This window comes from Coregonus clupeaformis, chromosome 33, assembly GCF_020615455.1.
Source record: "Coregonus clupeaformis isolate EN_2021a chromosome 33, ASM2061545v1, whole genome shotgun sequence".
Lineage (NCBI taxonomy): Eukaryota > Metazoa > Chordata > Actinopteri > Salmoniformes > Salmonidae > Coregonus > Coregonus clupeaformis.
Window position 1 is genome coordinate 7,843,964 of NC_059224.1, and position 144,179 is coordinate 7,988,142.

The 144,179-nt window shown below is 44.0% G+C and overlaps 1 protein-coding gene across 1 annotated transcript; it reads right to left on the minus strand.

Moving 5' to 3' along the window:
* Window positions 1-40,791: 40,791 nt before the first annotated feature.
* Window positions 40,792-117,494, minus strand: LOC121549230 (synapse differentiation-inducing gene protein 1-like). Its single transcript, XM_041861087.2, has 4 exons — window positions 116,638-117,494; window positions 95,534-96,183; window positions 55,826-55,963; window positions 40,792-41,300 (listed from the first exon to the last, which is right to left on the minus strand). The coding sequence occupies exons 2-4, from the start codon at window positions 96,047-96,049 to the stop codon at window positions 41,142-41,144; spliced, it is 813 nt and encodes a 270-aa protein (XP_041717021.1). The 5' UTR covers window positions 96,050-96,183; window positions 116,638-117,494; the 3' UTR covers window positions 40,792-41,141.
* Between the last annotated feature and the right edge of the window lie 26,685 nt (window positions 117,495-144,179).

Below are 144,179 nucleotides of genomic sequence, written 5' to 3' on the forward strand. Positions count from 1 at the left end.
AGCAGCGTTCGGTTGAAGAGCATGCATTTAGTTTTGCTAGTGTTTAAGATTAGTTGGAGGCTACTGAAGGAGTGTTGTATGGAATTGAAGCTCGTTTGGAGGTTTGTTAACACAGTGTCCAATGAAGGGCCAGATGTATACAAAATGGTGTCGTCTGCGTAGAGGTGGATCTGAGAGTCACCAGCAGCAAGAGCGACGTCATTGATATACACAGAGAAAAGAGTCGGCCCAAGAATTGAACCCTGTGGCACCCCCATAGAGACTGCCATAGGTCCAGACAACAGGCCCTCCGATTTGACACATTGAACTCTATCTAAGAAGTAGTTGGTGAACCAGGAGAGGCAGTCATTTGAGAAACCAAGGCTATTTAGTCTGCCAATAAGAATGCGGTGGTTGACAGAGTCGAAAGCCTTGGCCAGGTCAATGAAAACGGCTGCACAGTACTGTCTATTATCGATCGCGGTTATAATATCGTTTAGGACCTTGAGCGTGGCTGAAGTGCACCCATGACCAGCTCGGAAACCGGATTGCATAGCGGAGAAGGTACGGTGGGATTCGAAATGGTCGGTAATCTGTTTGTTGACTTGGCTTTCAAAAACTTTTGAAAGGCAGGGCAGGATGGATATGGGTCTGTAACAGTTTGGATCTAGAGTGTCACCCCCTTTGAAGAGGGGGGATGACCGCGGCAGCTTTCCAATCTCTGGGGATCTCAGACGTTACGAAAGAGAGGTTGAACAGGCTAGTAATAGGGGTTGCGACAATTTCGGCGGCTAGTTTTAGAAAGAAAGGGTCCAGATTGTCTAGCCCAGATGATTTGTAGGGGTCCAGATTTTGCAGCTCTTTCAGAACATCAGCTGTCTGGATTTGTGTGAAGGAGAAGCGGGGGGGCATGGGCAAGTTGCAGCGGAGGGTGCAGAGCTGGTGGCCGGGGTAGTGGTAGCCAGGTGGAAAGCATGGCCAGCCGTAGCAAAATGCTTGTTGAAATTCTCGATTATTGTAGATTTATCGGTGGTGATAGTGTTTCCTAGCCTCAGTGCAGTGGGCAGCTGGGAGGAAGTGCTCTTATTTTCCATGGACTTTACAGTGTCCCAAAACTTTTTGGAGTTAGTGCTACAGGATGCAAATTTCTGTTTGAAAAAGTTAGCCTTTGCTTTCCTAACTGCTTGTGTATATTGGTTCCTAACTTCCCTGAAAAGTTGCATATCGCGGGGGCTATTTGATGCCAATGCAGTACGCCACAGGATGTTTTTGTGCTGGTCAAGGGCAGTCAAGTCTGATGAGAACCAGGGGCTATATCTGTTCTTAGTTCTGTATTTTTTGAATGGGGCATGTCTATTTAAGATTGAGAGGAAATTACTTTTAAAGAACAACCAGGCATCCTCTACTGACGGAATGAGATCTATATCCATCCAGGATACCTGGGCCAGGTCAATTAGGAAGGCCTGCTCGCCGATTTTGCAGGTTTTCCTACTTACAAAGCATGTAGAGGTCTGTACTTTTTATCATAGGTACACTTCAACTGTGAGAGACGGAATCTAAAACAAAAAACCAGAAAATCGCATTGTATGATTTTAAAGTAATTAATTTGCATTTTATTGCATGACATAAGTATTTGATACATCAGAAAAGCAGAACTTAATATTTGGTACAGAAACCTTTGTTTGCAATTACAGAGATCATACGTTTCCTGTAGGTCTTGACCAGGTTTTCACACACTGCAGCAGGGATTTTGGCCCACTCCTCCATACAGACCTTCTCCAGATCCTTCAGGTTTCGAGGCTGTCGCTGGGCAATACGGACTTTCAGCTCCCTCCAAAGATTTTCTATTGGGTTCAGGTCTGGAGACTGGCTAGGCCACTCCAGGACCTTGAGATGCTTCTTACGGAGCCACTCCTTAGTTGCCCTGGCTGTGTGTTTCGGGTCGTTGTCATGCTGGAAGACCCAGCCACGACCCATCTTCAATGCTCTTACTGAGGGAAGGAGGTTGTTGGCCAAGATCTTGCGATACATGGCCCCATCCATCCTCCCCTCAATATGGTGCAGTCGTCCTGTCCCCTTTGCAGAAAAGCATCCCCAAAGAATGATGTTTCCACCTCCATGCTTCACGGTTGGGATGGTGTTCTTGGGGTTGTACTCATCCTTCTTCTTCCTCCAAACACGGTGTGTGTTAGACCAAAAAGCTCTATTTTTGTCTCATCAGACCACATGACCTTCTCCCATTCCTCCTCTGGATCATCCAGATGGTCATTGGCAAACTTCAGATGGGCCTGGACATGCGCTGGCTTGAGCAGTGGGACCTTGCGTGCGCTGCAGGATTTTAATCCATGACGGTGTAGTGTGTTACTAATGGTTTTCTTTGAGACTGTGGTCCCAGCTATCTTCAGGTCATTGAACAGGTCCTGCCGTGTAGTTCTGGGCTGATCCCTCACCTTCCTCATGATCATTGATGCCCCACGAGGTGAGATCTTGCATGGAGCCCCAGACTGAGGGTGATTGACCATCATCTTGAACTTCTTCCATTTTCTAATAATTGCGCCAACAGTTGTTGCCTTCTCACCAAGCTGCTTGCCTATTGTCCTGTAGCCCATCCCAGCCTTGTGGAGGTCTACAATTTTATCCCTGATGTCCTTACACAGCTCTCTGGTCTTGGCCATTGTGGAGAGGTTGGAGTCTGTTTGATTGAGTGTGTGGACAGGTGTCTTTTATACAGGTAACGAGTTCAAACAGGTGCAGTTAATACATGTAATGAGTGGAGAACAGGAGGGCTTCTTAAAGAAAAACTAACAGGTCTGTGAGAGACGGAATTCTTACTGGTTGGTAGGTGATCAAATACTTATGTCATGCAATAAAATGCAAATTTATTACTTAAAAATCATACAATGTGATTTTCTGGATTTTTGTTTTAGATTCCGTCTCTCACAGTTGAAGTGTACCTATGATAAAAATTACAGACCTCTACATGCTTTGTAAGTAGGAAAACCTGCAAAATCGGCAGTGTATCAAATACTTGTTCTCCCCACTGTATATATGTATACAGTGAGGGAAAAAAGTATTTGATTTTGTCCGTTTTCCCACTGACAAAGACATGATCAGTCTATAATTGTAAAAGTAGGTTTATTTGAACAGTGAGAGACAGAATAACAACAAAACAATCCAGAAAAACACATGTCAAAAATTTTATAAATTGATTTTCATTTTAATGAGGGAAATAAGTATTTGACCCCTCTGCAAAACATGACTTAGTACTTGGTGGCAAAACCCTTGTTGGCAATCACAGAGGTTAGACGTTTCTTGTAGTTGGCCACCAGGTTTGCACACATCTCAGGAGGGATTTTGTTCCACTCCTCTTTGCAGATCTTCTCCAAGTCATTAAGGTTTTGAGGCTGACGTTTGGCAACTCGAACCTTCAGCTCCCTCCACAGATTTTCTATGGGATTAAGGTCTGGAGACTGGCTAGGCCACTCCAGGACCTTAATGTGCTTCTTCTTGAGCCACTCCTTTGTTGCCTTGGCCGTGTGTTTTGGGTCATTGTCATGCTGGAATACCCATCCACGACCCATTTTCAATTCCCTGGCTGAGGGAAGGAGGTTCTCACCCAAGATTTGACGGTACATGACCCCGTCCATCGTCCCTTCTATGCGGTGAAGTTGTCCACCCCCAAAGCATAATGTTTCCCACCTCCATGTTTGACGGTGTGGATGGTGTTCTTGGGGTCATAGGCAACATTCCTCCTCCTCCAAACACGGCGAGTTGAGTTGATGCCAAAGAGCTCGATTTTGGTATTTTCTGACCACAACACTTTCACCCAGTTCTCCTCTGAATCATTCAGATGTTCATTGGCAAACTTCAGACGGCCCTGTATATGTGCTTTCTTGAGCAGGGGGACCTTGCGGGCGCTGCATGATTTCAGTCCTTCACGGCGTAGTGTGTTACCAATTGTTTTCTTGGTGACTATGGTCCCAGCTGCCTTGAGATCATTGACAAGATCTTCCCGTGTAGTTCTGGCTGATTACTCACCGTTCTCATGATCATTGCAACTCCACGAGGTGAGATCTTGCATGGAGCCCCAGGCCGAGGGAGATTGACAGTTATTTTGTCTTTCTTCCATTTGCGAATAATCGCACCAACTGTTGTCACCTTCTCACCAAGCTGCTTGGCGATGGTCTTGTAGCCCATTCCAGCCTTGTGTAGGTCTACAATCTTGTCCCTGACATCCTTGGAGAGCTCTTTGGTCTTGGCCATGGTGGAGAGTTTGGAATCTGATTGATTGATTGCTTCTGTGGACAGGTGTCTTTTATACAGGTAACAAGCTGAGATTAGGAGCACTCCCTTTGAGAGTGTGCTCCTAATCTCAGCTCGTTACCTGTATGAAAGACACCTGGGAGCCAGAAATCTTTCTGATTGAGAGGGGATCAAATACTTATTTCCCTCATTAAAATGCAAATCAATTTATAACACTTTTGACATGCGTTTTTTTCTGGATTTTTTTGTTGTTATTCTGTTTCTCACTGTTCATATAAACCTACCATTAAAATTATAGACTGATCATTTCTTTGTCAGTGGGCAAACGTACAAAATCAGACGGGGATCAAATACTTTTTTCCTCACAGTATATATATAAATATATATATATACAGACATACATACACATACATACATACATATATACACATACATATACATATCCTTTAAAAATATATATTTCCCTTTATTGCTTTCCAACCCCACCACCCCTTCCCTAAATGGAGTAAACTAGTGAACAACAATGCTTAGGCCTCTACTTCCAGCTTATACATACTATATACATTTTATGGACACAGTCAATTTTACAATAATTCTATTTTGTTTGTTTTTACTCCTGAACTTCCTCTACCCTCAACCTCTCCAATCATTTTCATGATGTCCATCCGGTTTGCTTCTATATGCCATATATTTCTAACTGCTCTTTCACAAAAGCTCTCAACCTATACCCTATATACTTATTATGGACACAGTATGCTTATCTTATTAGTTATCTTGTTGTTATTAGTTGTTGTTAGTTGTTATTAGTCCCATCCTTCAACTCCATTCAACACCACCCATGTATCTCTTAACACCATCCATATTGGATTTCTATTTGCCATATATTTTTCAACTGTACTGTGATGTTTTACAAAAGTTCTGAACCTTTCTATTCTCATTGTTTCTACAGATTGTATATTGAAAATAAACATTTTTGCTAAAAGTATTATTATATTATTGATCGATTGACTATGACTTTTCAGATCACCCAGTAATGCTATCTGCAGGGTTAGCTCCAGTAAATATTGCAATCCTTTAGCCATTCCTGGACCTGTGTCCAAAAACAAGCTACATATTATTGACAGTACCAAAACAAATTATCTAATGATTCTGTCTCTGCAAAATCTGCAGAGCTGGGAAGATTGTATCCCCCATATAAATAACATTATATTGGTAGCAAGAATTTTATATAATAATTTAAATTGAAAAATTCAAAGTTTTGAATCCGCCGTCGTTTTGCGTATCAGTTCATAAACACTATGCCATGGGATCGGTACGTCAAAAATCTCTTCCCAACTATTTTGCAATCTATATGGGACGGCTGTCAGTCCTTTGGTCCTTAAATGAAACTGGTATACTTTTTTTTATTTATCACAGTTTTCTTTAACCAATTATGTTCTTTAATGCAAGGCCGACAGACAAGTTCCTTACTTTTTCCCCCTTCTACTTTCCTCTTCCATTTTTGCGGTAATGCTGCAATTATTTGGTTGTAATTTTGGGTAGAGCAGACATTTCCATATGTTTTTGTTAGCTGCATGTGCGACATAACTCCACCAGTCCTACCAATGATATCATTTACAAAGATTATACCTTTTTTAAACATTTTGTCAAAATAAAAAGTTTTTTAAAAATAAATTAGTATATTGGAGTTTAACCATGGTTGTGGTGTTAGCACTTTACACTTTTTGTGGAAGAGACGTAGGGCAACATGCCTTTGTTGTTAAAGGTATCAACCGAATGGGACCGGCTAGTATATTGTTTAGGGACAATGAGGGGATATTGGGAGCTGCTTTGAGTGGAAAGTTCAGTCCACAAAGTGAATGGGCTGCGGGGGGCTAAAGAAGGTCTTAGGAAGTTAGTTCTTACACATTATGAATTGTTGTGTATGGGAGATTGAGGAGAAATGGCACCAACACAACAATACATTTACTGTCTAAGCACAACCCTGCACAACCAAAAAAACCTTCTTCATCTCAAAGTACTGTCTGTAAACCTCCCCCAGCCCACAGACTTTGACAGATCATTCTTGTCAATAGGAGCCCTTTGCAGGGGATTTTTGTAGACGTGTCTTTGTATTGTGTTTTGAGAATCTGCAGAGAGAATAATGTGGTGGTTGTGTCATTACTGTTGTAGTCTTGATTTTATACCTTTCACTGTCCCTTGCTGGTTTCTGTCCCACAATCCTGTTGCGCTCCATAACCGCAAGGCGTGTCCCCTCCCTCATGCTTGTGTACCCAAAATGCCGCCGCTTTGGGGTATTTATCAGCAGGGCACTGTGGAATGACTCCAGACAACCTGAGTTTTACAAAAAGAAAAGTTAAAAAGAGAAGAGGGGTAGACTAAATTGATGACGTGGTCTGGAAGGTTCTCTGCAGTCCTCACACTACCTTTAACCACCTGTAACCATGTTTATACCATGCTTACTGTAAGTCTTAGTCGTCAGCTTGTAAATATTTTGGCCAATTTACCTTCACCTTGTGCAGAGCTAGGTGTTGGAAGCAGATTCTGTACCACATACAACAAAACACACCACAATACACAATTTAACCACCCCACTAATTGTATTGATCTCTATTAGATTGGCTAGCTAAGCATACCTAACATTTCAATAAAGTTAGCTTGTTGTTAGCTAACTAGTGTCACTAAATTGGCAGCAAGATTGCAAACCAGCTGAGACTGGCTGAGAACCAACCAACCAACCATAGATGATTTATACACATTCATCAGAGCTACCAACACACAAACAGAGAGTGAGTTAGCTATATCGACAATTCTATTTTTAGTGTTTTCCAGGTGGAATAAATGGCTACCAAATTGAGATACCAAATAAGAGTAACATTTGCTAGCTTACGTTAGCTAACGCAGTCAAAGATAGAACAAACAAACAAACATGTTTACTCTGCTGAAGAAAGCTACCAGTCTCGCAGTGATTACCATTGCATAAGCGAAATTGATTGACAGTGTGTATACCAAAAGATAGCTATATGATTTAGCTGATGACTTTCAGAGTTCAATACAGGTCTGTAACGTTAGCTAGCAAGCTAACATTAGGTTACCTCTGATTGAGAATTTTCAGTTTTGTTGTGAAGTAACGAAATCGATGGTATCGAATCACTTCTCAGCTGTCGTCGAAATGGATTCCCCATCAGTTCATCTTGAAAATCCCTCTGATAATCTTTGGTCACTGCGTCATTCTTGATAGCCGTAAGCCACTAGCAGAATCGCGTTTAATCTCTGGTAGGTAGAATGGTGAAAGGCAACACATTTTCACACTTGTTTGTAATTAGCACAGCCAGGCACAGAACACCACACGGGCATGATGACACACATTAGTGAAAAACAAACATTTTCAAAACAATCTTGCCTACAGAAGTTCTGAGAATACTGTGTGTTGGTCGCCATTATCTGTTTGTGGACCTCCTCTACCTAGCGGGCGGTATCATCCCTTCGCTATGAATGCCCGGACTTTGTGGTTCACTAAGCGCAGACGAATACACAGGGAGTCGAAACTTCCCGATTCTACCAGTGAATTGAAAAGGTGCTAGCTCTAACTTAATGGTTTGGATAATTGTGATTTTATGATAGAAAACGTCACGTTGTTAATATAGTAATGATTTAAGTATCATCAAGTACTCTCCCTGCTTGCTAGACAATTATTTACTGATGTTGTGCAGTGGTCTTAGCAGCGTTCTGTCTCTGAGCCTTGTGAGTTCGAGCCCAGTGCTGTGCCATAGATTTTTTTGGTAAGCACCGACGAAGGCATATATTGATGTCCTCAGGACCTTTTCAAACGTCCGAAATTGACAGCCATTTCTTGTGACCAGCCTGGAAAAACAACTAGGCCTAATACAAAGAAAAACTGAGAGGTGAGGAGGAGGTGTCCCAAACCACACTGTAAGCTGGATGGGTACAAAGATGTATCGTTAGAATTAATGGCTGGTGTACCCACTGCATTACTGCTTCCGTTGAGTAAGCTGTCTGTGTGTGTGTGTGTGTGTGTGTGGGGGGGTCTCATTAGCTGGGCTAGATAGATTCTGCAGAGGCAGACATTTCTTATTCTCCACATGATTTAAAATAGTAATATCTCAGAGGTATTTTCCCCAATCCGGCTCGAAGGACCAAAATGCAACACAATGAGAGTTCTTGCTGATATTCAAATTGATGCACATTCTGCAACAAAACTAGAATAGCATTTTATAATATGCAGACATAAGCTATACAATCTTTACAGTATATAAACATTAAATAGTCTGTCTAACCACACACACACACACACACACACATACACACACACACACAAACACAATTATCTGCACTGGGGAAAGTTTTGCTCTGAATACCGTCCTCTGTTTTACAGGCAGATGGGCAGAGATTTTTTTTTTTTTTTTTTTTTTTTGGGGGTGGATCAGCTTAATATTGCAGATAGTTTGTATCTTCTATCAATGTAATTGTCTGCATCACTTCCAATCCCCCATGTTTTTTTGTTTTTTTTATATATATATTCCCCTTTATTACTTTTCAACCCCACCATCCTTTCCCTACTTGGAGTAAATTAGTGAACAACAACGCCCAGGCCTCTACTTCCGGTCTATACTTACTATCTACACCTTATGGACAGAGTTAATTTTACAATAATTCTATATATATATATATATATATATATTTATTTATTTTTTTCCTCCTGAACCTCTTCTACTCTCAAACTCTCCGATCATTTTCATGATGTCCATCCGGTTTGCTTCTAAATGCCATATCTTTCTAACTGTGCTCTTTCCCAAAAGCTCCCAACTTACAACCTATATACTTATTATGGACACAGTATGCTTACATTATTAGCTATCTTTGTTATTATTTGTTGTTATTGGGCAGAGAGTTAAGCCCAGTTCAGATACATAAAGATGCGACGGGGCAGTCTAGTTTTATAACATCTCTTGTTATCGGGGGCCAGTGCAGGCTGTGAGTTTCTGAGATTCAACATGTCAAATCTTTAGCTAAAGTCTTGCGACGAGACTGATCCATTTAGCCAATCAGAGAACAGTGTGCTAATGTTCTGTGTTCAGCCAAGCAGCTAGTTAGCTAGCCAAGCAGAGCGCTAGTTAGCTTTATTGTTGCACATAGTTAGCCTAGCTTGCTGATATTTATCTGACCAGTCACAAAGTGCACCCTGTTTCTGGTGCAAGTATTTCATGAAACTCGTTTGCCACAACACATTGCTAAAACAAGTTGCAAATTTGTTTCAAAGTTTCATCACGTCATTGTAAAGAGGCACCGTTACCATGGAAACGGTCTCAAACGCATGTCTCTTCTTCTTGATCTGAATGCCCCGTCTTTAGTCAGCTGTTGTACAACACAACATTCTGCAATTAGCTCGTTTTATCTCATCTCATGTCGGCTGTTGTATCTGAACTGGGCTTTAGATAGACGCTGTGGCTGTCTACATACTGGGGGAAGTGTGTGTGTGTGTGTCTACATGCTGGGGGAAGTGTGTGTGTGTGTGTACATACTGGGGAAAGTGTGTGTGTGTGTGTCTACATGCTGGGGGAAGTGTGTGTGTGTGTGTACATACTGGGGGAAGTGTGTGTGTGTGTACATACTGGGGGAAATGTGTGTCTACATGCTGGGGGAAGTGTGTGTGTGTGTGTGTGTGTGTGTGTGTGTGTGTGTGTGTGTGTGTGTGTGTGTGTGTGTGTACATACTGGGGGAAGTGTGTGTGTGTGTCTACATACTGGGGGAAGTGTGTGTGTGTGTGTGTACATACTGGGGGAAGTGTGTGTGTGTGTGTGTGTGGGGGTGTGTGTGTGTGTACATACTGGGGGAAGTGTGTGTGTGTGTGTACATACTGGGGGAAGTGTGTGTGTGTGTGTGTGTGTGTGTACATACTGGGGGAAGTGTGTGTGTGTGTGTACATACTGGGGGAAGTGTGTGTGTGTGTGTGTGTGTGTGTGTACATACTGGGGGAAGTGTGTGTGTGTGTACATACTGGGGGAAATGTGTGTCTACATGCTGGGGGAAGTGTGTGTGTGTGTGTGTGTGTGTACATACTGGGGGAAGTGTGTGTCTATATGCTGGGGGAAGTGTGTGTGTGTGTGTGTGTGTGTGTGTGTGTGTGTGTGTGTGTGTGTGTGTGTGTGTGTGTGTGTGTGTGTGTGTGTGTGTGTGTACATACTGGGGGAAGTGTGTGTCTACATGTTGGGGGACTTTGAAGCTGATTTCCATTTCCTCAGGACTGGCAAGCCTTCTTTCGACGCTCGCAGGTAAAACTCTAAACAGGTAAAACTCTAAACAGGTAAACTCTAAACCCTTTCTATTTCTCCCTCTCATTTTATATCTCATTTTCTTGTCTTGAATGGCTTCTTTGAATTCCATCAACAGGCCTGACAGAGGCTACTTTTGACCACTGAGAGAGAAAGAGGATGACTTTTTCTATCAAAACATGATGGTTGGTGTCCAACAGGCGACAGACTCATCTGAATGTCTTTGTACATGTGTCTGCCTACATGTATCTGTGTGCGTATCTGCTTAAGCCTTTGCGTTTGTGTGTGTAGCCCAATGTACACACTAGCATGTTAACTGGTCTGCATGTTAACTGGTTGTATTTTGGGGCTGGGTTCCTATTAACGTCCATGTTCAAGTTTGTTCTTATCTCTAATTCTCTCTATCCATTGTAGCATCAACAGCAAATTCACAGCCATAATGAGGCGTGTTGATGTTAGTTGCTTCACTGTTCATTACCACACATATTGCTAAAGGGTTTTGCATGCTCAGCCAGGTCTCTCAAGATCCACTTCCAAATTCGACGTCCGCCAAGGTCCTCAGGACATCGGGAGATGTCTTCAAAAACCGGCCACTAGGGGCAACAGTGAGCACTATTACCATCTAGTAGGCTTGGGTTTTGCTGGGGCGTGGTGGACAGGGGTGGCGGACAGGGGTGGCGGACAGGGGTGGTGGACAGGGGTGGTGGACAGGGGTGGTGGACAGGGGGTGGTGGACAGGGGTGGCGGACAGGGGTGGCGGACAGGGGTGGCGGACAGGGGTGGCGGACAGGGGTGGCGGACAGGGGTGGCGGACAGGGGTGGCGGACAGGGGTGGCGGACAGGGGTGGCGGACAGGGGTGGCGGACAGGGGTGGTGGACAGGGGTGGCGGATGTGCGTGAGCAGCGACCTTTGGCTCTGAGGGTTGTGTGTTGAATCAATCCCAATGCAAGGCACTTTATTTGTATGTTTTTTTTACCCTATCCCAAACCTTAACCCTGAACTTTAAATCAAATCCCGAAACATAACACTAGAAATGTTACGTTTATGGACAAACGTCGGATTCTGCAGTGAATCTGTGAGAGATTGTTGGAATGTTTGGCTTATGAAATGCAGTGTTTATATGTTTTCCCAGAAAGAGTGATATGGCTAAATCAGAGACATTATAGTGCATCTGAATTGGCATCCTATTCCCTATATAGTGCACTACTTTCTACCATCCCTGGTAGTGCACTATATAGGGAATAGTTTGCCATTATGGGGCACACCCAAAGACAGCCAAAGTCCTTTCTATGTGGATCAGTATGACATCATTTCAATATCTACTTTGGGAAGTGCTAGCCTGCATGATTCTATTGATTTTGTATTGCTAAAACCAACTCACCACTACGTCTTATCACCTTCTATTCACGTTGCTGACTGCTGACTGCTGACTGCTGACTGCTGACTGCTGACTGCTGACTGCTGACTGCTGACTGCTGACTGCTAAATGCTGACTGCTGACTGCTGACTCTGAATTGCAGTAGTTGCGTGAATACTCCTTTGGACTATCTCATCATAGTGTTTCCTTCCCTATTCACTGTGTGTGTGTGTGTGTGTGTGTGTGTGTGTGTGTGTGTGTGTGTGTATGTGTGTGTGTGTGTGTGTGTGTGTATGTGTGTGTGTGTGTGTGTGTGTGTGTATGCCTGTGCATTCATTTTGCTCTGCTCTCCCTCAATTGATAAATAGATCTTTACAGAGGTGTTTGGGGCGAAGATTGTCTCTTTCAGGTCTATCTCTCTCTTGTCTTTCTTTTCATCCCTCACTCCCTCCCTCCCTCCCTCCCCCCTCCCTCACTCCATCCCTCACTCCATCCCTCACTCCATACCGCCCTCCCTCCCTCCCTCCCTCCCTCCCTCCCTCCCTCCCTCCCTCCCATAATTCCATCCCTGAAAGCCTGTGTGTCAAGATGGGATAAAAGCTGAGGATATAAAGAAAGCATGAAAGCCTTACAGTGTTACCGTGCTAAGCAAGCCCTCTCAGGGCGAGACGGGGAGATGCAGGGTGATGGGCGGAGAGGAGCGGCTAGGTCCTTTAGATTCCTTTAGACTCGCCCCAGTGCTGTGTAGCCTCCCAGTAGAGGCACCTAGGCTGTGTCCCAAATCGCACCCTATTCCCTACATAGTGCACTACTTTAGACCAGGATCAAAAGTAGTGCACTATTAATGGAATGGGGTGCCATTTGGGATGCCCTGGACAGAGAGGAACGGTTTTTACCATAATACCCAGCATGCATTATTCACTGTCTGTTACAGGAGAGGGTCACAGGGTAGGCTAATATCACCAAATAAAGTATGGTTGGAAGCATTCCATGAAGGCGCTGCAGCAACCAATGAGGATGGAGCTCTGGGTGGAAGATCTTACTGTATATTTATTCTCAGTATATGTCTCCACAAACACACACATACCCCTCAGATACACAGGCAGTATAACTATTGACACATAACATATACTGTAGGCAGTATAGCCCGTCTCAACCATTTCAGTAACATGGTCCTCCTTCTTTTTAACCAGCTCATGTTTAAAGCAAACAACACTGGAGATACAACTCATCACTATAACTGTGTCTCTGTCTGAAGATACAACTCACCACTATAACTGTGTCTCTGTCTGAAGATACAACTCACCACTATAACTGTTCCTCTGTCTGGAGATACAACTCACCACTATAACTGTGCTTCTGCTCTAGCTCTTTGGTTTGCCTCCCTGTTGAAATTAACTTTTTGGTGAACCAGCCACTGTGGATTAAAAAATAATTTTTTTTCCAGCAGAATAAACACAAAAAAGGTTCATGCTTTGTTATGTCTCTTTAACTTGTTATTGTAGTATTTGTATCCATAATGTGGCTTACATATCCACTCCTAATATTCTACAGTGGCCTAGTAGTAGCCTAATCAATAGAACACTAAGATACACAAATAGCTTTTTTCTCATAAAATGTAATGTAGCCTAACTGTAAACACACTGGCTAGCTAGCACACTAGAGCCAGCTAGGACGCTAGAGCTAGCTAGCACACTAGAGCTATTTAGCACCCTAGAGCTAGCTAGCACACTAGAGCCAGCTAGGACGCTAGAGCTAGCTAGCACACTAGAGCTATTTAGCACCCTAGAGCTAGCTAGCACACTAGAGCCAGCTAGCACGGTAGAGCTAGCTAGCACACTAGGGCCAGCTAGCACCCTAGGGCCAGCTAGCACCCTAGGGCCAGCTAGCACACTAGGGCCAGCTAGCACACTAGAGCCAGCTAGGACGCTAGAGCTAGCTAGCACACTAGAGCTATTTAGCACCCTAGAGCTAGCTAGCACACTAGAGCCAGCTAGCACGGTAGAGCTAGCTAGCACACTAGGGCCAGCTAGCACCCTAGGGCCAGCTAGCACCCTAGGGCCAGCTAGCACACTAGAGCCAGCTAGGACGCTAGAGCTAGCTAGCACACTAGAGCTATTTAGCACCCTAGAGCTAGCTAGCACACTAGAGCCAGCTAGCACGGTAGAGCTAGCTAGCACACTAGGGCCAGCTAGCACCCTAGGGCCAGCTAGCACCCTAGGGCCAGCTAGCACACTAGGGCCAGTGTTGGGTTTTATTTTTCTCATAATTGGATTTGTATGTGATGAATAGCTTAGAAGGAATGCATTAATGAGGAGCATAGGTTTGTACTATACTGATATAAATTGTTTCACATAACAGGCTGTGATTCATGTGTGGAACGTTAGGGGAAGGACAGATAAGACTTGTATTTCTTACAGATACGAACACTGCCTCTCTGTTGTCTGTGAAACTGTCCTTGAACCTGGCTACAGTGGATTTTGTGTATTCTCGGTGCTGACTCCGCAGGTTATTATCATAGCAACTATGCCTGGTAACAAATGGAACGGATTGGCTGAAATGGAGTCTGGACCACACTCAGTCCTTTGCTCTGGTTGGCCAACAGAAGAGGTGGAGGCTTTCTGTCAGAGTATTTGAGAAGAATTATTGTTTACAGATTCTTAGTCCTAAGAGTGCCCTGCGTGGTATCTCGGTGGACCCGTATATACGAACCTTCATACTTATCATACATACATTTTGCATATAATAAATTAAGCTTGGATTGAAGATCTCTTGATTCTTATTCCAATACCAGATTTGAATTACGCAATTTCTAACAATTGGTGACCTCCGACTGTGATCTGGTGGCGGAACTTCGCTGGAATTCACCCAGCCTATTGGACATCACTGTCATCGAACTGTGTTTCACAAATTGCCCGGGCTTTTAAAAAGGTAAGCAAAACACCTATTGTAATATAACTGAAGTTTTGCACATTGGCTTTATCCAAATTAATTTTGTGAAGCACCTGTTTGATGTAAGTGAACCCTATTGTACTATAAATAACAATTACAGTATACTATTTCGATTTCATAATATACTATGCAAATGTTTGATAATTGTGATGGTTAAACCCATGGGAGTGCAAACTATGACTAGAGGTTCATAGGTGGCACTTTAAAGCGAATAAACAGTGTGACCTATGGTTAGAGGGTGTGACTCCCATAGGATGTATTTTAATTAAACAGTGTGACCTATGGTTAGAGGGTGTGACTCCCATAGGATGTATTTTAAATAAGCAGTGTGACCTATGGTTAGAGGGTGTGACTCCCATAGGATGTATTTTAAATAAACAGTGTGACCTATGGTTAGAGGGTGTGACTCCCATAGGATGTATTTTAAATAAACAGTGTGACCTATGGTTAGAGGGTGTGACTCCCATAGGATGTATTTTAATTAAACAGTGTGACCTATGGTTAGAGGGTGTGACTCCCATAGGATGTATTTTAATTAAACAGTGTGACCTATGGTTAGAGGGTGTGACTCCCATAGGAGGTGTTTTAAATAAGTAGTGAACTATGGTTAGAGGGGTCTGACTCCCATAGAAGATATTCTTGTGGTGTGACAGTATGGTTTATGACTTAAAAATCATAGGAAGCATGATAAAAGGTTAGGCAGTGAGAGTGTGGTCGTATGAATGAGAGTGTGAATGATAAACCAGTATACTTTGATAGAAAACTAATTGGGAATCAAAGACGTCTGTGCCTGTCCAAACTGTATAATTTGGGGATAACTGTTGGGTTTGTGGTTGCTTAAACCATATAACCCGTTAAAACAATTGGGAACATAAAGCTAAAGTGATTAATTGTGTGACTGAACTGGTTTTGAATAGTTGTGTTGAAACAATTTGGTTTATTATTTGATTCAGTGTTTGATGTTTGACATAGCATAATACTGGTTTTAGGTGCTTGGGTTGAGGCTTTTTTTTTGTTGATTATTTGATGTAATGTTTGACCCTGCAAAATACTGGTTAAACAATTAGACTGAAATAATTCGGTTTATCATTTAAATATAAACATGCACCAACTTTAACTAATTAGGTGGGAATAATTTGATTTAAATAACTAGATGAAAGTACTTTAAATAACGGCAGAATATTTAGAACACTAAAACGAAAAACAGCTCTTCAAAAGAGCCAGCTCCTCAAAAGCTGAAGAGAGAGAGTTGCGAGGGGAGGGGCTGGAGAGAGCGAAAGTGTGGCTTTTGGAGCGAGGAAAGACTGGAGTTGGCTGGGAACACCACGGGGTGATTATTTGAGAGGTGCCTGTGGGTTTCTGACGAGGGATGAGATGGGTGAGAAAGTAGAGAATATTTACATTTGCATTTTTGGTGATTTGGCAGACACTCTTGTCCAGAGCGACTTGCAGGAGCGATTGGGGTTGAGTGCCTTGCTCGAGGGCACATCGGCAGATTTTTCGCCTGGTCGGCTCGGGGATTGGAACCGGCGACCTCTCGGTTCTTGGCGCGGCGCTACTGATCACTAAGCTGCCTGCCGCCCCATATGAGTTTAAGGTTGTGGCGTTGTTTGATCATGTGATAAGGTTTAATTTGTAATCGGACCATAACTAAAGTGGTTGTATAAGTAATGTATAGGTAGGGGAGAGCCAATATGGGGCTCCATTGAACTATTATGGTTTATTTGGCATTTCAATGGCATAAGGTGAAATCTGTATGCATGAGGGGAATTCGATTATGTATTATTATAGTATTATGGACACTCCGTAATAAATAAACTGAACCAAACAAGACGTTACTACAGCAATAGAGAATAGTTAATGTTGTTACGTTAGTTCTTAAACCCGATGATAGAGGAAAATGCAGAACGCTGTTAGAGTGTGTTTTATTTAGGCTACTAGGGTGTTTGAGACGGAAGGGCTGGCTAGACGGGGGTGATGACGTGGCTGGATGTGCGACGTGAAAGTATTTACTTTGTGAGAATCATAGATGGTGTGGAGTGACTGGCGATGTCCCTGGTTCGAACACAGGTAGGGACAGTAGACAAAGCTTTCGCAGTGGGGCTATATACCTAGATTACTATGTGGATGTGAAAGGTTGAATTAGATAGCTTAAATAGAAGGATTCTAGACAAGTCTATGAAAATATGTTATAAGGTTACCATGCGCTCTCCCCGAAGGAGCAAGGGGAGGGTGAGAGAGTACAGTTCAGATGGTAGGAACATCATTAAATGTATGCTAATCAACGATAGCAAGTATTTGTTTTATTAATTAGGGCATAATCAGAGAGAACAGTTAGATAAATTGAATAGCGAACTGAAATGGTTTAGCGGGAAAATATAAATGTTTGGTACATGTAGCAGAGTTAGGGTAATCAATTAAATAATAATTGTATACTCGAGGAATTTTGAGTGGTTTTATAGATTAGTTATGAGGAATTAGATTGATACAAACAATTATTGATGGGTTAAGACTGAGGATAACCAGGAGAAAGAGATTAGCTCATCTCGTTGGAATGTTGCCAAGGGCTAGGGGAGCAGTAGTGAAGTTAGGCCGTATTTAGGTCATAAAAGTGAACTACCAAATTAAGGCCTGGCTATTTGTGGTTGTTTTTCAAATTGGGTTTTCAAATAAAAAACAACACACCTAGTATGATGTTTATAAAGCCTTGTTGTTTCAATTTGGGGGGGTTTTCAGCAGGTCAAGGGTGATAGGTCTTAGAGGAGCACACAGTGAATTTTATGGAGTTTTTTTTAGCTTTTGGCTGAGTTTGGGGTATATATGATTTCTTATGAGAATGAATGTCATTAGGATTTAATGAACACTTGGGATAGCTAACATTTATGAAATATTTAGAATAATGGTAATGTTTAGTATACTATGGGATTAAACAGTTCGTTAAATGATTTCAATGGCCTCTGAACTCTGTTTTAACATTCTGGTGTTATTTTAATCATCCACACTAGTAAATTCTAAAGGCATGAGAGGAGGACTTTAAGATAGTTTATTTTACTAAGTTGAGGGTAATTTGTAATACTGTGCAAATTGTGAAGAAGATTATAATTTGGTAATAATATATTTGATTTGAACCATAAAATAACAGAAGAGTGAGTGGAGGAATGGCAATTGGATAATGAATTACCAATATAAACTAAAGTGATTGTTTAGGTAGGTGGTAATATTGACACATGGCCAAATCATGTGTCAAAAAGGGGGATGGTTGGATTAGATATTAAATATATACGAAGGAGAGGAAAAAAAACAAAAAAAACAAACATGTATGATAGTTTATTAACCACACCTGTATGTCAGAGGTTTTGTGCCCCACAGGTGAACTAAAGGAGAAGGTGACCCACTCTATCTAACCAGGAGACTGAAGCAGGCCTGGCGGGAAGGGGCCCTACCAAGTACTGCCTTTGCCAGCAGAACAGCTGAGAGATCCATCTGGGTGCATGTCACACACTGTAAAAAGGCAAAACCAGCTACACCTGACGAACAAACACAGAGTTAGGAGAAAGATCCGATAACCACAAGGGTCCGGGGTTGGCTCCTTAACGAAGATTCCCTTACCCTGTCTGATCATCCCTGTGTGAGTTCGGTAGAAGGTGAAGCAATGGGTTGGCCTCTGGCATCTGACATGTTCTCAGGGCAAGGGGTGGGGATTCACAGGTCTCCCGACGGTAGGTAGCTGTCTGATTGTGGGGGGCCATATTCCTAACACACACGGACCCTCCTGTTTCAGCCAGAAGTGGTAGTTAACCTAACACAAGTTGAAAAGGCATAGGAGACAGCTAGACGTAGGGAAAGGGGGAAATTCTAGAGTAAACCTCTCTGAGGGAGGTAGTGAGACCGGGGCTGTGATAAAGATAGTGCAAAACTATAGACCTGGAGGAAGTAGTACAGGTGGAAACGGGGTATAGAAATCTTAACCTGTGGTTGGAATGGATTCAGTATACGGCAACAACTATGTCTAAAGAAGACTGTTTTGCCTGTGGGACAGCCAAACCAGGGTTGACAACTACTCCGTTCCCCTTGACAGGCTTTGACTTTCTGTCAGGTTTATCCTCCATGCAAGCCCGATAACGGGGTCGTCCCGACCTGGGTTGCCTCAATTTGAAGTCACAGGGGATTCTAAATTGTTTTTCTAGTCTAATCTCTCCTCTTTGTTGCAGCCAGAGGATTTTAGGAGCCAAAAACCAGACCCGTGCTGACATCTGATGGATGTGTGGTGATAACTGATTGTGAACTCACCTACATACGCAAACAATCAAACGTGTCAGAGACTGGTGAGTTGTCACATAGAAAGTAGGACCTCCTCCCGGGAGCCTTTGATGAAAGGATATATATTGATGGGATCCACAATCAGATCGCAGCTGAGTTTGAATCAAGTATTTTCTGATGGTCAACAATTAATAAAAATGTAGATTGGATAAATTATATTTAATATAACCAGCAAAATATTTATAAACCACACTCGTGATGCAATAAAGGGATTAGCTGAGCAGACAGCGGCAACTAGCTTAATGACATGGCAGAATAGAATAGCTTTAGATATGCTTTTGGCTGAGCGGGACGGGGTTTGTGTTCTGTTTGGATATATGTGTTGTACTTTCATCTCCAACAATATAGCACCGAACGGGCCCGTGACCAAAGCGCTTGAGTGACCATCACCACGCTGGCGAACGAACTGGTTGAGAACTCTGGTATTGATAGCTCCATAAACGGTTGGTTTGATAACATATTTGGTAAATGGAAAACTATTGTTGTGACTATTCTGGGTGAAGTTATAGCTTCTATGGGTATACTTGTTCTTTGTGGATGTTGTCTTATTTCCTGGCTGAGTGACTGGTTTGGTGAGTACTCTTCTATGGTGGTTACTGGATTTCTGACCCTAGTAATTGTGTTTTTTGCTGTTAATGTGTTATGCTGCTTGCATCGTCCCCTGTCTCAGGAGGTCAGTGGTAGGAGCGGTGCAGGCGTCAGGTATGATGCTGTTGTTACCGGCCCAGGATGATGCGGGTGACTCTGCTACTGACTCTGAGACCAAGCTGGATGATCCATGGTTTGCCTAGTAAAATACATACACGCATTTATTTTCAGTTCTTGCTCATTTATTACCTTATGTTTTTACTAACCACTGTGATTGTTTATTCTTCCTGATGTGAAGGTAAAGGATTCCTGGGTGGCTGGTAGCCAACTCAGTACATGTTAGGAGTAGTGGAGGAATAGAGGGTTACAATTATTATTTTTTATTTTTTATTAACATTAAATGTTGTGATTTAATTTCCATATCCTGTTATTCTTAAGGGTGATTATACTCTGTTTAGAGTGACACCATAAATGGTGTCAAAAGAGGGAATTCAAAAATTTCCCTTTAAAAATCTTTAATCACACCCTAGAGTTTTAATAATCTTGTGTTTTGTGTTCTATTAATCCTGTGTTTTATGCTTTATTAATCAAGTTAGCCATGTGAATGTTTGTCTTTCCTTATGTGATGGTTTGAACTTCTTTGATGACTGGTAACAGTTTGCAAGTTGGGTGTCGATGGAAGGACTGAAGGACTTTTATTATCAAATTGTCTGTTAATAAAAGTGTTTATTTTTGTTTGTATTGTATTTTAATGAGTGACACCCTAGAGGGTGTCAAAAGAGGGAATTGTTGGGTTTTATTTTTCTCATAATTGGATTTGTATGTGATGAATAGCTTAGAAGGAATGCATTAATGAGGAGCATAGGTTTGTACTATACTGATATAAATTGTTTCACATAACAGGCTGTGATTCATGTGTGGAACGTTAGGGGAAGGACAGATAAGACTTGTATTTCTTACAGATACGAACACTGCCTCTCTGTTGTCTGTGAAACTGTCCTTGAACCTGGCTACAGTGGATTTTGTGTATTCTCGGTGCTGACTCCGCAGGTTATTATCATAGCAACTATGCCTGGTAACAAATGGAACGGATTGGCTGAAATGGAGTCTGGACCACACTCAGTCCTTTGCTCTGGTTGGCCAACAGAAGAGGTGGAGGCTTTCTGTCAGAGTATTTGAGAAGAATTATTGTTTACAGATTCTTAGTCCTAAGAGTGCCCTGCGTGGTATCTCGGTGGACCCGTATATACGAACCTTCATACTTATCATACATACATTTTGCATATAATAAATTAAGCTTGGATTGAAGATCTCTTGATTCTTATTCCAATACCAGATTTGAATTACGCAATTTCTAACACCAGCTAGCACACTAGAGCCAGCTAGGACGCTAGAGCTAGCTAGCACACTAGAGCTATTTAGCACCCTAGAGCTAGCTAGCACACTAGAGCCAGCTAGCACGGTAGAGCTAGCTAGCACACTAGGGCCAGCTAGCACCCTAGGGCCAGCTAGCACCCTAGGGCCAGCTAGCACACTAGAGCCAGCTAGGACGCTAGAGCTAGCTAGCACACTAGAGCTATTTAGCACCCTAGAGCTAGCTAGCACACTAGAGCCAGCTAGCACGGTAGAGCTAGCTAGCACACTAGGGCCAGCTAGTACCCTAGGGCCAGCTAGCACACTAGGGCCAGCTAGCACCCTAGGGCCAGCTAGCACGCTAGAGCCAGCTAGCACACTCATCAGCTAAAACTAAATAAACGTTTATTGGTCGCGTACACAGATTTGCAGATGTTATAGCAGGTGCAGCAAAACGCTTATGTTTATAGAAATATATTAAGAAACATCAGAATGAGCAATGTCAGAGTGTGGAATATAAATATATAATGGTGTTATGGACAGTATAGCTACGAATAGAAAAGGTGTCAGTGTGTCTCTATCTATTTCCTTCCTACCTCCACTGCACATTATTTTCTAAGCCTTGCGTCATTTCTCACAGCACTCGGACCAGCAGAACCCAAACTTTTAGAAAATACTGTAAGTTTGTTAATTTGACATTTAGCAGCGTCCAGTTTTGTAAAGTAACGAAGTAGAAATACTTTGTTACTGTACTTAAGTATTTTTTTATGGTATCTGTACTTTACTTTACTATTTATATTTCTGTCGACTTTTACTTTTACTTCACTCCGTAAAAAATATAAAAAAGTATACTTTTACTCTGGTACATTTCCCCTGACACCTTCGCTACAATATCAAATCAATCTGAAGCTGGAAGAAAAAAACGAATCATGTTGGAAAAAAGATGCAAGCAACATCCGCAAGTCGGCACACTCATGGGTGAACTTGTTTTGCAATGCAGCAGGTAACGACATCAAATCAAATCAAATTGTATTGGCCACATGCGCCGAATACAACAGGTGCAGACATTACAGTGAAATGTTTACTTACAGCCCTTAACCAACAGTGCATTTATTTTAAATAAAAAAGTAGAATATAACAAAAAGTGTTGCAGAGTTGATCCAATCCTCATCAGTTTGGGCAAATCCAAGGGTCCTGAAGTGCAAACCCCAACCACCGGGAGCCTGTCACTTGCAAAACATTCATCCACTCAGTAGCACTTTGCCCAAGCGTGTCCGAAATCGCACAATCATGTCCGACATCGAACTACCACCGCCTCCTGATGAAGACGAACACTCCTTGGCTGTATCTAAAATAAATGTTTTATTTTTCGGAATGAAGGATTTATCCTGCCGAATGAAATGTCTGTTATGTTTACCAAAAGTTCAGGAAATACTAGCATTCAAGAACTCGCCTTCAAACCTAAAATAACCCATTGAGGTAAGCCTACTGTTAGCTTGCTAGCTAGAATAACGTTAGCATGCTAATTAGCATGCTAGCTAACATTATCTAACCTACCTAGCCCACATTTGCTAATGCAACAAGCGGTGTTAGTTGATGCTAGCTAATCCTATACACCTAAATAGTTCACTAGCTAGTAGCTACCTACTTTAGCTGGCTAAAATGTGCCCAGATTCGACATATTTGTTAGCTAACGCAATCTAACTAAACTGACACGAGCTACCTAGCTAGCTTGTTAACAAGCTAGCTAACTAGTAGTTTCCGAATCTGGCCACATTTTAGTCAGCTAACGTTAGTCTAGCCAAATACCTTTTCTCTAAACACCAGGTCAAGCTAGTTAGCAAACTAATGTTAGCTTTCGGGTATTAGCTAGCCATTTTATTCATTGTGTTAGTTGATAAAGTTGTTCTTACCTAGCTAATTACTGTAGACTTAAGTTATTGACATAACCTACTAGCTAGATCAATTAACAACGTTTTTTCTCAGTGTAATATTAAATGGTGGTCACAAACTCTCACTTAACTAATGTTGTTTATAGCTTTAAAATTAGGATCCTATACCTTAAGTATTTGGTGATGGTAGTTATGTTGCTAAGTAACAGTCTTTCTCTTTTCCTTTTCTTCTTATTTCAGAGAAATCATCTTAAGAAGTATGGAGAACTGAAGAGAAAGCATGTACACCATCTTAAGAAGTATGGAGAACTGAAGAGAAAGCATGTACACCATCTTAAGAAGTATGGAGAACTGAAGAGAAAGCATGTACACCATCTTAAGAAGTATGGAGAACTGAAGAGAAAGCATGTATGCCATCTTAAGAAGTATGGAGAACTGAAGAGAAAGCATGTACACCATCTTAAGAAGTATGGAGAACTGATGGCAAACACACTGAAGAGAAAACATGCCCCTAAGACTCCCTCCACCATCAAGCAGAGCACATTACTGAAGACAGTGTCTAAAGAATCCATCGACAAAGCTGTGGTAAAGTATGTGGTCCAGGGGCTCCAACCATTCGCTGTTGTAGAACAAGAACCGTTCAGAGAGTTTGTCCAGGATCTGCAGCCTAACTCAAAGATCTTATCAAGGCCCACACTGCACTCCAGGATTGATGAAGCCTCCACGGAAATGAAGAAGGTGGTGACTGAGGCCATGAGAGGAGTTGACCACATCGCCGCCACCACCGACTGCTGGTCTGCAAGAAGACGGAGCTTCATTGGTGTTACAGCCCACTGGATAGACCCTGACAGTCTCAACAGATGCTCTGCAGCCCTGGCCTGTCAACGGTTGAGAGAAAAACAGATACTTTTAGACATTCACTTTTATTGAGTCATTTTCTATTAAGGTATCTTTACTTTTACTCAAGTTTGACTATTGGGTCGTTTTTTCACCACTGGCAGCGTCGGCCTCAATAGTCTTTTTTTGCTCTCTCTATTTTCCACCGTTCAGTTTTTTAACATCCGTGATCTTGGCTGGCAGAGAGTCGCAGCGGGTCTTGAATGTGAGTTTGCGTGACCTCAGCTCAACCTATCAGAAAAAAGGGCCGGCCCATCTTGGCAGGGTGGGGGCAGCCGTTGTTCACTGATCAGCCAAAGGCTAATGATAGATTATTACGACGACAGAGAAATTGCACAAAAATCATTTCAAAAATCTTAACAGGCCTATGGGCCGACAGTCTTGTCAAGGAGAATGCTGACATGTGAGGACATGTTGCTGGTCCTCACGGGGAAAACGGCTATTTTAGGCTTAGGGGTTAGGTTTGGGGTTAGGTTTAGAATTATAGTTAGGGTTTAGGGTTAGGAGTTAGGGGTAGGTTTAGGTTTACAATTAGGGTTAGGGCTAGAATTAGGGTTGGGGTAGGTTTAGGTTTACAATTAGGGTTAGGGCTAGAATTAGGGTTAGGGGTAGGTTTAGGTTTACAATTAGGGTTAGGGCTAGAATTAGGGTTAGGGGTTAGGAGTTATAGGTCATTTTAGGGTTAGTGTTAAGGTTAGGGTAAGGGTTAGGGTTAGGGTTAGGGTTTGGGTTAGTGTTAAGGTTAGGGTAAGGGTTAGGGTTAGGGTTTGGGTTAGTGTTAAGGTTTGGGTTAGTGTTAAGGTTAGGGTAAGGGTTAGGGTAAGGGTTAGGGTTAGGATTTAGGGAAAATAATATTTTGAATGGGAATCAATTGTGTCCACAAAAAGTCCTCATCAGTATAGTAAAACAAAGATATGTGTGTTTGTGTGTGTGAGATGGTCAGATGGTCATTGCTGGTGTTAAACTTTTACTGTCAGACCATGATGGTCAGTCCTTCTCATATCCTGATAGATAGTCAGTCCTTAGCATAATCTGTTAGATGGTCAGTCCTTCTCATATCCTGATAGATAGTCAGTCCTTAGCATAATCTATTAGATGGTCAGTCATATCTCATATCCTGATAGATAGTCAGTCCTTAACATATTCTGTTATATGGTCAGTAATATCTCATATCCTGATAGATAGTCAGTCCTTAACATATTCTGTTATATGGTCAGTAATATCTCATATCCTGATAGATAGTCAGTCCTTAACATATTCTGTTATATGGTCAGTAATATCTCATATCCTGATAGATAGTCAGTCTTTAACATATTCTGATAGATAGTCAGTCCTTAACATATTCTGTTAGATAGTCAGCCATATCTCATATCCTGATAGATAGTCAGTCCTTAACATATTCTGTTAGATGATCAGTCCTTCTCATATCCTGATAGATAGTCAGTCCTTAACATATTCTGTTAGATGGTCAGTCCTTCTCATATCCTGATAGATAGTCAGTCCTTAACATATTCTGTTAGATGGTCAGTAATATCTCATATCCTGATAGATAGTCAGTCCTTAACATATTCTGTTAGATGGTCAGTAATATCTCATATCCTGATAGATAGTCAGTCCTTAATATATTCTGTTAGATGGTCAGTCCTTCTCATATCCTGATAGATAGTCAGTCCTTAACATATTCTGTTAGATGGTCAGTCCTTCTCATATCCTGATAGATAGTCAGTCCTTAACATATTCTGTTAGATAGTCAGTCATATCTCATATCCTGATAGATAGTCAGTCCTTAACATATTCTGTTAGATGGTCAGTAATATCTCATATCCTGATAGATAGTCAGTCCTTAACATATTCTGTTAGATGGTCAGTCCTTCTCATATCCTGATAGATAGTCAGTCTTTAACATATGACTGACCATCTAACAGAATATGTTAAGGACTGACTATCTATCAGGATATGAGAAGGACTGACCATCTAACAGAATATGTTAAGGTGTCAAGGGGTGCTGAAGGTGGGTGTGGTGCAGGAATCAAGCGCAGGACGCAGAAGCTAAGTCCAAAAGACTTTAGTGAAATATTCACGTAGGAAACGAGTACAATAAGCCCGGAGGCGAAATACAGGCGCACACAGGCGTCAAACAAACGGCGCACTAACATGTGCGAAAACCTCTCCAAAACAACGGAGGGAAGTATGTAGCTCAAACACCAAAACAGAAGAGCAATCACACACAACACCAAACACACACAACGAGAACTAAATAGGACACTAACGAGGACTAACTAGACACAGGTGTACAACATCAAGACAAAACCAAACGAACATGAAACATAGATAGGTGGCAGCGTCTAGGATGTCCCTCCGCGGCCTTGTGACGACGGATGGCCCGCTGCAGGTGGACGTGGGCAGCGTTCCACGTCTCTTCCGAGCGCCTCATCCAATCATCCACCGCAGGGGCCTCGATCTGGCTCTGCTGCCAAGGTGCCAGAACCGGCTGGTAACCTAAAACACATTGGAAGGGGGTTAGGTTGGTAGAGGAGTGGCGGAGAGAGTTCTGGGCCATCTCGGCCCAGGGAATGTACCGTGCCCACTCCTCAGGCCGGTCCTGGCAATACGACCTCATAAACCTACCCACATCCTGGTTGACACGTTCTACCTGCCCGTTACTCTCCGGGTGGTACCCTGAGGTAAGGCTAACCGAGACCCCCAAACGCTCCATGAACGCTCTCCATACTCGGGAGGTAAACTGGGGGCCTCGATCAGACACTATATCCTCGGGTACCCCGTAATGCCGGAAGACGTGGGTAAATAGGGCCTCTGCGGTTTGTAGGGCAGTAGGCAGACCCGACATAGGGAGAAGACGACAGGCCTTAGAGAACCGGTCCACAACGACCAGGATGGTGGTATTCCCCTGAGAGAGGGGAAGGTCTGTCACAAAATCCACCGAGAGGTGGGACCATGGTCGTTGTGGAACGGGCAGGGGTTGTAACTTACCCCTGGGCAGGTGTCTGGGCGCCTTACACTGGGCGCACACCGAGCAGGAGGAGACATAAACCCTCACATCCCTGGCTAACGTGGGCCACCAGTATTTAGTGCTAAGACAATGCACTGTCCGGCCAATACCCGGATGTCCAGAGGAGGGTGACGTGTGAGCCCAGTAAATGAGTCTATCCCGAATCTCGAGCGGAACGTACTTCCGACCCTCAGGACACTGTGGAGGGATGGGGACGGTACGCAACGCTCGCTCGATTTCGGCATCGACCTCCCACACCACCGGTGCCACAAGACAAGACTCCGGTAGTATGGGAGTAGGCTCAACGGACCTCTCCTCCGTGTCATACCGCCGGGACAGCGCATCTGCCTTACCATTCTGGGACCCAGGGATGTACGTGATTTTAAATACGAACCTGGTGAGAAACATATTCCATCGAGCCTGGCGAGGGTTCAGTCTCCTCGCTGCCCGGATGTACTCCAGGTTCCGATGGTCAGTCAAAATGAGGAAAGGGTGTTGAGCCCCCTCAAGCCAATGCCTCCACACCTTAAGGGCCTGAACTACAGCTAACAGCTCCCTGTCCCCCATGTCATAATTACGCTCCGCCGGGCGGAGCTTTTTTGAGTAAAAAGCACAGGGGCGGAGTTTAGGTGGCGTGCCGGACCGTTGAGAGAGAACGGCCCCTATACCGGCCTCAGACGCGTCCACCTCGACCTGAAAAGGTAATGCGGGATCCGGATGCGCCAGCACCGGAGCCGACGTAAACAGGTCCTTCAGTCTCCTAAAGGCCCTGTCCGCATCAGCTGACCACTGCAGGCGCACCGGACCCCCTTTCAGAAGGGACGTGATGGGAGCTGCCACCTGTCCAAAACCCCGGATAAACCTCCGGTAGTAATTCGCAAAGCCCAAGAACTGCTGCACCTCTTTGACAGTGGTTGGGGTTTGCCAATTACGCACAGCGGACACACGATCCACCTCCATTCTCACCCCTGACGCGGACAACCGATAACCCAAAAAGGAGACCGACTCCTGGAAAAACAGACATTTCTCTGCCTTGACATATAGGTCGTGCTCCAACAGCCTCCTCAATACACGACGCACCAGGGTTATATGCTCGGCTCGGGTAGACGAGTACACCAGAATGTCATCAATGTACACGACCACCCCTTGCCCCTGCATATCCCGGAAAATGTCATCTACGAAGGATTGGAAGACTGATGGAGCATTCATCAACCCATATGGCATGACGAGATACTCGAAATGACCTGACGTGGTACTAAACGCTGTTTTCCATTCGTCGCCCTCCCTAATGCGCACCAAGTTATACGCGCTCCTGAGATCCAGTTTTGTGAAAAACCGCGCTCCATACAATGACTCCGTCATGGTCGCAATCAGAGGGAGTGGATAACTGTATTTCACAGTAATCTGATTGAGATCACGGTAATCGATGCACGGGCGCAACCCTCCATCCTTTTTCTTCACAAAAAAGAAGCTTGAGGAGGCGGGAGAAGTGGAGGGCCGAATGTATCCCTGTCTCAAAGATTTGGCTATGTAAGTTTCCATAGCTTTTCTCTCCTCTTGAGACAAAGGATACACGTGGCTCCGTGGGAGCGCTGCTCCTGCCTGGAGATCAATCGCACAATCCCCCTGTCTATGAGAAGTCAACTGCGTGGCCCTAGCTTTACTAAACACGAGAGCTAAATCCCCATATTCAGGCGGAATGTGCAGTGCGGGCACTTGGTTTGGACTTTCCACCGAAGTCGCCCCTACGGAAACACCCAGACATCGCCCCTCACACTGAGCAGACCACCCATTGAGAGCTCTCTGTTGCCACGAAATAGCAGGGTTATGGGTGCTTAACCAGGGAATTCCCAGCACCACCGGGTATGCAGGAGAGTCAATCAGATACAGCTGTATAGTCTCTTCATGACCCCCCTGCGCACACATCGTAATTGGTGCTGTGACCTCCCTAATCAGCCCCGACCCCAACGGGCGGCTATCTAAGGCATGAACGGGAAAAGGTTTGTCAACAGGTAGGAGAGGGATCCCTAAATCTAAACAAAACTTCCGATCAACAAAATTCCCAGCTGCGCCTGAATCTACTAGCGCCTTATGCTGGGAATGAGGTGCAACCTGTGGAAAACAAACAGGTATACAAAAGTGCGCAACAGAGAGCTCTGGGTAAGTGGGGCGTCTACTCACCTGGGAGGGCTCCCCCAGTGCGTGGCCTGTTGTCTCCTCCCTCGGGGAACCCTCCCCAGCACCTGGCCGCAGTGTGCCCTCCACGACCGCACTTGGTGCAGGAGACAGGCCCCCTCGGGCTCCTCCTCCTCCTTTCTCTAGCGCCAGCACCCCCGAGCTCCATAGGGCTCGGCTCGGAGGTGCCGGAGGGTGGAATGGACGGACCCCACTCGGGACGTCCACGGGTGGCCAGCAGGGTGTCCAGACGGATGGACATATCGACCAACTGGTCGAAGGTAAAATTGGTATCCCTGCAGGCCAACTCACGTTGAACGTCCTCCCGTAGGCTACATCGAAAATGGTCGATGAGGACCCGTTCATTCCACCCTGCGTCTGCCGCTAGAGTCCGGAACTCCAGCGCGAACGCCTGTGCGCTCCTCCTCCCCTGTCTCAGGTGGACTAGACGCTCCCCCGCCGCTTTGCCCTCAGGTGGATGGTCGAACACGGCCTTGAAGCGACGGGAGAACTCTGCGTAGGAGATGGTAGTAGCGTCCATCTTCCTCCACTCGGCGTTGGCCCATTCCAACGCCTTGCCCGTGAGACAGGAGATGAGGGCGGAAACGCTCTCGTGTCCCGAGGGCACCGGGTGTACAGTGGCCAGGTAGAGCTCCACCTGCAGGAGGAACCCCTGACACCCGGCAGCTGTTCCGTCATACGCCCTCGGGAGCGAGAGCCGAATCCCCCTGGGTTCCGGACCTGGGACTGGTGGACCGGCCGATGGGGGTGGCAGGGTAGGTGGAGGTGTGGGTACCCCTCTGGACTCCCATCGGTGCAGGGTGTTGATGACGTCCTGTAGAGCGGTCCCCAGTTGTCGTATCTGGTCATCCTGGCCGCGGACATGCTCCTCCAGCGACTCAGGCGTGGCTGTTGCTCCTGCTGATTCCATTCAAATGGTGTGTGATTCTGTCAAGGGGTGCTGAAGGTGGGTGTGGTGCAGGAATCAAACGCAGGACGCAGAAGCTAAGTCCAAAAGACTTTAGTGAAATATTCACGTAGTAAACGAGTACAATAAGCCCGGAGGCGAAATACAGGCGCACACAGGCGTCAAACAAACGGCGCACTAACATGTGCAAAAACCTCTCCAAAACAACGGAGGGAAGTACGTAGCTCAAACACCAAAACAGAAGAGCAATCACACACAACACCAAACACACACAACGAGAACTAAATAGGACACTAACGAGGACTAACTAGACACAGGTGTACAACATCAAGACAAAACCAAACGAACATGAAACATAGATCGGTGGCAGCTAGTACTCCGGGGACGACGACCGCCGAAACCTGCCCGAACCAGGAGGAGGAGCAGCCTCGGCCGAAACCGTGACATAAGGACTGACTATCTATCAGGATATGAGATATGACTGACCATCTAACACAATATGTTAAGGACTGACTATCTATCAGGATATGAGATATTACTGACCATCTAACAGAATATATTAAGGACTGACTATCTATCAGGATATGAGATATGACTGACCATCTAACAGAATATGTCATTTCCTGATAGATAGTCAGTCCTTAACATATTCTGTTAGATGGTCAGTAATACCTCATATCCTGATAGATAGTCAGTCCTTAACATATTCTGTTAGATGGTCAGTCCTTCTCATATCCTGATAGATAGTCAGTCCTTAACATATTCTGTTAGATGGTCAGTAATATCTCATATCCTGATAGATAGTCAGTCCTTAACATATTCTGTTAGATGGTCAGTCCTTCTTATATCCTGATAGATAGTCAGTCCTTAACATATTCTGTTAGATGGTCAGTCATACCTCATATCCTGATAGATAGTCAGTCCTTAATATATTCTGTTAGATGGTCAGTCCTTCTCATATCCTGATAGATAGTCAGTCCTTAACATATTGTGTTAGATGGTCTGTCATATCTCACTCACTACAAATGCTATTGGCTTCTATCCATAGCTCACTTTACATTCCAACTCCGAATTATAATTTCACGAGGTCTCGTCCAAAGCCAAAACCTGTTCTCTCATCGTGCTATTTCTCTAAAATGCCTTGAGTCATAAAGTCACGTAGGCTAAATTAAATTCTACAGCCCAGCTGAAGCTCTTTGCCTCCAGCAGTTCTAAAAACACACGTTATGACAAAACGTTTTCCTAGCTGGAGTTCTGACAAACAAGTCATGAGCTGATCCCTCATGCATAACAATACACCGCCAAATGGAATAAAAAGTTAGTGAGATGAGGGACATTTACACACAAAACACACACACGCACGCGCTCACGAACGCAAATGCACGCAAGAACACGCACGCACACGCACAAAAAATGCACACACACACACAAACACACACACACACACACACACACACAAACACACACTGATTTGCGTTGTTTCTCATTCCAGAGGTTGGGCAGTTGTACATCACTTCTTCTTTTGACCTCAGTGGGCAGGGGTTGGAGGGAGACGGAGGGCGGGGTTGGAGGGAGACGGAGGCGGGGGTTGGAGGAGACGGAGGCGGGGGTGGAGGGGAGACGGAGGGCGGGGGTGGAGGGAGACGGAGGGCGGGGGTGGAGGGAGACGGAGGGCGGGGGAGACGAGGGCGGGGTGGAGGGAGACGGAGGGCGGGAGTCTTGATGTGTCTTGATCGATCGTAATCTCTCACCATAACTACATGGTGTTGTATCGACCACTATTCTATTCAATATTTACATCTTTATTGATTACTAATTAATGACACTCCCTGAATTACACTCCCTTTCATAAATGCTTATTGACTGTGGTGAAAACACAGTTTGAACTCAGTGATATGCTATTGAGTCATACTATTGTTCTTTCTCTAACAACGGACATGCTGTTGAGGAAAGGGGAATGGGGGATACCTAGTCAGTTGTACAACTGAAAGCATTCAACGTAAATGTGTCTTCCACATTTAACCCTTCTGAATCAGAGAGGTGCGGGGGGGCCTCCTTAATCGACGTCCACGTCATCGGCGCCCGGGGACCGGACCAAATCTCAACTAGGGCTGTTGCGGTGACCGTATTACCGCCACACCGGGCAGTCAAGAGTCATGGGCTGCATTCCAAACACTTAAAAGACACACCCTCTCCCCTCAGCCCTCAAATGAAGTGGACACTTCTGATGACGTATCATGACGTCTGACGAGTTGACACTTGCAGGGCAAGGGAAGAAAGAATACATTTTAAATGGACCTCTCTTGCCCGGAAATGTTTCAAATCCGGGAAATGAAGTCTAAAATAATTTTGCTTACTGGGGTAGCTAGTGTGTGTGTGTGTGTGTGTGTGTGTGTTTTTTTCAGGCTCCGGACTCATTGTTGTTCCTGGAAGGCCAGCTCTCAGGCAGATACACAGACACATGCACACACACCTTCTAAATGCACACACCTTCTAAATGCACACACCTTCTAAATGCACACACCTTCTAAATACACACACCTTCTAAATCCACACATCTTGTAAATACACAAACCTTCTAAATGCACACACCTTCTAAATACACACAACTTCTAAATACACACACCATCCAAAATGGCTTATACGCTTGCCACAGACCGACAGAGCAGAGAAGAGGATTGGACCAACAAGGTGTGGTGTGAACTCCTGAGTGGCGCAGTGGTCTAAGGTACTGCATCGCAGTGCTAACTGCCACTAGATCCTGGTTTGTATCCAGGCTCTGTCGCAGCCGGCCGCGACCGGGAGACTCATGGGCGGCGCACAATTGGCCCAGCGTCGTCCAGGGTAGGGGAGGGAATGGCCGGCAGGGATGTAGCTCAGTTGATAGAGCATGGCGTTTGCAACGCCAGGGTTGTGGGTTCGTTTCCCACGGGGGGCCAGTATAAAAAAAATATGTATTCACTAACTGTAAGTCGCTCTGGATAAGAGCGTCTGCTAAATGACTAAAATGTAAATGTAAAATGTGTTAGCTGCTTTCAGAGAGATGCCTGTGTGTGTGTAAGACCCTTTCAATGTTGCAGATAATGACAAACACGCTCACTGAGGATCCCAAAATCCCCCCCTTTAATCTCTACAGTGGTAGCATTTGGAGTGTAGGTGTGTGATTATTCCCATGAGAATGCTGACTGCAGTGGGAAATACCTTGTTTCTCTAGACACTATCTGTTGTGTGGTGGAATGTTATTATGGAGGGTTGTCTGATGCCAATGGGTGGGTGGGGTAGTGAGGTATGTATCTGACTTGTCAGTGGGTGTGTGGGGTAGTGAGGTATGTACAGCGGGGAAAAAAAGTTCTCCCACTTAAAAAGATGAGAGAGGCCTGTAATTTTCATCATAGGTACACGTCAACTATGACAGACAAATTGAGAATTTTTTTCTCCAGAAAATCACATTGTAGGATTTTTAATGAATTTATTTGCAAATTATGGTGGAAAATAAGTATTTCATCACCTACAAACAAGCAAGATTTCTGGCTCTCACAGACCTCTAACTTCTTCTTTAAGAGGCTCCTCTGTCCTCCACTCGTTACCTGTATTAATGGCACCTGTTTGAACTTGTTATCAGTATAAAAGACACCTGTCCACAACCTCAAACAGTCACACTCCAAACTCCACTATGGCCAAGACCAAAGAGCTGTCAAAGGACACCAGAAACAAAATTGTAGACCTGCACCAGGCTGGGAAGACTGAATCTGCAATAGGTAAGCAGCTTGGTTTGAAGAAATCAACTGTGGGAGCAGTTATTAGGAAATGGAAGACATACAAGACCACTGATAATCTCCCTCGATCTGGGGCTCCACGCAAGAACTCACCCTGTGGGGTCAAAATGTTCACAAGAACGGTGAGAAAAAGTCCCAGAACCACACGGGGGGACCTAGTGAATGACCTGCAGAGAGCTGGGACCAAAGTAACAAAGCCTACCATCAGTAACATACTACGCTGCCAGGGACTCAAATCCTGCAGTGCCAGACGTGTCCCCCTGCTTAAGCCAGTACATGTCCAGGCCCGTCTGAAGTTTGCTAGAGTGCATTTGGATGATCCAGAAGAGGATTGGGAGAATGTCCAATGGTCAGATGAAACCAAAATATAACTTTTTGGTAAAAACTCAACTTGTCGTGTTTGGAGGACAAAGAATGCCGAGTTGCATCCAAAGAACACCATACCTACTGTGAAGCATGGGGGTGGAAACATCATGCTTTGGGGCTGTTTTTCTGCAAAGGGACCAGGACGATTGATCCGTGTAAAGGAAAGAATGAATGGGGCCATGTATCGTGAGATTGTGAGTGAAAACCTCCTTCCATCAGCAAGGGCATTGAAGATGAAACGTGGCTGGGTCTTTCAGCATGACAATGATCCCAAACACACCGCCCGGGCAACGAAGGAGTGGCTTCGTAAGAAGCATTTCATGGTCCTGGAGTGGCCTAGCCAGTCTCCAGATCTCAACCCCATTGAAAATCTTTGGAGGGAGTTGAAAGTCCGTGTTGCCCAGCGACAGCCCCAAAACATCACTGCCCTAGAGGAGATCTGCATGGAGGAATGGGCCAAAATACCAGCAACAGTGTGTGAAAACCTTGTGAAGTCTTACAGAAAACGTTTGACCTGTGTCATTGCCAACAAAGGGTGTATAACAAAGTATTGAGAAACTTTTGTTATTGACCAAATACTTATTTTCCACCATAATTTGCTAATAAATTCATAAAAAATCCTACAATGTGATTTTCTGGAATATTTTTTCTGATTTTGTCTGTCATAGTTGACGTGTACCTATGATGAAAATTACAGGCCTCTCTCATCTTTTTAAGTGGGAGAACTTACACAATTGGTGGCTGACTAAATACTTTTTTCCCCCACTGTATGTATGTGACTTGTCAGTGGGTGTGTGGGGTAGTGAGGTATATATGTGACTTGTCAATTTGTGGGTGGGGTAGTGAGGTATGTCTGTGACTTGTAAGTGGATGGGTGTGGTAGAGAGGTATGCCTATGACTTGTCAGTTTGTGGGTGGGGTATTGAGTTATGTCTGTGACTTGTAAGTGGGTGGGTGGGGTATTGAGTTATGTCTGTGACTTGTCAGTGGGTGGGTGGGGTAGTGAGGTAGGTCTGTGACTTTTCAGTGGACTGGTGGGGAAGTGAGCTATGTCTGTGACTTGTCAGTGGGTGTGTGGGGTAGTGAGGAATGTCTGTGACTTTTGAGTGGCTGGGGTTGTGATGTATGTATCTGACATGTCAGTGGGTGGGTGGGGTATTGAGTTATGTCTATGACTTGTAAGTGGGTGGGTGGGGTAGTGAGGTATGTCTTTGACTTGTCAGTGGGTGGTTTGGGTAGTGAGCTATGTCTGTGACTTTTCAGTGGGCTGGTGGGGTATTGAGTTATGTCTGTGACTTTTGAGTGGCTGGGGTAGTGATGTATGTATCTGACTTGTCAGTGGGTTGGTGGGGTAGTGAGGTAAGTCTGTGATTTGGCAGTGAGTGGGTGGGTTAGTGAGGTATGTTTGTGACTTGTCAGTGGGTGGGGTAGCAGGTAGTGGGGTATGTATGTGGGTGGGGTTGTGAGGTATGTCTGTGACTTGTCAGTGGGTATGTGGGGTAGTGAGGTATGCCTATGACTTGTCAGAGGGTGGGGTAGTGAGGCATGTGCCTGACTTTTAATTGGGTGGGTGGGGTAGTGAGGTATGTCTGTGACGTCAGTTGGTGTGTTGGGTAGTGAGGTTTGTCTGTGACTTGCTAGTGGGTGTTTGGGGTAGTGAGGTACATCTGTGACTTGTCAGTTGGTGGGTGGGGTAGTGAGGTACATATGTGACTTGTCAGTGGGTGGGTTGGTACTCTCTGAGATGTAACATTATGGATTCAATATCAATAGACCAATTAATGGTCCTGTGTGGCTCAGTCGGTCGAGCATGGCACTTGCAACTCCAGGGTTGTGGGTTTCATTCCCACGGGGGACCAGTTAAAATTAAAATGTATGCACTCACTACTGTAAGTCACTCTGGATAGAGCATCTACTGAAATGTAAAATGGAAATGACCGGTTCGCTCGTTCTGAACAAGTTAATTATGTACAATTCCTTGTGGAAGACAGGAGCAATGGTATTTTTAGCACTAAATCACATGCTCACAAAGCACTTAGCCAACACACCCATCTTTTGTGTTTGAGGTTGACTTTGTCTTGAAAATAGTCTGCATTCGCTGAGGTCACAAAAGACACTGCATTCATAGAAGTTTAACAATAGAAATCTGCATACAAACGACTGAGAAAGAAAAACATTTTCAAAATTTAAGAAAATAAAATCATTTTCTCCTGTAGTTTTTATTTTACATTACATCCCGGAACATTTTCATACTAGCAATATTTACATTGTCTTCTCACAAGACATACAGGACATTTTGTTGTATTTTTTTTTTCTTCAGAATATCACAATACTTAGAGAAACATGACCACCCTGGTATTGAAGAATGCTTAGAAACATCCTGTTAAAACCTCATAGTTACGTTCACAGAAACCATCCGCTTATCAGATTTAGCATTGTTACATAGACGGAGATCCTCAGCCTATCAGATTTAGCATTGTTACATAGACGGAGATCCTCAGCCTATCAGATTTAGCATTGTTACATAGACGGAGATCCTCAGCCTATCAGGTTTAGAGTTGGGAGAAACAACAGCATCAACATTCATGTTAAACCGTATTAAACAGAACAATAGCAGGTTCACTAAAGAGCCAGATAAAACACATCATTTGAATGACAATGCTACAGAACAGAACACAACGCATTTATCAGATTTATCAGAAATAAAAAAGTTTTCCCTCAAAAAGGTAAACAAACAAACAAACTAATACGGTATTCATATAAGGACAGCCTCAAGTCTCAGCAGGAGATGAACACTGTGACAAACACATAAGCACACATACACCCTCTCTCAGTAGAAGTTTACAGTGTTGGTCATCATCATAACATATGCATGCACAAACATTTTATAATGGTGATCTGAAAGAATCCAACGGACGAGAGACAAATCTTAATCAATAGCTCTGCCACAAACTGGTGGGGCTAAACGGTTGCCATGGGAACACACTGTAAAAGGGGTCATAGCTGGATCATAAGGCCAAAGGTCATGTAACAGGAACAGGAAGTAATCACGTCTTAACAACAGGGGGGTTCAGTTAGGTAGTGAATGAAGCTAGTGCTACGGCCAAAAACACCAAATCAATTAAGCCACAATGGGTTGTTATCTGGGGCTGCCATCCACCTTCTGCCTGTTTCTAGTGTGTGTGTGTGTCTAGTGTGTGTGTGTGTGTGTGTGTGTGTGCCTGCGTGTGCATGGCCTCAGTGTCTAGTCTAGTGAAGAAGAAGTCTATTGATAATGGTCAGACAAAATGAGCCTGGTGGTCCCAACTGGCGAGACAATGCCCATAGGAGTTGGAAAACAAGATGGCCGCTGACTGCTGCTGTTGAAATAACTGCCACTGCCAACAGCTGCCATTGAATAAGTTTTAATAGCAGCCATTATAGCAAAACACTTCCCAACCATTTCCCTCAGGAGCCAAGCCGACATGGTTAATCTTCATCAGTGGACGGTGCTGAAATTGTCTTTCCTGTTTAGATCTCCAATGCATCCCAAGTAGAACCCCATTCCCTACATAGTACACTACTTTTGATCGGGGCACCATGTAGGAAATAGGGTGTCATTTGATCAGGGCACCATGTAGGAAATAGGGTGTCATTTGCATCCCAAATGTTTTGTTAGCTGAGAGCTACGGCCAGGCAAATGCAGTTTTTACTCATCATTACACTCGACTGGAAAACTGGCCAACAGGCGAATTGGGTTGTAGGTTACTATTTTTGGGCTATGCTCTAGAGAGTTGCTGATTCTCTCTTACAGAGAAAACCATTATAGGGAGCTAATTGTGACCGATAAATGTCAGTTATGACTAATGCATGACCTGAGAGAGAGAGAGAGAGAGAGAGAGAGAGCTGTAAGTGTATAGAGTTGGGTTAAAATATTATATACACTACCGTTCAAAAGTTTGGGGTCACTTAGAAATGTCCATGTTTTCGAAAGAAAAGCAATTTATTTGTCCATTAAAATAACATCAAATTGATCAGAAATACAGTGTAGACATTGTTGTAAATGGCTATTGTAGCTGGAAACGGCTGATTTTTAATGGAATATCTACATAGGCGTACAAAGGCCCATTATCAGCAACCATCCATCCTGTGTTCCAATGGCACGTTGTGTTTGCTAATCCAAGTTTATCATTTTAAAAGGCTAATTGATCATTAGAAAACCCTTTTGCAATTATGTTAGCACAGCTGAAAACTGCTGTGCTGGCCTTCTTGAGACTAGTTGAGTATCTGGAGCATCAGCAATTGTGGGTTCGATTACAGGCTCAAAATGGCCAGAAATAAATAACTTTCTTCTGAAACTCGTCCTTCTATTCTTGTTCTGAGAAATGAAGGATATTCCATGCGAGAAATTGCCAAGAAACTGAAGATCTCATACAACGCTGTGTACTACTCCCTTCACAGAACAGCGCAAACTGTCTCTAACCAGAATAGAAAGAGGAGTGGGAGGCCCCGGTGCACAACTGAGCAAGATGACAAATACATTAGAGTGTCTAGTTTGAGAAACAGACCCCTCACAGGTCCTCAACTGGCAGCTTCATTAAATAGTACCCACAAAACACCAGTCTCAACGTCAACAGTGAAGAGGCGACTCCGGGATGCTGACCTTCTAGGCAGAGTTGCAAAGAAAAAGCCATATCTCAGACTGGCCAATAAAAAGAATAGATAAAGATGGGCAGTCTGAGATATGGCTTTTTCTTTGCAACTCTGCCTAGAAGGTCAGCATCCCGGAGTCGCCTCTTCACTGTTGTCGTTGAGACTGGTGTTTTGCGGGTACTATTTAATGAAGCTGCCAGTTGAGGACCTATGAGGCGCCTGTTTCTCAGCCACTAGACTGGATGTGTTGACACTAGACTGGATGTGCAGACACTGTGCTGTAACACCTGCAATACTGGAAACATCAAGAGAAATACAGGCTTCTGTCTACTACTAAGTATCCATGCTTTGTTCGAGGGCTGGTCGACTGTTCGGCCAAGCCAGTCAGTAGAGCTGAATACACATTCAGGCAGGGGTTAGTGAAGGTGCCACATAAAAAACGCTAGCATTGGATGAGGGAGGGAAGTCAGAACGGACCAAAACAAGACATTATTAGATAGATCTCATGGCGTTTCTCTTTGATGGACTTACATTGGTACCGCTTTAGGGAGAGAAACAACTTCCGAACTGTGCATCTCTCCCCAGTATCTCTCCGGTTCACCTGCAGAGAGCAGGAAATGAGCTTTTTTTCCTCCTTTTTATTCATACACTGTAATTCAATTCATGCCAACACAGATTGTTCAGTTAGAAAATAAACACACAATAATTATGTCTGATAGGATTGTGAGACCTGTCAATGTTTGGCAGCTTTGCTTTCTTGTTGTCATGTCAACAAACAGTAATTCATAGTTTTGAGTTTGTTGACAATAGTCTAGATAGTCTCCTTTTTTAAGATGAAAACATGCCTTTGGCCAGACAGAAATGTTTTATCTGACTTTAAAGTTCTGAAAGTCAGAAAGCAATAAGGACCTGTTATATGACAATACCATCAGTGGGAAGAGGGCTCTCTCTGTCTCTGTCTCTGTCTCTCTCTGTCTCTCTCTCACTCCTTTTCTCTCGCTACCTCTCCCCCCGTGCCTCCCTCCCTCCCTCCCTCCCCGTGCCTCCCTCCCCCCTCCCTCCCTCCCTCCCTCCCTCCCTCCCTCCCTCCCTCTTTCTTTCTAAAAGGATCTCAGACGAGGTGCTTCATGTTGACAGAGAACCACCCGGCGTTAAGCCTTAGAACCAGGCCAATTGAAGAATCATTTGATTGGTACATTGAAAAAAAAATAAGGGGTAGTCAGGTAGTAGCAGGGGCTCCAAATAGTTCACATTTTCAAACCCTGTTTAGATGTTCAGACGACACAGAGAACTCAAGGTTTTTAGTGTTTCAGTTTATAATCCTCCCAGTGAGTCCTCCAGACACCGGGGCCCCTTGAAGTTCCTCCATTCGCTAAATTCTCAGTAATTGGCGTCCATGTTTTTCCCTGTCTGTTCCCTCCCCGTCTCCGTCTCTGTTTCTGTAACGGTTTGTAGGATGTTGGAGGAACACAGCAGAGATCAAAGACCCTACAGGGGGGGTGAAGACAACGGAACAGAACAGCGGAACGGCAGAATGCAATTCTCTTCAACTTAACTCGGGTCCCAGAGAAATATGTATTTTTTCTGTCTGTCCTGGTTTCCCCTTGCTCTCCTCCTCCTCCTCCTCCTCCTCCTCCTTGGCCTTCTCAGTCTCTTCATCTAATCTTTGCTGACAGGGGAGGGAGGCTGAAGGGGATAGAGAGATGGAGGGATGGAGAGATGGAGGGATGGAGAGATAGAGGGATGGAGAGATGGAGGGATGGAGAGATGGAGGGATGGAGAGATGGGGGGATAGAGAGATGGAGGGATGGAGAGATGGAGGGATGGAGAGAGATGGAGGGAGAGAGAGATGGAGGGATGGAGAGATGGGGGGATAGAGAGATGTAGGGATGGAGAGATGGGGGGATAGAGAGATGGAGGAATGGAGAGATGGAGGGATGGAGAGATGGAGGGATGGAGGGATGGAGAGATGGAGGGATGGAGGGAGAGAGGGATGGAGGGATGGAGAGATGGAGGAATGAGAGATGGAGGGATAGAGAGATGGAGGGATGGAGAGATGGAGGGATAGAGAGAGAAGGAAAGAAATGAACACGTCCCAAAAACTTTTTCCATTGTCAGGAGCGCTGTTATGTTCCGGAGAGGGGCAGAGTGGTGGTTCCTCCTTCCTCTCCTCTTCTGTGGTTCTGTGGTTCCTCTGGTAGTCCGGGAGAAGACCGGAGGGATGGAGGGATGGAGGGAGAAGGAGGACTATGTCCCCAAAAGGTTTCCATGGCAGTGGCAGTGTACCATTCCCGGAAGAGACAGTTCCTAGTTCTCCTGCTTCTCCCCCCGGTGGTCTGGTCCGGGAGGTCAGGCGCTGCTATACGTGTCCAGGCTTGGAGAGGTAGGCGATGAGGGCCACCACTACCCCAACGTAGACGCCTGTCCCGATGGTGATGGAGAGGGCCGCCAGGAACAGCGCCCTCCGGGATGCGATGCTCGCCAGCGGGAAGTCACCCTTCTTCACTGCCTTACTGGTCTGGAACAAGGGAACAGAGGAGAGAAGGATGAGTGAGATATGGGAGGAAGTTAAGAAGGATGAGTGAGAGATGAAAGATGGGAAGAGAGAGGGATGGGAGGGAGGGAGGGAGGAAGGGAGGGAGGGGAAGGAGGGGAAGGAGAGATGGATGGGAGGGAGGGAGGGGAGGAGAGAGGGAGGGAGGGGAGGGAGGGAGGGAGGGAGGGAGGGAGGGAGGGAGGGAGGGAGGGAGGGAAGGAGGGAGGGAGGGAGGGAGGGCGGGATCATCGCCTTGGAGACACAATGGAACTGTGGAAAAGCTAATGGATTGTGGGATTGAAAAATGGCATTTAGAATCATATGATGTAAGACAGGTGAAAATTGTAGTTAGGATTAAACAAGTCTTGGGACATAAGATTTGAAAACTGGCAGTTAGGAGTAGTCAAGCCTTGTGAGATACAGGTAACTGCCGAAATAAAGCAAACACTTGAGTAAATGAATATATTGAATGCATGTGCTTCCACACAGGTGTGGTTCCTGAGCAATTCCTAAGCAATTAACATCCCATTATGCTTAGTATAAAAAAGCTAGGCAGGCCCAGTTGCCCATTAGTTTGGCTACCATGACTATGTCCCCATAGGATGACAATGCCCCCATCCACAGGGCACGAGTGGTCACTGAATGATTTGATGACTATGAAAACGATGTAACCTCCCGAGTGGCGCAGTGCTAGCTGTGCCACTAGAGATCCTGGTTCGAATCCAGGCTCTGTCGTAGCCGACCGGGAGACCCATGGTGCGGCGCACAATTGGCCCAGGGTAGGGGAGGGAATGGCCGGCAGGGATGTAGCTCAGTTGGTAGAGCATGGCGTTTGCAACGCCAGGGTTGTGGGTTCGATTCCCACGGAGGGCCAGTATGTAAAAATAATAATGTATGCACTAACTGTAAGTCGCTCTGGATAAGAGTGTCTGCTAAATGACGTAAATGTAAACCATGGCCGTCTCAGTCCCCAGATCTCAACCCAATTGAACACTTACGGGAGATTCTGGAGCGGCGCCCGAGACAGTGTTTTCCATCAACAGAACACGTAGAATGGTGTTGCATCCCTCCAATAGAGTTCCAGACACTTGTAGAATCTATGCCAAGGCACCCTGAAGTTGTTTGGCTCGTGGTGGCCCAACATCCTATTAAGACACTTTATGTTGGTGTTTTCTTTATTTTGGCAGTTACCTGTAGGTGCAGCCTCAAAGGAAGCCAGAGAACGGATTGGTGAACGATGAACGATGTCTACTGATGTTGCATTCATTTTCAGCGTAAAATACTTTGACATGACTAGCGGGTTTTCTGAGAGGTGATGCAGAGAATACCAATTTCTCTATGGGAGTTGTGGACGACTCTTACCAGAACAATAAATAGCTAGCTGTCTGTCAGTCAAATCCTGCCAATTATTCGGAAGAAAACATGTCTTAAGAGATTTTGAGAATGACGAACGATGATTTTGGATGTGTCGTTCATTTTTTAAAACTGCTTTAAAATGTACATAACAAGTGGTTTTCTGAGGAGGATAGAATACGACTCCTCCTGGAGTGATGAACGACTCCTGAACAATGAATAATTTTGAAAGCAAACGTAGACTACTTATTCTGCATGTTTCAAGAGATTTCGAGGCAAACAAAACATGTTAGCTCAGCTGGTAGAGCACGGCGCTTGTAACGCCAAGGTAGTGGGTTCGATCCCCGGGACCACCCATACACAAAAATGTATGCACGCATGACTGTAAGTCGCTTTGGATAAAAGCGTCTGCTAAATGGCATATTATTATTATTATTATTATGTTTTCATAAATAATTCAGTTTTTCATTCTTTAATAGCAAATTCAAATGCATTGAAAAACATGGGTATTTTATTTTGAAGGACAGGTGGGTTATTTCATACACAACTGTCAGCTCGAGTATTTACACATGGGAAGAGTAACGGTTAGCTAACACATAAATCATTTTAACCTCCTGCTTGTGTCCCAAATGTCACCCTTTTCCCTTTATAGTGTACTGCTTTTGACCAGTGGCCTATGTGCACTATGTATGGAATAGGGTGCCATTTGGGACACATCCAAGAGGCTAAATGTATTTATTTGTTAGCTAACCATTACTCTTCCAGTTGACAGTTGTGTATGAAATAACCTACCTGTACCTTCACAATAAAATAAAACAGTAGCATCATAGATGTGGCCCCATGGCCTAATGATGCTACAGTAGAATAAACAGTGCGTCAATAAACTCGAGGGGTTTAAACAGAGTTTTAATGTGACAGCAGATGTCTTTATTTGGTCTGCACACACACACACACACACACACACACACACACACACACACACACACACACACACACACACACACACACACACACACACACACACACACACACACAGACAAACAGACAAACAGGGGACTGATCTATGTTGAAGGGCAGTGGACCCACACAATAAAGGCCCTCTAATTTAATCTATTTAATGAAGCCGTTTATTAAACAGTCTGTAATTGATTAATCAGTCCGTAGCTCAACTTCAGATTAATAATCATGTTGTAGCATGAGGCTGGTCTCCCTGTGGACGGATTTACAGGGCTGAGTGTCAGGCTTAGAGGGATGTAGTGAATGGACGGAGTGTGTGTGTGTACGTTATGTAGTACACTGTGTGTACGTTATGTAGTACAGTGTGTGTACGTTATGTAGTACAGTGTGTGTACGTTAGCGAGAGAGAGAGAGAGAGAGAGAGAGAGAGAGAGAGAGAGAGAGAGAGAGAGAGTGTGAGAGAGAGAGAGAGAGAGCGAGAGAGAGAGAGAGAGAGAGAGAGAGAGACAGAGAGCAGAGAGAGAGAGAGAGAGAGAGAGAGAGAGAGAGAGAGAGAGAGAGAGAGAGAGAGAGAGATGCAAGTGTATAGAGTTGGGTTTCAATGCTTCACTGTACACACACCGCGTGGGTCCTGGGAATGCAGACAGACTCTTTCTCAGACAAACACTTTCTCTTACAAAAACACCCTCAACAACAAAATCTGTTCTAATCTTATTAAATCAAGAAAATCCATTAAATAACTGTCATTTGTTTGATTATGACTCATGAGTTTATTTAGACTCATGATTTATTATAATTCAGAGTTTATTAGCAAGATAAACTCTTTAGGTATCTTATTTGCATTATCAATAAATAAATTGCAGTCTATAAACTCAGAAGCAGCACAGATTGGAGGTTGTGCTTTTCTAAATCTGAAGGTCGCATTTATTAATATCTATCCAAACAAAGCACCAGGATCTATTAGAAGGGATAATTAAAGGTAATTTACTTCCCTATCTAAAACTAATGCTCAATTACACTCTCGCTTACACACACGCACACACACAAATGCTATATCTCTCTCTCTCTCTTTCCTCTATCCTCTCTCTCCTTTCTCTCCTCCTCTCTCTCTCCTCCTCTATCCTCTTCTTCTCTCTCTCTCCTCTATCCTCTTCTTCATTCTCTCTCTCCTCTATCCTCTTCTTCTCTCTCTCTCTCCTCTATCCTCTTCTTCATTCTCTCTCTCTCTCTCTCTCTCTCTTCTCTCCCTTTCTCTTCTCGCTGTTTTTTTTGCAAAGGGGAGATATGAAAACAGGGACGTTTTGGAATAGTAATGTACGGGATACATTTTGTACTGTCGTGAAGCTGTCTAACCATGTGAAACGTCAATTACTTTTTTCTACGAATATGATGTTTAATGCAACAATGATGTTGATACTATATGGATTACAATTATCATCCTGAATATGATGTTTAATGCAACAATGATGTTGATACTATATGGATTACAATTATCATCCTGAATATGATGTTTAATGCAACAATGATGTTGATACTATATGGATTACAATTATCATCCTGAATATGATGTTTAATGCAACAATGATGTTGATACTATATGGATTACAATTATCATCCTGAATATGAAGGCTATACTCACTTCATGTTACACACATAAGACACTCAACCATGCAAATTGGCTGGGTTATTATTTATTTAGACAATACACATTATAGTCATACTCTTACCCAGACATCATACAGACTCTCACTAAATTACATCCAATATCACACACGTCAACCTACTCAGATCTACTACACATATAATATCCTGACTCCATTTTCTAACATCTGTGGCATTGGCTCACAGGCAATGGAATTAAACAACTATAAGTGAACAAAAATAACACGAAAACACTAGTTGCTTTGTGCATATTGCTAGAACCTGTTTCTTGAATTCTAAACATCAGACATTTGAAATCTCTGTTTTTGACCGTCATGATACCTCTTATTGAAGTACTTTTACAAGCACTAATTATGGTAAATTTAGACAGAGAATAGTAACTAGTTATGCTAAGGGGTGTAATATAGCCAGATATAAATGGCTAAAAGAAAAGGAATATAACATGTACACTGCTCCAAAAAATAAAGGGAACACTAAAATAACACATCCTAGATCTGAATGAATGAACTAATCTTATTAAATATTTTTTTCTTTACATAGTTGAATGTGCTAACAACAAAATCACACAAATATTATCATTGGAAATCAACCCATGGAGGTCTGGATTTGGAGTCACCCTCAAAATTAAAGTGGAAAACCACACTACAGGCTGATCCAACTTTGATATAATGTCCTTAAAACAAGTCAAAATGGACTCACGGACCAGGCAAGGAGGACATTAATCAGAGAGGCAACAAAGAGACCAAAGATAACCCTGAAGGAGATGTAAAGCTGAGATTGGAGTATCTGTCCATAGGACCACTTTAAGCCGTACACTCCACAGAGCTGGGCTTTATGGAAGAGTGGCCAGAAAAAAGCCATTGCTTAAAGAAAAAAATAAGCAAACTTTTGGTGTTCGCCAAAAGGCATGTGGGAGACTCCCCAAACATATGGAAGAAGGTACTCTGGTCAGATGAGACAAAAATTGAGCTTTTTGGCCATCAAGGAAAACGCTATGTCTGCCGCAAACCCAACACCTCTCATCACCCCGAGAACACCATCCCCAAAGTGAAGCATGGTGGTGACAGCATCATGCTGTGGGGATGTTTTTCATCGGCAGGGACTGGGAAACTGGTCAGAAGTGAAGCAATGATGGATGGCGCTAAATATAGGGAAATTCTTGAGGGAAACCTGTTTCAGTCTTCCAGAGATTTGAGACTGGGACGGAGGTTCACCTTCCAGCAGGACAATGACTCTAAGCATACTGCTAAAGCAACACTCGAGTGGTTTAAAGGGAAACATTTAAATGTCTTGGAATGGCCTAGTCAAAGCCCAGACCTAAATCCAATTGAGAATCTGTGGTATGACTTAAAGATTGCTGTACACCAGCGGAACCCATCCAACTTGAAGGAGCTGGAGCAGTTTTTCCTTGAAGAATGGGCAAAGATCCCAGTGGCTAGATGTGCCAAGCTTATAGAGACATACCCCAAGAGACTTGCAGCTGTACTTGCTGCAAAAGGTGGCTCTACAAAGTATTGACTTGGGGGGGGGGTGAATAGTTATGCACACAGTTTTTTTGTCTTATTTCTTGTTTGTTTCACAATAAAAAATATATTGCATCTTCAAATTGGTAGGCATGTTGTGTAATACAAATGATACAAAAAATAAATTTTAATTCCAGGTTGTAAGGTAACAAAATAGGAAAAATGCCAAGGGGGGTGAATACTTTCGCAAGCCACAGTATCTCTCTTTTTCAAACAAGCAATGCAGAGCTGGTTACAATTTCAATTTCATCCCCCTGAAAAGATAGAACAATATAACAAAACATTTGCTTTTTGATAAAAGACCTGTAGTTATGGAAAATATGTTTGAAAAGGGTATTTTGTTTTTAAATTATATTGTAAATTGGAATGGTAGAGTTATATCTTTCATGGAGCTATCGGAATTGTATGGGAAGGTCTGCTCAGTACAAGATTAAAACCAATTGATTACAGCACTAGGCAGGTGACAGCAGGAGGAGGTAGGGAACTGGTCTGTCTGCCCAATATAAAGGATCATAACTGGCAGAGGAACAAACATAGCATAGATAGGAAAGTATATCAGTTTCATTTGAAGACCAGGATGTCGACAGCTGGGGAAGAGATTTTTGATGTACCGATTCCATGGAGTTGATATATAAAACGACGCAAGATTCAAGACTTTGTGCTTTGCAGCTAAAACGATTGTACAGAATTCTTGCCACCAACAAAATGTAGAATATTTGGGGCATACAATCATCGCAGCTCTGCAGATTTTGTTGTGAGGATACAGGATCTATAGACCATTTGTTCTGGTATTGCACTCAGGTAGCCTGTTTCTGGTCTCAGGTTCAGGAAAGGCTGAAAAGCATAACATTAATCTAAAATGTACCTAGCATTGTTGGGAGATCTGGAGAGACCTGGTCGGATCAACTACTAGTGGAGGGGGAGGTTTTTTTGGGGGGGGGATCTTGGATGGTTGGTGGCCTGGCGGTTGGGAGCTTGGGCCGGTAGCTGAGAGGTCGCTGGTTCTGGTTTCCGATTCGACTTGGTGGGACATCTGTCGATGTGCCCTTGGGCGGCGCTTGCCCCTGGTTGCTCCTGTGGGTCGCTCTGGTTGGGAGTGTCTGCTAGATGACTGAATGTGATGTAAATGTTGAGCGGCTTCACTGCAGGTCGATTGTGCGTTTAAAAATTCAATAAATACTCTCTCTCTCTGGATCCATCTTCCTAACTGCCTTCTGTGAAATCCAGCGAATCACATTGAAAAAGTACTGTGTTATTGTATTTCACTCTCTGTTGTCTCCAGTGAACACACATATTTGTATTGCACGATCCACGTCTCTAGTGAATACTTATATGAACAGATGATGAATTGGAAGCATGTTATATAGACGTTCACCTCTTGAAGACGTCGCTGGGTCTCTGCGTGAGGTTAGTACGTGATCACACACACAGACACACACACACACACACACACACACAGTATGTTATCTGCGTATCTGGCTAGAGGTATTGATGATGCAGTCATACTATAATCGTTCAGAGCACTTTGATGCATAGGGTGTATTGTATGTGTTCAATTAGCCTACTGCCGAGGGCCATTCTCTCTCCAATGGACTGTCGATGAAGCTGAGCCAGCACTGAGACAAGATGAACACGAACTTTAACTTGTCAATTTAGTAAAGGGATGGGGACAAGGGGACAGTAGATATAGGTGGGGGGGCGGGAGTGGGGCGGTCCCACTCACATCTTTTAATTTTGATTGGACAGAAGTAGAGAGTAAAGATAAGAGGAGTATATGCTGAAATAGCAGTAGGCTGGATTGGAACCCCATGATGCAACGGGAGGCAGCGGCATAGATCCCTAGATCACAGTAGAGGGGTATTTGTGGGAGTGGTAACAGAAGACAGGAGTAGATTAAACTTGAAGAAGGTGGCTATGTGGAGTGGTCCTATGTGTCTCGGCAAGAGTGCGGCGCTGACAAGTTTAGCAAAGGTTGTGGGTTCAATTCCCTCAGGGATCACATATAAAAATATATTCCCTCAATGTACTCCATTCCACTTTGGATAAAAACGTCTGCTAAGTGGCATATGTAATGGAAACGGAAAAGACAAGAGGAGAGAGTGAGTTTGACATTAAACATTTTCTCTGCAATACTTATGCGCATAAAGTTCTACCGCTTACACATCCACCTTTTCCTGCCATGACCTTTTCTGCCCTTTTCCTGCCATGACCTTTTCCTGCCATGACCTTTTCCTGCCATGACCTTTTCCTGCCATGACCTTTTCCTGCTGCTTCACTCACAGTAGATTGACAGGCTGAAGGAATCAGCCATCTCTAAGCACATCACTAAACACTAGACTAGATAATTTCCTATAATTACTGAGGAAGAACTACATTAGCTGCTAAGTTTATTCACAGACAGGAAGATCCGTCTGCCATGGTCACACTTCGATAAGACTTCACACTTGAGATAGACTTGGTCGTCAACAGCCTGTCTGTGTGCGGGTGTGTGTTATAGCCCTGAGAAGTAGGAAGCACTGATGTGTCCAGGTAGTGAAATGTGTGTTACAGTTTTTTTTTTTTTTATCACTTTGGTGAAATTACATGTACAGTGCATTCGGAAAGTATTCAGACCCCTTGACTTTTTTCACATTTTGTTACGTTACAGCCTTATTCTAAAATTGATTAAATAAATCTACACACAATACCCCATAACGACAAAGCGAAAACAGGTTTTTAGAAAGTTTTGCTAATTTATAAAAAATAAAAACAGAATTACCTTATTTACATAGGTATTCAGACCCTTTCCTATGAGACTCAAAATTGAGCTCAGGTGCATCCTGTTTCCATTGATCATCCTTGAGATGTTTCCTTGAGATGTTTCCTTGAGGGCTCCCGAGTGGCGCAGCGGTCTAAGGCACTGCATCTCAGTGCTTGAGGTGTCACTACAGACCCCTGGTTCAATTCCAGGCTGTAGCACAACCGGACGTGATTGGGAGTCCCATAGGGCAGCGCACAATTGGCCCAGCGTTGTCCGGGTTTGGCCGGTGAAGGCCGTCATTGTAAATAAGAATTTGTTCTTAACTGACTTGCCTAGTTAAATAAAGGTTAAATAAAAAATAAATACAAAAAAACTTGGAGTCCACCTGTGGTAAATTCTATTGATTGGACATGATTTGGAAAGGCATACACCTGTCTACCTAAGGTCCCACAGTTGACAGTGCATGTCAGAGCAAAAACCAAGCCATGAGGTCGAAGGAATTGTCCGTAGAGCTCCGAGACAGGATTGTGTCGAGGCACAGATCTGGGGAAGGGTACCAAAACATTTCTGCAGCATTGAAGGTCCCCAAGAACACAGTGGCCTCCATCATTCTTAAATGGAAGAAGTTTGGAACCACCAAGACTCTTCCTAGAGCTGGCCGCCCGGCCAAACTGAGCAATTGGGGGAGAGGGGCCTTGGTCAGGGAGGTGACCAAGAACCCGATGATCATTCTGACAGAGCTCCAGAGTTCCTCTGTGGAGATGGGAGAACCTTCCAGAAGGACAACCATCTCTGCAGCACTCCACCAATCAGGCCTTTATGGTAGAGTGTCCAGACGGTAGCCACTCCTCAGTAAAAGGCACATGACAGCCAGCTTGGAGTTTGCCAAACGGCACCTAAAGTACTCTCAGACCATGAGAAACAAGATTCTCTGGTCTGATGAAACCAAGATTGAACTCTTTGGCCTGAATGCCAAGCATCACGTCTGTAGGAAACCTGGCACTATCCCTACGATGAAGCATGGTGGTGGCAGCATCATGCTGTGGGGATGTTTTTCAGCGGTAAGGACTGGGAGACTAGTCAGGATCGAGGGAAAAATGAAGGGAGCAAAGTACAAAGAGATCCTTGATAAAGACCTGCTCCAGAGCGCTCAGGACCTCAGACTGGGGCGAAGGTTCACCTTGCAACAGGACAACAACCCTTAGCACACAGCCAAGACAACGCAGGGGTGGCTTTGGAACAAGTCTCTGAATGTCCTTTAGTGGCCCAGCCAGAGCCCAGACTTGAACCCGATCGAACATCTCTGGAGAGACCTGAAAATAGCTGTGCAGCGACGCTCCCCATCCAACCTGACAGAGCTTGAGAGGATCTGTAGAGAAGAATGGGAGAAACTCCCCAAATACAGGTGTGCCAAGCTTGTAGCATCATACCCAAGAAGACTCGAGACTGTAATTGCTGCCAAAAGTGCTTCAACAAAGTACTGAGTAAAGAGTCTGAATACTTATGTAAATGTCATATTTTTTATTTATTTTTTATTTTATTTGCTAGAATGTCTAAAAACCTGTTTTTGCTTTGTCATTATGGGGTATTGTGTGTACATTGATGAAGAAAAAAACAAACATGTGGAAAAAGTCAAGTGGTCTGAATACTTTCCGAATGCACTGTATGTGTTTGTGAACATCTATGTGCACAGACTTCAACACTAGTATTAAACATGCCAAGAGTGTGCCAAGCTGTCATCAAGGCAAAGGGTGGCTATTTGAAGAATCTCAAATATAAAATATATTTGGATTTGTTTAGCACTTTTTTGGTTACTACATGATTCCATATGTTTTATTTCATAGTTTTGATGTCATCACTATTATTCTACAATGTAGAAAATAGTAAAAAAGAAAAAGAAAAACCCTTTAATGAGTAGGTGTGTCCAGACTTTCACTGGTACTGTATATCTTCCTGATTCCTTCTTACAAGCAAAAACTCAAACAGGAAGTACCAGTGACAGGCTCAATACGGAAGTGGTCCGATGAAGTAAATTCTAAACTACAGGAGTGTTTTGCTAGCACAGACTGGAATATTTTCCGGGATTCATCTGATAACATTGAGGAGTATACCACCTCAGTCACCAGCTTCATTAATAAGTGCAACGATGACGTCGTCCCCACAGCGACCATACGTACATATCCCAACCAGAAGCCATGGATTACAGGCAACATCCGCATTGAGTCAAAGGCTAGAGCTGCTGCTTTCAAGGAGCGGGACACTAATCCAGACACTTATAAGAAATCCTGCTACAAACTTGGACGAGCCACAAAACAGGCAAAGCGTCAATACAGGACTAAGATCGAATCCTACTATGCTAGCTCTCATACTTGACAGATGTGGCAGGGCTTGCAAACTATCACGGAATACAAAAGGAAACCCAACAATGAGCTGTCCAGCAACGCGAGCCTACCAGATGAGCTAAATGCCTTCTACGCTCACTTTGAGGCAAACAACACTGAACCATGCATGAGAGCACCAGCTGTCCTAGACAACTCTGTGATCTCGCGGTAAGACCTTTAAACAGGTTAACATTCACAAGGCTGCGGGGCCAGACGGAATACCAGGACGCGTACTCAGAGCATATGCTTAACAGCTGGCAAGTGTCTTCACTGACATTTTCAACCTATCCCTGACCTGGTCTGTAATACCAACTTGTTTTAAGCAGACCACCATAGTCCCTGTGCCCAAGAACGCCAAGGTAACCTGCCTAAATGACTACCGGCCCGTAGCACTCACATCTATAGCCATGAAATGCTTTGAAAGGATGGTCCTTGGACCCATTCCAATTCGCATACCGCACCAACAGATCCACAGATGATACAATCTCTATTTCACTCCACATTGCCCTCACCCACCTGGACAATAGGAATACCTATGTAAGAATTCTGTTCATAGACTACAGCTCAGCATTCAACACCATAGTGCCCTCAAAGCTCATCACCAAGCTCAGGACCCTGGGACTAAACACCTCCCTCTGCAACTGTGTCCTAGACTTCCTGACGGGCCGCCCCCAGGTGGTGAGGGTAGGCAACAACACCTCCACCACGCTGATCCTCAACACAGGGACCCCTCAGGGGTGTGTGCTCAGTCCCCTCCTGTACTCCCTGTTAACCCACGACTGCGTGGCCACGCACGACTCCAACACCATCATTAAGTTTGCTTACGACATGACGGTGGTAGGCCTGATCACCGATGACGATGAGACAACCTATAGGGAGGAGATCAGAGACCTGGCAGTGTGGTGCCAGGACAACAACCTCTCCCTCAACCTCAGCCAGACAAAGCAGCTGATCGTGAACTACAGGAAACGGAGGGCTGAGCACGCCCCCAACCACATCAACGGGGCTGTAGTGGAGCGGGTCGAGAGCTTCAAGTTCCTCTGTGTCCACATCACTAAGGAATTAACATGGTCCACACACACCAACACAGTCGTGAAGAAGGCATGGCCACTCAGGAAGCTGAAAAGATTTGTCATGGGTCCTCAGATCCTCTAAAAGTTATACAGCTGCACCATTGAGAGCATCTTGACTGGCTGCATCTCTGCCTGGTATGGCAACTGCTTGGCATCCGACCGCAAGGTGCTACAAAGGGTAGTGCGTACGGCCCACTACATTGCTGGGGCCGAGCTCCCTGCCATCCAGGACCTCTATACCAGGCGGTGTCAGAGGAAGACCCGGAAAATTGTCAAAGACCATTTCACGGTAAAGTCCACACCTGTTGTATTCGGCACATGTGACAAATACAATTAGATTTTATTCACTGCATATTTTGAGACTCTACATAATGAAAATGTTTGTCTGTAAAGTAGAAAGATAAAAAGTATGCTTTACTGAAATTGCATTGGCCAATACAGTACTGTAATACTGTAATATATGCCATTTACATAGCAGACCCTTTTATCCAAAGTGACAACAGTCCACACTATTTTTGGTATCTGCCCCAATTGGGAATCGAACCCACAACCCTGGTGTAGCTAGTGCCATGCTCTAATGAACTGAGCCACGTACAGGACCACTACAATACATTAGTACAATACAATACTAGCCGGTGCCCCCGCACATTGACTCTGCAACGGTACCCCCCTGTATATATAGTCTCCCTACTGTTATTGTATTTTACTTCTGCTCTTTTTTTTCTCAACACTTTTTTTGTTGTTGTTTTATTTTTACTTTTTTTGTTAAAAATAAATGCACTGTTGGTTAAGGGCTGTAAGTAAGCATTTCACTGTAATGTCTGCACCTGTTGTATTCGGCGCATGTGACCAAATAAAATTTGATTTGATTTGATTTGAAAATACAATACACGATTGCAATACAGGTGGAAGATGTATGATTGCCATCCCCATGAGCGTACCACGCTCATTCAGGCCATGGATGAGGCATGCAATGATTTCATTCCAGACCTATTTCAGGATTGGATTCGCCATGCCAAAAGGTTTTTCCCCCAGGTACATGAAAAATGAGGGTATGTACTGCGAATTTCGACCAGAACCTTTGGCCAAATGCTCAAGACCGGCTAACTAATGCCTGCTAAACATTGTTTCTTTAACTTTTTATTTTATTTTATTACATTGTGAAATATGTCTTCAATGATGGAAATGTGATGTTCAGTCAATTTTAATAGGTAGTGCAAGTGTGTTGCCTAACGTGAAAACAGTGAAATGTACTGTCATTTACAGTACTGTAGCAATACTACATTCAAAGGACAATTTTGAAGCATTGGATTTGTTACTTCATTATGTTGTGTTTTGGTGATTAAACCAATGTACTGATTATATTTCACAGTAAACTTATATTTTGGATCAATGGTTGTGTGTTGTAAAGTTGTCTACCGACATTTGTTTATGCACAATCAAAGGTTTTGAATGTAAGACTGGCTGCGTTACATGCGTTACCAGTTTGTAGTTTTGTACTGAGAGTTTTGAAAATTCACCACATACTTGTGAAAATACTCTCTTGGTAAATAGTATGGTCTGCAGCTTATCATGAGGTATTCTAACTAGTAGACAAGGATGTGTATATGTTAGTGTGTGTTTGTTAGTGTGTGTATGTTAGTGTGTGTATGTTAGTATGTGTATGTTAGTGTGTGTATGTTAGTGTGTGTTTGTATGTTAGTGTGTGTGTGTATGTTAGTGTGTGTATGTTAGTGTGTGTATGTTAGTGTGTGTGTCTGCAGTGTGTGTATGTTAGTGTGTGTGTATGTTAGTGTGTGTGTATGTTAGTGTGTGTATGTTAGTGTGTGTATGTTACTGTGTGTATGTTAGTGTGTGAGAATGTTAGTGTGTGTGTCTGCAGTGTGTGTATGTTAGTGTGTGTATGTTAGTGTGTGTATGTTAGTGTGTGTATGTTAGTGTGTGTCTATAGTGTGTGTGTATGCAGTGTGTGTATGTTAGTGTGTGTGAATGTTAGTGTGTGTGTATGCAGTATGTTTATGTTAGTGTGTGTATGTTAGTGTGTGTATGTTTATGTTAGTGTGTGTGTGTATGTTAGTGTGTGTGTATGTTAGTGTGTGTGTCTGCAGTGTGTGTATGTTAGTGTGTGTGTGTATGTTAGTGTGTGTGTATGTTAGTGTGTGTATGTTAGTGTGTGTGTCTGCAGTGTGTGTATGTTAGTGTGTGTTTATGTTAGTGTGTGTTTATGTTAGTGTGTGTGTCTGCAGTGTGTGTGTATGTTAGTGTGTATGTTAGTGTGTGTATGTTAGTGTGTGTGTGTGTGTATGTTAGTGTGTGTCTATAGTGTGTGTGTATGCAGTGTGTGTATGTTAGTGTGTGTATGTCAATGTGTGTATGTTAGTGTGTGTATGTTAGTGTGTGTATGCAGTGTGTGTATGTTAGTGTGTGTATGCAGTGTGTGTATGTTAGTGTGTATGTCAGTGTGTGTATGTCAGTGTGTGTATGTTAGTGTGTGTGTATGCAGTGTGTGTATGCAGTGTGTGTAGTCAGTGTGTGTATGTCAGTGTGTGTATGTCAGTGTGTGTAGTCAGTGTGTGTATGTCAGTGTGTGTATGTTAGTGTGTGTATGTTAGTGTGTGTATGTTAGTGTGTGTGTATGCAGTGTGTGTATGTCAGTGTGTGTATGTTAGTGTGTATGTCAGTGTGTGTATGTCAGTGTGTGTATGTTAGTGTGTGTGTATGCAGTGTGTGTATGCAGTGTGTGTAGTCAGTGTGTGTATGTCAGTGTGTGTATGTCAGTGTGTATGTCAGTGTGTGTATGTCAGTGTGTCCTGCTTACCCCCTGTGAGAAGTAGAAGGCAGCGATGCCCAGCGGCCAGAAGCAGCACAACATGGAGAAGATGGCCAGGCCCAGGTGGTCTCTGGGAGGGGTCACTATGAAGTTATCCTCACTCTCACTGTCGCTGGAGCAGTCCGTCTGAAAGAGACAAACACCGTTAATATAGTTCACCACCATTACAGTTCATATACTGTATATAACATGATGGAAGTTGTCATCACTGTCGCTGGAGCGGTCCGTCTGGCAGGGGGGGGGCGGAGGGGAGGGAGAAACTGGCAGGGGAATCTCATTGATATAGTTAAAGCGATAGTTAAATCAGCATTACATAGTTATTCAAGTTTGAAGTTAAAGGGAAAGTTAACCCACATTGTAGAGATGGTTAAAAGAATAGTTCAATCAAATGTTCAAATACATTTTATTTGTCACATGCTTCGTAAAACAACACGTGTAGACTAACAGTGAAATGCTGACTTACGGGTCCTTTTCCATCAATGCAGAGTTAAAAGATAAGATATATATATTTTTGTTTTTTCATGAATAGAAACAGTGACACAAGGAATAAATACACGGTGAATAACAAGGAAAAATATCATGGCTATATACAGGGAGTACCAGCACTGAGTCCATGTGCAGGGTTACATTGTAATTGAGGTAGTTATATACTTATACCGTAAGTAGGGGTAAAGTGACTAGGCAACAGGATATATAATGGACTGAGCTGTAGCAGCATCGTATGTGGTGAATGCGAAAGTGTGTGCGTCAGTGTGCGTGTGTGTGCGTCACTGTGCGTGTGTGCGCATGTTACGTGTGTGTGTGGGCGTATGTAGTGTGTGTGAGTGAGTGTGTGTTGAGGTGTCAGAGTAAGTATGTGTGAGTGTGTGGGTAGAGTCCAGTGTGTGTGTGCATAGAGTCAGTGAGCACGAGAGTTAGTTTAAAAAAGGCTAAGTGCAGGTTGTCCTGGCAGCCATTTTACTATCTATTCAGCAGTCTTATGGCTTGGGGGGTAGAAGCTGTTCAGGGTCCTGTTGGTTCCAGACTTGATGCACTGATACTGCTTGCTATGCGGTAGCAGAGAGAACAGTCTATGGGTGGCTGGAGTCTTTGAATTTTTTTTTGGGTGGGGGCCTTCCTCTGACACCGGGGTAAGTATGTACGGTCACTGCGGGGACGAAGTTGTCCATGCACTCATTAATGAAGCCGGTGACTGACGTGGTAAACTCCTCATTGTTATCGGATGAATCCCGGAACATATTTCAATCTGTGCTAGCGAAACAGTCCTGTAGCTTAGCATCCGCTTCATCGGACCACTTCAGTATTGAGCATGTCACTGGTACTTCCTGTTGGAGTTTTTTTTGCTTGTAAGCAGGAAGCAGGAAGATAGAGTTATGGTCTGATTTTCCAAATGGAGGGCGAGGGAGGGCCTTTTATGTGTTTCTGAGTGTGGAATAAAGGTGATCAGGAATTTTGTCACCTCTATTTTCACAGGTGACATGCTGGTAAAAATGAGGTAAAACGGATGTCAGTTCCATTGTATTAAAATCACCGGCCACGAGAAACACTGCCTCTGAATGTGCATTTTCTTGTTTGCTTATGGCCTTATACAGCTCATTGAGTGCGGTCTTAGTGCCAGCATCGGTTTGTGGTGTTAAATAGACAGCTATGAAAAATATATATGAAAATAAATAGTAAATAGTATGGTGTGCAACTTATCACGAGGTATTCTAACTCAGGGGAGCAGAACCTCTAGACTTCTTTAACATTAGAGATTGTGCACTAGCTGTTGTTAACAAAGAGACACACCCCTCCTCCCTTCGTCTTACCCGAGTCTGCCGTCCGGTATTGACAATGTATAGAAAAAACCATTGAGATGCATATCCATGTCCTCGTTCAGCCACTACTCTGAGAAACATAGGATATTACAGTTTTTCAGGTCCTGTTGATAGGATAGGAGCTCATCAAGATTGTTCTCCAGTGATTGCACGTTCGCCAATTGAACAGAGGACAATGGCGGTCTACTTGCTCACCGACGTAGTCTCGTCAGGGTTCCGGCTCTCCCGCGTCTCTTTCGCCGCACACTTTCTCTTTCGAGTCCCGGGGATCAGGGCCCGTTCCAGAGAAAGCAGAACGTCCAGAGCTGCTGACTCGTTGAAGTAGAAATGTTGGTCCAAATTGAGGTTAGTGATCGCTGTTCTGATATCCGGAAGCTGTTTTCGGTCATAGGAAATGATGGCAGAGATATTATGTACAAAGACAATTACGATTAGCGTAAAAAAAAAACAACAACACAGAATTGAAGAATTGTTCAGGAGCCCGTAAAACGACTGCTATCCACTGCAGCTCCATCTCTGTCCGTTCACCCACATTACAGGGTGAGATATTACAGGGATAGTTCAAAAGATAGTGTTCTGACATAACATACTCATACAACATTGGTTTGAAGTTAAAAGGATACTTCACCCACATTACAGTAGGAGAGAAATGAATAGTTCACCCTTCACTGACATTGCAGGGCAATATAGGGTGAATCTGAATATGACAATACTTTTGGCCAGAGCCAAACACATTTTACATCCAATATCCTCAATATTAAATCCCCCAATCCTCTAGGGAAGAGACTAGCAATGTTCTGTGCCAGAATACCAGTGATATGACCGTGTGATGTATACCTGAACCATAAATCCTAGTCATTACATCAGTCCTTTGTACAGTGGCTGGAAACTGGGGATTGGGGATTTGTGATGCAAAGATTTTCATTTGCATCAACACAGAAGTGACTTTAAATATAGTGTGTATCTGTCCCAAATGACACCCTATATACTACACTACTTCTGTCCAGGGCCCATATATAGCACTATATACAAGTGGGCTCCAAAATTACTGGCACCCCTGACTGGGAATGCACAAACAATAATTTAAAAAAATATAAACAATATAATTATAGAGATAAACTCAAAATACCAACATGTGAGAAATACTGTACTATATTAATGTTTAAATGGAACCAACCAAAAAATCATACAATTATTTTATACAAAATAAATGTCACCAAAATCAAGGGTTTCATAATTATTGGCACTCCTCATTTAGTACTTAGTGCAACCACCTCTGGCAAGGATATCAGCATGGAGTGCTGAGTCCATAGCATCAATGCCTTCCTCTTGCAGGAATTGCTGACACACTCCAGCCACATGAGGTCTAGCATTGTCTTGCATTAGGAGGAACCCAGGGCCAACCGCACCAGCATATGGTCTCACAAGGGGTCTGAGGATCTCATCTCGGTACCTAATGGCAGTCAGGCTACCTCTGGCGAGCACATGGAGGGCTGTGCGGCACCCCAAAGAAATGCCACCCCACACCATGACTGACCCACCGCCAAACCGGTCATGCTGGAGGATGTTGCAGGCAGCAGAACGTTCTCCACGGCGTTTCCAGACTCTCTGTCACGTCTGTCTCATGTGCTCAGTGTGAACCTGCTTTCATCTGTGTAGAGCACAGGGCGCCAGTGGCGAATTTGCCAATCTTGGTGTTCTCTGGCAAATGCCAAACGTCCTGCACGATGTTGGGCTGTAAGCACAACCCCCACCTGTGGACGTCGGGCCCTCATGGAGTCTGTTACTGACCGTTTGAGCAGACACGTACATTTGTGGCCTGCTGGAGGTCATTTTGCAGGGCTCTGGCAGTGCTCCTCCTGCTCCTCCTTGAACAAAGGCGGAGGTAGCGGTCCTGCTGCTGGGTTGTTTCCCTCCTACGGCCTCCTCCACGTCTCCTGATGTACTGGCCTGTCTCCTGGTAGCGCCTCCATGCTCTGGACACTACGCTGACAGACACAGCAAACCTTCTTGCCACAGCTCGCATTGATGTGCCATCCTGGATGAGCTGCACTACCTGAGCCACTTGTGTGGGTTGTAGACTCCGTCTCATGCTACCACTAGAGTGAAAGCACCGCCAGCATTCAAAAGTGACCAAAACATCAGCCAGGAAGCATAGGAACTGAGAAGTGGTCTGTGGTCACCACCTGCAAAACCAGTCCTTTATTGGGGGTGTCTTGCTATTTGCCTATAATTTCCACCTGTTGTCTATTCCATTTGCACAACAGCATGTGAAATTTATTGTCAATCAGTGTTGCTTCCTAAGTGGACAGTTTGATTTCACAGAAGTGTGATTGACTTGGAGTTACATTGTGTTGTTTAAGTGTTCCCTTTATTTTTTTGAGCAGTATATATATATATATATATATATATATATATATATATATATGCACTATATTGGGGTTAGGCTCAATTCAGAATTTTGGAATTGACTCCCATTCAACTCATGAGTTGAAATTCAAATTGAATTGGTCACAACCCACAGGATGTAGAATTTGAATTTGAGCGTTTCATTGAATTAAAATAGAACATGAGCGTTTCATTGAATCTGACAGGTCATACATCCAGATACCAAAGAATATATCACTTTTCTTGGAAACAATGTTCACATACGCTTTTAACCTATTTACCAAATATATTTTCTCGACAACCAATGCAATTATATTAGACCTTACCTCATGTGTTGGGTTTTGTAATGACGGAGCAATTGGGCACAAGAGTCTTTGCATCCAAAGCACTGTTAGTGAATTTGAGGGTGGTAAGTAACATCATTCAGATCACATCTCTAAGCTTTTTGTGACAGGGCAGCCATTTTGTGTTGATTTTCAAATTAGTAGTATTCCCCCCATACTGTATTATTCCCCCCATACTGATCAATGAAATATAATAACTTAGAAAATCCACATACAGGTTTTGTTTTCCTTGATCATTAATTTAAAGTTTATCCTGAAAATCAATTGTTTCAACAATATTTTATATGTATGTATATAATTTGATGTTTTGGACATGATGTACAGTTGAAGTCGGAAGTTTACATACACTTTAGCCAAATACATTTAAACTCAGTTTTTCACAATTCCTCACATTTAATCCTAGTAAAAAAATCCCTGTCTTAGGTCATTTAGGATCACCACTTTATTTTAAGAATGTGAAATGTCAGAATAATAGTAGAGAGAATGATTTATTTCAGCTTTTTTTTTCTTTCATCACATTCCCAGTGGGTCAGAAGTTTACATACACTCAATTAGTATTTGGTAGCATTGCCTTTAAATTGTTTAACTTGGGTCAAACGTTTCGGGTAGCCTTCCACAAGATGTGCAATTGCAAACCGTAGTGTGGCTTTGTTATGGCGGTTTTGGAGCAGTGGCTTCTTGCTTACTGAGCAGCCTTTCAGGTTATGTCGATATAGGACTCGTTTTACTGTGGATATACAGTGAGGGAAAAAAGTATTTGATCCACTGCTGATTTTGTACGTTTGCCCACTGACAAAGAAATGATCAGTCTATAATTTTGGTAGGTTTATTTGAACAGTGAGAGACAGAATAACAACACAAAAATCCAGAAAAACGCATGTCAAAAATGTAATAAATTGATTAGCATTTTAATGAGGGAAATAAGTATTTGACCCCCTCTCAATCAGAAAGATTTCTGGCTCCCAGGTGTCTTTTATACAGGTAACGAGCTGAGATTAGGAGCACACTCTTAAAGGGAGTGCTCCTAATCTCAGTTTGTTACCTGTATAAAAGACACCTGTCCACAGAAGCAATCAATCAATCAGATTCCAAACTCTCCACCATGGTCAAGACCAAAGAGCTCTCCAAGGATGTCAGGGACAAGATTGTAGACCTACACAAGGCTGGAATGGGCTACAAGACCATCGCCAAGCAGCTTGGTGAGAAGGTGACAACAGTTGGTGCGATTATTCGCAAATGGAAGAAACACAAAATAACTATCAATCTCCCTCGGCCTGGGGCTCCATGCAAGATCTCACCTCGTGGAGTTGCAATGATCATGAGAATGGTGAGGAATCAGCCCAGAACTACACAGGAGGATATTGTCAATGATCTCAAGGCAGCTGGGACCATAGTCACCAATAAAACAATTGGTAACACACTACGCCGTGAAGGACTGAAATCATGCAGCGCCCGCAAGGTCCCCCTGCTCAAGAAAGCACATATACAGGGCCGTCTGAAGTTTGCAAATTAACATCTGAATGATTCAGAGGAGAACTGGGTGAAAGTGTTTTGGTTAGATGAGACCAAAATCGAGCTCTTTGGCATCAACTCAACTCGCCGTGTTTGGAGGAGGAGGAATGCTGCCTATGACCCCAAGAACACCATCCCCACCGTCAAACATGGAGGTGGAAACATTATGCTTTGGGGGTGTTTTTCTGCTAAGGGGTCAGGACAACTTCACTGCATCAAAGGGACGATGGACGGGGCCATGTACCGTCAAATCTTGGGTGAGAACCTCCTTCCCTCAGCCAGGGCATTGAAAATGGGTCGTGGATGGGTATTCCAGCATGACAATGACCCAAAACACATGGCCAAGGCAACAAAGGATTGGCTCAAGAAGAAGCACATTAAGGTCCTGGAGTGGCCTAGCCAGTCTCCAGACCTTCATCCCATAGAAAATATGTGGTAGGGAGCTGAAGGTTCGAGTTGCCAAACGTCAGCCTCGAAACCTTAATGACTTGGAGAAGATCTGCAAAGAGGAGTGGAACAAAATCCCTCCTGAGACGTGTGCAAACCTGGTGGCCAACTACAAGAAACGTCTGACCTCTGTGATTGCCAACAAGGGTTTTGCCACGAGGTACTAAGTCATGTTTTGCAGATGGGTCAAATACCTCTTTCTCTCAATAAAATGCAAATCAATTTATAACATTTTTGACATGCATTTTTCTGGATTTTGTTGTTGTTATTCTGTCTCTCACTGTTCAAATAAACCTACCATTAAAATTATAGACTGATCATGTCTTTGTCAGTGGGCAAACGTACAAAATCAGCAGGGGATCAAATACTTTTTTCCCTCACTGTAGATACTTTTGTACCTGTTTCCTCCAGCATCTTCAAAAGGTCCTTTACTGTTGTTCTGGGATTGATTTGCACTTTTCGCACCAAAGTACCTTCATCTCTAGGAAACAGAACATGTCTCCTTCCTGAGCGGTATGACGGCTGCGTGGTCCCATGGTGTTTATACTTGCGTACTATTATTTGTACAGATGAACATGGTACCTTCAGGCGTTTGGAAATTGCTCCCAAAGATGAACCAGACTTGTGGAGGTCTACAATTTATTTTCTGCGGTCTTGGCTGATTTCTTTAGATTTTCCCATGATGTCAAGCAAAGAGGCACTGAGTTTGAAGGTAGGCCTTGAAATACATCCACAGGTACACCTCCAATTGACTCAAATGATGTCAATTAGCCTATCAGAAGCTTCTAAAGCCATGACATAATTTTCTGGAATCTTCCAAGCTGTTTAAAGGCACAGTCAACTTAGTGTATGTAAACTTCTGACCCACTGGAATTGTGATACAGTGAATTATAAGTGAAATATTCTGTCTGTAAACAATTGTTGGAAAAATTACTTGTGTCATGCACAAAGTAGATGTCCTAACCGACTTGCCAAAACTATAGTTTGTTAACAAGACATTTGTGGAGTGGTTGAAAAACAAGTTTTAATGACTCCAACCTAAGTGTATGTAAACTTCTGACTTCAACTGTATATTTGTATAGACCTAATATAGAATAAAAAGAGGCATTTTGGATTTTCATTGAATTCAATTCTATTTCCCTTAATTTTAATTTAAATTTAAATTCTGTAACCTGTTTACTACTTCAATTCAATTCTGAATTGAGCCCAACCCTGGTGGAAGGAGGATGCAACAAAGACTAGGGGAATATAGAGAGAGAGAGAGAGAGAGAGAGAGAGAGAGAGAGAGAGAGAGAGAGAGAGAGAGAGAGAGAGAGAGAGAGAGAGAGAGAGAGAGAGAGAGAGAGAGAGAGAGAGAGAGAGAGAGAGAGTGTGTGGGTGTGAGAGAGATACAGAGAGAGGAAGGGGGGAGAGAGAGGAGAGGAAGGGGAGAGAGGAGAGGAAGGGGGGAGAGAGAGGAGAAGAAGGAGAGAGAGGAGAGGAAGGGGGGCGAGAGAGGAGAGGAAGGGGGGAGAGAGGAGAGGAAGGGGGGAGAGAGAGGAGAAGAAGGAGAGAGAGGAGAGGAAGGGGGGCGAGAGAGGAGAGGAAGGGGGAGAGAGAGGAGAGGAAGGCGGGAGAGAGAGGAGAAGAAGGAGAGAGAGGAGAGGAAGGGGGGCGAGAGAGGAGGTGAAGGGGGAGAGAGAGGAGAGGAAGGCGGGAGAGAAAGGAGAGGAAAGGCGGAGATACTGAGAGAGGAAGGGGGAGAGAGAGGAGAGGAAGGGGGGAGAGAGAGGAGAAGAAGGAGAGAGAGGAGAGGAAGGGGGGAGAGAGAGGAGAGGAAGGGGGGAGAGAGAGGAGAGGAAGGGCGGAGATACTGAGAGAGGAAGAGGTAAAGAGTAATAAAGTCTAAGTGCACTGTTCTATCATAAAACCCACAGCCAGTCATTGAAGGGCCCTCTGAATGTCCTACACAAATAGACACGAGGTTGAGGGATATACAGTCAAACTCTTTTAAACCACCTGAGTTCCATCTGTGCTTTATTCATTTCTTAACACAATATAACCCAGCCGAGATGATCTATACTTTTCATTTCTTTCTACAGTGGAGAGAGCGAGACTGATAACAGCCTGCAAACGCACACACATGCAGACGCCCAGCCGCAGATAGACACACACACACACACACCCAGTCTGCTGTCATCACAGGGTAGCTAGCGTCCTGTCAGGAAACGACAGAGTAATAGATGTCTCCATCCCATCGCCATGACAGCAGAAACAGGGAGAGGTCTGGGTAATTTATGTTGCCAGATTGCCTCCGTGGCGTGGGTGAGATGAGACGACCCCCTGTTTTCTTTTAGGGCTGAGAATTGGCAGGGACCTCACGATACAATATTATCCTCTGTAGCTCAGCTGGTAGAGCACGGCGCTTGTAACGCCAAGGTAGTGGGTTCGATCCCCGGGACCACCCATACACAAAAAAATAAAATAATGTATGCACGCATGACTGTAAGTCGCTTTGGATAAAAGCGTCTGCTAAATGGCTTATTATTATTATATTATCACGATACTTAGGTGCCAATACAATATGTATTGCAATTTTCACGATTTCTCACGATTCTATATGTATTGGGATTCGATATTGAGATTTGATGTTCCAAACATATTGCTCACTATATGTCTGCTGCAGAGAGACAAGAGAGAGCCATGAGTAAATGTGTTTGATCACTCATGGAAATAATAGTGCTGAAAACATGTTGGCTCACTATTTTAAAAATGATGGAGAACAAGAGTTTGGCACAGGTACAGCCGCTAATGCTATCTAATGCTATCAATAAATAAATATATATATATTCTTTTTTTTTTATATATACATTTGAAGTCGGAAGTTTACATACACTTAGGTTGGAGTCATTAAAACTTGTTTTGGCGCAGTGTTAGCTGTGCCACTAGAGATCCTGGTTGGAATCCAGGCTCTGTCGTAGCCGGCCGCGACCGGGAGACCCATGGGGCGGCGCACAATTGGCGCACAATTGGCCCAGCGTCGTCCAGGGTAGGGGAGGGAATGGCCGGCAGGGATGTAGCTCAGTTGATAGAGCAACGCCAGGGTTGTGGGTTCGATTCCCATGGGGGGCCAGTATGAAAAAAATTATGTATGCACTCACTAACTGTAAGTCGCTCTGGATAAGAGCGTCTGCTAAATGACTTAAATGTAAATGTAAATGTTTTTCAACCACTCCACAAAATGTCTTGTTAACAAACTATAGTTTTGGCAAGTCGGTTAGGACATCTACTTTGTGCATGACACAAGTAATTTTTCCAACAATTGTTTACAGACAGATTATTTCACTTATAATTCACTGTATCACAATTCCAGGGGAAAACAGGTACAAAAGTATCTATATCCACAGTAAAACGAGTCATATATCGACATAACCTGAAAGGCCGCTCAGCAAGAAAGAAACCACTGCTCTAAAACCGCCATAAAAAAGCCACACTACGGTTTGCAACTGCACATGGGGACAAAGATCTTACTTTTTTGAGAAATATCCTCTGGTCTGATGAAACAAAAATATAACTGTTTGGCCATAATGACCATCGTTATGTTTGGAGGGAAAAGGGGGCACGTAAAAGCCGAAGAACACCATCCCAACCGTGAAGCACAGGGTTGGCAGCATCATGCTGTGGGGGTCCTTCTGACCCACTGGGAGTGCGATGAAAGAAAAAAAAGGCTGAAATAAATAATACTGACATTTCACATTCTTAAAATAAAGTGGTGATCCTAACTGACCTAAGACAGGGACATTTTACTAGGATTAAATGTGAGGAATTGTGAAAAGCTGAGTTTAAATGTATTTGGCTAAGGTTTATGTAAACTTCCGACTTCAACTGTATATTTTTTTACAAATCAATACTTGGAGTCAAATATCGATATAATATCGTACAAAATAATATTGCGATATGTAACAGTACCGATTTTTTCCCCCATCACTACTTTCTTTCCCTCCCTCCTTCACTCTTCACTTCCTCCTCCTTTCCCTCCCTCTCTGCCTCATTCCAATCTGTTGATCTCTTCTCTCTCTCTCTTTCCCCTCTGACTCTCTCCTCTCCTTCCCTCCTCCTCTCCCTCTTTCCACTCTGCGACTCCCACCTCTCCGTCTGGCTCTCTGTCACTCTTTCTCATCCCCTCCCTCTCTCTCTCTCTTCCCCTCCCTCCCCCTCTCTCTCTTCCCCCCCTCCCTCCCTCTCTCTCTCTCTTCCCCTCCCTCCCTCTCTCTCTCTTCCCCTCCCTCCATCTCTCTCTCTCTTCCCCTCCCTCTCTCCTTCCGCTCCTGTTGCGCTCTGTCTCACAGTCTCTCACTTCGATGTTCTGAATAACATTTCTCATGTTCCAGATGATTGATGCCTAGACTGCCGTCTCTCTATGTAAATGGTGTATGTATCTCATACAGTATGAGTAATGATACTTCACAACCTGCTACCTGGCAGTCTGTTTTCACACCTTAATTCATGTTTCTCAATACAACCCCCACTACTTTATCAACAGATACAGAAGAGATATGCACATTAAAATGTGAGGTGAGAGGCAACACACAGAGAGAGACAGAGACACAGAGAGAGACACAGAGAGACACACGGAGAGAGAGACACAGAGAGAGACACAGAGAGAGACACACAGAGAGAGAGACACAGAGAGAGACACAGCGAGAGAGAGACAGAGAGAGAGACACAGAGAGAGACACACAGAGAGATACACAGAGAGAGACACAGAGAGAGACACAGCGAGAGAGAGACAGAGAGAGAGACACAGAGAGAGACACAGAGAGAGACACGCAGAGAGAGACAAAGGGAGAGGCACAGAGAGAGAGAGACACAGAGAGAGAGAGAGACAGAGACACAGAGAGAGAAACAGAGAGAGAGAGACACACAGAGAGAGACAGAGAGAGAATGAGAGATAGACACAGAGAGAGAGAGAGAGCGAGAGAGACACAGAGACACAGAGAGAGAGACACAGAGAGAGAGACACAGAGAGAGAGACACAGAGAGTGAGACACAGAGAGAGACACAGAGAGAGAGACACAGAGAGAGAGACACAGAGAGTGATACAGAGAGAGACACAGAGTGAGAGACACAGAGAGAGACACAGAGAGAGACACAGAGAGAGACACAGAGAGAGACACAGAGAGAGAGTGACACAGAGAGAGACACAGAGACAGAGAGACACACGCACACACACTGCCAAGTATGCAGGCGGCAGGTACCCTAGCGGTTAGACCATTGCTAGGTTGCTAGTTCATATCCCCGAGCCGACAAGGTGAAAAATCTGTCGATCTGCCCTTAAGCAAGGCACTTAAGTCTAATTGCTCCAGTGTCGGCGTCAAATAATCCCTGGTCGTGACCCCACTCTCCGAGGGTGCAAAAAACACATTTCCATTTTACACCTCAAACCCGTACAGGTTACCCACTTAAAGTGAAACAGGACAAATATAAGCACCCCCTTTTTGACACATCATCATCATCATAATCACAGGGAATGAGTGGGATTGAGAAGGCTACATCTGTCTGGCATTAAAATGCATGAGGTAGTCTGTGCTTTTGTCGTTGTCGCGGCTAGTTAGCTCCCCTCTAACAGAAGGGCCAGATGACCTGATTGATGACATTCTTGCTGTTGTCACCACCTCTCCTCTGTAGCAGTCTAATTAACATGAAGGTCTGCTCATAGGAAACAGCACTATAAAGTCCTAGACTGTGTCCGAAAGGGCACCCTATTCCCTGTGTAGTGCGCTATGGCCCCTGGTCAAAAGTATCGCAGTATATAGAGAAATACTAGGATGCCATTTTGGACGCAGACACATTGTTCCGTATGGTCACATTATAAAGGCTTACTCTCTGGCTTTCTATTGGTGTAGTCTAATAAACATGAAGGGTTTATCATAGGGCACAGCACTATAGCCATCAAACAGGCAACGAGTCAATACAGGACTAAGATCGAATCCTACTACACTGGCTCTGATGCTCGTCGGATGTGGCAGGGCTCGCAAACTATCACGGATTACAAAGGGAAACCCAGCGGCGAGCTTCCCAGTGACGTGACCCTACCAGACGAGCGAAATGCCTTCTACGCTTGCATCGAGGCAAGCAACACTGAACCATGCATGAGAGCACCAGCAGTTCCGGACGACTGTGTGATCACGTTCTCCGTAGCCGATGTGAGTAAGACATTTAAACAGGTTAACATTCAAAAGGCCGCAGGGCAAGACGGATTACCAGGATGCATACTCAGAGCATGTGCTGACCAGCTGGCAAATGTCTTCACTGACATTTTCAACCTTCTGCCTGACCCAGTCTGTAATACCTTTAAGCAGACCACCATAGTCCCTCTGCCCAAGAACGCCAAGGTAACCTGTCTAACTGACTATTGCCTCGTAGCAATCACATCTGTAGCCATGAAATGCTTTGAAAGGCTGGTCATGGCTCACATCGACACCATCATCCTAGACACCTTGGACCCAATCCAATTCGCATACCGTCCCGACAGATCCACAGATGACTTGATCTCTATTGCACTCCACACTGCCCTCTCCCACCTGGACAAGAGGAATACCTACAGTGAGGGAAAAAAGTATTTGATCCCCTGCTGATTTTGTACGTTTGCCCACTGACAAATAAATGATTAGTCTATAATTTTAATGGTAGGTTTATTTGAACAGTGAGAGATAGAATAACAACAACAAAATCCAGAAAAACGCATGTCAAAAATGTTATAAATTGATTTGCATTTTAATGAGGGAAATAAGTATTTGACCCCCTCTCAATCAGAAAGATTTCTGGCTCCCAGGTGTCTTTTATACAGGTAACGAGCTGAGGTTAGGAGCACACTCTTAAAGGGAGTGCTCCTAATCTCAGTTTGTTACCTGTATAAAAGACACCTGTCCACAGAAGCAATCAATCAATCAGATTCCAAACTCTCCACCATGGCCAAGACCAAAGAGCTCTCCAAGGATGTCAGGGACAAGATTGTAGACCTACACCAGGCTGGAATGGGCTACAAGACCATCGCCAGGCAGCTTGGTGAGAAGGTGACAACAGTTGGTGCGATTATTCGCAAATGGAAGAAACACAAAATAACTGTCAATCTCCCTTGGCCTGGGGCTCCATGAAAGACCTCTCATCGTGGAGTTGCAATGATCATGAGAACGGTGAGGAATCAGCCCAGAACTACACGGGAGGATCTTGTCAATGATCTCAAGGAAGCTGGGACCATAGTCACCAAGAAAACAATTGGTAACACACTATGCCGTGAAGGACTGAAATCCTGCAGCGCCCGCAAGGTCCCCCTGTTCAAGAAAGCACATATACAGGCCCGTCTGAAGTTTGCCAATGAACATCTGAATGATTCAGAGGAGAACTGGGTTGTGGTCAGATGAAGAACACCATCCCCACCGTCAAACATGGAGGTGGAAACATTATGCTTTGGGGGTGTTTTTCTGCTAAGGGGACAGGACAACTTCACCGCATCAAAGGGACAATGGACGGCGCACTGTACCATCAAATCTTGGGTGAGAACCTCCTTCCCTCAGCCAGGGCATTGAAAATGGGTCGTGGATTGGTATTCCAGGATGACAATGACCCAAAACACATGGCCAAGGCAACAAAGGAGAGGCTCAAGAAGAAGCACATTAAGGTCCTGGAGTGGCCTAGCCAGTCTCCAGACCTTAATCCCATAGAAAATCTGTGGAGTGAGCTGAAGGTTCGAGTTGCCAAACGTCAGCTTCGAAACCTTAATGACTTGGAGAAGATCTGCAAAGAGGAGTGGGACAAAATCCCTCCTGAGATGTGTGCAAACCTGGTGGCCAACTACAAGAAACGTCTGACCTCTGTGATTGCCAACAAGGGTTTTGCCACCAAGCACTAAGTAATGTTTTGCAGAGGGGTCAAATACTTATTTCCCTCATTAAAATGCAAATCAATTTATAACATATTTGACATGCGCTTTTCTGGATTGTTTTGTTGTCATTCTGTCTCTCACTGTTCAAATAAACAGGAGCGTGAACAGCTTCTTCCCCCAAGCCATATGACTGCTAAATTGATAGTCCGGGTAGCTATTGGTTAACTATTTAACTATCTGCATTGACACTTTTTGCACTAACTGTTTTTGACTCATCACATACGCTGCTGCTACTGTTTATTATCTATCCTGTTACCTAGTCCCTTTATTCCTAGTTATATGTACATATCTACCTCAATTACCTCGTACCTCTGCACATAGACTCGGTACTGGTACCCCGTGTACACTATACAGTGCCTTCGGAAAGTATTCAGACCCCTTCCCCTTTTCCACATTTTGTTACGTTACAGCCTCATTTTAATTTTTATCTCATCTACACAAAATACAGAAATACCTTATTTACATAAGTATTCAGACCCTTTGTTATGACACTCGAAATTTAGCTCAGTTGCATCCTGTTTCCATCGATCATCTCTGAGATGTTTCTACAACTTGGAGTCCACCTGTGGTAAATTCAATTGGTTGGACATGATTTGGAAAGGCACACACCTGTCTATATAATGTCCCCCAGTTGATAATGTATGTCAGAGCAAAAACCAAGCCATGAGGTCGAAGGAATTGTCCGTAGAGCTCCGAGACAGGATTGTATCGAGGCACAGATCTGGGGAAGGGTATCAAAACATTTATGCAGCATTGAAGGTCTCCAAGAACACAATGGCCTCCATCATTCTTAAATTGAAGAAGTTTGGAACCACCAAGCCTCTTCCTAGAGCTGGCCGCCCGGCCAAACTGAGCAATCGGGGGAGAAGGGCCTTGGTCAGGGAAGTGACCAAGAACCCGATGGTCACTCTGACCAAGCTCCAGAGTTCCTCTGTGGAGATGGGATAACCTTCCAGAAGGACAACCATCTCTGCAGCACTCCACCAATCAGGCCTTTATGGTAGAGTGGCCAGACGGAAGCCACTTCTCAGTAAAAGGCACATGACAGCCCGCTTGGAGTTTGCCAAAAGGCACCTAAAGACTGTCAGGCCATGAGAAACAAGATTCTCTGGTCTGATGAAACCAAGATTGAACTATTTTGCCTGAATGCCAAGACTCATGTCTGGAGGAAACCTGGCACCATCCCTATGGTGAAGCAAGGTGGTGGCAGCATCATGCTGTGAGGCTGTTTCTATGAGCCAGGGACTGGGAGACTAGTCAGGATCGAGGTAAAGATGAACGGAGCAAAGTACAGAGAGATCCTTGATGAAAACCTGCTCCAGAGCGCTCAGGACTTCAGACTGGGGCGAAGGTTCACCTTCCAACAGGACAACGACCCTAAGCACACAGCCAAGACAACGCAGGAGTGGCTTCGGGACAAGTCTCTGAATGTCTTTGAGTGGCCAGGACTTGAATCCGATCGAACATCTCTGGAGAGACCTGAAAATAGCTGTGCAGCGACGCTCTCCATCCAACCTGACAGAGCTTGAGAGGATCTGCAGAGAAGAATGGGAGAAAGTCCCCAAATACAGGTGTGCCAAGCTTGTAGCGTCATACCCAAGAAGACTCAAGGCTGTAATCTTTGCCAAAGGTGCTTCAACAAAGTAGTGAGTAAAAGGTCTGAATACTTATGTAAATGTGATATTTCCGGGGGGGTTGTTGATCAATTTGCAAACATTTCTAAAAATCTGTTTTTGCTTTGTCATTATGGGGTATTGTATGTAGATTGGAGGGGGAAAACACAATTTAATCAATTTTAGAATAAGGCTGTAACATAACAAAATATGGAAAAATAAAGGGGTCTGAATACTTTCTGAATACACTCTACAGACAAGATATAGTTAGTTACTCATTGTTTATTTATTATTTTTATTATTATGTGTTTTACTTTTCTGTTATTTCTCTATTTTCCTTCTCTCTGCATTGTTGGGAAGGACCAGTAAGCATTTCACTGTTAGCATTTGACTAATACAATTTGATATGATTAATTTGTTATTGCTGGTCACATTATAAATGTTTTTATTCTCTGGTGTATTGGGTTATTCTGGCCCAGTGTAATAGTCAGAAGACAACATTGTGCTTTTTGTTAATGGATCGGTTGGAGGGTGATGCTGTTGTAAGGGTGATGCTGAAATGTAAGGTGTGATATGATTTATACAGCCTGATATGATATAAAGTATACAGTCTGATATGACATATACAGTCTGATATGATATATACATCCTGATATGATTTATACAGCCTGATATGATTTATACAGCCTGATATGATATACAGTATACAGCCTGATATGATATAAAGTATACAGTCTGATATGACATATACAGTCTGATATGATATATACATCCTGATATGATTTATACATCCTGATATGATTTATACAGCCTGATATGATTTATACAGCCTGATATGATTTATACAGCCTGATATGATTTATACAGCCTGATATGATTTATACAGTCTGATATGATATACAGTATACAGCCTGATATGATTTATACAGCCTGATATGATTTATACAGTCTGATATGATATACAGTATACAGCCTGATATGATTTATACAGCCTGATATGATTTATACAGTCTGATATGATATACAGCATACATCCTGATATGATTTATACAGCCTGATATGATTTATACAGCCTGATATGATTTATACAGCCTGATATGATTTATACAGCCTGATATGATTTATACAGTCTGATATGATATACAGTATACAGCCTGATATGATTTATACAGTCTGATATGATATACAGTATACAGCCTGATATGATTTATACAGCCTGATATGATTTATACAGTCTGATATGATATACAGTATACATCCTGATATGATTTATACAGCCTGATATTATGATTTATACAGTCTGATATGATATACAGTATACATCCTGATATGATTTATACAGCCTGATATGATTTATACAGCCTGATATGATTTATACAGCCTGATATGATTTATACAGCCTGATATGATTTATACAGCCTGATATGATTTATACAGTCTGATATGATATACAGTATACAGCCTGATATGATTTATACAGCCTGATATGATTTATACAGTCTGATATGATATACAGTATACAGCCTGATATGATTTATACAGCCTGATATGATTTATACAGTCTGATATGATATACAGTATACAGCCTGATATGATTTATACAGCCTGATATGATTTATACAGTCTGATATGATATACAGTATACATCCTGATATGATTTATACAGCCTGATATGATTTATACAGCCTGATATGATTTATACAGCCTGATATGATTTATACAGCCTGATATGATTTATACAGCCTGATATGATTTATACAGCCTGATATGATTTATACAGTCTGATATGATATACAGTATACAGCCTGATATGATTTATACAGTCTGATATGATATACAGTATACAGCCTGATATGATTTATACAGTCTGATATGATTTATACAGTCTGATATGATATACAGTATACAGCCTGATATGATTTATACAGCCTGATATGATTTATACAGCCTGATATGATATATACAGTCTGATATGATATACAGTATATAGCCTGATATGATTTATACAGCCTGATATGATATATACAGTCTGATATGATATATACAGCCTGATATGATTTATACAGCCTGATATGATATATACAGTCTGATATGATTTATACAGTCTGATATGATATACAGTATACAGCCTGATATGATTTATACAGCCTGATATGATTTATACAGCCTGATATGATATATACAGTCTGATATGATATACAGTATATAGCCTGATATGATTTATACAGCCTGATATGATATATACAGTCTGATATGATATATACAGCCTGATATGATTTATACAGCCTGATATGATATATACAGTCTGATATGATATACAGTATACAGCCTGATATGATTTATACAGCCTGATATGATATATACAGTCTGATATGATATATACAGCCTGATATAATTTATACAGCCTGATATGATATATACAGTCTGATATGATATACAGTATACAGCCTGATATGATTTATACAGCCTGATATGATTTATACAGCCTGATATGATATATACAGTCTGATATGATATACAGTATATAGCCTGATATGATTTATACAGCCTGATATGATTTATACAGCCTGATATGATTTATACAGCCTGATATGATTTATACAGCCTGATATGATATATACAGTCTGATATGATTTATACAGTCTGATATTATATACAGTATACAGCCTGATATGATTTATACAGCCTGATATGATATATACAGTCTGATATGATATATACAGCCTGATATGATATACAGTATATAGCCTGATATGATTTATACAGCCTGATATGATATATACAGTCTGATATGATATACAGTATATAGCCTGATATGATTTATACAGCCTGATATGATATATACAGTCTGATATGATATATACAGTCTGATATGATATACAGTATATAGCCTGATATGATTTATACAGCCTGATATGATATATACAGTCTGATATGATATATACAGCCTGATATGATTTATACAGCCTGATATGATATATACAGTCTGATATGATATACAGTATACAGCCTGATATGATTTATACAGCCTGATATGGTTTATACAGCCTGATATGATATATACAGTCTGATATGATATATACAGTCTGATATGATATATACGGTCTGAAATGATATATACAGTCTGATATGAGTGTTTACAGGCATATTCAATCTCTCCCTATCCTAGTCTGCTGTCCCCACTTGCTTCAAGATGTCCACCATTGTTCCTGTACCCAAGAAAGCAAAGGTAACTGAACTAAATGACTATTGCCCCATAGCACTCACCTCTGTCATCATGAAGTGCTTTGAGAGGCTAGTTAAGGATCATATCATCTCTACCTTACCTGCCACCCTAGACCCACTCAATTTGCATACCGCCCCAATAGATCCACAGACGATGCAATCGTCATCGCACTGCACACTGCCCTATCCCATCTGGACAAGACGAATACCTATGTAAGAATGCTGTTCATTGACTATAGCTCAGCCTTCAACACCATAGTACCCTCCAAGCTCATCACTAAGCTCTGGGCCCTGGGTCTGAACCCTGCTCTGTGCTACTGGGTCCTGGACTTCCTGACGGGCCGCCCCCAGGTGGTGAAGGTAGGAAACAACACCTCCGCCACGCTAATCCTCAACACTGGGGCCCCACAATGGTGTGTGCTCAGCTCACTCTGTACTCCCTGTTCACCCATGACTGCATGGCCAAGCACGCCTCCAACTCAATCATCAAGTTTGCAGATGACACAACAGTAGTAGGCTTGAATACCAACAATGACGAGACAGCCTACAGGGAGGAGGTGAGGGCCCTGGCGGAGTGGTGCCAGGAAAATAACCTCTCCCTCAACGTCAGCAAAATGAAGGAGCTGATCGTGGACTTCAGGAGACAGCAGAGGGAGCACGCCCCCGTCCACATCGACGGGACCGCAGTGGAGAAGGTGGAAAGCTTCAAGTTCCTCGGCGTACACATCACTGACAATCTGAAAATGGTCCACCCACACAGACAGTGTGGTGAAGAAGGCGCAACAGCTCCTCTTTAATCTCAGGAGGCTGAAGAAATTCGGCCCGGCCCCTAAACCCTCACAAACTTTTACAGACCCACAATTGAGAGCATCCTGTCGGGCTGTATCACCACCTGGTATGGCAACTGTACCGCCCACAACCGCAGGGCTCTCCAGAGGGTGGTGAGGTTTGCCCAACGCATAACCGGGGGCACACTGCCTGCCCTCCGGGACACCTACAGCACCCGATGTCACAACAAGGCCAAAAACATCATCAAGGACATCAACCACACGAGCCACGGCCTGTTCACCCCGCCATCATCCAGAAGGTGAGGTCAGTACAGGTGTATCAAAGCTGGCACCGAGAGACAGAATCTGTTTTTTAATCTCAAGGCCATCAGACTGTTAACTAGCCATCACTCCCACCTGGTTACTCAACCCTTCACCTTAGAGGCTGATGCCCTATGTACATAGACATGAAATCACTGGTCACTTTACTAATGGAACACTAGTCACTTTAATAATGTTTACATACTGCTTTACTCATCTCATATTTATATACTGTATTCTATTCTACTGTATTTTAGTCAATGCCCTCTGACATTGCTCGTCCTTTTAGATTTGTGTGTATTGTTAATATAATATAATATGCCATTTAGCAGACACTTTTATCCAAAGCGACTTACAGTCTTGCGTGCATATTTTTTTATTTTTTTTGTGTATGGGTGGTCCCGGGGATTGAACCCACTACCTTAGCGTTACAAGCTCCATGCTCTACCAGCTGAGCTACAGATTTGTGATTTGATACTACTGCACTGCTGGAGCATTTCGCTACACCCGCAATAACATCTTCTAAATATGTGTATGTGACCAATAACATTTTAATTTATATGCTATATACAGCCTAATATGATATACGTGACTCGTTTCAGGAAACTAGGCGTATGTCGTGGATCACTACTTCACAGGAGAGTCATTTGAATGTAAACATTTAAAAAAAAATTAAAATGCATTTTTTTTGGACAGAAATGCCTTCTGGAACATGTGAACTTTCAGGTGCCTTAATAACAAACTTGTATGCCATCTGTAAATACGAATTAAATTGTTAAATTACGAGCCTAGTTGGTTCAGAAAAAGACAGCAGCCTTCCCGCTAGCCATGACTGGCTGAGATAATGAGTGGGCTGGGCATGCCGAGAGAGGAGTTCGGATTGGTCTGCCATATAGCACGCTTCTGTCTGTCTGAGCTGGTCAGTATGTTAAAGGTAATCCTGTCTAACACTGCTTTTTTTTTTTATGTATCGTGTAGTAGAGCTGCATAAGTGTTGCTCTCCACTTTCTGTAGGACCGAGTTTTGAAATCAGTGGAATTAGAGTATGATAGCTAAGGAGATGGAGAAAACACCTGTCTCCAGATTACATCTTCATACTAAGGGCAACCATGGCATCCGTGACAGGGAGACGCGTATACGTGATGTATACGGGTAAGATAGTCTAGCTAGCTACATTTTCAGATATTACACGTTTCTAATTTTTTACAGAAAGTGGTTTCATTTCAAGTTAAAGTGTACTGTTAGCTAGCTAGCTAGGTGACAAAATGGCGTATTGAACACACAGCGGTGCGAATCACCTCAAGATCAAAACGTAATATTAAATATCAGTAAGTTAGAATACATATTAGCACTTCATATACTCGTGGGTAATAACATTCAATCTGGATAATAACACAAAACAAATCATAAGGCTAGAGAAATGTATCGACAAATATTACAACAACACGCAACACTCAAACATGACGGAGGATAAACGAGGAGAATCAATCTCCAAGAGAGAACGCGACTCCTCGACGGAAACAGATGATTTATGCTTTTCACCACTGGGACTGGTAAGTGTGGAAAGCGATCTGTTGAAGTCGATAAATGACAAACTGGGCATACTAGAGTTGGTCAGTAAGCATGTAAAGGAGTTGAAGGCGAGTCTTGAAATGAGTGACGGAAAAGCTGCGATAATGGAGAACGATACAAAAAAGTTAAAAGGGACAGTCACTAAGATAGAAACGGACGTTAGGGAACTTAAAAAGGAGAACAACTTTCTGAGAGAACCCTTACTAGACATACAGACTAGATCAATGAGAGAAAATCTAGTACTTACGGGTTTCCAAGAAAAATAATGAGAGGTTACCGAAAACATTGTGAAGGACTTCTTTCTTACAGCGCTTCAAATCCCACTCTATGCTGTCGATAAAATCCAACTCGAACATGTACACCGTTTCGGACAAAGAGGACAGAGATATGAGCATCCAATCGTTGCCAAATTTGCTTTCTTTAATGATAAAGTAATGGTTTTAAAGCCTAGGTAAAAGACTTGCTGGCACGAAAATAGGCAAAAATGATCAGTTCCCGAGGGAGATTGCAGAACGGCGCAAAGTTCTGTACCCAATCTTCAAGGAAAATAAATTAAAAGGGAAGCGTGTTGCTCTCGTAGTCGATAAACTGTATATTGACAACCAAATGTTCCGCGACACAAAGACCACTATATATACAGTCTGATATTATATATACAGTCTGATATGATATATACAGTCTGATATGATATATACAGTCTGATATGATATATCCAGTCTGATATTATATATACAGTCTGATATTATATATACAGTCTGATATTATATATACAGTCTGATATGATATATACAGTCTGATATGATATATACAGTCTGATATTATATATACAGTCTGATATGATATATCCAGTCTGATATTATATATACAGTCTGATATGATATATCCAGTCTGATATTATATATACAGTCTGATATTATATATACAGTCGGATATTATATATACAGTCGGATATTATATATACAGTCTGATAATATATATAATGGTGTCTCCACCACCATTTCTCGCATAATTAATTTTACTGACGCAAAAAGATCCCACCATGTCGAACAAAACAAATGATCTGTCGGCATTTATAAAATTGTACCGAAACTTCCTGTTTGCATTTTTTTCTATGAATGTGAAATATAAATGACATATTTCTGTTGATATCGAAGAATATGATAATTACCTCACAGATCTTTGAACTGTCTTACTTTATCAATATAAAAAATGTGAAAGACCTGTTAATGTTTTTGTTGTCATTTGATCATTTGCAAAGAAAATATAAAGCATTTGAAGCTTCAAAATAATGTCTTAAAACAGTTATTTTTATACTCATGATTTATTACCATGGACAAATGTATTAATTAGTATTTTTCACCAAACTATATTTTCTCGTGTCCTTTGTTTGAGCATAACACTGTAAATGTGACCTTTTGGAGTTAACCAACCATATAAGAGCAGGGAATACACAGTGTTTGGGAACTCCAGAAGAAGGGATCTAATTCTGCACTCAACAGGACTCGAAACACCATCACAGTGTTTTCAACCTTTTCTGGTTAGTGCTCCCAGTCCCTGGCAAGGTGTTGCGCAACTCTTGATTAAGTGGTGTTACGACACACCATTTCATGTCTCATAACCCCTTTACACCCATCTGTTTCAAAACTCCAGCAAAGTCTCAGTTGCCACTAGTTTTATTGTTACAAAACACTTAATTTTACCGGTGTAGTTACCTAAGTGAAGGACACACACACTTACACACACTTACACACACACACACACACACACACACTTACACACACACACACAACCCTGCCGTGTATGATTAGTGTAATATCCATCTTACTGAGATTGCCTTGGCATTACAGAGAAACGATTGTTTAATAATTTGGTAGGTAATTGATTAGCCGCTGGCCGTGGCGATATGGCCTGTCACGGAAGCCATATTACACATTCAACTCAGCCAATCAACAGACATATTCCTCATGCATAACCAATCAGACAGTGTCAGACCTGACTTAAGATACCAATCAGTTGTATTAATAATAATAATATATGATATTTAGCAGACACTTTTATCCAAAGAGACTTACAGTCATGCATGCATACATTTTACGTATTACACATTCACAACCAATCAGCAGTCATATTACACATTCACAACCAATCAGCAGTCATATTAGACATTCACAGCCAATTAGCAGTCACATTAGACATTCACAGCCAATCAGCTGCCATATTGCAAATTCACATCAGCCAATCAGAGAGCAAAATCAACAAGGACAAGAGATGAGATGACAAGAATCTGACGAGCCCTCTAGGTGACGGCTGTGACATAAAAGTACCTAATTTTACCGTCTTTGACAGACCGAAAATTATTTGAATCAAAGAGGAACTGGAGGGATACGAGAGGGTCACACAATGTCAGACCTGGATGCCTGACACATCACAAGTACCCATCATGAAATGCTGCATGTTAATTGACTGTTCTGTGGAATGATAAGTCGTCAGACTTTGCGACCAAAACATTGTCTCGTTTGGATCGTAACATTGTCTTTCTTGATACTTGATACACATTAAAGATATGTGTTTTGGGGGCATTACCATATTCAATTATTCTAGGCGTTTTCTACTTAGTGACTGACTCTCTCTCTCAATTCAATTGAATTCAAACAGCTTTATTGGCATGGGAAACATATGTTTACATTGTCAAAGCAAGTGAAGTAGACAATAAACAATACAAAATGAACGGTAAGCATTACACTACATTACAATACATTCCAAAGGAATAGAGACATTTCAAATGTCATAGTATGTCTATATACAGTGTTATAACGGTGTGCAAATAGTTAACCTCTACGGGATCGGTTTCCCGTATACGGGACGGTTGAGCTAACGTGCGCTAATGTGATTAGCATGACTGTTGTAAGTAACAGCAAACTTTCCAGGACATAGACATGTCTTATATGGGCAGAAAGCTTAAATTCTTGTTAATCTAACTGCACTGTCCAATTTACAGTAGCTATTACAGTGAAAAAAAGACCATGCTATTGTTTGAGGAGAGTGCAGAACAACAAAAAAACTTACCACGGCAAATAGTGTGATACATTCACCTCTGAAGGTAAATAATGTACTTACATTCAGTAATCTTGCTCTGATTTGTCATCCTAAGGGTCCCAGAGATAAAACGTAGCATAGTTTTGTTTGATAAAATTCATTTTTATATTCAAATATAGGAACTGGGTTCTACAGTTTGAACCCCTGCTGTCTCTGGCTCCACACCCCGCCCCACCCGGCCATCTAGATGTGTGAAAGTTAGTGTATAACTATGGGGATGTCATTTTAGGCGAAAATTGAAAAAAAGGGTCAGATCCTTAAGAGGTTAAAGTACAAAAGGGAAAATAAATCAACATAATTATGGGTTGTATCTACAATGGTGTTTGTTTTTCACTGGTTGCCTTTTTCTGTCACGCCCTGGCTCTGGGGACTCTAGTATGTTGAGCCAGGGTGTGAGTTTTCATGTGTTTCTGTTCTAGTCAGTTGTATTTCTATGTTGGCCAGTGTGGTTCTCAATCAGAGGCAACGTGTATCAGCTGTTGCTTGTTGTCTCTGATTGAGAACCATACTTTAGCAGCCAGTTTTCCCACAGTGTTTGTGGGATCTTGTTCCGTGTTGGTTTGTGTTAGACCGAGGACGTCACGTTTTCGTTTGTTGTTTTGTTCGTGCATTCATTAAATAAATAAAATATGTTTGCATTCCACGCTGCGCCTTGGTCCTCCTCCTTCGACGATCGTGACAGAAGATCCCACCAAAACTGGACCAAGCAGCGTGTCCAGGAGCCATCGCCAGGGGAATCGCTAGCGGATCTCCGTGGCAACCTCGACTGGGTCAAGCCTAGTGAAGAGCAGAGAGGGTGGACTTGGGAGCAGTGGAGGAAGAGTCTCGACTGGGTCAAGCCAAATAAAGAGCAGAGTGGTTGGACTTTGGAGCAGTGGAGGAAGAGTCTGGCGAGAGATAGGGAGGCTTGGTCCATGGGGAGGAGAGACACCCAGACATTTTTTAGGGGGGGGGCTCACGCCGTGGATGACGGGGAAGCAGGAGCCCGCGATGGAGCGGTCCAGCGGGTTTGCAGAGGAGGCCGCCAGGTTAAGGGGGCCACTGGTCACAGAGGAGAGGGAAAGTGTAGAGGCACGGCGAGAGGTACTGGGGTGTGTTACCAGTCCGGTCCGGCCCGTTCCTGATCCCTGCGTAGGGCCAGTGGTGTGTGTCCCCAGTACGGTCCGGCCTGTTCCTGTTCCTCAAATCGAGCCTGTGGTGCGTGTCGTCAGCCCGGCCCGGCCTGTTCCTGCTCCCCGCACCGAGCCTATGGTGCGCGTCGCCAGCCCGGCCCGGCCTGTTCCTGCTCCCCGCACCAAGCCTATGGTGCGCGTCGCCAGCCCGGCCCGGCCTGTTCCTGCTCCCCGCACCAAGCCTATGGTGCGCGTCGCCAACCCGGCCCGGCCTGTTCCTGCTCCCCGCACCAAGTCAGTGGTGCGCGTCGCCAGCCCGGCCCAGTCCATTCCTGCTCTCTGCACCAAGTCAGTGGTGCGCTTCGTCAGCCCGGTCCGGCCCGCTCCTGCTCCCCGCACCAAGCCTATGGTGCACGTTCGCCAGCCCGGCCCGGCCTGTTCCTGCTCCCCGCACCAAGCCTATGGTGCGCGTCGCCAGCCCGGCCCGGCCTGTTCCTGCTCCCCGCACCAAGCCTATGGTGCGCGTCGCCAACCCGGCCCGGCCTGTTCCTGCTCCCGCACCAAGTCAGTGGTGCGCGTCGCCAGCCCGGCCCAGTCCATTCCTGCTCTCTGCACCAAGTCAGTGGTGCGCTTCGTCAGCCGGTCCGGCCCGCTCCTGCTCCCCGCACCAAGCCTATGGTGCACGTCGCCAGCCCGGCTCGCCCTGTTCCTGCTCCCCACACCAAGTCAGTGGTGCGCGTCGCCAGCCCGGCCCAGTCCATTCCTGCTCTCTGCACCAAGTCAGTGGTGCGCTTCGTCAGCCCGGTCCGGCCCGCTCCTGCTCCCCGCACCAAGCCTATGGTGCACGTCGCCAGCCCGGCTCGCCCTGTTCCTGCTCCCCACACCAAGCCAGTGGTGTGCGTCGTCAGTCCGGCACAGCCCGTGCCTGTTCCACCGGTGCCTGGTCCGGTACCGGTCAACTGCTCCACGCCGGAGCTAGAGCAATCCGCTCCACCAGTGTTCAGTCCAGCTCCGGCCAGCAGGGCCAGACCGGACCAGGGGTACTTTGGGGGGTTAGAGAGGGAGTGGGGATCATGCCCGGAGCCGGATCCGCCGCCAAGGCGGAGTGCCCACCCGGTCCCTCCCCTATGGTGTTTGGTTGGCGCGGTCGGAGTCCGCGCCTTTGGGGGGGGGGTACTGTCACACCCTGGCTCTGGGGACTCTAGTATGTTGAGCCAGGGTGTGAGTTTTCATGTGTTTCTGTTCTAGTCAGTTGTATTTCTATGTTGGCCAGTGTGGTTCTCAATCAGAGGCAACGTGTATCAGCTGTTGCTTGTTGTCTCTGATTAAGAACCATACTTTAGCAGCCAGTTTTCCCACAGTGTTTGTGGGATCTTGTTCCGTGTTGGTTTGTGTTAGACCGAGGACGTCACGTTTTCGTTTGTTGTTTTGTTCGTGCATTCATTAAATAAATAAAATATGTTTGCATTCCACGCTGCGCCTTGGTCCTCCTCCTTCGACGATCGTGACATTTTCTTGCGGCAACAGGTCACACATATTGCTGCTGTGATGGCACACTGTGGTATTTCACCCAATAGATATGGGAGTTTATCAAAATTGGATTCGTTTTCGAATTCTTTGTGGGTCTGTGTAATCTGAGGGAAATATGTGTCTCTAATATGGTCATACATCAGTTTCCACCTCATTTTGTGGGCAGTGTGCACATAGCCTTTCTTCTCTTGAGAGCCAGGTCTGCCTATGGTGGCCTTTCTCAATAGCAAGGCTATGCTCACTGAGTCCTTTATTTTGGGTCAGTCACTGTGGTCAGGTATTCTGCCACTGTGTACTCTCTGTTTAGGGCCAAATAGTATTCCAGTTTACTCTGTTGTTTGGTTAATTCTTTCCAATGTGTCAATATTTTATTTTGTTTTCTCATGATTTGGTTGGTTCTAATTGTGTTGCTGTTGCTGTCCTGGGGCTCTGTGGGGTCTGTTTGTGTTTGTGAACAGAACCCCAGGACCAGCTTACTTAGGGGACTCTTCTCCAAGTTCATCTCTCTGTAGGTGATGGCTTTGTTATGGAAGGTTTGGGAATTGCTTCCTTTTAGGTGGTTGTAGAATTTGATGCCTTTTTTTTCTGAATTTTGATAATTAGCTGGTATCTGCCTAATTCTCTCTCACTCTCTCTCCCTCACCAACTTGTGCTGAAAGATTGGCCAACTTGAGCAGTGGTGTAAAGTACTTAAGTAAAAATACTTTAAAGTACTACTTAAGTATTTTTGGGGGTATCTGTACTTTACTATTTATATTTTTGAAAAATTATACTTTTACTTCACTACATTCCTAAAGAAAATAATGTACTATTTACTCCATCCATTTTCCCTGACACCCAAAAGTACTTGTTACATTTTCCAATTCACGCACTTATCAAGAGAACATCCCTGTTCATCCCTACTGCCTCTGATCTGGTGGACTCACTAAACACAGATGCTTCGTTTGTAAATTATGTGAGTGTTGGATTGCGCCCCTGGCTATCCGTAAATTTAAAATGATTCATATTTTTACTTTTACTTTTGATACTTAAGTATATTTATAACCAAAGACTTTTATATTTTTACTCAAGTAGTATTTTACTTGGTGACTTTCACTTTTACTTGAGTCATTTTCTATTAAAAGGTATCTTTACTTTTACTCAAGTATGACAATTGGGTACTTTTTCCACCACCTGACTGTACATGTAATTCAAGATGACACACTACCAACAAGGGAATGAGGAAGTGTTTGTTTACTAGTGTTGCTCTATATGCAGGAGGGTTTGTGATAGCTGAATGAGAACGTGTGGGAGTTGTGAGTGTTTGTGTGAAGCATGGAGAATGCATGTGAGGTTTACTTATAATAATAATAATAATATGCCATTTAGCAGACGCTTTTATCCAAAGCGACTTACAGTCATGCGTGCATACATTTTTGTGTACTTCTACTGTTTACTAGCGTGTGATGTGAAATTTGCAGAGTGCAGAGAACATTTGGAGAGGAGAGCATTGAGGAGAGCATTTTGTACTCAAATCTCTTTCTGAGTGGAGGCTACACTGATAGTATCAGCCCTCCAAATCAATATTGGGGCGGCAGGTAGCTTGGTGGTTAAGAGCGTTGTGCCAGTAACTGAAAGGTCGCTGGTTCTAATCCCAGAGCCGACTAGGTGAAAAATCTGTCGATGTGCCCTTGAGCAAGGCACTTAACCCTAATTGCTCCTGTAAGTCGCTCTGGATAAGAGCGTCTGCTAAAAAATAAATACATAAATAAATAAACAAGTATACTACTCATTGTTTCCTGGGAAAACCTGAGTACGTTGTCCTCTTACAACTAATATACAAGGAAGAGACAGCAACCCAACACTCAAAGTGTTACTTTACCCCTACCTACATGTACAAATTACCTCGACTAACCTGTAACCCCGCACATTGACTCGGTACCGGCACCCCCTGCATATAGCCTCGTTATTGTTATTTTATTGTGTTACTTTTTATTAGATTTTTTTACTTTAATTTAGTAAATATTTTCTTAACTCTATTTCTTGAACTGCATTGATGGTTAAGGGCTTGTAAGTAAGCATTTCACGGTAAGGTCTACTACACCTGTTGTATTCGGCGCATGTGACAAATAATAATTTCATTTTATTTATATGTCACCAATAACCGAAGGCCATTGAAATGCAACAGACCGTCCCTCTCGATGCCAAACCCAAATGATCTGAGAGATTACAACTGGCACAGAACGATTGGTTCGTCATTTACTGCTAAATGAGAAATGGGGGATGGGGGGGGGGGATATATCCCTGAATGATTTCGCTGGGATGGTCTCGCTGCCTGTAATGGAATGAAATGTGAGCGACGGAGCGAGGAACATTTTAGATTCTCTGAAGACGTCAGGTCCATTCACAACCCTTTTAGATTTAGACAGAATGGATAACTGTACCGTTTCTTCCCCTTTCCAAACCAGTTCTGATCAAACGCTGCACCAGAGAACAGAGAAAAGCTAATTTTTTAATGAATCTGTTTCAAAATTGATTTATGTGGTTGCGTTCCAATACAGGAAGTGTCCCAAACAGCACCCTGTTCGCTGCACTCCTTTTGACCAGAGCCCTATAGCTCATTATAGGGACAATATTTGGGACACTTCCTGTATTGATCTCAGAATTGCTCTGGTGAATTGATTGGAGTGTGTCTGTGTTTTTTTGGAAATTGCCAGAAGCAAGAGATTGGAGTTGGAGCAGGGCCATTTCCATGAAAAAAATCACTGCATTCGCAGAACATAAAAAAAACATTTCCATCTAAGAAATGGAAATCTGAAAGCTGCCTATAAATGCAAATGTAATGCATTGGAAATGGTGTGGCAGACAAATAAACTGCATGACCAAATGTACGTGGACACGTTAACGTTACAACCGCAGAACTGTTTGTAATGACTTGTCAAACACACCCTGGTAATGGCTGAAATGGAATACGTTGTCTTTCTGTTGCACCAGGGATTTAACACATCATCTGGATACTTACATCACAAGATACTGGATACTTACATCAATTTTTTTGTGGAATTGGAAAAAGTTATAATTTGATACAGTTGAAATGTTTACAAATTAGATGCACTGAAATGAAAGCAATATAAGAAAATTAACACTCAGATTATAGTGATATTATGACTCATCTCGCGAACAATGTAAAGAACACTACATGACCAAAAGTATGTGGACACCTGCTCGTTGAAAATCTCATTCTAAAACCATGGGCATTAATATGGAGTTGGTCCCCCCTTTGCTGCTACAACAGCCTCCAAGCCTCCAAGCCTTTCCACTAGATGTGGGAACATTGCTGTGGGGACGTGCTTCCATTCAGCCACAAGAGCATTAGTGATGTCGGGCACTGATGTTGGACCTGGCTCGCAGTCGGCGTTCCAATTAATCCCAAAGGTGTTCGATGGGGTTGAGGTCAGGGCTCTGTGCAGGCCAGTCAAGTTCTTTCACACCGATCTCGACAAACCATTTCTGTATGGACCTCGCTTGGTGCAAGGGGGCATTGTAATTCTGAAACAGGAAAGGGCCTTCCCCCAAACTGTTGCCACAAAGTTGGAAGCACAGAATCGTCTACAATGTCATTGTATGCTGTGGCATTTCCCTTCACTGGAACTAAAGGGCCTAACCCGAACCATGAAAAACAGCCCCAGACCCTTATTCCTCTGAGTCTCAGTCTCACACATCTAAAAGCATCTCAACATTTTGTGCTATTTCGTTTTAGCGCCTCTCTCTCTCTCTCTCTCTCTCTCTCTCTCTCTCTCTCTCTCTCTCTCTCTCTCTCTCTCTCTCTCTCTCTCTCTCTCTCTCTCTCTCTCTCTCTCTCTCTCTCTCTCTCTCTCTCTCTCTCTCTCTCTCTCACTGTATTTGTCACATAGACTGTGAAATGCTTACTTACAGGCCCTTCCCAACAATATATATATATATTTAATTAATAGAATAATGAAAAATTATAACACAATCAATAAATTCACAATGAGTAACGATAACCTGGCTATATACACGGGGTACCAGTACCGAGTCAATGTGCAGGGGTATGAGGTAATTGAGGTCAATATGTACATTTAGGTAGGGACTAGGCAACAGGATAGATAATAAACAGTTATAGCAGCGTAGCTGATTAGTCAAAAGAGTTAGTGCAAAAAAGGTAAATGCAGATAGTCCGGGTAGCTATTAGTTAACTAACTATTTATTAGTCTTATGGCTTGGGGGCTAGAAGAGGTTCAGGGTCCTTTTGGTTCCAAACTTGGTGCATCAGTACCGCTTGCCATCCGGTAGCAGAGAGAACAGTCTATGACATGGGTGGCTGGAGTCTGACAATTTGTAGGGCCTGGTACAGATGTCCTGGATGGCAGGGAGCTCGGGCCCCAGGATGTACTGGGTAATAAACACTACCCTCTGTAGCGCCTTCCGGTTGGAGGCTAAGCAGTTGCCATACCAAGCGGTGATACAGCCAGTCAAGATGCTCTCAATGGTGCAGCTGTACAACTCTTTGAAGATCCGAGGGCCGAATATTTCCTGCCCCATGAGGGGGAGCTGTTGTCATGTCCTCTTTCTTTTTACCATGATTTAACTACTCTTCACGAATGTGTGGGTGTATGTGGACAATGATAATTCCTTAGTGAACTTGAAGATCTCGACTTGCTCTACTACAGCCCCGTCAATGTGGGTGGGGGCCGGCTCGGCCATCCATTTCCTGTAGTCCACGATCAGCTTCTTTGTCTTGCTGACGTTGAAGGAGAAGTTGTTGTCCTTGCACCACACTGCCAGGTCTCTGACCTCCTCCCTGTAGGCTGTCTCATCGTCGTCGGTGATCAGGCCTACCACCGTTGTGTCGTCTGCAAACTTAATGATGGTGTTGGAGTCGTGCACGGCCACGTAGTCATGGATAAACAGGAAGTACAGGAGGGGACTAAGCACGCACCTCTGAGGGGACCTGGTGTTGAGGATCATCGTGGCGGATGTGTTGTTGCCTACTCTCACCACCTGGGGGCGGCCCGACAAGAAGTCCAGGATCCAGTTGCAGAGGGAGGTGTTTTATCCCAGGGTCCTTAGCTTAGTGATGAGCTTGGAGGGCACTATGGTGTTAAATGCTGAGCAATAGTCAAACAACATCATTCTCACATAGGTGTTCCTTTTGTCCAGGTGGGAAAGGGCAGTGCGGAGTGCAATAGAGATCGCATCATCTGTGGATCTGTTGGGGCAGTATGCAAATTGGGGTGGGTCTAGGGTTTCTGGGATGATAGTGTCCAAAGGGACTGCTTGAAACATGGGTCAGGGAGAGGTTTAAAGTGTCAGTGAAGACACTTGCCAGCTGGTCAGCGCATGCTCTGAGTACATGTCCTGGTAATCCGTCTGGCCCTGCGGTCTTGTGAATGTTAACCTGTTTAAAGGTCTTACTCACATCGGCTATGGAGAGCGTGCTCAGAGAGTTGTCCGGAACAGCTGGTGCTCTCATGCATGGTTCAGTGTTGCTTGCCTCGAAGCAAGCATAGAAGGTATATACAGTGGGGGAAAAAAGTATTTAGTCAGCCACCAATTGTGCAAGTTCTCCCACTTAAAAAGATGAGAGAGGCCTGTAATTTTCATCATAGGTACACGTCAACTATGACAGACAAAATGAGAAAAGAAATTCCAGAAAATCACATTGTAGGATTTTTTATGAATTTATTAGCAAATTATGGTGGAAAATAAGTATTTGGTCAATAACAAAAGTTTCTCAATACTTTGTTATATACCCTTTGTTGGCAATGACACAGGTCAAACGTTTTGGTTGCTGGTATTTTGGCCCATTCCTCCATGCAGATCTCCTCTAGAGCAGTGATGTTTTGGGGCTGTCGCTGGGCAACACGGACTTTCAACTCCCTCCAAAGATTTTCTATGGGGTTGAGATCTGGAGACTGGCTAGGCCACTCCAGGACCTTGAAATGCTTCTTACGAAGCCACTCCTTCGTTGCCCGGGCGCTGTGTTTGGGATCATTGTCATGCTGAAAGACCCAGCCACGTTTCATCTTCAATGCCCTTGCTGATGGAAGGAGGTTTTCACTCAAATCTCACGATACATGGCCCCATTCATTCTTTCCTTTACACGGATCAGTCGTCCTGGTCCCTTTGCAGAAAAACAGCCCCAAAGCATGATGTTTCCACCCCCATGCTTCACAGTAGGTATGGTGTTCTTTGGATGCAACTCAGCATTCTTTGTCCTCCAAACACGACGAGTTGAGTTTTTACCAAAAAGTTCTATTTTGGTTTCATCTGACCATATGACATTCTCCCAATCCTCTTCTGGATCATCCAAATGCACTCTAGCAAACTTCAGACGGGCCTGGACATGTACAGAGGAGCCTCTTAATGAAGAAGTTACAGGTCTGTGAGAGCCAGAAATCTTGCTTGTTTGTAGGTGACCAAATACTTATTTTCCACCATAATTTGCAAATAAATTAATTAAAAATCCTACAATGTGATTTTCTGGATATTTTTTTCTCAATTTGTCTGTCATAGTTGACTTGTACCTATGATGAAAATTACAGGCCTCTCTCATCTTTTTAAGTGGGAGAACTTGCACAATTGGTGGCTGACTAAATACTTTTTTTCCCAACTGTAGGCTTGCGTCACTGCACAGCTCGCGGCTGGGTTTCCCTTTGTAATCCATGATAGTTTGCAAGCCCTGCCACATCCGAAGAGCATCAGAGCCAGTGTAGTAGTAGGAGCTTGTGTGGCCTACCACTTCGCGGCTGAGCTGTTGTTGCTCCTAGACATTTCCACTTCACAGTAACAGCACTTACATTTGACCGGGGCAGCTCTAGCAGGGCATTCATTTGACGAACTGACTTGTTAGAAAGGTGGCATCCTATGACTGTGCCAGTTAGAAAAATAATATTAATATTGATGATGTCACAAATGTATCACTTGTACAGTTCTTTAATACAAATATAGTTATTTGTTACATTTGAATCACAAGCCCAGAAAACTGAGAAAAATATTATTCTCTCTCAAAAAACTGCAAATTAGATCCAAAACTGACCCCAGTTTTATCCATCCATTATTGTTTGTCCATCCCACTAAAATCCCTGTGAAATAGAGTAGAGGATGTCAGGACTACAAGACTGGACAATCATGGGTGACTTGAGCCGGACGTTGATCTACATAGGGCGGGTAAGAACTGAGAACATCAATGGTAATGTATGGATTGAATCCGTGACAGACATAATGACGAATTCAACAACCTACCTACAGTGCCTTCGGAAAGTATTCAGACCCCTTGACTTTTTCCAAATTTTTTACATTACAGCCTTATTCTAAAATGGATTAAATAAAACAATTTCCTCAGCAATCTACACACAATACCACATAATGACAAAGAAAAAGACTCAAATTGAGCTCAGGTGCATCCTGTTTCCATTGATCATCCTTGAGATGTTTCTACAACTTGATTGGAGTCCACCTGTGGTAAATTCAATAGATTGGACATGATTTGGAAAAGCACACACCTGTCTATATAGGTCCCACAGTTGACAGTGCATGTAAGAGCAAAAACCAAGACATGAGGTCGAAGGAATTGTCCGTAGAGCTCAGAGACAGGACTGTGTTGAGGCACAAATCTGGGGAAGGGTAGCAAAAAAATTCTGGAGCATTGAGGGTCTCCAAGAAAACAGTGGCCTCCATCATTCTTAAATAGAAGAAGTCGCCCGGCCAAACTGAACCGATGGTCACTCTGACAGAGCTCTAGAGTTCCTCTGTGGAGATGGGAGAACTTTCCAGAAGGACAACCATCTCTGCAGCACTCCACCAATCAGGCCTTTATAGTAAATTTACCAGACAGAAGCCACTCCTCAGTAAAAGGCACATGACAACCCGCTTGGAGTTTGCCAAAAGGCACCTAAAGACTCTCAAACCACGAGAAACAAGATTCTCTGGTCTGATGAAACCAAGATTGCATTTTTTGGTGTCAGGGACTGGGAGACTAGTTAGGATCGAGGAAAAGATGAACGGAGCAAAGTACAGAGAGATCCTTGATGAAAACCTGCTCCAGAGCGATCAGGACCTCAGACCGGGGCGAAGGTTCACCTTCCAACAGGACAACGACCCTAAGCACATAGGCAGCATTCCTCCTCCTCCAAACACGGCGAGTTGAGTTGATGCCAAAGAGCTCGATTTTGGTCTCATCTGACCACAACACTTTCACAGAGTTCTCCTCTGAATCATTCAGATGTTCATTGGCAAACTTCAGACGGGCCTGTATATGTGCTTTCTTGAGCAGGGGGACCTTGCGGGCGCTGCAGGATTTCAGTCCTTCACGGCGTAGTGTGTTACCAATTGTTTTCTTGGTGACAATGGTCATAGCTGCCTTGAGATCATTGACAAGATCCTCCCGTGTAGTTCTGGGCTGATTCCTTACCGTTCTCATGATCATTGCAACTCCACGAGGTGAGATCTTGCATGGAGCCCCAGGCCGAGGGAGATTGATAGTTATTTTGTGTTTCTTCCATTTGCGAATAATCGCACCAACTGTTGTCACATTCTCACCAAGCTGCTTGGCGATGGTCTTGTAGCCCATTCCAGCCTTGTGTAGGTCTACAATCTTGTCCCTGACATCCTTGGAGAGCTCTTTGGTCTTGGCCATGGTGGAGAGTTTGGAATCTGATTGATTGATTGCTTCTGTGGACAGGTGTCTTTTATACAGGTAACAAACTGAGATTAGGAGCACTCCCTTTAAGAGTGTGCTCCTAATCTCAGCTCGATACCTGTATAAAAGACACCTGGGAGCCAGAAATCTTTCTGATTGAGAGGGGATCAAATACTTATTTCCCTCATTAAAATGCAAATCAATTTATAACATTTTTGACATGCATTTTTCTGGATTTCTTTGTTGTTATTCTGTCTCTCACTGTTCAAATAAACCTACCATTACAATTATAGACTGATCATGTCTTTGTCAGTGGGCAAACGTACAAAATCATTAGGGGATCAAATACTTTTTTCCTTCACTGTACACAGCATAGGTAGAGAGCAGAGTGGTGAGAACCCCAGTCTAAACGTGGAGTATGGCTGCAATATCATTGGTCAAGCGCCCGGTAGCTGTAATATCATTGGTCCACTACTTGGAAGAAGATGCTGGAAAGCAGCTTGTTATAAGACACAATGTTTTGCTACACCTTCTATTATTAATGCTTTCTGAGTTAAGAGAGAGAGAGAGAGAGAGAGTCAGTCAGTCAGCGTGAGAGAGAGAGAGAGTCAGTCAGTCAGTCAGAGAGAGAGAGAGAGAGAGAGCCAGTCAGTCAGCGTGAGAGAGTGAGTGAGTGAGTGAGTGAGTGAGTGAGTGAGTGAGTGAGTGAGTGAGTGAGTGAGTGAGTGAGTGAGTGAGTGAGTGAGTGAGTGAGTGAGTGAGTGAGTGAGTGAGTGAGTGAGTGAGAGAGTGAGAGAGAGAGAGAGAGAGAGAGAGAGAGAGAGAGAGAGAGAGAGAGAGAGAGAGAGAGAGAGAGAGAGAGAGAGAGAGAGAGAGAGAGAGAGAGAGAGAGAGAGAGAGAGAGAGAGAGAGAGAGAGAGAGAGAGAGAGAGAGAGAGAGAGAGAGAGAGAGTCCCTCTTCCCTGGAATACTGCCCAGTGCTCTGCACTATCGCCCAACCTTAACCAATCCCACTGGTTCGCCCAGCTACCGCCAGAGCCACAGTGAGTACATCCAACAATAGTCCAGGTGCAAGGGACAAACAAATGTCTTTTAGAAGGAAGAAATACATGACCAATCAAAAGTTTGGACACACCTACTCATTCAATGGTTTTTCTTTATTTTGACTATTTTCTGCATTGTAGAATAATAGTGAAGAGATCAAAACTATGAAATAACACATATGGAATCATGTAGTAACCAAAAAAGTGTTAAACAAATCAAAATATATTTTATATTTGAAATTTTTCAAATAGCCACCCTTTGCCTTGATGACAGCTTTGCACACTCTTGGCATTCTCTCAACCAGTTTCACCTGGAATGCTTTTCCAACTGTCTTGAAGGAGTTCCCACATATGTTGAGCACTTGTTGGCTGCTTTTCCTTCACTCTGCGGTCTGACTCATCCCAAACCATCTCAATTGGGTTGAGGTCGGGGGATTCTGGAGGCCAGGTCATCTGATGCAGCACTCCATCCCTCTGCTTCTTGGTAAAATAGCCCTTACACAGCCTGGAGGTGTGTTGGGTCATTGTCCTGTTGAAAAACAAATGATAGTCCTACTAAGGCCAAACCAGATGGGATGGTGTATCACTGGTTAAGTGTGCCTTGAATTCTAAATAAATCACAGACAGTGTCACCAGCAAAGCACTCCCACACCATCACACCTCCTCCTCCATGCTTCACGATGGGAACTACACATGCAGAGATCATCCGTTCACCCACACCGCGTCTCACAAAGAGACGGCGGTTGGAACCAAAAATCTAAAATTTGGACTCCAGACCAAAGGACACATTTTCACCGGTCTAATGTCCATTGCTCATGTTTCTTGGCCCAAGCAGTCTCTTCTTCTTATTGGTGTCCTTTAGTCCACACAGAGTCCCCTCTGAACAGTTGATGTTGAGATGTGTCTGTGACTTGAACTCTGTGAAGCATTTATTTGGGCTGCAATTTCTGAGGCTGGTAACACTAATGAACTTATCCTCTGCAGCAGAGGTATCTCTGGGTCTTCCATTCCTGTGGCGGTCCTTATGAGAGCCAGTTTCATCATAGCGCTTGATGGTTTTTGCGACAGCACTTGAAGAAACTTTAAAAGTTCTTGAATTTGTCCGTATTGACTGAGATTCAAGTCTTAAAGTAATGATAGACTGTCATTCCTCTTTGCTTTTTTGAGCTGTTCTTGCCATAATATGGACTTGGTCTTTTACCAAATAGGGCTATCTTCTGTATACCCCCCTACCTTGTCACAACACAACTGATTGGCTCAAACGCATTAAGAGGGAAAGAAATTCCACAAATTAACTTTTAAGAAGGCACACCTGTTAATTGAAATGCATTCCATGAAGCTGGTTGAGAGAATGCCAAGAGTGCGCAAAGCTGTCATCAAGGCAAAGGGTGCCTATTTGAAGAATCTCAAATATAAAATATATTTTGATTTGTTTAACACTTTTTTGGTTACTACATGATTCCATATGTGTTATTTCATAGTTTTGATGTCTTCACTATTATTCTACAATATAAATAAAATAGAACAAATAAAGAAAAACCCTTGAATGTGTAGGTGTGTCCAAACCTTTGACTGGTAGTGTATGTGTTGCAATAAACTACAGGAGGATACACCAGTGTGCAGGTATTTCTTTATCCTTACCTTATACTCCACATACCCTACCTACTGTCTACAGTATAGCTCTGGTCTTACCTCATACTCCTCTATTGTCTATCATGGTCACATTAGCTACAGTAAAGCTCTGGTCTTACCTCATACTCCTCTACTGTCTTATCATGGTCACATTAGCTACAGTATAGCTCTGGTCTTACCTCATACTCCTCTACTGTCTATCATGGTCACATTAGCTACAGTAAAGCTCTGGTCTTACCTCATACTCCTCTACTGTCTATCATGGTCACATTAGCTACAGTAAAGATCTGGTCTTACCTCATACTCCTCTACTGTCTATCATGGTCACATTATCTACAGTAAAGCTCTGGTCTTACCTCATACTCCTCTACTGTCTATCATGGTCACATTAGCTACAGTAAAGATCTGGTCTTACCTCATACTCCTCTACTGTCTATCATGGTCAGATTAGCTACAGTAAAGCTCTGGTCTTACCTCATACTCCTCTACTGTCTATCATGGTCACATTAGCTACAGTAAAGCTCTGGTCTTACCTCATACTCCTCTACTGTCTTATCATGGTCACATTATCTACAGTATGGCTCTGGTCTTACCTCATACTCCTCTACTGTCTTATCATGGTCACATTATCTACAGTATGGCTCTGGTCTTACCTCATACTCCTCTACTGTCTATCATGGTCACATTATCTACAGTAAAGCTCTGGTCTTACCTCATACTCCACATACTCCTCCTCCTCCACCTCGTAGGAGACAGTCTGTATCTTAACGTTTTCTCCGTCCTCCAGCAGCTTGGCCTGAGGGTCCTCTGTGCTTCCGGGGGTCTCCACCGCTACAGACGCCTCCCTCTCCCTCTCTTTCTTCTCTGTGAAGGTAGTCTCGCAGCACTCGCTCTTATAATCCTTGGCCTTGACGCCGCCGCCTCCCCCATCCTCCTTGTACAGGATGAAGTTAGGTCTGTAGAAGGCCTCGACGGCCAGATGGAGGGAGGTGGCGTCGAGGAGTTGTTGAGCTTTCATTTTGCCGTTGCTGTTATTGTGTCCCATGTGGGCCACCGCACCGCTGTTAGTGTTACCTCCTCCTCCACCTCCTCCGTTGCCGCCGGTTACGAAGTAGTTGATGATATTCTCCTGGTACTGGTTGTTAGGGAAGTCACCCCCGTAACCGTTGACGACGTGCTTGCTGTTCTTGTCCAGGAGCGGGTTCTGGAGCTCGCTCAGGCTCTCCATAGCAACGAGGGGTCAGGGGTCAGTGGGAGTGGCTTAATAGGACCTCACTGAAGGAGAGAGGGATGGGGGGAAGTAGAAGAGAGAGAGGGAGGAGGCTGGGTGACAGCTACTTATGTTGCTCAACGGGATGAGAGCTGCAGAGAGGAGAGGATAAGAGAGAGAGTGGGGAGGAGAGGGAGGAGAGGAGAGTTAGTAAACTCAGTTTGATCAGTTTGTTTTTGGTCTCAGTGAAACTGGTGTAAACACAATACATACTGGGCTAGTGAGAGACAACACTGGACTTTAACACCTGCACAAGAATACATTCAATCGTTAGACATCAATCCAACATCAACCTTGAGTTCTCCCAACACTTAGTACTCCTCCTTCTTCATTACAGTTTACCTGCTCTCCACTCCCACAGCTACATACTTCAATCTGCCTCCCTGCTCAACAAACACCAACAAACACACACACACACACACACACACACAACACACACACACACACACACACAATCCCACAAATCCCATCTTCTGGAACCTGCTTCATAATAACAGAGGCATCTTAATTAAACACTAGAGGAAGGTGTGTGTGTGTGTGTGTGTGTGTGTGTGTGTGTGTGTGTGTGTGTGTGTGTGTGTGTGTGTGTGTGTGTGTGTGTGTGTGTGTGTGTGTACGTACCTCCCTCACTCCCTCATCCTTGAGGCTTGTTTACCCTCTACAAAAAAGAGAGAAAATGAAACAAAAATCATAAAAGAGGAGGATGATGAATGGATGAATGATGAATGGATGAATGAATGAATGAATGAATGGATGGAAGGATGGTTGGGGTGGATGGATGAATGGGTGGATGGATGAATGGATGAATGGATGGTGAATGGATGGATGGATGAATGGATGGTGAATAGATGGATGGTGAATGGATGGATGAATGGATGGATGAATGCATTAATGGATGATGAATGGATGGATGAATGGACGGATGAAAGGATGGTGAATGGATGGATGAATGGATGGTGAATGGATGGATGGATGAATGGATGAATGGATGATGAATGGATGGATGACTGGATGGATGGATGAATGGACAGATGAAAGGATGGTGAATGGATGGATGAATGGATGGATGAATGGATAAATGGATGGTGAATGGATGGATGAATGGATTGATGAATGAATGAATGGATTGTGAATGGATTGATGAATAGATGGATGCTATCACTCACTGATGCTATCAGTCACTTGACGTACCAGTACACCCCCTTTCCTTTTTGTATCTATTTGTTTCTGTCACCATCTGACCATAATAATCCGCTTCGGCTCACTCACCCAAAGGAGTCAAGACAGAGCTGTCCCTGGACCTAAGGAAAGGTAGCTGTCTCCCTGCACACATTCATTCAGGTTAAAGGCCAGTTAACCCCTATAATTAGCAAGTGCATCAATATTAGCAGGATAGTTAATCGGTTTCTTAACAATGATGCAGGCTACTTATACATATTCACGAATTGGGGGTGGGAAAGAACGCTATGGAGCTTTCCACGTGGAGTGGAAGAACATCAACAAAATAGGGAACTGACAGCTGTCAGTGTAGGTAGCTAACATGTTAACCTTAGCTAGCTACAGTGGCTTGCGAAGGTATTCACCCCCCCTTGACATTTTTCCTATTTTGTTGCCTTACAACCTGGAATTAAAATATATTTTTGTTTGTATCATTTGATTTACACAACATGCCTACCATTTTGAAGATGCAAAATATTTTTTATTGTGAAACAAACAAGAAATAAGACAAAAAAACTGAAAACTTGAGCGTGCATAACTATCTCTGGAAGACTGAATCAGGTTTCCCTCAATAATTTCCCTGTATTTAGCGCCATCCATCATTCCTTCAATTCTGACCAGTTTCCCAGTCCCTGCCGATGAAAAACATCTCCACAGCATGATGCTGCCACCACCATGCTTCACTGTGGGGATGGTGTTCTCGGGGTGATGAGAGGTGTTGGGTTTGCGGCAGACATAGAGTTTTCCTTGATGGCCAAAAAGCTCAATTTTAGTCTCATCTGACTAGAGTACCTTCTTCCATATGTTTGGCGGAAGAGTGGCCAGAAAAAAGCCATTACTTCCTGTTTTAATTTGCTCCATGGCTCAGTGTAGGCTTTGGCGAAAAGCTGTTTGGTTCAGCTCAGCCGTGACTCGTGAAGAGAGAGTACTTTGCAGGTGTTTCTGATTAATAAACAATGCCCTGCTGGTGGGGTGGTAATATTAAAATAACACTCAACCCTGAAAATAAACGTAGACTGAAAAGTATTAGCGCATCATATCATAGGGGAAACACACGACATTGACACAGAAAAAGTATGAAGTCCCCACATATCCTTCTTTGACTAAAACAATGACTTACTGACTTCAATCACTGTGCAAGATCATTGGTAAGCTCTGGCATGTCCGCTCTTGTGGTACTTTAATGCTGAGTGCCAAGCAGAGACGCATTGGTTGACATTTTTACAGTCTTTTGGAATGACAGGGGTACAAATTTCCAACCTTACAATCTCAGGGCGGACACTCATACCACAAAGCCACTGAGTTGGTCATATACATACCTATAAATGCTATACATATATCCCATAACTACCATGTTAAACATGTATCACATAACTACCATGTTAAACATGTATCCCATAACTACCATGTTAAACATGTATCCCATAACTACCATGTTAAACATGTATCCCATAACTACCATGTTAAACATGTATCCCATAACTACCATGTTAAACATGTATCCCATAACTACCATGTTAAACATGTATCCCATAACTATCATGTTAAACATGTATCCCATAACTACCATGTTAAACATGTATCCCATAACTACCATGTTAAACATGTATCCCATAACTACCATGTTAAACATGTATCCCATAACTACCATGTTAAACATGTATCCCATAACTACCATGTATCCCATAACTACCATGTATCCCATAACTACCATGTTAAACATGTATCCCATAACTACCATGTTAAACATGTATCCCATAACTACCATGTATCCCATAACTACCATGTTAAACATGTATCCCATAACTACCATGTTAAACATGTATCCCATAACTACCATGTTAAACATGTATCCCATAACTACCATGTTAAACATGTATCCCATAACTACCATGTTAAACATGTATCCCATAACTACCATGTATCTGCCATAGACATTCAGTAGTAGATGGTAAAGTAGAGGAATCTGGGGCAGGTCTGGCCTGCTTGGCTGGCTGTGTATGGAACTGGAGCAGCCAGTCACTGTGGGATGATCACCTAAGGAGAAGACTGATTATGTATCCAGTGACCTTCTAAACACTGGTGTTTCATCCATGGCCCATTCACCACAGAAACACTATCAGGGACCACACAGCTCACTATACCTCATTTTTCCATTAGTCTCCAGGTTTTCAGTCCCAAGCGGCACCCTTATTATTCCCCCTCCCCCCGTGTCTCTGTCTCAATCTCTCTCTCTCTTCCTTTCTGTCTACCTCTCTGGGTTTTCAGTCCATCTCCCTTCTTCTCTCCCCCCAAATGAATAACCCAGCAGGTCTGAGGTCCCAGTAGCACAGGGGCATGGCTGAACACATCACTCTCCTCAGGGGTCCCTGCTGGATTAGATTTGTCTTGCCATGCTGTCTGCCCCATAATGACACTGTTGTTTCAACTCATTCCTTCCTGTTTGGCGCTGCATTACGAGCCTCCACACTCACGCCATGGAGGGCTTGAATTGGCCACAGACAATGCACCTTCATAATGGATACAATTGGTTGGATAAGCTTTGTCTCGCCCTGCTGGTGTTGTCACTCCCCATTCCTTCCTATCTGACACTACCTTTATACCTACACGCTTAGAAAAAAAAGGCACTATCTAGAACCTAAAGGAGTTCATCGGCTGTCCTCATAGGTGAACCCTTTGAAGAACCCTTTTTGATTCCAGGTAGAAACCTTTTGGTTCCATGTAGAACCCTTTCCACAGAGCGATCTATATGGAACCAAAAAAGTTATACTTGGAATCAAAAAGGGTTCTACCTGGAACCAAAAGGGTTCTCCTATGGGGACAGCCGAAGGACCCTTTTGGAACTCTTTTTTGTAAGAGTGTAGGTTGAAGACCCAGTAATAAATCCATGCAGATGCTTTTGAATATAAACAGAATTATGGGACCTGTGTCGCTGCTAACTAGCATCGCTGGTCCCATTGTTTAAACTTTTCCTCATTTATGCAAAGAGTTCTGGGATATTAGAATCATTTTGTCTTAACCTTTGTCATCTTCAACCTAGCTTTATACCAAGCTCTAGACTAACACATTGTTCCATCACCATTCCTCCTTTGGTCTATTGTTACCAGACTCTAGACTAACACATTTTTCCATCACCATTCCTCCTTTGGTCTATTGTTACCAGACTCTAGACTAACACATACCAGGGCTAAAATGATTTAATTAGCCACACTAGTGTACCTTGGAAATGGAAGCTCTTGGATGAATGCTATGGATAATGGAAGGATAACTCTCCAGGTATTTGCCCTAATGCTCTTAGATGAATGCTATGGATAATGGTAGGATAACTCTCCAGGTATTTGCCCTAAGGCTCTTAGATGAATGCTATGGATAATGGTAGGATAACTCTCCAGGTATTTGCCCTAAGGCTTGATGAATGTATGGATAAGGTAGGAACAGGTATTGCCCTAAGGCTCTTAGATGAATGCTATGGATAATGGTAGGATAACTCTCCAGGTATTTGCCCTAAGGCTCTTAGATGAATGCTATGGATAATGGTAGGATAACTCTCCAGGTACAGTATTTGCCCTAAGGCAGCCTTACAACTGTCACGACTTCCACCGAGGCTGCCTCACCTCCTTGTTTGGGCAGGCTTCGGCGTTTCTTTCGTCACCAGCTTACTATCCACTGCCGCTCCATATATCATCATTCCATTTGTCTTGTCTTGTCAATTACACACACCTGGTTCATATCCCCTCATTAGTCTGTGTATAAGTGTTCCCTCTGCCCCCCTTGTCCTTGTGGGTGATTGTTTTATGTGAGTTGAGTGTAGCTCGGTGGAGCTACTCGTAACTTGTATTGCCGGGGTAGATTATTCCCCTGTGCCTGTATTTTGTTGGAGCTACTCGTACCTTGTATTGCCGGGGTAGATTATTCCCCTGTGCCTGTATTTTGTTGTCGCTATCCAGCGCAACTGTGTACGACGGAATAAACTCTGTATTCTGTTATTTACCCTCCTGTGCCAAGGCAGAGAAGTGTATGTTTTTCCAGCAGTCCGTATCCTTCCTCGGATACCGCATTACCACCTCAGATGTGGAGATGGAGGGAGATCGCATTTCAGCCGTGCGTAATTGGCCGACTCCAACCACGGTTAAGGAGGTGCAGCGCTTCCTTGGCTTCGCCAACTACTATCGGAGGTTTATCCAGGGCTTTGGCAAGGTCGCAGCTCCCATTACATCCCTGTTGAAGGGTGGGCCGTCCCGGCTCTGCTGGTCTGCTGAGGCTGACCTGGCCTTCAGCAAACTGCTGAGTCTGTTCACTTCAGCCCCGGTACTGGCCCACCCCGATCCACCACTACCATTAGTAGTGGAGGTGGATGCGTCCAAGGTAGCGATAGGCGCTGTCCTGGCTCAACGCTCGGGCACGCCACCCAAGCTCCGTCCCTGTGCCATCTTCTCTAAGAAGCTCAGCCCGGCGGAGCAGAACTACGACGTTGGTGATCGGGAGCTGTTGGCTGTTGTCCGAGCTTTGACCGTGTGGAGGCATTGGCTCGAAGGGGCGAAACACTCTTTCCTCGTCTGGACGGACCACCGTAACCTGGAGTACATCCGGGCAGCGAGGAGGCTGAATCCTCGCCAGGCCAGGTGGGCCCTATTCTTCACCCGGTTCGATTTTACACTGTCATACATCCCGGGTACGAAGAACATGAATGCAGACACATTGTCACGGCTGTATGACACAGAGGAGAGTCCCAGAGACAACACCCCCATACTCTTGGTCTCCTGCATTGTGGCGCCGGTAGTATGGGCGATGGACGCGGATATAGAGCAGGCATTATGCACAGATCCATCTCCTCCTCAGTGTCCAGCTGGGCTACAGTACGTGCCTGCTCTTATCCGTGATCGGCTGATCTACTGGACACACACGTCACTCTCCTCTGGTCACCCAGGTTTCGGTCGTACAGTGCGCTGCCTGACCGATAAATACTGGTGGCCTACCTTGGCTAAGGACGTGAGGGTGTATGTCTCCTCCTGCTCGGTGTGCGCCCAGAGTAAGGCACCTAGGCACCTCCCAGCGGGTAAGTTACAACCTTTACCAGTTCCACAACGACCATTGCCTCACCTAAATGTTAATTTCCTTACTGATCTTCCTCTCTCCCAAGGTAACACCACCATCCTGGTCGTTGTGGACTGCTTTACCAAGGCCTGCCGCCTCCTTCCTCTGCCCGGTCTCTCCACGGCTCTGCAAACTGTGGAAGCCCTGTTTACACACGTCTTCCGGCACTACGGGGTACCAGAGGATATAGTGTCTGACCGAGGTCCCCAGTTCACATCCAAGGTCTGGAAGGCGTTCATGGAACATCTGGGGGTCTCGGTCAGCCTGACCTCTGGATTCCACCCCGAATATAATGGGCAGGTGGAACGGGGTAAATCAGGATTAGAGAGGTTCCTGTGTTCCTACTGCCAGAACCGGCCGGGGGAGTGGTCGATGTTCTTGCCATGGGCAGAATATGCCCAGAACTCTCTCCGCCACTCCTCTACTAACCTAACGCCATTCCAATGTGTTTTAGGTTACCAACCGGTTCTGGCACCATGGGACGCTGCCCACGTTCACCTCCAATGCACCGTGCGTCGTCAGAAGGCCAACGCTGACCGCGTTGGGATCGGGTCTGGCTCTCGATCCGGTATCTGCTCCTCCGCCTGCCCTTCCGGAAGCTGAGCCCGCGGTTTGTGGGGCTGTTCAAAGTCCTGAGGAGAATCAACAAGGTCACCTATAGGTTATTACTTCCCCCTGATTACTGTATTAACCCCTCGTTTCATGTGTCTCTCCTCAGACCAATGGGGCGGCGCACAATTGGCCCAGCGTCGTCCAGGGTAGGGGAGGGAATGGCCGGCAGGGAGGTAGCTCACTGCATCGCAGTGCTAGCTGTGCCACTAGAGATCCTGGTTCGAATCCAGGCTCTGCTGTAGCCGGCCGCAACCGGGAGACCAATGGGGCGGCGCACAATTGGCCCAGCGTCGTCCAGGGTAGGGGAGGGAATGGCCGGCAGGGAGGTAGCTCAGTTGGACGACGCTGGGCCAATTGTCTCCCGGTTGCGGCCGGCTACAGCAGAGCCTGGATTCGAACCAGGATCTCTAGTGGCACAGCTAGCACTGCAATGCAGTGCCTTAGACCACTGTGCCACTCGGGAGAGATAAGTGTTCCCTCGGTGGAGCTACTAATTTACAGGTCCGCTCCAGGAGTCTGAGGAGCGGAAGGTCCCTCCACCTCCTCTGGACATCGAGGGGGCCCCAGCGTACTCTGTCCGTTCCATCCTGGATTCGAGGCGTCGGGTGGGGGGCCTTCAGTACCTCGTGGAGTGGGAGGGGATTACGGTCCGGAGGAACGGTGCTGGGTCCCGGTGAGAGATATCCTCGATCCCTCCCTATTGCAGGATTTCCACCGTCGCCATCCGGCTCGCCCTGCTCCGCGTCCTCCTGGCCGTCCCCGAGGCCGGGGTGGGAGCGCTGCTGGAGCTGCACGTCAAGGGGGCGATACTGTCACGACTTCCGCCGAGGATGCCTCCCCGCCTTGTTCGGGCAGGCTTCGGCGTTCGTCGTCACCGGCCTTCTAGCCCCTGGCGCTCCATATATCATCATTCCATTTGTCTTGTCTTGTCAATTACACACACCTGGTTCATATCCCCTCATTACTACATGTATAAGTGTTCCCTCTGCCCCCTTGTCCTTGTGGGTGATGGTTTTATGTGAGTTGCGTGTAGCTCGGTGGAGCTACTCATTTACATGTACGTCATTTAGCAGACGCTCTTATCCAGAGCGACTTACAAATCGTAGCTTGTGTTGCCGGGGTAGATTGTTCCCCTGTGCCTGTATTTTGTTGTTGCTACTCGTACCTTGTATTGCCGGGGTAGATTGTTCCCCTGTGCCTGTATTTTGTTGTTGCTACTCGTACCTTGTATTGCCGGGGTAGATTGTTCCCCTGTGCCTGTATTTTGTTGTTGCTACTCGTACCTTGTATTGCCGGGGTAGATTGTTCCCCTCTGCCTGTATTTTGTTGTTGCTACTCGTACCTTGTATTGCCGGGGTAGATTGTTCCCCTCTGCCTGTATTTTGTTGTTGCTACTCGTACCTTGTATTGCCGGGGTAGATTGTTCCCCTCTGCCTGTATTTTGTTGTCGCTATCCAGCGCAACTGTGTACGACGGAATAAACTCTGTATTCAGTGATTTACCCTCCTGAGCCTGACTCCTCCTAATCACACCTCATCACAACAACACAACAACACAACAACACAACAACACAACAACACAACAACACTGACTGAGGATGCTTCTGAAATGGCACCCTATTTGACCATGGCCTGTTGGGAATAGACTAGTGAATAGGGTGCGACCCAACCAAGAGAGAGACGCCGGTCTGAATTAGTTAAAGCTCTTCCTCCTCATCATCATCATCGTTCCCACTTCAGACAGTGAATGTGCTGAATGCTATTCTGCACCTATTGAACATCAATGAATGATAACGACTAACTCACTCTTCAATTCCAATCTGTTCCTAAATAGACAGCCAGCTGGCACATCACCAAGCTTGTGGTCTTGTCTGGAAGCTGCTGGTATACTAATCTACGTCCCAATTGGCACCCTATTCCCTACGTAGTGTGCCACACCCATAGGGTTCTGGTCAAAGTAGTGCACTATATAGGGTATAGGGTGCCATTTGGGACTCAGCCCAAACCTTGATTTTCACACGGTGTCTGCAAAACCCATTCATAATCAGTGTTACGTCTATTACTGTGAAACCCATTCATAATCAGTACCAGTTTCTATTACTGTGAAACCCATTCATACTCAGCTCAGTGTCTATTACTGTAAAACCCATTCATACTCAGTGGTATGTCTATTACTGTAAATCCCATTCATACTCAGTGCTATGTCTATTACTGTAAAACCCATTCATACTCAGTGGTATGTCTATTACTGTAAATCCCATTCATACTCAGTGCTATGTCTATTACTGTAAAACCCATTCATACTCAGTGGTATGTCTATTACTGTAAATCCCATTCATACTCAGTGCTATGTCTATTACTGTAAAATCCATTCATACTCAGTGCTGTCCATTACTGTAAAACCCATTCATACTCAGTGATATGTATATTACTGTAAAACCCATTCATACTCAGTGCTGTCTATTACTGTAAAACCCATTCATACTCAGTGCTGTCTATTACTGTAAAACCCATTAATACTCAGTGCTATGTCTATTACTATAAAACCTATTCATATTCAATGATATGTATATTACTGTAAAACCCATTCATACTCAGTGCTGTCTATTACTGTAAAACCCATTCATACTCAGTGATGTATATTACTGTAAAACCTATTCATACTCAATGATATGTATATTACTGTAAACCCATTCATACTCAGTGCTGTCTATTACTGTAAAACCCATTCATACTCAGTGATATGTCTATTACTGTAAAACCCATTCATACTCAGTGCTGTCTATTACTGTAAAAACCCATTCATAATCAGTGATATGTATACTACTGTAAAACCTATTCATACTCAATGATATGTATATTATTGTAAAACCAATTCATACTCAGTGCTGTCTATTACTGTAAAACCCATTCATACTCAGTGCTGTCTATTACTGTAAAACCCATTCATCCTCAGTGCTGTCTATTACTGTAAAACCCATTAATACTCAGTGCTGTCTATTACTGTAAAACCCATTCATACTCAGTGCTGTCTATTACTGTAAAACCCATTCATACTCAGTGCTGTCTATTACTGTAAAAACCCATTCATACTCAGTGCTGTCTATTACTGTAAAAACCCATTCATAATCAGTGATATGTATACTACTGTAAAACCTATTCATACTCAATGATATATATATATTACTGTAAAACCAATTCATACTCAGTGCTGTCTATTACTGTAAAACCCATTCATACTCAGTGCTGTCTATTACTGTAAAACCCATTCATACTCAGTGCTGTCTATTACTGTAAAACCCATTCATACTCAGTGCTGTCTATTACTGTAAAACCCATTCATACTCAGTGCTGTCTATTACAGAGCCAGCCATCTACATCAGCTTTTGTGTGTGTGTGTATGTTTGCGTGTGTGTGCACGCGTGTGTGTGTGTTTTACAGAGCTAGCCATCTACATCATCTTTATCTCCATGCTATTACCTCCCAGTGATGTGTGTAGAATCCGTTTGGGACAGCACAGCAGCCTAAAAGACATGTGCTTTATCATGGAGCCAGACAGGCAGGACCTGGAAATTGAGGTTTATGGTTTAGGCATGCATGAATGGAGCTGAGTTGTGTGAAGGGAGGCTGGCTGATGGATGGCGCTGAGTTGTGTGAATGGAGGCTGGCTGATGGATGGCGCTGAGTTGTGTGAAGGGAGGCTGGCTGATGGATGGCGCTGAGTTGTGTGAATGGAGGCTGGCTGATGGATGGCGCTGAGTTGTGTGAAGGGAGGCTGGCTGATGGATGGATGGCGCTGAGTTGTGTGAAGGGAGGCTGGCTGATGGATGGCGCTGAGTTGTGTGAATGGAGGCTGGCTGATGGATGGCGCTGAGTTGTGTGAAGGGAGGCTGGCTGATGGATGGCGCTGAGTTTTGTGAAGGGAGGCTGGCTGATGCAGCATAAAGGTGTTGCCTACACCAGCCTGTACCAGTGGGACCACTGCATGCTTGGTGCATAGGGGAGAGTGGGGTAAGTTGAGCCACTGTTTCTGATAAACCATACACAAAATGTATCATTAGGAAGAAGTAATCATTTCATGGACTCTATGAAGGAAGAAATCACATGGAAAAATTGGTAAGAAAGTTAGGTAAAAAAAAAACTGATGTTCACCAAGTCAAATGAATGTATTGTGTTAGAGGTTTCATTATGCTTGTATCTAAACCAAAGTACATATACAATTGTTCTATACATCAGTTGGGGTCTCTATGAGCGTCAATATGTCCTAAACCTAGCATAAAAGTGCATCCTTGTAGCTGTGTTGGCTAATATAGTCAAAATGTTTGCCTTGGGGTAAGTTGAGCCAATGGCCATGGGGTAAGTTGAGCAAATTAAAGTGTTTTCTTCTCAGGCGTATTGCAAGGCATTATCACTGGGATATGAATAACAACAGGGCCTGGCCCATGTTAGAAGAAGAAGAAGAAGAAGAAGAAGAAGAAGAAGAAGAAGAAGAAGAAGAAGAAGAAGAAGAAGAAGAAGAAGAAGAAGAAGAAGAAGAAGAAGAAGAAGAAGAAGAAGAAGAAGAAGAAGAAGAAGAAGAAGAAGAAGAAGAAGAAGAAGAAGAAGAAGAAGAAGAAGAAGAAGAAGAAGAAGAAGAAGAAGAAGAAGAAGAAGAAGAAGAAGAAGAAGAAGAAGAAGAAGAAGAAGAAGAAGAAGAAGAAGAAGAAGAAGAAGAAGAAGAAGGTTTTCTAAACACAATGGTAAAGAACCTGAATCAAACACACATGAATCATCTTCCTAAATGGTTCTCTTACTGCTCTCCTATCCCATTATTTAACCCAATGACCCCCAACTTGACGCCTGCTTCTAACCCCTTTTAATAAACATTGTGCGTTTGAGCTACAGACTTCTGGGTTGTACAATTGGATTTGTCTATTTCTTCTGCATCCATAGAGCCGCAGTGTTTGTGCGACAAGGGCGGATCACAAAGGGGCCCGGGGGCCCGGGTCTTTTGGTCCGGATGGTTTGAGCTACAAACTAAACTCAGCAAAAAAAAAGAAACGTCCTCTCACTGTCAATGTCCCGTGTAGCTCAGTTGTTAGAGCATGGCGCTTGCAACGCCAGGGTTGTGGGTTTGATTCCCACGGGGGGCCAGTATGAAAAAATGTATGCACTCACTAACTGTAAGTCGCTCTGGATAAGAGTGTCTGCTAAATGACTAAAATGTAAATGTCAACTGCGTTTATTTTCAGCAAACTTAACATGTGTAAATATTTGTATGAACATAACAAGATTCAACAACTGAGACATAAACTGAACAAGTTCCCATAGACATGTGACTAACAGAAATTGAATAATGTGTCCCTGAACAAAGGGGGGGTCAAAATCAAAAGTAACAGTCAGTATCTGGTGTGGCCACCAGCTGTATTAAGTACTGCAGTGCATCTCCTCCTCATGGACTGCACCAGATTTGCCAGTTCTTGCTGTGAGATGTTACCCCACTCTTCCACCAAGGCACCTGCAAGTTCCCGGACATTTCTGGGGGGAATGGCCCTAGCCCTCACCCTCCGATCCAACAGGTCCCAGACGTGCTCAATGGGATTGAGATCTGGGCTCTTCGCTGGCCATGGCAGAACACTGACATTCCTGTCTTGCAGGAAATCACGCACAGAACGAGCAGTATGGCTGGTGGCATTGTCATGCTGGAGGGTCATGTCAGGATGAGCCTGCAGGAAGGGTACCCCATGAGGGAGGAGGATGTCTTCCCTGTAATGCACAGCGTTGAGATTGCCTGCAATGACAACAAGCTCAGTCCGATGATGCTGTGATACACCGCCCCAGACCATGACAGACCCTCCACTTCCAAATCAATCCCGCTCCAGAGTACAGGCCTCGGTGTAACTCTCATTCCTTCGACGATAAACGTGAATCCGACCATCACCCCTGGTGAGACAAAACCGTGACTCGTCAGTGAAGAGCACTTTTTGCCAGTCCTATCTGGTCCAGTGACGGTGGGTTTGTGCCCATAGGCGACGTTGTTGACGGTGATGTCTGGTGAGGACCTGCCTTACAACAGGCCTACAAGCCCTCAGTCCAGCCTCTCCCCTCAGTCCAGCCTCTCTCAGCCTATTGCGGACAGTCTGAACACTGATGGAGGGATTGTGCATTCCAGGTGTAACTCTGGCAATTGTTGTTGCCATCCTGTACCTGTCCCGCTGGTGTGATGTTCGGATGTACCGATCCTGTGCAGGTGTTGTTACACGTGGTCTGCCACTGCGAGGACGATCAGCTGTCCGTCCTGTCTACCTGTAGCGCTGTCTTAGGTGTCTCAGTACGGACATTGCAATTTATTGCCCTGGCCACATCTGCAGTCCTCAGGCCTCCTTGCAGCATGCCTAAGGCACGTTCACGCAGATGAGCAGGGACCCTGGGCATCTTTCTTTTGGTGTTTTTCAGAGTCAGTAGAAAGGCCTCTTTAGTGTCCTAAGTTTTCATAACTGTGATCTTAATTGCCTACCGTCTGTAAGCTGTTAGTGTCTTAACGACCGTTCCACAGGTGCATATTCATTAATTGTTTATGGTTCATTGAACAAGCATGGGGAAACAGTGTTTAAACCCTTTACAATGAAGATTATTTATTATTTTGGATTTTTACGAATTATCTTTGAAAGACAGGGTCCTGAAAAAGGGACGTTTCTTTTTTTTCTGAGTTTATCTATGAAAAGCTGAGACTCACACTCACACTCACACGAACACGAATACGAAACATTTTGTTCTATGTCGCTCACAAGCTACACAGGAGTCGTTCGAAGGTAAGATGTTCTTCTACATAGTTCCCAGGACATCGTGTCTATAATACTGCAATAAGCTCACATAGTTGCTGTGACAAGCTCCGAACGCCACACAGCTGTCACTGACTTGGTGGATTTTAATTTCTGTACTTAGAGCATTCATATCAATTCATTTTCATTTTCATCAGGCTTTTGTTTTGGCTGACCTTTTTTTTATTGAAATGTTGTCAATAAAGCTCATGAATGCAACTGTTTATGTCAAATTGTTTTACTTGTATACCCTGGTTGTCCTGAAAATAAAACGGTAAACCACTTCATTGTGAGGCTAAATATAAGGGCTGGACATTCAGATAAATGAAAAGCAGATTTTTGCTGGGGTTTTGATAGGGTTAAAGACTACAATAGTCCTAGAGTATGATCCAATCTCCTAACACACACAGATGTGGGTAACGGAAAGGCTAACATGTAGATTCATCCTTTTAGGAACTACTACAGTCATCCTAAGGAAACAGTGCCAACACCAAGTCATAATCCACTAGAACTTAATCCATAATAACTGATAGCCTGCCTGTGTCATCTCTGTGTGGAACACAAAATAACACATTATTACACTCCTGCTATCACAAGGCCACTTCCTACGGACCTTCAGAAGCTCTTTTACCCTAGAGCTTCAACACACACACACACACACACACACACACACGTACGGGCATGCGTCACACACACACACACACACACACACGTGAATGACTTAAAGGTAGGAGTGTGTGTGTGCGTGTGTCCATCCCTGTTCATGTGTGTAGCCATCAGGTTGTCCCAGGGCTGTGGCAGAGTGCCCAGTATGGATGGACATGCTTTTGTTGGCCATTGATTACAGTTCCCCTGGTGATAACAGGGAGAAGAGACTCCATTATCCAGTTCAACACAAGACCCTCTGAAAGACAGGGAGAAGAGACTCCATTATCCAGTTCAACACAAGACCCTCTGAAAGACAGGGAGAAGAGACTCCATTATCCAGTTCAACAAAAGACCCTCTGAAAGACAGGGAGAAGAACTCCATTATCCAGTTCAACAAAAGACCCTCTGAAAGACAGGGAGAAGAGACTCCATTATCCAGTTCAACACAAGACCCTCTGAAAGACAGGGAGAAGAGACTCCATTATCCAGTTCAACACAAGACCCTCTGAAAGACAAGGAGAAGAGACTCCATTATCCAGTTCAACAAAAGACCCTCTGAAAGACAGGGAGAAGAACTCCATTATCCAGTTCAACAAAAGACCCTCTGAAAGACAGGGAGAAGAGACTCCATTATCCAGTTCAACACAAGACCCTCTGAAAGACAAGGAGAAGAGACTCCATTATCCAGTTCAACACAAGACCCTCTGAAAGACAAGGAGAAGAGACTCCATTATCCAGTTCAACACAAGACCCTCTGAAAGACAAGGAGAAGAGACTCCATTATCCAGTTCAACACAAGACCCTCTGAAAGACAAGGAGAAGAGACTCCATTATCCAGTTCAACACAAGACCCTCTGAAAGACAAGGAGAAGAGACTCCATTATCCAGTTCAACACAAGACCCTCTGAAAGACAAGGAGAAGAGACTCCATTATCCAGTTCAACACAAGACCCTCTGAAAGACAAGGAGAAGAGACTCCATTATCCAGTTCAACACAAGACCCTCTGAAAGACAAGGAGAATAGACTCCATTATCCAGTTCAACACAAGACCCTCTGAAAGACAAGGAGAAGAGACTCCATTATCCAGTTCAACACAAGACCCTCTGAAAGACAAGGAGAAGAGACTCCATTATCCAGTTCAACACAAGACCCTCTGAAAGACAAGGAGAAGAGACTCCATTATCCAGTTCAACACAAGACCCTCTGAAAGACAAGGAGAAGAGACTCCATTATCCAGTTCAACACAAGACCCTCTGAAAGACAAGGAGAAGAGACTCCATTATCCAGTTCAACACAAGACCCTCTGAAAGACAAGGAGAAGAGACTCCATTATCCAGTTCAACACAAGACCCTCTGAAAGACAAGGAGAAGAGACTCCATTATCCAGTTCAACACAAGACCCTCTGAAAGACAAGGAGAAGAGACTCCATTATCCAGTTCAACACAAGACCCTCTGGAAGACAGGGAGAAGAGACTCCATTATCCAGTTCAACACAAGACCCTCTGGAAGCTCGGACTCAAAGGCTACATCACAAATGGCACTCTATTCCCTGCAGATGTAGGATCTTAATTTGAGCCAATTTGCTAAAGCAGGAAAATACAGTGCATTTGGAAAGTATTCAGACCCCTTCTCTTTTTCCACATTTTGTTACGTAATTGCCTTATTATAAAATGGGTTAAACCTTTTTTCCCCTCGCCAATATACACACAATACCCCATAACGACAAAGCGAAAATAATTTTTTTGTGTGTGTGCAAATGTATTAAAAATAAAAAACAGAAATACCTTATTTACATAAGTATTCAGACCCTTTGCTATGAGACTCAAAATTTAGCTCAGTTCCATCCTGTTTCCATTTATCATAATTGAGATGTTTCTACAACTTGATTGGAGTCCACCTGTGGTAAATTCAATTGATTGGACATGATTTGGAAAGGCACACACCTGTCTATATAAGGTCCTACAGTTGACAGTGCATGTCAGAGCAAAAACCAAGCAATGAGGTCGAAGGAATTGTCCGTAGAGCTCCGAGACAGGATAGTGTCGAGGCACAGATCTGGGGAAGGGTACCAAAAAAAGGTCTGCAGCATTGAAGATCCCCAAGAACATAGTGGCCTCCATCATTCTTAAATGGAAGAAGTTTGGAACCACCTGCCCGGCCAAACTGAGCAATCGGGGGAGAAGGGCCTTGGTCATGGAGGTGACCAAGAACCCGATGATCACTCTGACAGAGCTCCAGAGTTTCACCGTGGAGATGGGAGAACCTTCCAGAAGGACAACCATCTCTGCAGCACTCCACCAATGAGGCCTTTATGGTGGAATGGCCAGACGGATGCCACTCCTCAGTAAAAGGCACATTACAGCCAGCTTGGAGTTTGCCAAAAGGCACCTAAAGGACTCTCAGACCATGAGAAACAAGATTTTCTGGTCTGATGAAACCAAGATTGAACACTTTGGCCTGAATGCCAAGCGTCACGTCTGGAGGAAACCTGGCACCATCCCTACGCTGAAGCATGGTGGTGGCAGCATCATGCTGTGGGGATCTTTTTCAGCGGCAGGGTTGGGAGACTAGTCAGGATCGAGGGAAAGATGAAGGGAGAAAAGTACAAAGAGATCCTTGATAAAAACCTGCTCCAGAGCGCTCAGGACCTCAGACTAGGGCGAAGGTTCACCTTCCAACCGGACAACGACCCTAAGCACACAGCCAAGACAACTCAGGAGTGGCTTCGGGACAAGTCTCTGAATGTCTTTGAGTGGCCCAGCCAGAGCCTGGACTTGAAACCGATCAAACATCTCTGGAGAGACCTGAAAATAGCTGTGCAGCGACGCTCCCCATCCAACCTGACAGAGCTTGAGAGGCTCTGCAGAGAAGAATGGGAGAAACTCCCCAAATACAGGTGTGCCAAGCTTGTAGCGTCATACCCAAGAAGACTCGATGCTGGAATCGATGCTGGATGCTGGAAGGTGCTTCAACAAAGTAGTGAGTAAAGGGTATGAATACTTATGTAAATGTGATATTTCCGTTTTTTATTTGTAATACATTTACACACAAAAATATATATGTTTTCGCTTTGTCATTATGGGGTATTGTGTGTAGATTGATGAGGGAAAAAACATAATTTAATCAAATTTGGAATAAGGCTGTAACGCAATATAATGTGGAAAAAGTCAAGGTGTCTGAATACTTGTACTAATGCACTGTAATCCTGCAGCAACAGGAAATGTGAATTATTATGTGGATTATAATTAATGGGACATGTTTCTAGGGGTAAATCAAGGCTGCCATTTTAAAGTGGAAATTACAAACTTTAGAAGCCTTTTTAAACCTTGAAAACACTACAAGCTTGCATTTCCTGCTGTGCAGGAAAATTCACAGCAACAAAAGAGTGATCAAATCTAGATCTACATCTGTATGAGTTAAATGAGTTGGACTTATATGTACTATCTGATAATGTTGTCAAGGTTTGTAATCATTTTTATTATTTTTTTTATCCCAAGTTAAGGCTATATTGATCACAGTGAGATAAATCAGACTATTATATTCTATAATATTCTTCTGTATCTTAGTCCATGCCGCTCTGTCATTGCTTGTCCATATATGTATATATTCTTGAATCCCATTCCTTACTTTTTTGTCTGTATTGGGTATATGTTGTGTAATTGTTAGATATTACTGCACTGTCGGAGCTAGAAGCACAAGCATTTCGCTACACCCGCTATAACATCTGCTAAACACGTGGATGTGACAAATACAATTTTATTTGATTTGACTGGATCTCAGCACTTCCACAACCTCAAAAATAAAATAAAATAATCCTATTTTCCTCTTCTTTTAAAGACATTTATCTATTTCCTCGATTGTAGAAAGACTCTTTAAAAACGAATTCCTTCTGGATCAGATTTCTTCGGATATAGCTCTCAGTGTTTGGATTGAGAAACCTCCCTCCATTCTCTAGGTAGATCTGAGAGGAGAGTGGTTCTGTTGTATACTGCTGCTGTTCTTTACACACACACACACACACACACACACACACACACACACACACACACACACACACACACACACACACACACACACACAGCTCTGAGAGAAGACGGACGTTTCTGTATAGTGCTGCTGTTATCCTTCCATTCTCTGGTATTAGATCAGAGAGGAGGGATGTATTTCAGTGCTGTTCAGTGAGTGAGTAAGTGAGTGAGTGAGTGAGTGAGTGAGTGAGTGAGTGAGTGAGTGAGTGAGTGAGTGAGTGAGTGAGTGAGTGAGTGAGTGAGTGAGTGTGTGTACGTGCACGTGCGTGCGAGAGCTAGAGAGCATTCTACACAATAAAAGAAAACGAATTCAATTTGAAATACCTATTACCATTAGGCTAAAACTAATTGAATGTGTCATTGAACCAATTGCACCTTATGGCAGCGAGGTGTGGGGTCCACTTGCGAAACAAGATTTCACACAATGGGACAAACACCCAATTGAAACCCTGCATGCAGAGTTCTGTAAAATTCTCCTACATGTCCAGAGGAAAACTACAAACAATGCATTCAGGACAGAATTAGGCCAATATCCACTAATAATACAAACTCAAACGTTTTTGGAAACATCTAAAATACAGTGACCCCCTCTCAAATCATTACCAAGCCCTGCAATGCCAAGAGCTGAGCAAAGCAAATAGTCCCCTCATCCAGCTGGTCCTGGGGCTGAGAAGGGTAGACACAGGAAAATATGGCTCCCTGTAGAGGAAAGGCTGTGCAACCACTGCACCACAGCAGAACACGAGACAGAGCTGCATTTCCTGACAAAATGTAAAAAATATAAAACAATTAAAGTGTCATTTCCCCAAAATTGAAAGAGGAAACCCTTAGTCAAGGTTTTAAAGACCTCTCTGATGAGAATAGGCTACCCGTCCTGTTGGGGGAGGACGCAGAGAGCTGTGGGTTGGCAGCGCACTACATTGCTGCCTTCCATAAAATAAGGGACAGTGTCTGACAGACCAACCAACCTGGACATGTCCTCTACGCCATTGTTATTGTTACTGTTCATTGTATGGCTATTTGTACCCTTGATTATTGTTGTTACTGCTGTCCGGTTGACAATATTGATTATTATTATTTTAATTATGTTAATATTGTAAATGAATCACTTAATTTCCAAAGTACGCTTTCACCATGTGTACTTTGCTACGTAATGCCAATAAAGCAATTTGAATTGAATTGAAAAATAGAGGTAGAGAGAGAGAGAGAGAGTGTGTCTCAGCCACTTCTTTGATAAGAATGAATTCATTATCTTGTGAGTAGCTAAATTGAGACAAAGAGTTGACAAAAGAGAGAGCCTGTTTCATCTTTCCAGAGCAATTGAAGATCCCCAGACCGCCATTGCATTGATGTTTGAATATTCAGATGTACCACTTTCCCACCCAATATTTGGCAGTATACAGTAGCCCACCTATTCTATTTGGAATCTGTAAACTCAGTCATTTATTAAAAATAAAAAAATAAAATGATGTGCAATTCTTAGCCAAGTTCCATTTTTGCAGGACTACAGATGTACAGTATGCACACATGATGTTTAAAGCTACAGGGATAATGGATCTATGTATTTACACCAGATTTGCATTATTTTTGTTTCTATTTCAGGTATTGATGTATAGGCTGATGTCGATTCATGTTGTGTAGACATGCTTTTGCCACTCACCACTCAAACCACCCCGCGACGACTAAAAACATTCCAAAAGTAACTCCCAGTGTTTCACAAAAATCCTATAAACCAAGTAATTAAACGGTCCTTATCTAATCCAGTAATACACTGACTTTAACAACCGGTGATGGGGTAGACAATTGCACAACACTTGGCGGCAGGTAGACTTGAAAATCACGGAGACAAAGCGAGGGAGCATCCTATAAACCAATTTCATTATCAGCACCGTTCCGCCACCAACACACAGGCACTTCATAATCTATGTGCAACGCGTGTGCTGTCAATTGGCTTACCTAAAAAAGCAACCGCAAAATCCGACGATTGAACATAGGCTATAGCCTTTACATCGATTTGAGTTGATAAATGTGCATTTAGGCAGTTGATACATGATTGTGAACACAAAACCCCCAAGCAATAGTGTTGTATGCGTAAAGACCGATTTGGTCACATTGTAAAATAATATCTAAAATACAATACCTTACCTGCGAATTCCTGACAATCCAAACATAGTTTGACATGTACAGCCACTTGCTTGTATTTCTGTAGGCATTATTGTGGGTTGATGTGAGATCAATGATAGCCTAGTCCTTCTCTTTGAAAATGATCATCTGATGTGATCGAGTCCGTTAGGAGTCCTCTATTTCACTGCGATCTCTCCAATGAGAGACACGAATAGGTCTCCGCGTGGTGGTTGATATGAAAGATGAAACTTGCATCAAACCCCTTGGATTCTGTTTTTTGTTGTTGAACGAAATGAGTCTCTGCTTCTCTGTTCTGATAGGAAGGGTTCTAATACAGTTGGTTATTGCCTTTACAAACGGAAGTACTTTTTTATGTTCAGAAGATGCTCATTTATTTATATTCACACAGCCAAAAATACTGTATGTATTGTCGTCTTTCTTTTTCCAAGTTAGAAAGTCCAGTTTGCGAGCTCTCTTCAGTGAAATCCCATCAGAGAGGTGTCGGTCCTCTGCAGAATAATGTTTTCATTGTTATGCTGTGTAGTGCGCTACAAGTCAACCATGCATAATTGCAACAGCATTCCTCCCACTGCCTGCACTATATGTGTGTGTTCGCGCGGCATCCCCACATGTTCAGCCAGTATATGGCGGACAGGTTATTGCGAGTCTGGAATATAGCAGGTTACAACTGCAACAACACCTTGGCTGAATTAAAGAAGATTATTCTCCAGCAGCGGTTATTGTTAGAAAGAGGGAAGGAATGAATGTCAGTCCGCACAGCACAGGTTTGTTGTTGGGAGTCAAACGATGTAACTCGCGCCGCGTGCTGCTGCAACCTACAGCCTGTTCTGCGCGCGACCAAAAAAACAGAACAGTAGCTTTTGTAGGTTTCCATCCAATAGGCGACAGATTTTCATGCGAATATTCTAAAATTCCGCATAAAGAAAGTATGTCCATTTTCCCCGCAAGTGGTGTTTATACCAAACGGATTTACGTGATGACGTGGTGCACACAAAATGTAATTTTTTCACTAAAATGTGCATGTACTTAATACAAATCTAAAGTTCAATGTGTTTCCATCTCATTTTTTTCAACTCAACTGATAGTTTTGTCACAAAAACCGTTGAGTTAAATAGAAAACGTGCCAACTCTGGTCTTGGCACGTGCGCTCGAGCCAACAGCTCGCAGACACAGTGCGGGTAGACTGTGAAGGTAGGCTAGTCTACATGATGACATTATTATGGATAAGAGCCAGAATATTTTTTATTTATCAAACGGCAGTCAAGCATCGATCATCATGTCACCAGAATAAGACCCTCAGTATTTACTGGAGGGTCCCTGTGAAGTTCATAATAACTTATTTAATCTGTAGCCTAATAAACTGCATGGTTTCCCGAGTCATAGTGGGAGGATCACAAAATATATAATCGCGTGACTCCATGTTTACTTCATGATGGTTATTTTATCAATATTTGAGCAGAAAAGCGTTTCCACCACCATTTCTCTCATAATTAATTTTACTGACACAAAAAGATCGCACCATGTCCAAAAAAACCAATTATTTGTCTGGCATTTATAAAATTGTACCAAAACTACGTGTTTCCATCACAGCTGTCCTTATTTTAAAAAATACAGTATGACTTTACTCCATAAAAACTGTGGATGGAAACGTGGTTAGTGGGATGGACATTCTCAAGGACGCGCCCTGCTGCTGTGCGTGCTCGTGGCCGTTTGGAGAGATGAAAGGGTCCCTTACATCAGCAGCAGGTGAATTCTGAACAATTGTCAATGGCAACGCAACACATTTTAGATTACTCAAAAATGATTACCCTGTCCTCATTTCACCCACACATTTTCATTAAAACATATGAGAGTAGCCAAAACCAGTAATAAACAACGGAACTTGTACATGTTGTGGTGGTCATTCTGGAAATAAAAGTCATAGTATTTTAGTGGCTGGGATTGCAAAGAAACAATGGAGATGTCTGTTTTCGTTTCAATGTACCCCCTATTATTTACTATTCAAAGGTTTTGTTTGGTAAAGTCAATATGGAAAGCAGACATAGACCTGGGTTCAAATACTATTTCAAATATCTCAATTACTTTCACATAAATTCGAAGGAAGTATTCATATATATATATATATATATATATATATGTGTGTGTGTACATATTTTTTATGTATTTGGAAATACACATGGAAAGTATTTTAAAACTACCATGCATTTTACCCAGGTATTTGAAAATATTATCTGAAATAATTATTAGAAAATCCTCTTAAATACAATTTGGCTATTATTTATTTATTTTCCACAAATAACCATTCAAATACTCAAATTAAAGTACTTGTTTTTGGCTGTGTATTTGAAAATACTGAAAATACACAGAAAAATGTATTTTAAATACCAAATACTCAAATACACATGTATTTGAATCCAGGTCTGCTTGGTAACATAGTTCATAGGGACGCCTTCCCCTTCCGTTCTTCTTTCTTTCTGAGTAGGCCTTCTCCTCGAGCTGTTTCCAGGGATTCTCCCAGTGTGTTCTCTGCGCCTGCGATGGTTAGTTCATATAGAGAGGAGCCTTTCTCCTTTCAGACTTCTAGGCGTCTTTCTTCCTCGTATTTAAAAAATGGCCAGGGATTCTCCCTGTGGATAGTATAGCTGTCCTTTAGAACCGCTGCTGTCCACTGGCCAGTGGTGATGAACTTCAGAAATCTGATTCCAACGATCGCTGTCCTTTACAGTTTTTTACGATTGCTTACACACTAAAATTAAACTTTTCCCACAATTAGCAAAACCTCACACTCAAGGAGCAAAACACAAGGCTAGATTTGCACAACTGTAAGCACATTGTCAGCTTCACACTATTTACAAAACATTACACACAGTGATTTGCAAAACACTAAACACACTTGTATACATCAGACACAGAAGTATATCATGATGTCACTTCCTTGCAATTCCAAAGCACTGACTGTCAAATTACCACACCTATGAGCCAATCTGTTAAACACAGCCATCAGGTGCACAAACACATGATTGCTAAATTGTAGACACACCAATCAGGTTTAAGCACTATAGAAATGCAGCAGGTAGGTTCACCTGCCTTCAACCAAAATGGAAGGAGTCAGAAGAAGAGTGAGGGTGAGAGGAGGAGTACACAGAGGAGGAGAAGGAGGTAGAGGAAGAGGCAGAGGCCGAGCCAGAGGTCGAGGAAGACCTGAAGCAGGAGGAGAACGTGCACAAAGAAGAAGAGGACCAAACTTATCAAATTACATTCGTGCAACACTAGTGGACCATGTTGTGAACCACAGATTGACGCTGAGGGAGGCTGGACTGAGAGTTCAGCCAAATCTTAGCAGATATACAGTGGCATCTGTCATAAGGACTTTTCGACAGGAAAACAGGTAAAAGAAGATCTGTCTACAGTTACAGTAATCAGCCGCTTATTGTATGCACCATATCAGCACTTGTGATACCCCTTCCTGTGACATTGTACAGTAAGTTACATGTATTATTCTCTACATTGAGGGTCGGGAACGACAAGAAGGAAGGGGGCCCATATTCACGTAAGAACAAGAGAGAGAGAGAGATAATAAACATGGTTTTGGCCAATAATGCTATCAGGCTCAGAGAACTACAAGCCAACATTAATCGGTGACCATGCCATTTTCAATAATGTCCATCAGGTCTCTCAGTCAACACTGGCACGCATCCTGAAAAGACATCAGGTTCAAATGAAACAACTTTATCGAGTGCCTTTTGAGCGGAATTCAGAGAGGGTCAAACGGCTGCGGCACGAGTATGTGGAGGTTTGTATTGTTCACTTTAGCACTGTGATGTTGCATACTGCACACATGACTTTTTTACATGGACTGTATACTAGACCTATCCTGAACTACACAATCTTGTCTTTCACTGTATTTCAGAGAGTTTTGCAGATGGATGCTGAGGAAATCCTGCATGAATTCATATATATTGATGAGGCATGGTTCAACCTCACAAAAGCAAGAAGGAGAGGCAGAAATATCATTGGCCACAGGGCTATTATCAATGTCCCAGGGCAACGTGGGGGTAACATCACCCTTTGCGCTGCCATTTCACAGCATGGGGTTCTCCTCCGTCATGCCAAAATGGGCCCTTACAACACACCTCACATTCTCGCATTTTTGGACCGATTGCACCACATCGTCACAGCAGGTAATGAAATGCACCAGATGCAATACACTGTCATCTGGGACAATGTGTCATTCCACCACTCTGCTTTGGTCCAGAACTGGTTTCAACACCATCCACAGTTGACAGTACTATACCTTCCACCATACTCTCCGTTTCTAAACCCTATCGAATAGTTTTTCTCTGCATGGCGGTGGAAGGTTTACGATCTCCAGCCCCAGGCTCAGGTACCCCTCATTCAGGCCATGGAGGACGCCTGTGACCAAGTCGACGCCGCAGCTGTGCAAGGATGGATTCGACATTCAAGACGGTTCTTCCCGCATTGTCTTGCTAATGAGGATATTGCTTGTGATGTTGATGAAATTCTCTGGCCAGATCCAGCTAGGCGAAGAGATAATGTATAGTATGTTTACTGTAGTATTTTCTGTACAATATTGTCTGTTTTTTTTCAGATTATTTTTTATGTTTGTTGTTGTTATTTACTGTAATTGTAACCTGTACTGGATACAGTATTTTATGTTTGTATGTTGTTTGCTGAGCTAATAGTGTTATGCACACTACTGTAGTAGCATGCAAACTGGGACATGTTTTGTTGTGATTCTCCATGTTGACATGTTGACTGATTTGGGTATATGGAGAGAAATAAATGATATTTTCCTCAGTCTGCAGCATTGGTCTTGTGTAGTGTTTGTATAGTTGCACTTTCTCTGTGTACTTCATTTACAATACTCTAATCACTGAGAATTAGACTAGCTAAAAGTGTTTTAGGTTTCCAACAGCAGTGTGTAACTGGTTCAAAAATATTGAAGTCATATAAAATGTGTGTGTTTCGTATGGTAACAAAATATTGTTTTCATGAAGTCGTGTATAGTTTTGACAAAAGAGTTCATTTTTGCAAATGATCTGAAGTGTTGTGCTACTTTGGTGTAGGGTTGTGCTAATTGTGTGTAGTGTTTTGACAAACAGGGCCCTGTTTTCAAAATTGTGCTTAAACAATTGAAAAAAACTGTAATGGTGCTGAATATCAGATCGCTGCTAGTTATTTGTTTGTTTACTTTAGCGCTATGGGACCTTTTGCACTTGTGACAACAATTCACCGCACAGCGTTATATAATGTGTTCCAATTTGACAACATGAATGTGGAGAGCGGTGCAGGCCTGACAGTAAATGTCACAGTCACACACACACATACCAGTGACAAATTGCTTCTGCGCGTGGAAATATGACGGAGCCCATTCATCAACACGTCTCAAGGTCAGAGGCATTCTGGGTGAATTACTTCACTTTAAACTGCCACACACCCACATACAGTGCTGCTTGAAAGTATGTGAACCCCTTTTACAGTTACCGTGTAACTCAGTTGGTAGAGCATGGCGTTGGGTTGTGGGTTCGATTCCCACGGGGGACCAGTATGAAAAATGTATGCACTCACTAACTGTAAGTTTCTCTGGATAAGAGCATCTGCTAAATAACTAAAAATTTAAAATGTGCAATTACAGATTTTTTTCCGTTTTTACCATGAAATCTTAATTTAATCAGAACCAGTCTTTTTGATCTGACATAACAGCTTTATAATTACCAATACCATATGTTGGTGTAGAGGAAATCATCCATGCAGTAGAAAAACAAAATTAAAAAGGAATTAGTGCAGGTGCAAAACTAAGTGAACCACCCCAAGTTGCATTGGTTAAATCAAGTAGGTAAATAGAATCAGGTGGGTAAATAATTAGCTACCAAATGAATCAATCAAAGGAGAGATCGTTAGGAAAGAGTTTGGGCGGGACTCTGATAAATAGAGATAAGAAACCTGGTCAGTTTGGTGTTACCCATCCAGGTGAATGCAAAGCACACCATGCCGAGAGGAGAGGAGATCTCAGAGGACATCAGGACGAGGGTAGTGAGAGCGCATCAGTCTGGGGAAGGCTATAAAATAATCTCAAAAAGATTTGAGCTCCGTCAGTCCACTTTGAGGCAAATCATGTATAAATGGAGAGCATTTAACATGACAGCAACGCGGCCTAGAAGTGGACGCCCTTCCAAAATATCCCCAAGAGCCACAAGAACAATAATACATCAGGTGAAAGCCAACCCAAAACATAACATCTAGAGATTTGCAGACCTCCCTTGCTGCATCTCAGGTAACTGTGCATGCTTCAACAATAAGAAGAACACTGAATGGAAATGCCATTCATGGGAGGGTTGCTGGGAAGAAGCCTCTGCTGTCAAAAAAGAACCAAACTGCCAGTCTTAACTTTGCCAGAGACCACCTGGACAAACCTGAAGGTTTCTGGAAGTCCATTCTCTGGACCGATGAGTCCAAAATTGACCTTTTTGGTCACAATCAACACTGCCATGTCTGGCGAAAACCCAACACTGCCTACCACCAAAATAACGTTATCCCAACAGTCAAGCATTCATTTAGCAGACGCTCTTATCCAGAGCGACTTACAGTTAGTGAATACATATATATTTTTTTATACTGGCCCCCCGTGGGAATCAAACCCACAACCCTGGCGTTGCAAACGCCATACTCTATCAACTGAGCTACATCCCTGCCGGCCATTCCCTCCCCTACCCTGGATGACGCTGGGCCAATTGTGCGCTGCCCACGAGTCTCCCGGTCGCGGCCGGCTGCGACAGAGCCTGGATTCGAACCAGGATCTCTAGTGGCACAGTTATCACTGCAATGCAGTGCCTTAGACCACTGTGCCACTCATGGTGGTGGGAATGGCAAGAGCTGGGGCTGATTTTCCTCCTCTGGACCTGGACGACTCCACATCATTAAGGGAACCATGAATTCTGAGGTACACCAGGAGATTATTGAACAGAACGTCAGGCCATCAGTCAAGGAGCTAAAGCTGGGCCGAAAATGGATCTTAACCAGACAACGACCCAAAGCATTCAAGCAAATATACCAAAGAATGGCTAAGGAGAAAGAAGATTTGTGTTTTGGATTGGCCAAGTCAAAGTCCTGACCTAAATCCAATCGAGATGCTGTGGCAGGACCTGAAGCGGGCAGTTCATGCCAGACACCCCTCAAACCTCACTCAATTGGCTGAGTTCTGTAAAGAGGAGTGGGCAAAAATCCCTCAAAACAGATGTCAGAGACTGATTACTGGCTATAGGAGACGTATCACTGCTAATGGAGGTGCCACAATCTATTGACTGAAGGGGTTGACATATTTTTTGCACACATCGAATCTGAGTTTCTGTTAAATAAACCACTTTTGTTAAATAAACAATGAAAATATATCATATTTATTTGTTTCTGTCATTTACTTGGACTGTCTTTATTACGAATTGGGGTTTAGATAAGGATTTTATATGTTTATTTTAATATTTTATAGCAAAATAATGACCAGCCCTGTAGGGTTCACATACTTTCAAGCAGCACTGTATGCTACGGTAACATCCTGGTAACCCCCAGCCATCTACCCAGAGAGACAGTTATGCTACGGTAACATCCTGGTAACCCCCAGCCATCTACCCAGAGAGACAGTTATGCTACGGTAACATCCTGGTAAACCCCAGCCATCTACCCAGGGAGACAGTTATGCTATAATAACATCCTGGTAACCCCCAGCCATCTACCCAGAGAGACAGTTATGCTATAATAACATCCTGGTAAACCCCAGCCATCTACCCAGAGAGACAGTTATGCTACGGTAACATCCTGGTAAACCCCAGCCATCTACCCAGAGAGACAGTTATGCTATAATAACATCCTGGTAACCCCCAGCCATCTACCCAGAGAGACAGTTATGCTATAATAACATCCTGGTAAACCCCAGCCATCTACCCAGAGAGACAGTTATGCTACGGTAACATCCTGGTAAACCCCAGCCATCTACCCAGAGAGACAGTTATGCTACGGTAACATCCTGGTAAACCCCAGCCATCTACCCAGAGAGACAGTTATGCTACGGTAACATCCTGGTAACCCCCAGCCATCTACCCAGAGAGACAGTTATGCTACGGTAACATCCTGGTAAACCCCAGCCATCTACCCAGAGAGACAGTTATGCTACGGTAACATCCTGGTAAACCCCAGCCATCTACCCAGAGAGACAATTATGCTACGGTAACATCCTGGTAAACCCCAGCCATCTACCCAGGGAGACAGTTATGCTACGGTAACATCCTGGTAACCCCCAGCCATCTACCCAGAGAGACAGTTATGCTACGGTAACATCCTGGTAAACATACTACTACATACATACCACATACTTTCAAGCAACACTGTAGATGTTTTCTTTCGGTCACATTTGTTCTGAAAACGGAAATACATTGGGTTTTTCCTCACATTTATTGTTGATGACATTACAGCTGGATTCTCACCAGATAAACTATTTGGTCGTTGCAGCTATACAGTTCAATACCAAACGTAAGATACTTTCAAAGATTAGATTGAACTTGGAGGAGATGAGAACTGAGAAGCACTTTCATCCGTGATAGAATTTAGAATTCTGGTTAATTCTATGAGGCAGTCTATCATCAGTGCAGGGAAATGAAATCAGAAGTGAGAAGCTGGTTGAGATAGAAATCAGCATCCCAGTACTAACACTTCATCCAGTTATATTACCTGCCAACATTAATCCACACGCTATGATGCAATTATTATTAGGAGATCTGATCTCTGTTATTCTGCGCACACACACACACACACACACACACACACACACACACACACACACACACACACACACACACACACATACACATGCATGCACGACACACACACACACACACACACACACACACACACACACACACACACACACACACGCACGCACACACACACACCCACACACACATGCACGCACGCACACACACACACCCACACACACATGCATGCACGCACACACACACACCCACACACACATGCACGCACGCACACACACACACCCACACACACATGCACGCACGCACACACACCCACACACACACAGACACACACACACACAGACACACACACACACACACCTCTGTACACAGTCCTCCAATAGTTAATCTCTAATGTTTTATATCTTATTTAGAAACATAATACAGAGTTAAATTGTATCTGAAATGGCACGCTTTTTTTGAGCAGAGCCCTATGTTATGCATAGTAGTACATTATATCCTGTGAAGAATAGGGAACAGCCTTAGTATGGACGCTTTATGGCGTTCAGGTTTTATTAATCTGATCAGATACAGTCTGCCCTGTCCTCGTGTTCATTCTTTTAAACGAGGTTCATTATTCAAAGTTCAGAGACACGCTCATTGCTCATTGGGGTTAATACGAGGTTTAAGTAGCTCACTTAAGCCAATGAACTTCAAAGAGAACCAGCCAGGTACCAAGTTTGAAATCTCATATCATTACTCCCATCTAGATCTTCTCTCCTTCACCACTCTGGAAGGACTGAAAGTTAGTGTTCAGGATATAGTGTATTACTTTTGACCAGGGAATAGGGTACCATTTGGGATGCACATGTTAGGCCTACTGCTGCTAGGTAGCTCTCTCTCTGCTCTCCCCCTCCCCTCTGTCTGTTTTGATTGCAGGAGTGAAGTCTGGTGTGCGGGAGTCAGGGTTCCAGCTGCAGCTCATTCACCATAATCACCTCAGCCTTAAAGACCCGGTCAAACTTGCCACTCATCGTCAGATCATAGTCAAGACGACCATGTTAGTCTCGCTGTTGACTCAACCTGCTTGTTTTCGCTCTTTGTGTTTTTGGCCTGTTCTATTTACTTTTCTCCTGTGCCACAGATTATTGGAACCTGACTCCTGCCTCCGCTTCACTCCTGCCACCACCACCCTGCTTTCCACTACCGGACCTCCCTTTTGGACTCACCACGGACACTAGGACGTTACGGTACCACTCCTGCTCAGAACCTGGATCTGTTACCCTCCCTGTAGACCTGGACTTGCTCTTCCCCTATTTTTGGAAACCTGGACAATTGCACGTTGTAAATAAACCTGTTAAACCTTCTCTGGCTCGGTGTAGTTGTCTGCATTTGGGTTCATATCTAGTTAAATCGTGACAGCACACAAAGCATTGCTGGCTTTGTCAATCGGTGAGAGAAGGGGCTGACACCTGCCTGCTCTACAGTTAAAGCACTGATGTGGTGAAAACTACCTCCCTCCTTTCATGTGTGTCCTGAGAGCGGAAACATGTGTGTGTTTGTGTGTGTGTTTGTGTGTGTGTGTGTATGTGTTTGTGTGTTTGTGTGTGTGTGTGTGTGTGTGTGTGTGTGTGTGTGTGTGTGTGCACCCCAGGGAAGTATAAGAAGTGGTCAGCAACAGGACAGGAGGTTCAAACAGTGATAGATGTCAGGAGCTCTGTGAATCACTGTTGGGGATGACCACAGGACACTAGGAGGAGTCAGAGTGAGAGAGTGAGAGAGAGAGAGAGAGAGAGAGAGAGAGAGAGAGAGAGAGAGAGAGAGAGAGAGAGAGAGAGAGGCAGAGAGAGAGAGAGAGAGAGAGAGAGAGAGGCAGAGAGAGAGAGAGAGAGAGAGAGAGAGAGAGAGAGAGAGAGAGAGAGAGAGAGAGAGAGAGAGAAACAAACAAGCGAGAAAGAGAGGGAGCAAAGGGGAGTGTTTCTGATAGAGTGTTATAAGCTCACTGTTCTGAACCACTGAGCTCACCTCCATCCTCGGGCTCTCTCTCTCTCTCTCTCTCTCTCTCTCTCTCTCTCTCTCTCTTATTTCTCTGTCTCTCAATTAAATTCAATTAGCTTTATTGGCATGACGTAACAATGTACATATTGCCAAAGCCTACTTTGGAGATTAAGTGATACATTTACAATATTAACACAATTTAAAAAATTATTATCAATATTTTCAATGAGACAATCAGTAACAACAATGATCAAGGGTACAAATAACCATACAATGGACAATAACAATAACAATAACAATGGTTGGTTGGTCTGTCAGACACTGTCCCTCATCTTATGGTCAATAACAATAACAATGTCATAGAGGACATGTGCAGGTTGGTTGGTCTGTCAGACACTGTCCCTCATCTTATGGAAGGCAGCAATGTAGTGCGCTGCCAACCCACAGCTCTCTGCGTCCTCCCCCAACAGGACGGGTAGCCTATTCTCATCAAAAAGGTCTTTGAAACCCTGAAAAAGGGTTTCAAATTTGGGGGAAATGACACTCTCTAATTGTTTTACTTTCTTTTTTAAACATTTTGTCAGGAAATGCAGCTCTGTCTCGTGTTCTGCTGTGGTGCAGTGGTTGCACAGCCTTTCCTCTACAGGGAGCCAGGTTTTCCTGTGTCTACCCTTCTCAAAGGCAAGGCTGTATTCTTTAAGCCTGTACTTTGTCAAGGTTTTTCTAAGGTTTTGATCAGTGACCATGGCCAAATAGTTTGCCATGGGGTACTGCCGATTTAGGGCCAGATAGCACTGCATTTTGCTTTGTGATTGTGTTTCCCAATAAGTCATGTCGTTTTGTTTTGACTGTGTTGTAATTTGGCTTATTCTGATTGATTGGATGTTCTGGTCCTGAGGCTTCAGTGTGTTAGTAGAACAGGTTTGTGAACTCAGCCCCAGGACCAGCTGGATGAGGGGACTCTTTGCTCAGCTCTTGGCATTGCAGGGCTGGTAATGATATGAGAGGGGGTCACTGTATTTGAGATGTTTCCTAAACTGAATTGCTATTTTTTGAGTTTGTATTATTAGTGGATATTGGCCTAATTCTGCCCTGCATGCATTGTTTGTAGTTTTCGTCTGGACATGTAGGATAATCTTACAGAACTTTGCATGCAGGGTTTCAATGGGGTGTTTGTCACATTGGGTGAAATCTTGTTTTGCAAGTGGACCCAACACCCCGCTGCCATAAAGTGCAATTGGTTCAATGACACATTCAATTACTTTAAGCCACAGGTATTTCAATTTGAATTCGTTTTTTAATTGCGTATAATGCCCTGCGTGCTTTCTCTCTCAGTTCATTCACTGCCTCATTTAGGTGTCCAGTTGAGCTCATTTTTAAACCTAAGTAATTGTAGTGTGTGCAGTACTCTATATATTTTTTACCGATTGAGAACTTTGGTCTAATTCCCTGAGATCAAAACTCACGGACCAGGCAAGTAGGGCATTAATCAGAGGCAACAAAGAGATCAAAGATAACCCTGAAGGAGATGCTCCACAGCGGAGATTGGAGCATCTGTCCATAGGACCACTTTAAGACGTACACTCCACAGAGCTGGGCTTTACAGAAGAGTGTCCAGAAAAAAGCCATTGCTTAAAGAAAAAAATAAGCAAACACGTTCCGTGTTTGCCAAAAGGCATGTGGTAGACTCCCCAAACATATGGAAGAAGGTACTCTGGTCAGATGAGACTAAAATTGAGCTTTTTGGCCATCAAGGAAAACGCTATGTCTGGCGCAAACCCAACACCGCTCATCACCCCGAGAACACCATCCCCACAGTGAAGCATGGTGGTGGCAGCATCATGTTGTGGAGATGTTTTTCATCGGCAGGTACTGGGGAACTGGTCAGACTAGAAGGAATGATGGATGGTGCTAAATACAGGGAAATTCTTGAGGGAAACCTATTTCAGTCTTCCAGAGATTTGAGACTGGGACGGAGGTTCACCTTTCAGCAGGACAATGACCCTATAAATGTCTTGGAATGGCCTAGTCAAAGCCCAGACCTAAATCCAATTGAGAATCTGTGGTATGACTTAAAGATTGCTGTACACCAGCGAAACCCATCCAACTTGAAGGAGCTGGAGCAGTTTTGCCTTGAAGAATGGGCAAAAATCCCAGTGGCTAGATTTGCCAAGCTTATAGAGACATACCCCAAGAGACTTGCAGCTGTAATTGCTGCAAAAGGTGGCTCTACAAAGTATTGACTTTAGTGGGGGTGAATAGTTATGCACGCTCAAGTTTTCAGTTTTTTTGTCTTATTTCTTGTTTGTTTCACAAAAAAAATATTTTGCATCTTCAAAGTGGTAGGCATGTTGTGTAAATCAAATGATACAAACCCCCCAAAAAATCCATTTTAATTCCAGGTTGTAAGGCAACAAAATAGGAAAAATGCCAAGGGGGTGAATACTTTCGCAAGGCACTGTAGTTAACTTTGTATCAGAGGAAGCTAAATTAGCAATTTGGAAATCGCGAAATAACAGTATTCGGGGACAGGGGTCTGTGGATGTGGTGGGAATGTTGGAGGGGATGTTGGCAGCGAGACTGAGAGTTGAGTTTGCCTATTACAAAATGGTTAATAACATTGGGCTGTTTATGAGTATATGGGGTATTCAGAGGCTGCTGTGTTTAGTTACTGTGGAGGAAGATTTGGTGTTGTGTTTTTAATTGATGTTCAACCATGTTACTGTTTGTTTGAGTGTTTATTGTGTTGTGGGTTCCCAGACCCAATAAAGGCTTTTTTAAAACTCAAACTCTCTCTCTCTCTGTCTGTCTTTCTCTCTCTCTGTCTCTCTATCTCACTCTCTGTTTCTCTCTTTCTCTCTCTCTCTCTTCTCCCTCTCTCATTCTCTCATTCTGAGGTTCATTCTATGTGACAAGCTGTCGCCCCATCCCTCTCCTCAGTCCCTGGTATCAGCGCTTCCGACGTCCTCCGACAGAACAGGCTCTGATCGTCTAACGATGTCTTCCGACAGAACAGGCTCTGATCGTCTAACGATGTCTTCTGACAGATCAGGCTCTGATCATCTAACAACGTCTTCCGACAGAACAGGCTCTGATCGTCTAACGACATCTTCTGACAGAACAGGCTCTGACCATCTTCCGACAGAACAGGCTCTGATAATCTCCTGACAGAACAGGCTCTGATCATCGAAAGATGTATTCCCGAAAGAACAGGCTCTGATCTTCTAACGACATCTTCCGACAGAACAGGCTCTGATCATCTTCCGACAGAACAGGACCTGATCATCTTCCAACGTCTTCAGACAGAAAAGGATCTGATCATCTTCCAACAGAACAAGCTCTGACCATCTTCAGACGTCTTCCAACAGAACAGGTTCTGATCATCTTCCGACAGAACAGGAACTGATCATCTTCCGACATCTTCCGACAGAATAGGTTCTGATCATTTTCTGATGTCTTCTGACAGAATATGCTCTGATTGTCTAACGATGTCTTCCGACAGACCAGGCTCTGATCGTCTGGATGGCTGGCTGCACCCAGCAGCACCTCTACCACATCAGAAACACCTCACTTCTCTCCTCTCAATGCATGGCACCCAGATTGCCCATTAGCGAAGTACCCACGATCATATCTGAGGTTTCAGCTGTGACCCTCTCTGGGTAGTGGAGCTGGGGGCTGCTGTTATACCATACCGTAGAAATAGACTGACTAGGAAGGACATTCACTTTCAAATCAAACATTTTTTGGGGGTTTTTCCCTGCTCTATTAATGATATGTCTATATACATGCACCCTACCTGTTCTACCGTAGCATACCGTGGCTTTAGGCTTGACTTCAGTCGCCAGGAATGCCGATGAGGCTCTGAGATCCAATTTGTTTGTGCTGAAATGACTTCCATCCCATTGCCACAGAACATTAGGGACAGTAAATGAATGTCCCCCAGGCGCCTCTCACTCTCTCTCTCTCTCTCTCTCTCTTTCTCCATCTCTCTCTCTCCTGAGCCTGGGCTTGCAGACAGGAGATGGGCTCAGAAGGGGTAATGGTAGAATCATGAAGAGACTCTTCCATCCGTGTTCTTCTTTCTCTCCCTCTCCCCTCCCTCCCTTCTACCCCTCCCAACATTCCTCTCTCCCTCTCAACCTTCCTCCCTCCTTCTCTCTCTCCCTCTCTCCCTCCTTTCCTCCCTCCTTCTCTCTCTCCCTCCCTGCCTCCCTCCTTCCCTCTCTGCCTCCCTCCTTCTCTCTCCCCCTCTCTCCCTCCATGCCGCCCTCCATCCCTCTCTCCCTCCCTGCTCTCTTCCTCCCTTCTCTCTCTCCCTCCCTGCCTCCCTCCTTCCCTCTCTCCCTCCATCCTTCTCTCTCTTCCTCTCTCCCTCACTGCCTCCCTCCTTCTCTCTCTCCCTCTCTCCCTCCCTGCCTACCTCCTTCCCTCTCTCCCTCCCTGCTCCCTTCCTCCCTCCTTCCCTCTCTCCCTCCCTGCCTCCCCCTTCTCTCTCTCCCTCCCTGCTCTCTTCCTCCCTCCTTCTCTCTCTCCCTCTCTCCCTCCCTCCCTTCCTCCATCCTTCTCTCTCTCCCTCTCTCCCTCCCTGCCTCCCTCCTTCCCTGGCTACAACAGGGACATAGAGAGGATCACACACAGATGTGTGTTGTTGTGTTTCTCTATAGTAACAGAACAGTGATATGGTAATACAGAAAGGAAGTTTGAATAAAATTGTAAAAATAAAAACATTTTCTCTTTTTCATCCAGCACACACATTATCACCAATGAAACTTCACAATCCTCAAACTTGAATAATTTCCAGCTCTTGCAGTGTGCTTGCCCATAAAAGCAAGTTTTGTGTTGGAGAATCGTTTGTGAATATGTTTTTCAGCCTACATGGAGTTTACACAACAAGCTCCCAGCCTGGCTGAGTTTACAATAGGGACATGGAGAGGATCAAACCACACAGCTTTGTGTCGTTCCACAAACAAATTAAGAACATGTTAAAAAACAAAAGGTCTTCTGAAATTAATTAAACTAGTACTGGAGCCTCCTTTGGTAGTGACGGTATTCAAACCAGAAGAAGAAAAATACTTTGTTTTGAATGTTTGATGATGTTTTTCTCTCTTCTTTCTCGTGTGTGAAAAAGTAGTCTTAGTAAATTAAGGAGGAATGTATTGAAGCTGTCACAGCTCAATGTTTCCCATACATACTGTATCTCTTCATACCAGCACTCTCTCTCTGTCGCTTTCTTTGTCGCACTCTCTCTCCATGTTACTCACTCTCTCTTTTGTTCTCTCAATTCAATTCAATTTCAATTTCAATTTAAGGGGCTTTATTGGCATGGGAAACATATGTTTACATTGCCAAAGCAAGTGAAATAGATGATAAACAAAAGTGAATGAAACAATAAAAAAAATGAACAGTAAACATTACACTCACAAAAGTTCCAAAACATAAAGACATTTCAAGTGTGCACATAGCCTGTCTTCTCTTGAGAGCCAGGTCTGCCTACGGCGGCCGTTCTCAATAGCAAGGCTATGCTCACTGAGTCTGTACATAGTCAAAGCTTTCCTTAATGTTGGGTCAGTCACAGTGGTCAGGTATTCTGCCAAATAGCATTCTAGTTTGCTCTGTTTTTTTGTAAATTCTTTCCAATGTGTCAAGTGATTATCTTTTCGTTTTCTCATGATTTGGTTGGATCTAATTTAGTTGCTGCTCTCTCTCTCTCTCTCTCTCTCTCTCTCTCTCTCTCTCTCTCTCTCTCTCTCTCTCTCTCTCTCTCTCTCTCTCTCTCTCTCTCTCTCTCTCTCTCTCTCTCTCTCTCTCTCTCTCTCTCTCTCTCTCTCTCTCTCTCTCTCTCTCTCTCTCTCTCTCTCTCTCTCTCTCTCTCTCTCTCTCTCTCTCTCTCTCTCTCTCTCTCTCTCTCTCTCTCTCTCTCTCTCTCTCTCTCTCTCTCTCTCTCTCTCTCTCTCTGACACCCCGGCCCCAACCAAACACACATTACCAGGAAACCATCAAGCCTCTTGAACAAGCCTTACCAGGAAACCATCAAGCCTCTTGAACAAGCCTTACCAGGAAACAATCAAGCCTCTTGAACTAGCCTTACCAGGAAACCATCAAGCCTCTTGAACAAGCCTTACCAGGAAACCATCAAGCCTCTTGAACAAGCCTTACCAGGAAACAATCAAGCCTCTTGAACAAGCCTTACCAGGAAACCATCAAGCCTCTTGAACAAGCCTTACCAGGAAACCATCAAGCCTTTGAACAAGCCTTACCAGGAAACCATCAAGCCTCTTGAACAAGCCTTACCAGGAAATAATCAAGCCTCTTGAACAAGCCTTACCAGGAAACCATCAAGCCTCTTGAACAAGCCTTACCAGGAAACCATCAAGCCTCTTGATATGATCATCTTTCTTATTTTTGTTGTCAAGATGGTATTTTGTCTTTCTCTCCTCTTTTCTTTTGATTCTCCCTCAGAGATTCCTTCTTTCCCTAGTCTTTCTTCCTCCTAATAGAGTGCTATAATAAATAATCTACCGTCCTCTCCTCCTGGAGAGAACACAGCCTCTGGTATTGTTCGTTAACCGCACTTATGGGGAAAAAGAAACATCAAGCCTGAATTAGGCATTTCTGAACTGCCTAGTCCAGTGCCTGAGAAGAGAAGAGCTATATGTCTCTACGAGGGTGTTAGCTGCTACAAAGGCTCTTTGTGTGCTTGGGAAGGTGATGCATCACCCCAGGCAGGCTCAGAAATGGGTAATATCTATTGGGAATGGAAGCTAGCTACATCACATAAATAGTGTTACTGAGTGCCTTTGTAGGGTTCAGTAACAAAGCAGGAAGCTGAGCACTGGAGAATGTACCCTAGGATCCATTCATCCAGCCAGTCAGCTGGCCAGTCAGCTAGCCAGTCCGCTAGCCAGTCCGCTAGCCAGCTAGCTAGCTAGCCAGCCAGCCAGTTGTTTGTCTGACCATCCATCCATCCATCCATCCATCCATCCATCCATCCATCCATCCATCCATCCATCCATCCATCCATCCATCCAGTATCAACATACTGTAGCTCTTCAATACAATGTTCTCATCAGCAACAATAACAACAACAGCACTAAGTTCAAAAACAACAAAAAATAAGCCAGGGATAAACCTCCAAAGCCTGTTGAGGGATGGAGGGAGGGATGGATGGAGGGGAGGAAGAGGAGGAGGAGAGTCGGAAGAGGAGGCTATGACCTGGGGGATGGATGACGGGAGGGAGGGATGGAGGGAGGAGAAGAGGAGGAGAAGAGGAAGAGGAGGCTATGACCTGGGGAATGGATGACGGGAGGGAGGGATGGAGGGAAGAGAAGAGGAGAAGTGTCGGAAAAGGAGGCTATGAGGTGGGGGATGGATGACGGGAGGGAGGGATGGAAGGAGGGAGGGAGAGGAGGTAGAGGTGAAGAGGAGGACAGTCGGAGGAGGCTATGTGATGGGGGATGGATGACGGGAGGGAGGGATGGAAGGAGGGAGGGAGAGGAGGTAGAGGTGAAGAGGAGGAGGACAGTCGGAGGAGGCTATGTGATGGGGGATGGATGACGGGAGGGAGGGATGGAGGGAAGAGAAGAGGAGGTAGAGGTGAAGAGGAGGAGGACAGTCGGAGGAGGCTATGACCTGGGGGATGGATGACGGGAGGGAGGGATGGAGGGAAGAGAAGAGGAGGTAGAGGTGAAGAGGAGGAGGACAGTCGGAGGAGGCTATGACCTGGGGGATGGATGACGGGAGGGAGGGATGGAAGGATGGAGGGAGGTGAAGAGGAGGAGGACAGTCGGAGGAGGCTATGTGATGGGGGATGGAAGGAGGGAGGAGAAGAGGAGGTAGAGGTGAAGAGGAGGAGGACAGTCGGAGGAGGCTATGACCTGGGGGATGGATGACGGGAGGGAGGGAGGAGAAGAGGAGGTGAAGAGGAGGAGGCTATGTGATGGGGCTGCCCTCCACTTGACCCTGTGGAAGAGGAAGGTTGCCGACACGGCAGGAGGCTTTTCTCTGCTGTGAAACGTGTGTGTGTGTGTTATGAAAGAGATCAGTGGGTGCAGAGATGCAGACATGGGTAATAGATAGTCAGACTGCTGTCTTTGTGCGTCTCAAATGCCACCCTATATTTCCTATGGGCCCTGGTAAAAAAGTAGTGCACTATAAAAAAATAAATATTGGGTGCCATTTGAGACAGACATACAGTGCCTTCGGAAGGTATTCAGACCCCTTGACTTTTTACACATTTTGTTACGTTACAGCCTTATTCTAAAACCGATTCAATTGTTTTTTCCCCTCCTCATCAATCTACACACAATACCCCATAATGACAAAAGAAAAAACAGTTTTTTAGACATTTTTGCAAATGTATTAAAAAACTGAAATATTACATTTACATAAGTATTCAGACCCTTTACTCAGGACTTTGTTGAAGCACCTTTGGCAGCAATTCCAGCATCGAGTCTTCTTTGGATATGACGCTACAAGCTTGGCACACCTGTATTTGGGGAGTTTCTCCAATTATTCTCTGCAGATGCTCTCAAGCTCTGTCAGGTTGGATGGGGAGCGTTGCTGCACAGTTATTTTCAGGTCTCTCCTGAGATGTTCAATCGGGTTTAAGTCCGGGCTCTGGCTGGGCCACTCAAGGACATTCGGAGAAGGTGAACCTTCGCCCCAGTCTGAGGTCCTGAGCGCCATGGAGCAGGTTTTAATAAAGGATCACTCTGTACCTTGCTCCGTTCATATTTGCCTCGATTCTGACTAGTCTCCCAGTCCCTGCCGCTGAAAAAACATCCCCACAGCATGATGCTGCCACCACCATGCTTCACCGCAGGGATGGTGCCAGGTTTCATCCAGACATGACGCTTGGCATTCAGGCCAAAGAGTTGAATCTTGGTTTCATCAGACCAGAGAATCTTGTTTCTCATGGTCTGAGAGTCTTTAGGAGCCTTTTGGCAAACTCCAAGCGGGCTGTCATGTGCCTTTTATTGAGGAGTGGCTTCCGTCTGGCCACTCTACCATAAAGGCCTGATTGGTGGAGTGCTGCAGAGATGGTTGTCCTTCTGGAAGATTCTCCCATCTTCACAGAGGAATCTGGAGCTCTGGAGCTCTGTCAGAGTGATCATTGGGTTCTTGGTCACCTCCCTGACCAAGGCCCTTCTCCCCCGATTACTCAGTTTGGCCGGGCAGCCAGCTCTAGGAAGAGTCTTGGTGGTTACAAACTTCTTCCATTTAAGAATGATGGATGCCACTGTGTTCTTGGGGTCCTTCAATGCTGCAAAGAAATGTTGGTACCCTTCCCCAGATCTGACACAATCCTGTCTCAGAGTTCTACAGACAATTCCTTCGAACTCATGGCTTGCTTTTTGCTCTGACATGCACTGTCAACTGTGGGATCTTATATAGACAGGGGTGTGCCTTTCCAAATCATGTCCAATCAATTGAATTTACCACAGGTGGACTCCAATCAAGTTGTAGAAACATCTCAAGGATGATTAATGGAAACAGGATGCACCTGAGCTCAATTTCGAGTCTCATAGCAAAGGGTCTGAATAGCTAGGTAAATAAGGTATTTCTGTTCTAAATTTTTATAAATGTTCAAAACAATTCTAAAAACCTGTTTTTGCTTTGTCATTATGGGGTATTGTGTGTAGATTGCTGAGGAATTTATTTGATTTAATCCATGTTAGAATAAGGCTGTAACGTAACAAAATTTGGAAAAAGTCAAGGGGTCTGAATACTTTCCGAAGGCACTGTATACTGCAGACTCTTTCTGATGGCAGACACACAGCACTGCTGAATCTGTGTGTGAAAGAGCCTCTCTTTCTCATTCTCTCCTTCCTACCCAGTCGTCATTATCCTACCCAGTAGTCATTATCCTACCCAGTCGTCATTAGCCTACCCAGTCATCACTATCCTACCCAGTCGTCATTATCCTGCCCGGTTGTCATTATCCTACCCAGTTGTCATTAGCCTACCCAGTTGTCATTAGCCTACCCAGTCATCACTATCCTACCCAGTCATCATTTTCCTGCCCGGTTGTCATTATCCTACCCAGTTGTCATTAGCCTACCCAGTCATCATTATCCTACCCAGTCGTAACTATACTACCCAGTCGTCATTATCCTACACAGTCATAATTATCTAACCCAGTCATCATTATTCAACCCAGTCGTTAATAGCCTAGGAGTGGATTCCATTATCCTACACAGTCTTCTCTATCCTACCCAGTCGTCACTATCCTACACAGTCGTCACTATCCTACCCAGTTATCATTATCCTACCCAGTCATCATTATCCCACCCAGTCTTCCCTATACTACCTAGTCGTCATTATCCTACCCAGTCATCATTAGCCTAGGAGTGGATTGCATTATCCTACACAGTCGTCACTATCCTACCCAGTCGTCATTATCCTACTCAGTCTTCATTATCCTACCCAGTCGTCATTATCCTACCCAGTCATCATTATCCTATCCAGTGGTCTTTAGCCTAGGAGTGGCTTCCATTATCCTACACAGTCATCAGCATCCTACACAGTCGTCATTATCCTACCCAGTCGTCACTATCCTACCCAGTTTTCACTATCCTACCCAGTTTTCACTATCCTACCCAGTTTTCACTATCCTACCCAGTTTTCACTATCCTACCCAGTTTTCACTATCCTACCCAGTTGTCACTATCCTACCCAGTCGTCATTATTCTACCCAGTTGTCACTATCCTAAAGTCGTCATTATCCTAACCAGTCGTCATTATCCTACCCAGTTGTCACTATCCTACCCAGTCGTCATTATCCTACCCAGTCGTCACTATCCTACCCAGTCATCACTATCCTACCCAGTCGTCATTATCCTGCCCAGTCGTCATTATCCTACCCAGTTGTCACTATCCTACCCAGTCGTCATTATCCTACCCAGTCGTCACTATCCTACCCAGTCATCATTATCCTACCCAGTTGTCATTATCATAAAGTCGTCATTATCCTACCCAGTCGTCATTATCCTACCCAGTTGTCACTATCCTAAAGTCGTCATTATCCTACCCAGTCGTCATTATCCTACCCAGTCGTCATTATCCTACCCAGTCGTCATTATCCTACCCAGTTGTCATTATCCTACCCGGTTGTCACTATCCTACCCAGTCGTCATTATCCTACCCAGTCGTCACTATCCTACCCAGTCGTCATTATCCCACCCAGGTGTAACTATCTAGATTATTCCAGTTATTATCTTATCAACTCTGATGAGATTGACACTTCTGTCAGTTCTAGTCCAGTCTGGATCTAATAACTACCTCCTACTCTGTCCTCTCCAACTTCTGTCAGTTCTAGTCCAGTCTGGTCCAGTCTGGATCTAGTAACTACCTCCTACTCTGTCCTCTCCAACTTCTGTCAGTTCTAGTCCAGTCTGGTCCAGTCTGGATCTAGTAACTACCTCCTACTCTGTCCTCTCCAACCTTCTGTCAACAACGTGATGTCAAGCCAGTGGACTCTGTGGCTCAGTCCCAAATGCAACCCTAATACATTTATAGTGCACTACTATTGACCAGGGCACATATGGCTAAAGTAGTGCACTATGTAGGGAACAGGGAGCCATTTGGGACGTAGCCTGTGATGACCCTAGGATGTTAAACCCATCTCGCTGATCCTCCACCCTGGCTGCCTGACAGTCAGTGCCTGGGGTAGGATGCTGTCTCTGCCTGCCTGTGTGTGTGTGTGTGTGTGTGTGTGTGTGTGTGTGTGTGTGTGTGTGTGTGTGTGTGTGTGTGTGTGTGTGTGCCTCTGTGTGTGTGTGTGCGTGTGTGTGTGTGTGTGTATGTGTTGGCTGCTGTGCTGCCTGTCCCCATGCTGTGCCACATCTGGGCTCTGTATGACTCTGCCTATATCCCAAATAGCACTCTATTCCCTTTATGGTGCACTACTTTGGGCCAGGGCCCACTATGTAGAGAACAGAGCGCCGATTGGGAAGCAGCGTCTGACCGAGGGCTCGCTCCACGCTGAATCGGACCGTGTCGCAACCCTGCCATCACGACCCTGCCATCACGACCCTGCCATCACAACCCTGCCATCACCACCATTGTTACTGGTAGATCCCTTTTAATATTACTGGGCCGAGCTGAGCCAAGTTAGTAGCGATTTCAGTGCCAACAGAAATTGTATTTGAATTCCATATATTTTTTTGTTGTATTAGGATATTGAATTAGAATTTAATATTTTGGAATCTGGAATGCACAAATTGAATCATTTAATTCATAAATGGAACTTGTATTTCATGATTTGAAACTGAATTGGGTGAATATTGCATTCATTTAAAAAATCCATTGAATATTCAAATTCATTATTTACATATTCAGTTTCAATATGGTAGATATTCCGTTCATTGTCTGTGTATCAATTTTAAAAACTATGATTTTAAGTTAATCAAGGTTTCATATATTAAACTTCTCCGACGCATTCAGATTTAAAACCAGAGACAACATCCTGGTAATTTGCCAGCCAGGAAAGGTAGAAGACAACAGATAGAATCCAACACTCACTGTGTTAAACAGAAGGGGTCCGTGCTATCTGGAATCCTTGGGACGTCCCGACTGAAGCTGAAAATGTAAAATGGCTAAGGTAAGGGCTAGAGTTAGGTAAGGGCTAGGGTTAGGTAAGGGCTAGGGTTAGGGTTAGGTAAGGGCTAGGGTTAGGTAAGGGCTAGGGTTAGGTAAGGGCTAGGGTTAGGTAAGGGTTATGGTTATGGTTAAGGTTAGAGTTGGGGTTAGGGTTAGGTTAGGGACGTCCCAAGGAATCCAGATAGCAATGACCTAAACAGAAGCTTTCGGAAGCCAATGTGGCATGTTTAATTTATTTTCTTCCTATGAATTATTCTCCAGCATTTGAAGCGTTTTGGCTATAAACTATTATGACCCCATTCCTGAAAGCTAAGGCTCTGGAACACGGACGTGCCTTCTGTTTCTCTCTATGATGATCACAGGCCGTGCTAGAAGGGAGTTTCACAAAAACCATAATTTGTGTTAGTCCACTTAGCTAAAGTCTATAGGGATAAGTTCAAGAAGTTCATATAAAGGGAGGCATGCTTGGCGGATAAGAGTGTTGGACCTGTAACTGAAACGTTCCTGGTTCGAATCCCCGAGCCGACTTAGTGAAAAATCTGTAGATGTGCCCTTCCCAACAATACACCGTTCATTTTTTTTGGGACAAATCATTTTAAACTAAAACACGTAATAATAAATAATAAATACACAATGAGTAATGATAACTTAGCTATATATACACGGGGTACCAATACCGAGTCGATGAGCAGGGGTACGATGTAATTAAGGTAGATATGTGCCATGGCTGTAGCAGAGAGAACAGTCTATGACTTGGGTGGCTTCTTCTGACACCGCCTGGTGATGTACTGGGCTGTACACATTACCCACTGTAGCGCCTTGTGGTCGTATGCCTAGCAGCTGCCGTGCCAAGTGATGATGCAGCCAGTCAAGATGCTATAAATGCTACAGCTGTAGACATTTATGAGGATCTGAGGGCCCATGTTGATGTGTGTAGGCCACGGGAGGCTGCTGAGGGGAGAACGGCTCATTATAATGGCAGGAACGGAGCAAATGGAATGGCGTCAAACATCTGCAAACCATGTGTTTGATGTGTTCGATACCATTCCGCTGATTCCGCTCCAGCCATTACCACGACCCCATCCTCCCCAATTAAGGTGCCACCAACTTCCTGTGGTGTGTACCATGATAGATCCTTAGTGATGTGGACACTGAGGAACCTGAAGCTCTCGACCCGGTCCACTCCAGTCCTGTCGATGTGAATGGGGACGTGCTCTGCACTCGGTTTCCTGTAGTCCACGATCAGCTCCTTTGTCTTGCTGACGTTGAGGGAGAGGTTATTGTTATTGTTATTGTGGTCCTCTGTAGCTCAGCTGGTAGAGCACGGCGCTTGTAATGCCAGGGTAGTGGGTTCGATCGCCGGGACCACCCATACACAAAAAAAATTATAATGTATGCACGCATGACTGTAAGTTGCTTTGGATAAAAGCGTCTGCTAAATGGCATATTATTATTATATTATTATTGTCCTGGCACCACACTGCCAGGTCTCTGAAGAGCTCCCTATAGGCTGTCTAATCGTCATCGGTGATCAGGCCTACCAATGTCATGTCGTCGGCATTCTTAATGATGGTTTTGGAGTCGTGCATGGCCACGCAGTCATGGGTGAACAGTGAGTACAGGATGAGACTGAGCACACACCCCTGAGGGGCCCCCGTGTTGAGGGTCAGCATGGCAGATGTGTTGTTGCCCACCCTCAACACCTGGGGGCGGCCCATCAGGAAGTCAAGGATCCAATTGCAGAGGGAGGTGTTCATTCCAAGGGTCCTTAGCTTAGTGATGAGCTTGGAGGGCACTATGGTGTTGAACGCTGAACTGTAGTCAATGAACAGCATTCTTACATACAGTGGGGAGAACAAGTATTTGATACACTGCCGATTTTGCAGGTTTTCCTACTTTCAAAGCATGTAGAGGTCTGTCATTTTTATCATAGGTACACTTCAACTCTGAGAGACGGAATCTAAAACAAAAATCCAGAAAATCACATTGTATGATTTTTAAGTAATTAATTTGCATTTTATTGCATGACATAAGTATTTGATCACCTACCAACCAGTAAGAATTCCGGCTCTCACAGACCTGTTAGTTTTTAATGAAGAAGCCCTCCTGTTCTCCACTCATTACCTGTATTAACTGCACCTGTTTGAACTCGTTACCTGTATAAAAGACACCTGTCCACACATCCAATCAAACAGACTCCAACCTCTCCACAATGGCCAAGACCAGAGAGCTGTGTAAGGACATCAGGGATACAATTGTAGACCTGCACAAGGCTGGGATGGGCTACAGGACAATAGGCAAGCAGCTTGGTGAGAAGGCAACAACTGTTGGCGCAATTATTAGAAAATGGAAGAAGTTGAAGATGACGGTCAATCACCCTCGGTCTGGGGCTCCATGCAAGATCTCACCTCGTGGGGCATCAATGATCATGAGGAAGGTGAGGATCAGCCCAGAACTACACGGCAGGACCTGGTCAATGACCTGAAGAGAGCTGGGACCACAGTCTCAAAGAAAACCATTAGTAACACACTACGCCGTCATGGATTAAAATCCTGCAGCGCACGCAAGGTCCCCCTGCTCAAGCCAGCGCATGTCCAGGCCCGTCTGAAGTTTGCCAATGACCATCTGGATGATCCAGAGGAGGAATGGGAGAAGGTCATGTGGTCTGATGAGACAAAAATAGAGCTTTTTGGTCTAAACTCCACTCGCCATGTTTGGAGGAAGAAGAAGGATGAGTACAACCCCAAGAACACCATCCCAACCGTGAAGCATGGAGGTGGAAACATCATTCTTTGGGGATGCTTTTCTGCAAAGGGGACAGGACGACTGCACCGTATTGAGGGGAGGATGGATGGGGCCATGTATCGCGAGATCTTGGCCAACAACCTCCTTCCCTCAGTAAGAGCATTGAAGATGGGTCGTGGCTTGGTCTTCCAGCATGACAACGACCCGAAACACACAGCCAGGGCAACTAAGGAGTGGCTTCGTAAGAAGCATCTCAAGGTCCTGGAGTGGCCTAGCCAGTCTCCAGACCTGAACCCAATAGACAATCTTTGGAGGGAGCTGAAAGTCCGTTTTGCCCAGCGACAGCCCAGAAACCTGAAGGATCTGGAGAAGGTCTGTATGGAGGAGTGGGCCAAAATCCCTGCTGCAGTGTGTGCAAACCTGGTCAAGACCTACAGGAAACGTATGATCTCTATAATTGCAAACAAAGGTTTCTGTACCAAATATTAGTCTGCTTTTCTGATGTATCAAAGACTTATGTCATGCAATAAAATGCAAATGAATTTCTAAAAAATCATACAATATGATTTTCTGGTTTTTGTTTTAGATTCCGTCTCTCACAGTTGAAGTGTAACTATGATAAAAATTACAGACCTCTACATGCTTTGTAAGTAGGAAAACCTGCAAAATCGGCAGTGTATCAAATACTTGTTCTCCCCACTGTAGGTATTCCTTTTATCCAGGTGGGTGAGGGCAGTGTGGAGTGCAATAGAGATCACGTCATCTGTGGATCTGTTGGGGTGCTATGCAAATTGGAGTGGGTCCAGGGTGTCTGGGATGATGGTGTTGATGTGAGCCATGACCAGCCTTTCAAAGCATTTCATGGCTACAGATGTGAGTGCTACGGGGGGCGATGGTTTACCTTGGTGTTCTCGGGCACAGGGACTAGGGTGGTCTGCTAGAAACATGTAGGTATTACAGACTGGGTCAGGGAGAGGTTAAAAATGTCAGTGAAGACACTTGCCAGCGCATGCTCTGAGTACACGTCCTGGTAATCCGTCTGGCCCTGCGGCCTTGTGAATGTTAACCTGTTTAAAGGTCTTACTCACATCAGCTACAGATTGCTCTCATGCATGGTTCAGTGTTGCTTGTCTCGAAGCGAGCATAGAAGGCATTTAGCTTGTCTCTTAGGCTTGCATCACTGGGTTTCCCTTCGTAGTCCATGATAGTTTGCAAGCCCTGCCACATCCAACAAGCATCAGAGCCGATGTAGTAGGATTCGATCTTAGTCCTGTATTGACGCTTTGCTGTTTGATGGTTCGTCGGAGGACATAGCGGGATAAAGCCGGTGATTGACGAGTACTGCTTCACCCTGATTCAACTCATACTGAGAGTCAAACTCAAACACACATGACCGTCCTCCTGCAGTGTTCCAACCAACAGAAGGCCTTCTTCAGTAGC

Coding starts and splice junctions, on each gene's coding strand:
- LOC121549230 (XM_041861087.2), bottom strand. CDS start 96,049: ATGGAGAGCCTGAGCGAGCTCCAGAACCCGCTCCTGGACAAGAACAGC. Junction 55,964..95,533: donor AGGAGTATGTGGAGTATGAG/GTAAGACCAGAG, acceptor TGTCTCTTTCAG/ACGGACTGCTCCAGCGACAG. Junction 41,301..55,825: donor CCTTCTACTTCTCACAGGGG/GTAAGCAGGACA, acceptor CCCTTGTTCCAG/ACCAGTAAGGCAGTGAAGAA.